Below are 144,179 nucleotides of genomic sequence, written 5' to 3' on the forward strand. Positions count from 1 at the left end.
ATCCAATACAAATTTACCTAGATGACGTTTTTGCAAGGCTTCTACTTTACAATTCCAAAACTGTAATGTTTTGGGTTGCTCTGTTCCGCAAGCAGTAAACAAAGCTTTGTAACAGCTTTTTTATTTTGGAAAAGATTAGATAATATTGTTATTATGACCTAAAAAAAAAGCTGTTGGTTCCAGTGAGGTCCCTATAACCTGCCACCACACTATAGATTCACTCCCTGTGCTGCAAGCACTGAGACCCCACCTGAAGATTGGCTAATATCCCCCCTTTGCAAGTTTCCATTGAGTTTCATGTAACAAAACTACATACAATTGATTTTGGGGCAAGCATTTTACTATAATTTAGAGTGTGATGCTACTTTACTTCAATATTTAATGTGCCCATATTGATTTCTTTCATGTACTTCAGTTGTTAGACAGTATAACTAGATACAACTGAGTGTGTACTAGGTACGAGGAGCAATGCAATGTCATATCACCCTGCCCTGAAGACCTTGATTGGCACCCTGATATAGACATGGCAGGCCACACCTTCACTCTAATAAAATAGCCTCGTTTATAACCTATGTTCATTTACCTTGTGTTTCCCTGTAAACCATGTATTTCAGTATTCTCTGCTACGACTGTAAACACAAAGCTATCAAGTAGCATGAAAAAGTAGATCACCATAACTAACATCCGTCTAATGTAAAAATGTAAAAGAAACATAACACGCCACACACATATGGATGGACACAGCCTCAATATACCCTATAAGTGTTATTCTCTGAAATATCCCAATTATAGAACATAAATACATACGCAATTATATTGGATAAGCAGATCTTAAGTTATAAGCAAAAACATACATTGTGTGAAATCTGTGCTCAAGTGTGACACTGTACATAAAGACTTCATTTTGAATCCTGGTCCAATACTGTGTAATTCATAAAACCTGTATCTCCCTGCTTCAAGATCTTCTAAATCTATACTGTATTAACCTTGACTTGCTTGCATTGTCAATACAATGCTGCTCCAGGTGTCTCAGGACATTTCCACACCCTGTTTGGACTAGACTAAAAAAAAAAAAAGAATAGTTGCAAAACTAGTCATGAAAAACTCACACTGCTGACGAGACCAAAATTGCTGAATCATCTTTCTATAATCAAAGGACCTATTTATAAATGTATAATCCAAGTCATTTACAGATTGCAGGCTGTATTCATCATATATATATATATATATATATATATATATATATATATATATATATATATATATATATATATATATAGATGTAGTTTCATAAGAATTATAGAGATGATCATGGGTTACATCCTGCTTTCTTCTGTGGAAAACAAAAATGTTCTACATAGCAGCTAGTTAACCCCAATACAAATAAATTACTTTGAATAAACAGCCTTTGTAGGTGAGCTCACATAGATCCCTGAGCACTGTGTGAGAGGAAACTGGTATTTCTTGTCCCCTGTTGAAGATTTCAGTGATTTGGGCCACTTTAGCACACCTGCCAGCATGCCTATGACAACACCTGCACATGTCTGTGGCCTTTATCTGTCATGACCGGCTTGACATCCTTTTTTTCTCCCGGGATGGATTTCTGCAAGCGTTGCCATTTTGGTATCACCCAGGAGACTATCTTGATAGACACATTGGTCAATACTGCTGCAGAGCGCAGGGACAAGCAGGCTGCATGGGCACCCACTACATCATGCCTTATGCCAAGTCACAGAGACCTTTATGCTTTCCCATGCTTGTTGCTGAGTAGTTGCACACAACTCTCATCTTGCTTATATAGGTCATGTGACCTCATAAATATACATTAAGGGCTTAATTTTTAAAACTTGACACCTGGGGTGTCATTTGCTATAGAATGGGGGGGGGGGGGGAGGGGTATTCATTGTCCCACTCAGATGATCTATATAACATTATGTCTTCCACTTTTTTATTCACAAATGAATAAAATATGTTTTCCTTTTCTAATCTATAACCTATCAAGTAGCATCATTCATACTATTTGGGACAGAGAGTGTTCAATGCTGACACAGCTTTATGTTCATATCTGTTTTTTTTTGTTTTTTTTTAATGCTGTCTCAATCCTAAAATTGTAGGTGATGCAAAACCTTTGGCCATCACTGTACATTGTGAATCTAAATCAGGCCAAATTGCATTTTTGTATGTGTCGCTTACAGGATTTCAGAGATTGAGGCTAGACACTTGACACTTGCTACACAAAAGGAAAGCAAAGGCAACAACGCAACCAGGAACTTCAACCCATTTAATGGATGATATTAACAATAATAATGTCACAATATTTGTAACAGAAAATCTTTCTCTTTGTTTAAATTATATTTTATTTAATGGAGATACAACATTGCTTTGTATTTATCCTTCAATAGGAGTTTCTTAAGAACATTAGCACTCATACAACATTATTAAGAACAAAACTGTATGCCACACTTAGAATCATAAGAACAATAAGTTACACCTGCCATGCTATCGTATGAAAATTTAAATTAAATAACATGTTCAGTCTTTCTGTAAAAGTACAATGGATTCATGTACCGGTATCAACAAATACAGTTTATCAGTTTAAGCAATTCAAAATACACAAAAATAACATTAAACTGAAAAAAAGTTAAAAGGTAGAGAAAATGCAATAAACAAAATATTTTACATCAAAAGCCATGCATTCCGTCACTTTTTTAACCAGTTGTCAAAATGCATTTGCTTTTTGAAACTTAACATGAAAAAATATAGATTTATGTGGCACTGCTAAAATACAAAGTAAAGGATTGTTAATAATACCGCTGTATAAACCAACTGTTTATCCAGATGAATAAATATTTATACATGATCGAATCACAAAAAAACCATTTCAACAGCAAGGAATAACACATTATTTTATTCTCCAATTCCACTGGTTCATTTAGTACTCCAGTGGCTGTACAGCACTGTCTCATTTTTTTAAATATTCTGACATCCACTTGTAGGTCCTGGAATTCTTACTGTATCAAATATACCCTGTGAAAAATGATTTTTCAAAAGCTATGAATGCAGATGTAAACGATTCAGTTCATGAACAGGTCAGGATAAACATGTTTGCTTTGAAACCTGGAGCAATAGTAGACCACGAGAAAGAGGATTGTTTGAATAGTTGCCACAGTACGCAACAGGAATGGTATTGAGGTAATGTGACACACCATATGTATTTACCATGGTACCACAGTTGGTTGGTAAAAACAAACTCAGCAAAGCTGTTAGATGGTTACACTTCTTGGTCAACATTGTTTTGTGAAACTAAAACAAACCAGTAATGTTTAGAGATGTGTGAAATGTACACAGTTAAATTGAAATTACAATAGGAACAAACATGATCAATTAAATGTCAATGGTACCTAATAAAATGGGATTTTTGACCTATTCCCTGTACATTTGCCTTTTGCTTTCTCTTACTTGTATCTATTTAAAAGGACATTTCTGTTTGGTTTTCCAATTGTCATTCTAATTTGATGTTGCCTTAATCGTTTGCTTCACAACGATGCCCCAGCTGGCTTTCTCTCTTAAAAAGTGTAAACTTTAGCACATCTACACAACTGAAGAGTTACTTTGCAACCGTTTATTTGTAAATTTTACCATTTTAATTTAAAAAAGCTAACAAGAGTTAAAATGAATACCTTTGTTCTTGTTTTCATGAATGACCGCACACACATTAAAGAGGAAAATGTTTACATTTCATATACTGGTACCGTTTTTTAGGCAGAAAGGTATATGAAAGATACAGCTGTAATGAGTTCAGAAAACAATGTGAACGATAAGTCTTTCAGTGATTAATTCTTATGCCTAATTAAACCCCCCTTTTCCATCAGTAGAACACATTTAATTGAACGTGTAACACTTCTCTATTTACTGTGCTTGATTTCTGCTTACCTACACCGACAACAAACTCAAACAAATTAAAAACAAACAGCAGTCAACAGTGGTTAGTGGTAGAATCATACAGCCATCTTCCCCCTCCTTTGGTTCTCTCAATAGATAGATAGACATTCTAGGTGGTTCAGGCGTCAGTCACAGCTACCTCTCTGTGTCTCTAATGCAGATGTGCTGAAAAGGGTGGTGTAAAGCAACTCTTTTGTCATTTTAAAAGAAACAGATTAAGCAATAAAACACAAAAGGGAGTTGCTTTGAGGTAATGCTCCAGGATGACTCTCTCATGAGGAACCCCCTCCCAGAGATCCTTATGATTAATAATTAAAACCATATCTTGGTAAAGTGGATAGATCTGTTTTTTTTTTCTTTGCTAATGTTTTGTATGTACTTGAAACTTAAATGTACTTAAAATGATGGTCCAGAGCCCCTGATCTTTCAGTGTATAACCGTACCCAATGTATGGGAATAACAAAATTGATGTGCCGAAGATGTCTGAAATATTTCATACGTGTGTTAAACATACAATTATAATTATAATTTCACACAGCAATAAAAAATAAGAAAATGCTACCTCTGTGGTATAAAGTGTTGTTGTAGACTTGAGAACAGGTGAGCAATCAGATCTGCTCCTAACTGGGACACTCCTGCTGAGTAACCAATTATTGACCTAAAGACTTAAGTGTGAACTCTAGCTATGCTATTATGCTCTCATTTTGTGAACCGATCATTTTATTGTGACCCTCAATGAGGGCCGTTCTGAACCCATGAGCTAGGAGTGTGCCAGGTTACTGCTAATTTCTAACCCTGGTTTGGTCATCACTTCATTCACGGAAGGCAACTAATATCATCTGAGGCCATTCAGTAAAGTAAAGCTGCATCCACACTGGACAGAGCGACGCGAGCGAACTCGCTGAATGTCAATCCACACCAGACGCGACTTGGAAACGATCCAAAAGACTTGAAATAAATACATGACCCCGCCCATGCATTCCCATTGGACATACTAGAGATGGGCTGCCCCATTACAAAACAGGTCTTGTTTGGTTACCACACTGTCATTTTTAAAAGCCAGCAAAAAAGTGCACATTTTTTATTTAAATGCTGGATATGTAGACTGCATGTATGGTCTGGTTTATTTGTGCTTATTAATAAACCTATTTTTATGCAACTTGCATAATCGGAAAGTCTTGTGGTGCTAAATACACCACCTGCAAGCCACCCAGGCACTGTCTTTCTTCTGGATGTCTTTGTAGTCGTTCAATTTGCAATCATATAATAATTGATACTGCTGCACCTCATAAATTAACTTTTCGTCGTCCAGGATTAACTTGTTTTGAGGCGTGTGTTTGACGTGTGTCAAGGGTGTTAACTTTGCTTCTGATTGGTCAGTTTCATTCCAGTCACATGACGAAAAATAAATAAATAGAAACAGGTTCTATTTTAGCAATGCAAAAATTTTCTCAAAGCGACGTCGCTCGCTGCTGGTGTGGATACTCCCATTTGACTGCAGTGACTTCTAAAGTATTCGCATCCAGTGTGGATACAGCTTAAAAGCAGTTTATGTTACTGTCTACCTTTAATTCTAGAGGGATTCTTACATTTGGGGACCGGGGATTGTAACTGCACAATGCCTTATTTTCTGTCAAGTCACATTTTCTACACGCCTTATTATATACAGTAGAATAGCATTTCTTATCGTTTAGATATTTATATGAACAAAGAAATCTGATTCCTCAAGTTGCTAAACAGGATTCTAGGATTAATGAGTTTGAAAATACTTGATCTCTTCAGAGACCGTATCGATGACAAACTGCTTGTAAACACCAGCGAGGCATCGTTTTATATACCACGGTGACTTTGGGCATGGTGCACTTTTGAAAGAATTCATAAGGAGCATGCTAAGGTCAGTTGAACGTTCTCAGTCTGTCACACAAGGCAAACAGGTTGTTCATTTTGAACAGCATGTACAGGGCATGTATAACACTCAATACCAGCTTGCAGGAGGCCAGGCGCACAGGTTACTATCTCACAGCCCAGTCGTGTGCCGCTTTCAACAGGTGGTGGCCAGGGATTGGTGTATAGGGGGTTGGAAGCAGCGCACATGCTCCACGGTTGAACTGTCCGTTTCCACTGCCTTCATGTACTTGTTTAAAATGGCAAAGATCTCGTTGTTTAAAATCTGGTACTTTCGGATCCTGTCAGCCATTTTCTTCAGGGGCTACATGATGAAAACAAATTAAAAAAACAGGAAGAAAATGCAGTTGAGAAGTAGTAGTAGTAGTAATAATAATAATAATAATAATAATAATAATAATAATAATAATAATAATAATAATAATTAATAATAATTTCAAAACTGGACTCGAAACAGCCATTTATAAATGTTGTTATAAGAACTAATATGAATGATTGATTTTTTTCTATACTTCAAGCAGCGTTCTTATCTCAATGGGTGATAACAGGCATTACAAGCAACAAGGATAAAAGAAGTACAATGACTTTTGGAAGCAACATTCCATTCTCTCTGACACATGAACCTGATTAGGTTAGGATCCTATCCGAGAGTCAGTTTCTCCACATACCACATTTTTGATTATCTCATCTTTCCCATCCTGCCTCTGGACTTTCAGGAGGTGGTAGCAGAAATCAAAGAGGTCAAAGCGACGCTGCTGTCCCAGCAAGACAATGATGGAACAGCCAGCCCAGTTCAACCCATCCCCAAAACACTGCCTGTGAGAAAACACACAATCACACAGCATCAGCACAGGCATGAGAGTGGAAGCAGTGCGATACAGAGTGATACCAGTGTAATACCAGTGTATCAGAACATGGTACAACCCTTAGCAGATCACAGCATTACCAGCAAGACGTATCTGCTAATTATAGAGGACTGTAGTGGATGTGCTTTCAGTATTTATTTTATTGTGATACCATTGGTAGGTCGAAATATGAAAATATGTTATACTACCCCGCCTAAACATTGACTTTTAAAGACTTAGTGAATGGAGTAAACACTGAGTACATGCACTGGTAAATGAGCAAGGTAAACTACTAATCCCCTTGTAGCAGTCTTTGTACAGACATTTGTGTTGCCACTTCAGTATAGGTAAATAAAAAGAGAAATGTCTAAACATTTAAATTAGGGGAATTTCACAAATTATTATTTTTTTTTCTCTTAAAGAAGAAATGTACAATTTAGGAATAAACAGGAGCACATGAGATAAATCCTTGAGTACATGAGTCATTTCTCCCACTCTGACTTTCTAAGTGTTTTTGGTAGTGTTGGATTTTTTTTTACCAGCAAAATAAACGTGAAGTCCAGCTGGCAAATGTTTTGGCTAATGCCTTCTGTGTTTAAATTGATAGGTTGCATTCATATCTGTTTTTGTGTTGATTGGACTTTGCAGTGTCAAAACATCCCAAACACTCACTATATAGAACTATAGAAACTACATTTAGTAGACAATTGTTTTAGGTCTTCACAGGTGTAATTGCTTTGCAAATGTCACGTTTTCACAATAGATGAACAGGTGGCACTTGACCCCCATTGTTCTGGGAACTTGTCCATACTTGAAGGGGAGGTCATATACAGTAGGTCAAAGCAGGAAAATGGAGGTAATACTAAATAAAGTTTAAAAAAGTCATTCCAGCTCAAGTGTACCAATGGGGTTTGTCTACTAGATTTAGTTTCTATAGTTTTAAATCACAATTAATGAGTGTTTGGGAGGCAAGGTGTGATATGACAAGTTCTACTTAGCAAACACTGTAAACAGACAGATACTGCATTATAACGAATAAAAATGAAGTGTAAACGAGTGTACATGAATGAATGATTTGAAATGCGGACAATACTCACTCAGCAGTAAACTCATTGGTCCCCACTGGGATGCAGTAGACAAACTGCATTGCGCTCCAGAGCCGATGGAACTCCAGACACTCATCCACGTGCATCACTCCGTTGGTGGGAGGAGGCCCTCTCCACACTGCATCCTGCAGGTAACTACGGATTCGGGTCAGGATCACCTCGAACATCGAGAGGCCGCAGCAGAGGCGCTCCTTGGTCAGCAGGTCCCCTTCCCTAGCAATGGCGATTTGCTAAAATAAACCAAAAATAAAACGCAGGGTTTGGACAAACTATTAGAAACACCTGCCGCAGCATAGCCAATGGGGTGTCGGGCCCCCTGCGACTGACCGGTGTTGCACTGAACGCTGAATCATTACAGTCATTATTGCAGAAATACATTTTTTGAAAAGCAATTTTCCCACCAATTGGCGCTAATGGAGTGAACAGGCAGTATCCCTCCCCCAGTCCATCACACTCCTAGAACATCATTTTGGGTATGACTGCTTCTGTGAATAAGCTATCTCGTTAATTGACTATTCAGGGACACCAGCAATATTCTGTAAGAAACTCAGCAGGGTCAGTTGAATAGCTTTTGAGTCACTGTACATAATGTACCAACTCTATACAGCTTGATCTGCCACAGTGTCATTTTTTAATCAGATCGTCACGAAACAGGCCACTGTAGGTTGTTTCTCCCTTTATATGGGAATTAAGCAGACAGTAAAATACACAAAGAAGCTGCATCATGTCTCATAATCAAGCAGGCCATAAATTATTATTATTATTATTATTATTTATTTCTTAGCAGACGCCCTTATCCAGGGCGACTTACAATTGTTACATGATTTCACATTGTACAGATATCACATTATTTATTTTTTTTACATACAATTACCCATTTATACAGTTGGGTTTTTACTGGAGCAATCTAGGTAAAGTACCTTGCTCAAGGGTACAACAGCAGTGTCCCCCACTGGGGATTGAACCCACAACCCTCCGGTCAAGAGTCCAGAGCCCTAACCACTACTCCACACTGCTGCCCATAAAGCAGTCGAAGCAAAGATTAATTTGGTTTGAAATGGGTTTTATAGTGAGTGCTAGACTAGTCTATACCCAAGACTGCATCACAACCTGGAAAATCAACGTACATCCTTTTTGCTACGTCCCAAACCTAGCCTTGTCCTGTAAGCCTAAATGTGTGTCTCTCTCAGATACACTCTAAGCCCTTTATCTGGTGACAGATTGTGGCAAAGAAGTGGTATTTTATTTGAAATTACAGGTTGTTAAAGTATTTAAAGCCAGGGTCGTCGTCTTCTTCTTCTTCTTCTTCTTCTTCTTCTTCTTCTTCTTCTTCTTCTTCTTCTTCTTCTTCTTCTAATAATAATAATAATAATAATAATAATAATAATAATAATAATAATGATAATAATCTTACATCATCCACCGTGTAAAAATACAATTTTGTATGTATTTTTGTACTGGATAATTGGATAAGCAGATCTCTACGTATATGTTAAACCATGACATACATACAGATGCACATACGCACACACGGGTGCCTCCACTATATCTCTTTAGCCTGGTATATATTATGCATCACCTGTGAGGGATAATAATGAATGGAGTAGATGGCTTGAAATATATCAAGCACAAGCCTGAAGAACTCATGCATCATCATGTGACACGGTGAAGGTGTGTAAAAGGGGTGAAGTGTGGTCTCTTGTCTTTGGCAAACAAACACTTTTTGCTTTTGTTTTTGTGCATTGTATTTTGCTTTGTGTTTTAATTTAGTCTCTCGTAGGAAAGCGAATCATTGTGAGTAAATCAAACGTCCACCGGACGAGTGAAAGAATACCTGGACTCTGTTGTTTTTCCCATCTCTCAGCATCTCCACCCCTGTACCGCTTACACATCATATAACTTATTATTATATAACTGACGACAGGCAGCCCATTGAATCAACAAACAGTGAAATACAAAACCTTTTCCCACTCTAGTGTTGACCAGGAACAGCTACAATATATAATTCTGAAACCTACATGATACCCTTGAACAATAGGAGTCTCTCAGGGCCATTATAAGCCATTAGCACCTTGTTGTCATATCATTATTCCCCTAGCAATAGAAGAGACAGTGATCTCTCATCATTTATAATATATACAACTTCAAATCTATGAATGATTATTATTCATATCCAGTACACCAAGGAAGGGTTTACTACCCCACCATTGATTTCAAATGAAAACTGGAGAAGATGTAATTGGACAAATGTAGTATTTATTAAATCCACTAGGGGTAGAATGATGCAGGGGGGCAAGAGATAGACACGTTTCTGCCAGATCTATTAAGGTTGCATCTGAGGTTTTAAAATTCTGATATAAGGACTGAAACACTATATGACAGTATACCTGGTTGCTCTTTAAGATTACTGGTTGCAGGTGAGGGGAGCCTCCTGTATTTTAGAATTGTAACATCATTGGAATTAAAGTGTTGCAGAACACCCTGCAGTGTTTACAAGACATGCATTAGTTTACCGTATCCCGTGTTGTAACACAGCAATATGTTTTTCAATAAAATCCCAATTTGTTTTCATATGTTATGGGCCATGAATTTGACTTTGAATTTCTGTCTTTATTATGAGCAGTAGCCTGCTATGCTCTTTCAGTGTTTATAGGATAAACACTGGTATAAGCTCTTTTGATTTGGAGGTGCTTTATCTGTGTTTACCAGTTTAAGCATAAAACAGAAACCCTAGTCACAAACCGGCTGGGGAATAAAACCATTTCTTAACTTAATGAAGAGGATTTGTCCGAGGCAGCTCCTAATGTATCCAGATCATGCTCTCTCCTGTGACAACACAGCAACTCTCATTGTATCACTGCAGTACATACAACACTGGATACAGCAAGTGCAATGCGTTTCTTGGAAACAAAACTGAGTGTGGGGTTAGCGTTTCTATATTTACTCATGGAGGAGTAGTCAGTATGATAAAGCCTCACTCCCTCACGGCTTAGCAGTTGCTGGGTTTGTAACTGGCAGAATAAACACGCTATTCCACATTCTCCAAACGTCCTGCGGGCATCAAGTCAAGTGAAACAGGAATGCTAGGGTATGATAAACAGGGCATCAAGTTTCAACAGAGGATGCCAAACAGAAACTTAATTCAACTGCACGTATAACACAATACCTCTGATATTACAGCTACAAAGGGGTGGGTTATGATGTAATGTATGAGTCACAGTTAGTAGGTAATGTGCAAAGGGCAGCAGTGTGGAGTAGTGATTAGGGCTCTGGACACTTGACCGGAGGGTCGTGGGTTCAATCCCAGGTGGGGACACTGCTGCTGTATCCTTGAGCAAGGTACTTTACCTAGATTGCTCCAGTAAAAACCCAACTGTATAAATGGCTAATTGTATGTAAAAATAATGTGTAAAAAATAATGTAAGTGTATGTAAAAACAATGTGATATATTGTAACAATTGTAAGTCGCCCTGGATAAGGGCGTCTGCTAAGAAATAAATAATAATAATAATAATAATAATAATAATGTATTGTGCAGTGCTCTGTATTCTACATGATTCAAATATGAAATCTGCTAAATAAATAGTTCCTTCTCATTAGCTGCAGAAACAACTCATAATGGACAAACTCAGGTGAGACTGTTTTCTCTTATTGTGATATGTAAGTGCATCCAGGTCAGTTCAATCCAGAGAAACTTGGATGGAAGCATCAGTAACAAGCTACTTCCGGGGCATTGATACGCACATTGTGTACTTGCATCTGTCACCCAGGTCAACCCTGCTTTATCAAAAGCAGTGTGAAATTGCGTTCCCGACCCGCATGACACCGGATCCTGACCCGAGCAAGTTCGGGCCCGGGTAGAGCATGCCAGTGTGAAAGAGGTTTTAGCAGGGATCTGATCTCTCTTGGTTGTTTCAATAATGCATCTAAATAGGAGGGTTTTGAAACTCATGACTGGGTGCAGGATAATGATCTAACCAACTTACTTTGTGAAAACAGGACTTGTAGGGATTAAATCAAGCTTTGCACATGTTGTGAACTGTAACAATAACAGGTAACTCTATATAAACTAAGGTTAATCCACCAAAATAGTGGCATGCCAAAGAAGCCATCACCAACAGCATCTGAAAGTGAGTTTATAATCACTACTGCCCCTACTGGCAACATTACTTTACTACAGGTACTGCAGACTCCTTACCTGAGGGGTCCCGAGCCTCTCAATCAGAGGAACCAGATGAAGCGGTGCATACTTGGCCTCTAGTCTTTTCATCCGGACTTCTAAACGCTCTCCCTCTGTTCAAAGAAAAGAATTAGGAGTATTCCCACACTCATTCCCCCCAGTCAAACAGTACAGTGTCAAGCTGTTCTCCTCAGTTATAGGGTAAGGTGTGCCTTTACAGTATTCTGCACACTCATGTATGTATAATTGAATCACTTCCTATGCTTGAGCACTAACCCATTTATATTAAAGTTATTTACACTCCTCCGGACAGCTGAATATCGAGTTTTGCACAACTGCATATTATTCAGCTCTTCATGGCCTATGGGGAAAATGTACTACCATAAAAGGGTTCATTTTTCATGTATGACAACCACAATCAAACTTGACCGAGAGAATCGCAGAATACAGTATCCAGAAACCAAAAATTCACATGAACACTACATTTGAGTCATATCAGGTCACAGGTCAAAGTGAAGAGTACTGTAGTTTCCATAACATTGAAAACAGAAAGTCTGCATGTCACAGTTATAGTTATTTAGATAGGAGCCTTACTTGCAGTTGACCAATCATTTTAGCTGAATATAAATTTCTATTAAAAACAGTTATTCTACTTTATAAAGCTTAGTCAATATTGAATGGCATGGTGGGGTTTATTAATAACCTCAATACCTGCATGTTGATCAATGCCTTTTAGTTATAAACGGTTAAAAAAATAAAGAGAGAAGTAAAACATGAAACACAATTAAATTTACCTTTTATGTAGACTCTGGGCAGGATGTTTTGAAATGGTGCTGCGTGAAGTAAATCACAAACTTCTTCCTGGGACTAGAAAAAGAAGACTGTATTTAAACTGCACCATCACTATTACTACTTAGTGTCTTAGTCAATGGGGTCTATCTCAATAATGGCAGATCAAATACCACCACCCTTCACCTCTATATTAAGCCAGCTAAGGTTTTCACAGGGGTGATTTTTTGATCCACTTAATAAAATCTACAATCAATATACAGTATATAATGAAATGAGGTTCACAGAAAATCGAGGTTGTAAATTTTAGTGTGGTTTATTAAAATGAGACCCCAATGACTTCCAAGAATTGCACGCCAAGAAAAAACACACATCTATTAAAAAAAAAAAAATGAAACAAACAAAAAAATAATCTTTTAGAGCATGTAGCTTAACAGTTTTTACTATTCTCTCTCACTGTCCTGGAAATAAACCTGAGGATGCTACTGATAACTATTGACCCAGTCTTATTCACCACTCACCAGCCTAGCTGAAAGAGTCTGCAACATCTAACAACGTAAAAAAAAGCCAGCTATACAGAAATATCAACACCCATACCCACTCAAGTAAAAGGGCAGTAAAACATGTTAAAATGTAATTCAAAGCTACTTCTTTAAAAACGCAAGCACCTTCAACACAATATAACCATGCACTACAGCCCAAACATCTGGAGACAGCAAAAATACCCCCTACATTCACCAGATATTAATTATTCCAAGTGGAGTTAGTCATAAATATTAAAAGGACACATTTTAAGATTGCATTTCTTAGTGGATATAGTAGCCCATAACAACACCTAATCCAATCAATTAGACTTTTTCAAATAGTTTACAATAATTTCCATTACATGTTCAAGTTAAATGGCTCAGCAATTTTGCCATGTTTGAATGTCTCCAACACACCAGCAAGCCCCATTGCTCTTTTAACATGTTGTAACACTGTTTACTTTGAGGAATATTTTAAGGATTGCTTTCTAAAGAGTCTTCGTAAACATTCTCTTGGGTCAGAAGATTCAAATGTCATTCAAGTGCTTTTTTTTCTTAAATTCCCCTTACTATTTTATGGCGTTTGCAATCATTCAGGCAGGTTCTGTGTTCGGTCGCTCCCTTATTGAGTTATTACAATAATTACAAATATTTTCTCTAAATCTGCCTCTACCTCGTTTAGAGCTTGCTTTGAGTTGAAAGGTTACATTGTCACATGACTTAAATGGGATGAGGAAAGCCGTTAGTCCCAGCATTTAGAATTCTCCAGGCAAGCTTATAACCAGGTAAAGGGAGATGTAGAGAAAACTGGTAAAAACTCAATATTCGAGCAACAGAACTCCAAACAACAACAATTATTGCAAACACTATGAAATAGTAAGAGAAATCCAAACAACTGCTCTCCGAAACACGATAATACACTTATAACTCCATTATTCGGAATGGGCCAACATTTCAAAATATGTAGGTATGAATGTTTATAAAATTGTATTCATTTCATGTAACCATTTTACTCAATAGTTGTTTTTTTTATGGATACAGAAACATGTAAACTGTTTGAATTTGTGTTCTGAAAGTTTGTGAGAACAGCTTGACTGATAAGAGTCAGAAACTGCCTGGCAAAACTCGGCACTAGGTGGCGCTGCAGTGCGTAAAGTCACCATCTATTGAGAGGCAAGGGAAGCAGATTTGAAACCTTTGTCTAATACAGGTATTACATTGGTTGTAATATTTCAATAATAAAAGAGAGTAATGAGTTCTCAGTCTACATGATTATCAGTGGAGTTATTTGTTAAACAAAATAAAACAAACCTAAACAAAGGAATAAACGATGTGGAGGAGGGTTTAAAATGTAAAATGAGAAACTTAATTCATCACAATCCTTTTTATCGATACAATTCTAATTGTCAATTTCCAAAGTGTTGTTTTAAAGAAAATAATGAGAAAAATAATTTTCTAATGGTTAAAGGGCTGCCTCGCCTCAGCTCGGGATGCATAACTCCAATCTCAGTCACCTATCACACGGTAGAGTCTTCATCAACTGGTACTATCGCTTGAATAAGCAACTGAGATGGGCAGGAGTCCCTCCCAGAACATTTCATTTTGTAACAGTTCCACTTCTTTTCATAGAATGGTACAAACTGCACACTGGAGAGCTTTGATAAAATGAGACAATTTAATTTATAGACGAGATGACCCAGAAATCTTCCTTTCAGGGTTGCATTGTTTTTTTTTATGTTTTTTTTTTTTTTTTTTTTTTTTTTTTTTAATGAGTGCTTATCTGCAGAATCTATTTTCACACTATCAAATACCAATTATAAATCATGCAATTAAAGCCTTATTAAAAGAACAATAGGTATTAATAATGTGTCATTTTTTAAGAACCTTTTGTACACAATAAACCACTGCAAGACAAAATAAAAGCAAAGAAGATACAGCCTGTAATACAAGAAATGTTTGCAGGGACAAAATATTCAGTTTTCAAAATCGGTTAAATTAATTTGTACAGCAAGGTGCTTTTGTTAATACCTTTTGTTAATACCTAATACTGAAGATGGATGCAGACAGACATTGTATGTCTTACATCAATCTACCAAGACTTATTCCTCTACACAAAGAACATGCAGTCAATTGTTATTCTATTTGGTAAAGTGGAAATGAATGTTATAGGTTCAAGGGCCTTAATCACAAAACTGCAAGGACTGATTTAAGGAAAGTATTTTTAAAGCACCTTTTGATCAATTCAATCAAGCTAGCAGTTCATAAAACCTTGTTCTGTTTTAGAGATATGCTATTAGGTTATTCTTAGGGCTCCTGTTTTTCATTTTATTTTTCGGTGTTTCTTTTTTTTGTTTGTTTTAGCTATTTTCATGTTTTATGTAAATCATTTTTTTTCCGGGGCTTTCGATTTTTATATACTGTATGAAATTAGTGTTTTCGGTTACTTTCCAAAATGCTTGAGTGTTTTTTTTTCTGTCAAAATGTGTATAGTAGTAACTTGACAGTACTTGCACACTTAAGTTGTACCTTCTTTCCTTTGCTGTCTTCCACAACAAAATCCTTATGGTAACGGGCACATTCTTCAGGGGTTTTTGTGTGTAGGCACTTTTTTTTTTTTACATTTCTGTTTTAAATCCTCCATATCTTAACTGTAATACAGCTTTAAATCCTGCAAACAAGCCGCAATTCCAAATTGTAATCTTGTTTTAAATCTCGCAAGCAGAGTCTCCAATAGCAATGTAGGAATGTGCTGTCACTCAGTAGCTGGGGTGGGTTTAAAGTATTCAGAACGAATCAATGATAGATACAAGTCAAGAAGGCGGGACAGTGCCCAGCTTCACTGGGAAATGTAGCAGTAGTAGTTGGTTTTTAATGGAAAAGGGGTGGTCAGCGTGCATTGATTAACCATTTCCACTGTTTTTCTGGTGGTTTCCAGTGTTTATTGACTATACACTGATTTTTTTTTTTTTGTATTGGGGGGGGGGAGGGGGGGAGGCTGTATCGTTTTTTATCGGTTAAGACCGAAAATCAGAAGCCCTAGTTATTCTCAATTTTAAAAGCCCAGTTTATTCTAAGAGTACATTAAACACTTCAAAAAAGTCCTTAACATTTTGTTAGTCTGGCCAAATGTTAGTAATACACAAATTCAGAAATGACTGATAAACAAATGTCTATCTATTAAAACAAAAACATGTAGTGCATGCAGTGCCCTCTAGACTCTAGAAATCAAGACATTTGAATTATTATCATGTAGTTTTTACAGTACCAATTTTAGGGCCAATGTTAATTTGAAGCCTTGAAAAACAGCTTTACAGCAAATTGACCTATGACCATTCTATAATTCAGCTTTATCAAGTATAAAGACTCTATATTTAGAATCGAATAATATTGCATATTAATCAAAGTAAACGGCCAAATTATTTCACAATGTAGTCTACTTGTAGTTAATCAGTAAATCAGTGTAAAAGGGGCTCCAAACAAAAACACTGTTTCCGTGACAACAGTACTGAAAAATAAATGAAAAAAAAGAAGCTACAAGTGCTTTTTGTTACCATGGAAATTAACTAATACCTTACCACCTTTGATGTTGCCAGCATGTAAAAAAAACAAAACAAAAGAGAAGGTTTAGTTGCAGGGAAAAAAAAAAAGTGAGAATTGTATACACCAGATCAGAATGATTAATTTTCTACTACCTGTATGGTAATCTAGGTTCAGCATATAGTACGCACTACAATAAATATCATTCCCACTGAACACTTCAGACATACCCGAGTGTACTTGCACATTTAATAACAGCAACTAAACAAGGCACTCAGACAAGAGGCTGTTTCCTGTATGCATTTGTTTTTCTCAATTTGTTTTGCTTTCCTGTATAAATACTTAACATTGTACATAACAAACAAGCACAAGATGAACTACTTTATCAATTACTTGGCAAAACAAAGTTTTTATTTCATGTTTTATGATTTTTTGCAATCAATGAGCTTTGACTAGGAGTTCAGGAGCGGCTGTTTGGTTCTTGTTGTCTGCCATGGACATATAGAATGTCTTTTCAGTTGGGGGGGCTGCCCTGCTAAGTGGCTGTCACCGCCCAGCTGAAAAACCTTGAGCCACCCGTTTTGCAGATGCTACTGTGCCTTTAACGATAAGGACTGAGTGCGCTGCTAGTGGACTAGATCACTTATGTGCACTGTGTGAAAAAAATATTAAAGGGTTAAAGGGGTGGGTTTTCTGTTTGAAGCACTTTGAGAGGCTGAGGGGGGGGGGGGGTGCAAATAAAAATAAACACCTCTATACTACAATGAACAGTATCAAAATGAAAAGGTAAACCCTGGCAGATCTGGAACCATGTAGTTTGCAATGCATGGAAATGGACATCTTTTCAACTGTGGAAGTATAGAAAGGTTTTTTCATAACAGAATTGGACAGCATTCCTAAAACTATAATGAGGGTTTCATAATACTACCTGCATAATATTTCAAATTATGACATAGCATTCATAACAAGTTCTGGGATTGAAAATTCAGCATCACGGGTGTGGCTGTGACTGATAGCCATAAAATGCTTTTATTGTACTTCTTGATTTATTAATTAATATATTTTTGGCAGGATTACAGTAACAAACATTATTACAGTGTATATTACAAAGTTATAAAGGGTTATGCAGCCAATTATACAGTGTTAATTGGCATTTATTAATATTCAACCCATAGTCTCAATATTCAACTTTTTATCCCTCATCTTAAACATATTAAATCCTTTTTACTTTCTGTTGTGCTCTCATTTTCAAATAAAATAACATTCAAATTAGGTTTTTGCATTTTCTAAACACCTGCTTACTTTTCACCAAAAATAGCACAAATTATTAACCTGAACAAGCTGGAACAGTATGCTATGCTATGGAAACTACAATGAGGAATCAGATTGCACAAGAAAGTAAAAGTAAGAACTAGAAAAACACACTTTGTATGAAATTAGTATTCATAAATCATATTTAAAATGGTCTCCAACAGTTTCCTGTTGGTGTTTAGTCTCACACTACATGTTTCAGAAAACAGGTCTTATTTGACTTCTGTAAAAGTAGCAGGAATAGTTACAGCAACTGTCCAAATACATGTAAAAATACTATTTTAATGATCTAAATACTGCTATTCTTCATAGTAATGAGTTATATTAATGCTTATTAGCTTGACCATATACAAAACACACGGAAATGGGGTTGATAAAAAAATAAAAATCAGATGCATACATTTTGGGTCCAATGTTGTTTAGATCATTGAAACAGACTCCACTGTTTCAATGATTAAACAATTATGTTTAATACACAAAGGAACCCTTTATTGTGCAATTACATGCTGCATCAGGCTTGTGTTAAACTCGGTATTCCCATCATGTTCATGAAACGGATGGAGGCAGTGTGCTCACCTGGTCTTGTAACCACTGTGTGTAAAAGGATTTTTGAGATTACTCAGTCAATCCCTTTATATTGTCTCACCAGCAGAAGTGTGTCACAACTTGGCACATCAAATACATTGACCATACATTCTTTGAATTTCCCTGGGGATTTTGGCTGCATACAAGCAGAGCAGTTCGACAGCACTGGCTGTTTTGAGTGTTTCGTAATTAATATTTCTGAGCACCACTGTACATAATAAATACATGTTCTTACCAAAGCTTGCTCGATGAGGAGACAGAACAGGATGGCATTCCCCACTTCTCGAAGACTTTGGAACACATCGGTTTTCAGCTCTGCGTACTCTATGATGTCTTTGAGTTGGTGATGGAAAAACTCCAGAATACCTAGAAGACACAGGAGTGGAGATGGAATTGACGAGAAGATCGTGCTTCCTTATGATGAGTGAAGTGCAGAAACGGAAAGTAACAGCCTGGGAAAAGGTTTCAAAATGAAACTGAGCACTGGCAAATGTGGGGAAAACACCTCGGGTACAGATGGAAGATAAACACGAAACCGTCTATCATAAAGGTGTTCCTATATTTTTGTTTGTTACCAGAATCCAAAAGATTCCACTTTTTCACTGATGTTTTTGTGTTGTGGTTACTTCTGTCCCACTAGAGGAAGTATTGAGAACTAAACTGTTTTTTCTTGTCACCTGAACCCGGTTCAAACCCAGGCTTCCGGAAGTGAAAGGTATGACAGACTTGTGTAACGTTCTGTCTACGCTGTATTGCCCTCAAGTATCTTTCAGTCCAACAGACCATATTTTTGTAATTTTTACAGTTTCTGAAAGCAATTAAACCATTTTATTAGTTTTAAACTAGGAAGAAACAACTTAGTCACAGCTAAGAGCAGGTGTTCTGAGCAACTCTTGCCTTGTCCCTTGTTGGGAGAAATGGTTTCTATAATAGTGACTCATTGAAGAAACCCACTGCTCTTAACAGACTGCTGCAGCTTCAGCACAGGCTCTTACTTTAATGAAACATCACATGCTCTTCCTCAGCAGGGTTATTCACATGGAGTCTGCCTCAGGAACATGTGCATTTCAAATGCTAAGGTGCTGAGTGAATACAGATATTGTTGGTTCATATTCTATTTAAAAAAAAAACAAAACTGAGTTGCTAATTGCTTTGATGAGGTCAAAACTGTGCTCACGTAATCCGTGTACCTACCTATACACTTTACTTCAAAGCGAATGTCTTTGGGGCGGTTTCATAATGATTAGCTTTGAAGATACTTGAAAAGCTGTTCCATTTCCCCACACTATTATAGCTGCAGTAACAATTTACAATACACTGCTTTCATTGTCAGAAATGTTTGTTTCGAATACAGTTTCATTTGTGGAATGATGAGTTCCCTGTCAAGCACAGATTGGGGGGCTCTAATACCAACATGGAAGAGAAAACTGAAATGTAATTTTGGATGTTAAAAAACACTCCAGTAAGACGGATTCATATATATATTTTTCAAACTGCACTATAAGCTGGTAACCAGGCAATATGATTTAAATCTAAACAGTGAATTAGGGCCATAGTGACCTCAGACACATTGCAATACATTTAAACCACTGTGGTATACAAGATTTGTATGCAATGGACTTCCCCAAATTGAAAGGCTATTATCTTAACGCTTAGATATTTTTCATATGAATTGGTTGGATGGAGAGGGTTTACCTGGAGATCCATATTCATGTCTTGGAAGGCGACAGATTTTGGGCATCACTTCTATCAGTGTTTTCACATACTGAAGGATTGTTCCCTGCAGCTGCAATATAACAGAAAACACAGGGTTACAATGGAAGCATTACAAGGAACACAGGTTACAATGGAAGCATTACAAGGAACACAGGTTACAATTGAAGCATTACAAAGAACACAGGTTACAATGGAAGCATTACAAAGAACACAGGTTACAATTGAAGCATTATAAGGAACACAGGTTACAATGGAAGCATTACAAGGAGCACAGGTTACAATGGAAGCATTACAAGGCGCAAAAAGAGAACAAAATTAGTTTCAGGAACGAACATAAATGGGCCTGTAACATAAACGTCTAACCATTATAATATGCAGTGTTATTAAGACTAGATAACAATACAGAACAGATTTTACACGGTTATGGTTGGAAAATCACGCCATATGAAGATTCAATATAGAAGAAGAAACTATTAAAGCTGCCATATGCAGTTCAGGATGTTAAACATGTGAAGATTTAATGACTATGATAATATGTTTGGTGGCTACCTCCAATGAATCTGAGAGTGCCTTCTGACACAGCAGAGGGCCTGAGAAATACACTCTGAACTTGATTAGAGGTTGCCACGAGCACTTATAAACATACAAAAAAAAGACTGTCACATTAAAGAGAGAGGGACCTCTTCTGAAGCAAAAGCAAAGACAATATTTCAGAGAATGAATCAGCTGTAACGGTACAAAACTAGCAAGGAACAGCGACAAGTCGAAGGAAGAAGCAGTTCAATTATTGTTAGTGGTGCCTTACTATTTTTTTTTTCGTTCATTTTTTAAAATGAAAATATGCCTTTTCACAGAATGTTTTGTCGCAGCTGAATATTTCAAACTAAATGTAAAGCAAAGTGGCGAGGCATTCCCTTTGTCAATGGTACCCCACTGGTAAAAATTCCAGCAACTTCTGGTGAGCTGGTGACCAGAGTGAGAATACATATTAACTAGCCACTCCCTGGGCCCCTGAATATATATACAATCACCAACAAGGGTTACAGCAAATAGAATAATTCAATTATGCAGACAACAAACAGTGTGGAACTTTATGTGAACAGATTTAAAAAAGGACCTATTTTCTTGGACCAGCTTAACCAGCACCAAGTCTTCTCCAGCAAACCACCAGCTCTGCCCAGCACACACCAGTGCTAGTCATTGCTGGAATTTCCCTCATGGCCTCCTACAGTAAAGTCATGCATTATTACCAGGCTCTTGACAATCTTCAGCAGCTCTTCCATCACCACCGCAATCCCCTGGTACCCCAAAAGACGGCAGATCGTCTTAAAGTGAGGAGGACCCACAAAGTTCCGATAGGAGCTGTAGATGTGGGAGTAAGCAATGTTCAGGGGCTGCAAACAACAAGAGAGACAAGATCATGTTATAACAAGCAGGTAATGCTCTAGAGATTTCACATGAGCCAATAGCAGGGTCTTCATGATGTTTGAGACGAGCATGGAGTGATATAAAAAAGCTTTCATTCTTCAGAGCCTTTATTTCAGTATTGTTTCATCCATCAGTTGTTTTACAATTATGCATGCCGTTATCATGCCTTAAGCAGATCTTTAAACATCAGCTTACAAATATATCAGTGTAACCATTTACCCATTCCCCTGCAACACTGTCCAGGTGGATTTAAGAATACTAAGAGCCCTTAACCTGGCTTAGAGCAAATGTGTTTCCAATAGGGAAGAGGCGTTACAGGGGACAGGTTAATGTTTTCACTCTGGTCTACCTGATGTACTTCGAACCTAGAACGGAGAACTTAGAACTATGATGGCTAAATCAAAAAATGATGCAGAGTGAATAATAAAAAAAAAATGTTAGTTGTTCTGTGTAGTCTTTCATCAGTCATCCTACGGTACACCCTTCCTTGGTTTATTTCTTCTGGTTCCAGGGTCTTTATGCCTCTGAATATTACTGTTTCAGTTTATTTGTATAGTTTCAGAAGCAAAAACAAAGATACAAAGCTACAAACAATAGCTACTGTTCCTGCTGCTGGTATTGTAGAACACTGCACACACTGCAACCTTGGCTATTTCGATTTTCTGTTTTGTTAAAAAGGTTCAAATCTTTCACAGACTGTACCCATTCCACAGACTACTATGGGAAACAAATCTAACAGAGCACAAATTATTCAAATGCTGTTCTTCATAAGATATTTTTGATCTGTTTTGAGCTACTTCAAGATGCCCTGATCCCTAGCAACGGCGTCACATCTGTTGCTATGGTAATGGTGTCGCACTTTTGCCTCAGTTTAAAAGCAGAAGAAGCCTTCACCTGGATTCAATCAGAGGTATTACCGGTACAAGGACATTTGTAAGAAAAACAAGTACATTATATTATATTTAAATTTGCAGAGGCTGCATTCACGATTCATTGAGGATCATTACAGGTAATATTCTGTAAATTTTTATTTTGAATATAAATCTATAAGAATAGCCATTCAAATGTGATGTATGTTATATTTATAATTTTGGAATTATATTCATGGAAAAATGTACAGTAGTGTGCAAATGTATTACAGCACACGACTTCTGTAGTGCTTCTGTAGTTGTCATATGAAATCAATCCACTGTATTTGAAAATCTTGGTAAATTGTCAAAATAGGCAATGATTAGTGATTGTGTAATTTAATTGATGATGTTATTGGGCCACACATGCAATTAATTTAAAATAGTAAGAGAAAATGAACACATAGCCACAAATGGTAAAATGCAGGAGACTTTTTGAAGTTGTTTAAGATGTATAATTAAAGCATAAAGTGGTCTAACACTTTCACAGAAGTGCCTATTGTTTCTACTGTATATCACTGCTAACTGAAAATTGAAATTCTCACACTAAGGTAGGTATATAAAGGATATAAATAATACATCTTGAGGTATTCTAATACATTTGCACACTGCTGTATACGTATAATTGTAATTATTATTTGTAAGAGTTTAAAAACTCTTTCGTAATTATAAAATTAAGTAACACTAAGTACCAATATTTGTAAATAAAACCCAGCAGAAATATGAAAGCCTCAAATAAAGCAAAAATGAAGCTGACAACCATATTTTGTAACATATAGTCGGTTCTAATAGTACTAATATTATCTTTAAAGCAGTTATCTATGTTTTATAAAAATAATCCATGTATTTCAAAACAACATGTATAAGCTATTATGTTGCCCTAAGAAATGTACCTGGATCAATTTGTACAGTGAGTTTGCAGTTTACAATGTTTTCTGTGTTTTTGTTTATTTACCATGCTTTACCTGTCTTCAGTCTTGTTAACTATGCTTCACCACACATTGCAATATTTTTAGAATGGGTCATTTTGGCAATTACATCTGACTATACTGTATTGCTGGTTGTGATAACAAATTGGCAAATTAATATCCACCAATTCTAGCCAATCAATATATTATCAATGAAGTTTAATAAAGATACTAAGGGAAGTGTGGATCTGTGTTGATTCAGAGAAAAAAAAAAAACCTATGAAACTAGATAAAAGCAGACTAACCCTATGATTACATTTCAAATACGGTGCCACTTTCCTTATAGTAGTTTTCAAAAAGAACCAAATAACAAAAACTGTGATAACGGAGTGCATCAAAATTTAAAGCTAACACTGCAAAAAAAAAAAAAAAAACTCAATTATCTTCATCACTATTGTTGTTTGTTTGGCTGTTTGGTACTTTTTAACAGGATAGTGTCACCATAATTACAATTTAATCCTTGGGTTACAGAAAGGTGGAGGTAGCAAATGAGACTCTGTGACCAGTTCAAGTCTATATTCAGTTCTCTCAGTCTGACAACAGGGCTGCTTAAGCAGGCATGAGGACTGACTCTGTGACATGGCTCAGCTCTGCAGCATTTCATTGTAAGCATGCGTCTTTAGGGCTGGTTTCAAATTGTGCCTGTGGTGTTTGCTATCATGAGCTTGCTTCATAATGTAACTGTTCGTATACTCACGTTCATAAATAAAAACACAGAATAGATGCATGCACCATAAAAATAGTAAATACATTGTTTTTAAATACATTCATATGACTTTTGATGCTACTTTTCTTTTCACTAGTGGTTAAATATCAGAATTATAAGGTACTGGGAACAGGTTTACAGTGCACACAGCCAGTAACATTTAAAAACAAAAACAGCAGAACTAAAAATATTTTTCTTTCGTTCTGGCAGCAGTGAAAATGACCATTGCTGTTCAAAATATCTCCTACACGACGGCTATCGCGACCTGGTTGTCCGCCGGTCCCTGCGTGGAAAATTCTCACAGCGTTTCGTACGCTTCCAACGGATACGTCCACTTTGCCAGTGTTTCCGGAAAAAGCGTCAGCCACAAGATAATGGTGCCAAGAAACACATCGTCCCTCTTTCTCTACCACCTGTTCCCCTCTACCAACTACAACTTATGTGTGACCTGTAAGGATGTCTCCTCCTCTAGTGACCCCTGCACCACCTTTCACACTCTGGGGAACAACCCCATCATCCTCCCCATTCCAGTTAGCGAACTGGTCTTCACCATCATGATTACCCTGCTTAACCTTGCCTTGATTTTCTTCTGGGCCCGCTGTCTCTACTCCTATTGTGTGAATCACTCAGCAAAGTTTACCAACCCAGACCTTCAGGGATCCCTGGATCAGCAAGCCTGCTACATAGGCCTTCTGAAGGAGAACCAGAATAATATCCCCATGCTAACAGCTTTGGCAGGCTCCGAACTGGCTTCTTCAGACTCTGATGAGTATAGTTCTCTATATTGATCAGAGAAAAATAGTGCAGGTGCAAATATCTGAATATTCGCTTTGCTTGAAATGTATTCGCTAAATGTTCTGTACTAAAGATAATGCGTAAGTGATGCCTGAAATAAATAACATACATTCTGCTGTTGAGAAAGGCGTTTCTCTCCTTTCTTTACTAGGTATATGGGGGGTTATTTTACTTGAATTAACTGCATATATGTTTTGTGTGAAATATAACAATAAAAATACTGCATATTATTTGTATTTATTGGAATTGAATACAATTGAAGTAAGTGTAAGTATATGCAATCGCAAGTTAGTGGGATGCAAATTAAATTTACATATGATGTTTTATGCATCAACGTATCAAACTTCTGTCCGAAAAGTATTTGTAGTTCCTAGCCCAAGCCTTTTAATTTTTACAGCATCCAAAACACAAAGTGGTAAATGTAACTAATGTGACTACAGACAAATGAAAATGTTTGCATTTTTGTATTTCTGTCATTTCATTCTGCTAATAAACTACTGATATCAATTATACAAAATCAGTTTATTCTTTTAAAACCATGTTACGTTTATGATTTAGGCAGCACAGAAACCAGGACCACAGTTGGAATTTAAGTGGAGACTGACTGGACAAGAGTTTCTTTTACACAGAAAGTGGCGTGGTGTTGTTGATGCTGAATCACTGGGATCCTTTCAGACCCTACATGACAGTTCTGAGATTAAAAAGATACAAGGAACTGGATGAGCACAAATGGGAGGAATAGACTCCTCTCGTTCTTATTGAAAAATATTTGACCATGCATACAGTATATACGGTAATAAGAGCTCTCTATTCTGACCACCACATTTGTTTTTTATTGTCTTCTAATTAAGGAACTGAAAAGGATGACAGAGATTGGTTTTAAGGTGGGCGGGCCTGCTGGTCATAATGAAAGGCAATTTGTATTGAAATATTAATTCGGGGTGTGCAAGAACCCATTACTCAAACTCGGAAACCAATACTCGTACTCAGATTTTACACAGGTGATGTCATTTGAAGTGGGAGGGGTTAAAACCGGAAGTGACGCTAAATGCAAAACGTGGTTTAATGTTTATTTAACAAGGATTTTGAGCGTTTATAAGTCCTAATGTGTCATTTAAGTTATTGTTGCGCAAGGTTTATTATTTTTTATTATCAAATTATATGGGATGTGTAGCAGGTCAACTACCCTGCACATGTGGAAATTAGTGTTGGTGTAATTTTATATGGGGAAATGGGTTTATTGTGTGTGAATTTTGGAGTTGATTTGTTTGATTAATTGATTGATTGTTTACAGATGGGCGCTCAATTAAGACTGTGCTGCCTGCTGGGTTTAGTTGAGAGGAGGGGCAGCGAGTGATTGGCTGTGCCGGCCCTCAAATCAGCAGATGGGTGGGTCTTGACAGTTGTGTCCGTCAATTTAAAAACATCCGGTGGAGATGGCTTGGGGCGACTGCAATGCCATGCCGCAGAGAGAAGCGCTGCACACACATGAGGAGAGTGCATACCCTGTCACAGGATGTCTGTAAGGGGGTGGTGATTAATGTATACAATTGAAGTGGAGACCAAATAGCCTAAGCCTGTTGACTCTGTATTGCCTTTTAAATTCTTTACTCCTTGTATGCTGTGTGAATGAAACGTGTTCTAACAGGATCCTCTCTCTTAACCAAAAGTAAAATACATGACAAAAGTGACATCGCTATGCAAAATTACTTGTGTACTGTAGTCTGAGGGAAAAAAAAGTCCATACTCATTACAAATCAATGAGAAAATGGCTACTGGGCAAGGTTATGCTCAACGAAAAATCTTCTGCCTCATTGCACTCACCTTAGACCCATACAGGTAGTATGGCTGCACATTGGCAGGTTTGTCTCGCTGTGGTTCTTGAGTGAAGGGGATTGCTGTTCGCACAAACCTGAACAAAAACACAAAAACACACTGGTGTCTATCTACATTCCATTTGCCAATTTAAAGGATTTTGTTTTTAAAAAAAGCTTTTAAAAAAATATAATTGTTCACATTTGTAAGTCAGCTAACCACAAATGTATTATTTATATACAGTATTATAATAATTAGTATTATTAATTACCTGTGCTTTAAACCACTCTCGTTTTTAACCAGAAACAATTGCTTCAATTTTAAGTGAAATCGCTCTGGTCATTTGCTTAGTATTTGTTTATCCGTGGCAAAATTTCAAGAATAAAGGTGCTAAACACACTTTATATTTGCAATAAATATCATAAACATATACATTTTTATAGAATAGGGCCAGTGTTCTAACATTGAGTAACTTTTTTGTATTTAATGCTACTGATCAAACATTTTTTTGGAATCTGCTGAGCATTCATTCAAATCCATTCAAATGATAGAATGGCTTACTAAACTGATGAGGAGCTTGAACTAAGAAAGTAATTCTCCAAATTCAGCTGTATAATTTAGGGTTAAAATGAACTAACAAACAAATATACGCCTGTTTTGAGTTCAAAGGCATAGGATCATTTTCAGACAGGAATAAAACCATTCTAATGCTATAAAGCAAGAAAGAAACTGCTCAGGACAGCTGCTCCTTCCTGCAACTAAGTGGTGTCTTACTAGTTATAGATGATAGTTTTGGTACTCTCTGAGAATGCTTATCAAATGAAAGTGTAAAGGGTAGGGGGCTCCCGAGTGGCGCATCCAGTAAAGGCGCTCCGCGCGGAGTGCAGGATGTGCCCTATAGCCTGGAGATCGCAGGTTCGAATCCAGGCTATGTCACAGCTGACCGTGACCGGGAGTTCCTAGGGGGCGGCGCACAATTGGCTGAGCGCTGCCCGGGTAGGGAGGGCTTAGGTCAGCAGGGGAATCCACGGCTCACCGCGCATCAGCGACCCCTGTGGCCGATAGGGCGCCTGTGGCTCTGCAGCGGAGCCGCCAGATCTGTGTTGTCCTCCGGCACTATAGGTCTGGTGGCATTGCTGTGGATCTGCAGTGCGAAAAATGACGGCTTGGCAGGAGCACGTTTCGGAGGACGCGTATTCCAGCCTCCGTTTCCCGAGTCGGCGGGGGGGTTGCGAGCGGTGAGCCGGGGATACAGATAATAATTGGGCATGCTAAATTGGGGTGAAAATCGGGGTAAAATAATTGGCGACGACTAAATTAAAAAAAAAAAAAAAAAAGTGTAAAGGGTGGTGCTGAATTTCAACAGGGTTTCCTGGGGAGTTCTAAAGAAGCGTTCACCTGTTGGTGGAGCCGTTGTAGCAGTAGTTGGGCAGGAAGTCGAAGTTCAGCTCCCAGAAGACATGGAGAGTGATGCGCCCGTAGGGAGCCGAGACATTGTGATTGGCCTCCCTGAACATGGCATCAAAGCTGTCCAGGGTCATGTGCTTCGAGAGAAGGCGGTGAGTCAGACGATTGATTTCCATCAGCCACTCCAGTTCCTGAGAGAGACACACGTCAAAAAACACACCCAGTGGGATCTATCCCTTTTCAAACATGTTTTAACTGGCTGAATTCAAGCATCCACACAGATTTTAGGAACAAAAGAAAAACCTTGCAAGCCTGTGTTGTTCCGCCATGTTGGCAGCCCCAATGCACCCCTTTAAAAGTTCACCACAGTAAATTTGCATGCCAATGTTTCAATTTCCCATGCTTTTCTTGTGGTTATACTTTGCATTTACCACAGTTTACCTTGGTTTGCCATGTTTTGAATATGCTTTACTGTACCTCTCTGGGCTTTACAATGCTTTCCCGATAGGAAACGTGTACAAGGGTTTGTTTCACCACTGGTAAGAATCTCTCTCCCACTCTCACGTTGTTGTGCTTACCACAATGGAAGTCAGGTCTTCACTCTCAAAGCGGCTGATGGCCTGGTCTAGAGACTTGTACACTGCAGCCGATATTCTTTGTGTAATTAATCTGTTCAGATCAATAGAGCGCCCCAGAAGCTGGAAACATGGGAAAAAAAAAAAAAAAAAAAAATCTCTTCATAAAACGATGTCTATTGCCCTTGAATAAGATAAGCGCAGTATTTATAGCACAAACCTGGCCTAGATTCTCAAAGCTCTTTTTTTCCAAACTGTCATTTGCACATTTTATTTCTGAAAGGAATAATGCACCCAATAAAGATACCAAGCCAGACAAAAAATGATTTGATTGGAGGCATTGTAAGTAGTTTTAAGTTGTTTATTTTTCATTTAAGACTTTAGAAGTAAAATAAATAATAATAATCTGTTGCTTAATGTTTATTTTTGTATAGAATTAATAAAACATACATTTATGTAACTAGAACATAATAACTAGATAATGTACAGACCTCACTTTGAGAGGTCTGATTTGGGGTTTGAAAATATTACTCATAATAAAATAATTACAGGACAGAATCAGGCAGGAAATATGTTGTAAGCTATTGTGACAGAGGAGAGGCCCTACACATGGGTGCATGGGTGTGAGTTTGGTGGCTGGCGGCCATCTTGGTGAAGGAGGTTGGAACCTAGATGGCCACCCTTGCACAGCCACATGGCAGAGCTTTAATTGTTTGACTGTTTGATTAATTGAGTGATTGAAGTTTGAATGGAAAAGTGTGGAATGTGGCCGAGTGGTGATGGATGATTGGTTGAATCAAATCAAGCCCCTGGCCACATGGTATACAAGGGAACAAAGGAGTGTTTGGAGAGGAGAGGAGAGGAGAGGAGAGGAGAGAGGGGAGGGGAGAGGAGGGGAGGGGAGGAGAGGAGAGGGAGCGAGAGGGAGAGGGAGAGGGAGAGGGAGAGGAAAGCAAAGCACTGTGATAGGCGTAGCTTGGGTGTGGTATTCAGTTTATTATGAAGAGTTTCTAGGGTTTTGTTCCTGTGTTTTGTGTGTTTTGTTATTGGTGTATAATTAAAGTGCGCCAAGGCGGTTCAGACTGGAGTTTCTGAGTCTGGGTGTGTTATTTCTGCCGCTGACCAGCCTTGACTGCCTGCCATAGGTATATTATTAAAACTAAGTGCTTTAATATATTTTGTAGAAAAACAAATTAGTGTGCTGTGAGTCAAGGCCAAATACATTTATAGAAGCCTAACAGACTAAATAATGTATTCCTGCAATCAGTGCCGTTGTAGGCTTTTACTCCTAATGTACCACTTTAAAAATGTAAAAAAAGAAATATACAAAACATAGCCTGTGTCTGGGTCAGTCACTCCAGTACTGTGTCACATCAAGGAACACTTTAAACAGCCTTGTATTCTGTTTTCAAAAAGACAGTACCTGTACATGTCTCTGTTTTAGTAGCGTCTCGTATCGGTTGGATGGTGGATAGGGAATGATCACGCCGTAGTTCTTGCATTCAGCTCTGAATCGTTTATCAAGAAGAACACTGTAAAACAAGAAAGCCTGTGTTCGTGGCTGTACGCACAACTGGAACTCCAACATATTCTTACAAATAACCTTCCACCACAACAATAAAACATTCAAGGCTAAAAGTCTAAATGTACATTAATTTATTTTAGCCAGACTTCTCAAGGCTTTTATTGTAAACAGCAATTTTAAAACTAGTAACAAACAACTCAAGAATACCCTGTGTAGTCTGTGTGATCCACTGGTTAAAGAAAAGGTCTTGTAGCCAGGAGATCTCCGGTTCAAATCCCGGCTCACTCACTGACTCGCTGTGTGACCTTGAGCAAATCGCTTAACCTCCTTGTGCTCCGTCTTTCAGGTGGCACGTTGTTGTAAGTGACTCTGCAGCTGATGCATAGTTCACACACCCTAGTCTCTGTAAGCTGCCTTGGATAAAGGCGTCTGCTAAAAAAACTAATAATAATAATAATAATAATAATAATAATAATAATAATAATAATAATAATACCCAAGTTACTTGTTACTAGATTTGCAAGTTGTAAAATGAACTGCACTTTGGGGTAAGCATTGCTGAGTGTAGAAAATGATCCCAGGCAGTTTTTAAAAAAGCTTTGCAGTCACACGCAGGGATGTATTCAGAAACTATCATGGTTTTCATTTTGCAATAGTGTGGCGGAGTGTCCCGCCCCTATTTATTATTATTTGTATTTTTGTTTGCGGCGCGGGTAAAAGCGCTGCGTCTTTTATTATTATTTAAAAACCCCGTGAGGATGCATGGCTGATCAGCTACTGATTACTTAAATAGCTGACAGTCATGCATCCTTACCAAACGCGTGCAGACTCTGGCCGGGGGATAATAAGATAATTACCAACTAGTTAAATCCCTCGGCCAGAGTATATAAACCTGCAGCTCTCTGCACTTGATGTTGGGGTGTTGGAGTAGAGAGTACGGGGAGCGGAGAGAAGGAATAATATTTAAAAAACAATTGCTAATACGTGCTGGATAATCCAGCACGGCACTTACTTGTTTGTTTATTTATTCGTTTGGCCCTCGTGCCCTTTTGTTTGTATTTTGTTTAAATATTTAGTTTGTTTGTTATTAAATACGCTGAGTGCTTTTGCACTCAGTTTCACCCGCCCATCCACTGTTTGGAGTCAGTTACTTCCTGGTCCGTGACGTCATCCACCACACCACTGCGAGCCAGACTGTCACATATGGTGTCCTGCGTGGGACAAAACAAACGCCTCCAATAGCCGGACCAGGAAAGAAAAGCTCGTTTTTTTGTTCGTTTTTTTTCAAAGTGTTTTTGTGTGTTTTTGGGAAAAAAAAAAAAAAAAAAAAATATGGGAAGAAGCGGACGGAGGAAGCAGCAGCTACAGCAGCATGGGGCCGGTCGCAGGTCCCACTGTAGCTCAACCATGCTGGACGTCTGCCCCACCTGCTTGAAAGGTGAGGAGTGGTGCTTCGCTGTTGGGGAGGTGGGTCACATAGCACCCGACCAACCCCCTCCATGGCAGGAGAAAGAGGAGCCAGAGCGTCCAGTGAGGGAGGACCTGCATCCTCCAAAGAGGACGAATGCACTCTCCTCTGAGGGAGTCTGGGACTGGCTGGTGGAGCCGGGGAGGGATTATGAGGAAGCCCTCCCTGCAGTGATCAACCTCCTGTGGGCAAGAGATGGGGAGCGCTGGGAGGCCTGGGAACAGCAACACCACCCAGCTTCCCTCCCAGACATCGCAGCCATGGTGTTCAACTACCTGGCTGCGGATATGGGAGAGACCCTGCTGCTGCCATCTCCAGCACAAAAGGGAGAGGAGCCATCGCTACCGTCTCCACCAGCAGAGGGAGAGGAGCCATCGCTGCCGTCTCCAGCGCCAGAGGGAGAGGAGCCATCGCGGCCGTCTCCAGCGCCAGAGGGAGAGGAGCCATCGCTGCCGTCTCCAGCGCCAGAGGGAGAGGAGCCATCGCTGCCGTCTCCAGCGCCAGAGGGAGAGGAGCCATCGCTGCCGTCTCCAGCGTCAGAGGGAGAGGAGCCATCGCTGCCGTCTCCAGCGCCAGAGGGAGAGGAGCCATCGCTGCCGTCTCCAGCGCCAGAGGGAGAGGAGCCATCGCTGCCGTCTCCAGCGCCAGAGGGAGAGGAGCCATCGCTGCCGTCTCCAGCGCCAGAGGGAGAGGAGCCATCGCTGCCGTCTCCAGCGCCAGAGGGAGAGGAGCCATCGCTGCCGTCTCCAGCGCCAGAGGGAGAGGAGCCATCGCTGCCGTCTCCAGCATCAGAGGGAGAGGAGCCATCGCTACCGTCTCCAGCATCAGAGGGAGAGGAGCCATCGCTACCGTCTCCAGCATCAGAGGGAGAGGAGCCATCGCTGCCATCTCCAGCATCAGAGGGAGAGGAGCCATCGCTACCGTCTCCAGCATCAGAGGGAGAGGAGCCATCGCTACCGTCTCCACCAGCAGAGGGAGAATGCCTGCTGGTTTCGCCTCCACAGCCTGGGGAGGAGCCCGAACGTCCTACGCCCGAGTGGGAGGAGCCCGAACGTCCTACGCCCGAGTGGGAGGAGCCCGAACGTCCTACGCCCGAGTGGGAGGAGCCCGAACGTCCTACGCCCGAGTGGGAGGAGCCCGAACGTCCTACGCCCAAGAGGGGGGAGTCGGTGCGTCCACAGCCCAAGAGGGAGGAGTCGGTGCGTCCACAGCCCAAGAGGGAGGAGTCGGTGTGTCCACAGCCCAAAGAGGGGGGAGTCGGTGCGTCCATAGCCCAAGAGGTGGAAGTCTGCGCTTCCACAGCCTTGGGACCCAAGCTGCAGTCCCAAGAGCCAGAAGGGGAGGAGTTACAGGCTCAACCCCCTGAATTTTTCTGGGGGGGAGAAGGGCAGGATGCTGGTGTTCCCCAGCAGCCTCTATTTATGCTGCTGAAGGGAGCACGGCACACACCAGCCCAGCCGCCACAGCAGAGGGAGCCAGCACCGCCACAGCCTCCCTCTGAGTGGCCAGCATCCGCCCCATCGCCTCTGCCTCCACCACCACCAGGAGCAGAGCAGCAGGAGCTGCCTCTGTCTCCACCACCACCAGGAGCAGAGCAGCAGGAGCTGCTTCTGTCTCCACCATCACCAGGAGCAGAGCAGCAAGAGCTGCCTCTGCCTCCGCCACCTCCACCAGCAGAGGGTGAATGCCTGCTGGTTCCACATCCACCGTCGTGGGAGGACTGCTTGCCCCTCCCACCTCCACCAGCAGAGGGTGAATGCCTGCTGGTTCCGCCTCCACCGTCGTGGGAGGACTGCTTGCCCCTCCCACCTCCACCAGCAGAGGGTGAATGCCTGCTGGTTCTGCCTCAACCGTCGTGGGAGGACTGCTTGCCCCTCCCACCTCCACCAGCAGAGGGTGAATACCTGCTGGTTCCGCCTCAGCCGCCGTGGGAGGACTGCTTGCCACTCCCAGCTCCACCAGCAGAGGGTAAATACCTGCTGGTTCCGTCTCAGCCGCTGTGGGAGGACTGCTTTCCCCTCCCACCATCGCCATTGCCTGGGGATGGCTGTTCTGCATCGCCTGGGGCTGCCTTTTGTTCTCCACAGGACACAGGGTACGAGGGAGAAGTGGAGCTCCCGCTGCCGCCTCCATGGCCAGGGGCTCCCCTCCCGAGTTCGCCTCCCGAGGGTCCGCTGCGGCTGTCGTCGCCTTCCGAGGGTCCGCTGCGGCTGCCGTCGCCTTCCGAGGGTCCGCTGCGGCTGCCGTCGCCTTCCGAGGGTCCGCTGCTGCTGCCGTCGCCTTCCGGGGGTCCGCTGCTGCTGCCGTCGCCTTCCGAGGGTCCGCTGCTGCTGCCGTCGCCTTCCGAGGGTCCGCTGCTGCTGCCGTCGCCTTCCGAGGGTCCGCTGCTGCTGCCGTCGCCTGGGGTCGCCAGGGATCCTGCTTCGCCTGGGGTCGTCAAGGGTCCGGCTTTGCCTGGGGTCGCCAGGGATCCTGCTTCGCCTGGGGTCGTCGAGGGTCCGGCTTCACCTGGGGTCGCCAGGGATCCTGCTTCGCCTGGGGTCGCTACACGATGGCCGGAGCTCCATGAAAGGGAGCTGCCAGAAATGAAGAAAGGGGGGGAGGTCAGGAGACCAGCTCCCCCAGCCGCACTTTCGCGGCTGGAGATCATGTGGTCGGAGCCCCACGGAGGGGAACTGCCGGCCATGAAGAAGGGGGAGAGGTCAGGAGACCAGCTCCCCCAGCCGCACTTTCGCGGCAGGATAGAGTGTGGCGGGAGCCCCGGAAGAGGGAGCTGCCGGCCACGAAGAATGGGGGGGTGCCAGAGATTCCACCATGGCCACCCCCCCCAGAAGTAACTTGCTTCCCCCTCTTCCGGGACTTTAAGACTGAGGGGGGAGGTGGCCGTTGGGGCCATGTGTGCTGCGCACAAGGGGGGGCATGTGTGGCGGAGTGTCCCGCCCCTATTTATTATTATTTGTATTTTTGTTTGCGGCGCGGGTAAAAGCGCTGCGTCTTTTATTATTATTTAAAAACCCCGTGAGGATGCATGGCTGATCAGCTACTGATTACTTAAATAGCTGACAGTCATGCATCCTTACCAAACGCGTGCAGACTCTGGCCGGGGGATAATAAGATAATTACCAACTAGTTAAATCCCTCGGCCAGAGTATATAAACCTGCAGCTCTCTGCACTTGATGTTGGGGTGTTGGAGTAGAGAGTACGGGGAGCGGAGAGAAGGAATAATATTTAAAAAACAATTGCTAATACGTGCTGGATAATCCAGCACGGCACTTACTTGTTTGTTTATTTATTCGTTTGGCCCTCGTGCCCTTTTGTTTGTATTTTGTTTAAATATTTAGTTTGTTTGTTATTAAATACGCTGAGTGCTTTTGCACTCAGTTTCACCCGCCCATCCACTGTTTGGAGTCAGTTACTTCCTGGTCCGTGACGTCATCCACCACACCACTGCGAGCCAGACTGTCACAAATAGCTATACAACTTGAGAGCCTCAAGAAATCATGTTCCCTTTACAGTGACCTCTATGTGTAAAGGAATGATATAACCAGTGTATTTAGAGGCTCATTTACAATCCCCATTCAACATCATAGCAAAAGTGTTTCTCTGTGTCCTACAAAGAGAAACCAATAACCCACAACCAAGGCATGTGATCTACTGCATGGTGCATTACACACACAAGTCTAATACAATCCCAGTCCATCACCCTGAAGAAACCCAAGCAGACAGCGTTCAACCGACCACAGCATTACAAGCAATGGCAACACAATGGATTGGGAATAAATAGCAGATTATTCTTCACACATTAGCACACTGGAGCTGACGACACTGCTGAGGTGGAATTCCCTAGGAAGTGAAGCAGTAACAGACATCGGAAAGTTAGTTCACAATAGGTAAGGTTTATGAAATCATTTTGTAAACTACAACCACTGAGATTAAATCACATGTATTCATCTTTCAATTACAATAATAATACACGCCTGTGTTTCACAATGCAATATATAATGTAAGGAAGTTGTGCATTCTGTTCATACACAATGAATCGCTATACCTCTACTCACTGTGCCTCTGTGCAACCATTGTAGCTGTCCTTAGCAGCTCATTGCTTTGCCATTGTATTGCCGCTGCTTTTGTTTGGTTAGGGTTATATTGTTAGTTATGGGTGTGTTCATAAAGAGGTCACTTACTCCAGTTATCACTGCCCAGGTACTTCAGCTCTGAACTGTGAATATAGATACAGCTCATTGTAATGTACCGATTGAGACTTTGGTAAGTTTGCTCTGTGGCAGAGATTCAAAACCTGTGATTCCGTGACAAACTAGAATTAAACTAACCATTTCCACAACCACTGCATTTTCTACCTCTGCTCTCTGACTTCTAATGCTGTATTAATCTCTACATTAGGAACCAATTCTCATGCTAGAATGAATCACAGAGATTAAATGTAGCCACAAGTTGCAATTTTTTAAGCTTGTTGCCATTTTAACAATGTCTTTTTTTAGGAGCAGAGCAGTCTTATTGTTGAGTAAATGGTATGCATGATCTGTTACGGAACACCTGCATCTGTCCTGTTTACCTCGGAGTTCCAGGCAGTATTATCACAAGATGCGTCCGAAAATAAATTGGTCACAATAACAAAGTGCCTACATGCTTTACAAAAGCAGTCGGGTCCCCGTTGTTGAAAAGCAGCACAGAATGAGATGTCATCCTTCATTTGTATATTTTCATTATATTCACAATGTAATAAATATTCAGGTATTGCAGTTTCTTAATGATTGTATGACCTGTTGAGTCTGCTAATAAACATAGAAAATCAAGCATACTGCCAGCATACAGCAGTCCACATTATCAGGCCATAGTCACTCATGCTGCTTACTTAAAACAAACTTACAGTTCATGACAGCCTTTTTTCTACTGTTTTTGTGTGGATCCAAGCAAAGCTTAATCCAAGGGAATGTTTATAAAACCTTCCAAAAAAGTTATTAAAGAAACATTTCTTAAAAGTATTTTGTAAAGAGAAAAAGAGCAAGTCTGAAATCAGATTCGAATCGGAAATCAGTCCCCCATGCTGTTAACCTTAGTGATAAAAAATATTGCAGCTGGGTCCATTTTATTCAAAAGAAGCTCTGGAAGTCTTTCATATACCTCATTGAAAAATTGTGTTTTTGTAGCAGGACTTACTCTGCTAGACAGGAATCATGTAACACTGTAAAAATCCCCAAAATAACTTGAAGCGTGTCTTTGTTAGGACAACTTCATTTCCCTGTGGGTTTTAATATCTTCCTGAACCTTACTGATCTTCTCTTGCTTAAAGATTAAAACAGGGTACCATCCAACTGGAACAGATAGCCAAGTGATGTTAAAAATGAAAGGGGCCTTAATGATTTTAAAAACCAACTAAAATCTCTGCTGCAGAAACCTTGTACAATGTACAGTATATATAAGATCTCCACTGATGATAAATTCAATGAATTGAGTGTACTGTGTGTGGTTTGTAACCTGTCTGTGGTTTCCCCTCCACAATAGCTTCATAAAAGAGAAGTTAGATCTCTACACGCCTATCCTGGGTAATAAGCTTAACCCTTTAAGGACTGTGACCATGTAAACACGATCATACTGAAGTGCCTTTCTGGGCCCGTGATTGGGTAAGCACTTCAGAAAGAAAAACATCATGGAGGGGTATTTTGAAGCTGGTACCTTCAGGTCAGTAGTGATCTAAAAGTCAGTATTGCTTAACAGCAGATATGAAAATGTTACCACAGCAGTAACATTCAACAAAAGTCTCATATTATTGTAGCTGCCATTTCATAGGGTACCCAAACAAGACAAAAGCATACTGTACCTGCCAGCCATGGCCTTATAGTAAGCAAATATTTGATCTGCCAACTTGTAAACAAACTGGTCAAAACACAGATTCACCTGAAAAATGAGAAATTGAAATGAGGCCATGAGTAGCAAAGAAAAGGTTTGACAGCATTCTCTAAAACACTTCTATTTCTTAGGACAAAACATTAAAAATGGTGATATAAATACATGTGCACATCTGATAACGGTTATGTTTAACCAACACATAGCATCACTAAAATGACTGCAGTACACATTTTCAAAGGCTACATAGTGGTGTTGAATGTAAATGAACTTGGGGTTATACAGTGAAAATATTTCATACACAAAACATGTCATTACTTACCTCGGCTTCAATTTCGTCATAGAGAAACTGCTTTTTAAATTTTGTCAAAGCGTAGTATCCACTGTCATTGTAAAGATCCAAGGGATACAGAACATACCTAAAAATGGACAGAGAAAACAGACATTTAAAATGGTATATGTATTGGGGGTATGGGGCATTAGACAATGCAATAATAATAAAAACAAAGATGATTAGTTTGGCATTTATAAGAGACGCCACTTTAAAATCTGTGTAACTTCATCTTGCCCAGGAAAGCCCATGCATTAATTAATTAACAGCTTTTTTTAACAGTGTGTCAAGCTGTGACATAATATGGCATTCACAGTGGGGTCATGCTTTCACAGTAAGCTATTACATTAATTAAAAATGTTGGCATTTGCTTATAACCTAAAACAACATGAATGCCAATATCGTTGCAGAAATCATGTGTGCATTGCCTGAAGTTTTATTGTATAGGACAATCCTGCACATAAAGCAACAGCACACCATACCATAGCTAGCTAAAGGTACAAAGCATTTAACTTCCACAGTACTACTGTACATGGGGACGAACATTATTAACATGGCAACCTGTCTTGTTGTTTTCATTCTTCTTCTGCTTTGTTGTCAAAGAAAAAGCATTATTCAGCTCTCAATATCTGTTATTTGCCAAGCAAACGGATCACATCACTATTACAAACATCACTGGAACCCTGTTTCAGGGGTTCTAACCTGAAACCACATAGTGTGGCGAGCTGATTCAATAGGACAGGAAACCAACATCAGAAATCAGTGCTGTGATATTTGATTGAGTGCTCTGCATTAGTTGTGAATGACTTACTCCATCATGGAAGGCTCTTTGGTCTCAAGAATGTGGTCTGTCAGAATCCAAGGCATGGACATCTCGATTGGGAACTGGATTCTACGCCCCATCGTCAGCTCCAGGAAGAACTCTCGGAACCAGAGCTGGGAGAGGTCACAGCACTGCTGCAGGGCTTCTGCACACACAGAGGGGATCCCCAGTCACATACACATGTATTGCATCACAGAGGGGATCCCCAGTCACATACACATGAATTGCATCACAGAGGGGATCCCCAGTCACATATACATGCATTGCATTGTGGGCTTAACAACAACGGCTCTATTTCATATATTAAACCATGTGTTATTTGTCTAATTAAACTGTAATAAAATAAGTATTTGAGTAGTATTGTAACTTTCCATGTGTATATTTCCACATTTTACATTCATTTTCTTACAAATTATAAAGTACAGTCAGTTGAGCACAATGAATCAGTATGCTATAAAAGATTTGCTTTTTGAAAAGAGGGTTTGCCTAACATGGTAAATAGTCAGTGGATGGGCGTTTTCAGTGTTTTTGAGGCGACTCATCCCTTACCACAATAACTTTTAAAGATGACAAGAAGAGAAAGACCTACATTCCAGTATCGCTATAAGCTGGCCTGACTGCAGTTCCTCATGATGGGATCACTTACCGCTGAAATTGAGCAGATGGGTGAAGAAAAAGGAGTGTTTGTGGAACTCTTCAATAGCCTGGACTATGGGCCCATCCAGGCTGCTTCTCAGGGTCTTCTTGGAGCCACTCTTATCCGCAATGAGAGACTCCAGCATGGTCCTCACCATGTACAGCTGGAAGGAATCAGAGAGCTTGTAATCGGTAACGCAGCTCAGCCCCTCAGGCACCACTTAAAGGACATTTTTTAATCCATTTTAGCTCACAAACATTGGTTACAAGGGACTGTTTTAAGGTGTTTTTTAAAGCCCATTTTAATTATTCGAATTATGTTTGGGTTTTTTTGTTTGTACGATTTAATCTAAGAGAATGCATACACACTCTACAAAAATCAGTCCTTAAAAGCACTCCTTAAAACAGTCTTTAGAGGTTTCGTTTGAATCAGGCCTGATCTGGCTTTTTCTGTTGAAGATCTTCAGATAGGCAGCTATTGAATTAGCGTTGGGAGGTTATGATGAGGTTGTATAATGCACTGGTGAGACTGTACTTTGAATACTGTGTCCAATTCCGGTGGAAAGAAGAGCAACTAGACAATCCCACAACTTAAAGCACTTTCTCATGTCCTTATTAAAAGTTACTGCTGCTTTCTGGTACCAAATAACATCCAGTGGTGTAGTTTAGTTTCCTCCAATGATTTAGATGCTGCAGACCATGTGACATGCCGCACAGGAAGTGATTAGATACCAGGAAGGAACAGTTCGATTTTTTAGCATTCCACTTAAAAAAAAATAAAACAACAGATCCAGTTGTTTGTACATATAAAAGTCTATAAAGCAATGCTCTGCAATTATTTGCACTAGAAATATGGTAACTGGTCCCCATTTTCTTACGTTGAAGATAATTTGCTTGCACTTAAATTTGAGATACAATTGTTGCTCAGAATATATGACTGGCCATTGAAGATGGTCAACACAAGGTAGGAAGTAAAATTGACATCCCTGTAAAGAATATAAATCACAGGTGCCCACAAATGCAAAATATGTCATTGCACTACATGCAAAAATCCATCTTAACAAAATTGTCTGCAGCCTTGGAGCCTGGTGATACCTCTTGTCACAAGCAAGGTTGGGTCAGGTATTGTGACTGGTAGAATATGTTATGAGGAATGTCTCCAGTACTGGTCACAGGATGGACCTACCGTCCATGTCAAACCTACCTGTGTGCTTGAAGGCCCAACAGCACGCCGGGGAACTTTAATGTCAAAGCCTCCTTTGGGGTCCTTCTCTCCTCTCAAACAGGGGTCATTGGGGGGCTCCCGGGCACCCTCCCAGTCACAGATTGTCTTTCGAATTGCCTGAAGAACACTGCAACAAAACAACAAGATAAGTTACTAACATATGCATTCCAAATGACACATTACTGGTGAAAAAGTAGGTCCTAAGAGGTACATTGACAACCAGCCTAGCCTCCCTTCTTTTTTTTTTACATATTCCTCTCATAAGTCACTTTCTGTGTTTGCATGTTGTGCAAAAATATGCATAAACATGGAGACAATATGTGAACCACTTGTCAGTATATTTAATCAGATTAAAAATATATAAGCTGTCATGACTAAGGGTAACTTTGCAGTTTTTATTTTCTTTACAGCCCTGTGTAAATCTGTAAAAATCTGTTTGACTAGAACGCCAGCAGAATCTCATAGCAGTGGTACAAACTAAAATATAGGTTTCAATAACTTAAGTGTCACAAACATGGAAAACACTTTGAAGAGCAACATAGTACGGGTATGAAATATCAGAGTTATCTTAACTAACTTTGTATATCATTTTCTGTTTCAGGCATCCTGCTGACTTTTGAAAGAAGTTTAAAGCACCCGGTGGCCTCAACAGAGCTCTCAGAATCATGTCCAAACCGGACATACATCAGGTACAACAGAATGGAAACATTGACCTGTAACCCTGTAGCACCCTCAAATGGAAGAAATACTACATGTACCTTATGAGGACGTTTTTCTTTTTTCTCACAGCCTGTCTCAGGGGCTCCCTCAGGGCCATCTGTGCGAAGTCCTGCAGCGCAGAGTAGATGGTGTTCCGAATGGCCTGGTTGAAAACACTCTCCATCCTCCCCATCAGGACCTGGAGCCCTTTTATCATGGCAATCACCTGGACACGACACACACAGGAAAGGGGGTTTTACGCTTGCTTTTTTAACTGTATTTTTGTTCAGAGATACTTATTTGTAACTTTTGACTAACGTTCAAATAATCTTTTGAATAGACCCCAATTGGTTTGACTTCTCAAGGACTGTCCAGGCGATACACTTTCCTTACCTCCACAAGAGCAAACTTCTCCTCGCTGGTGTAGTTGTACCGGGTGGCTCTCTCATACTCCTCTGCTGTGCCTGGGCAGTCTTTGTTACAGAATTTATCAGTGGGGTGCACCAATTTCCACGAGTACTGAAAGACAAAGAGGGGTGAGAAACTGCATGAGTACCATGGAGGTGCTGCAGTCTGACGTGAGAATTATTGCTGTTGACTGGTTCAACACTAATCTGCATTGGCATTACAAACGCATACATCTGATAGGCATGTGTACCATGTAACTACAAATGAATGAAAATAAATGATGTTAAGAAAGGATCGGTGAAAGATATACATGATGCTTTGCTACCGTTTGCCACATCAATGTATATATTCTAACTAACAGTTTCTGGTGTTATATATAAAAAAGGATACCTGTACAGTATATATTATTTTCTACAACATTTGAGTGTTAATACATTATGTAACTGTGGTTCAAACAGGTTTGAGAGATGAGATATCGTTAACGCATAGTTACAGGAAATGTTCTGCTGTCGGCATTGTTTATCTTTTTTATTTTTGGGATTACTTTATTGGAATTCAATATCATTATTTCCTCACATTACCGTAATGGCGCAAGATCAAATAACTGCAACATTTCAAAGTGAATTCCCCAAGCAACAGTAAAAAGATCTGACAGCTCCAGCACCCAGCACCAGTCTTTTCTAACACTCATTTTTCACACAGACAATACATTTCAACCTGGGCAGCCTGTGTGAAATTACTTCTGGTGTCTCAGACTTAAGTGTATGGATTTACACCTCATCCACTTCCCAGATTAAAAACAACAACAACCAACGAACATAGAAAATAAGCTATTTCCTGGTGCTCAACACGCACTCTCCCACCCCAGTGGTGGCTGCACTTCAGGGCTGCTCAGAATCCTCCCCCCTCCATGGCAGATGAAAGGCACTTTACAAATCTAAAAGCACAGTCATGTTCCAGGCCCTGCTACTTACCCACCTCCATGACATGGGTACTCCATTTGGAAAGCAGCTGGAGCCCCCTAAGGGCCAGGTCAAAGAGTTCTCTGTATTCTTCATCCGATTTCTGACTGTCCAGTCCTGATCCAGTCACAACCTGCAGACATACACATGCACATTATTCACACAAGGTCCCATATCAAACCTGTTTATTGCAGGGTGCTAGAAATTATACAAAATGTAATGCCTTATCCACATTACCTAAATAATGCACAATCCACACTTGTTGAAAGCATGTGGTTGCCATTAACTTTATTCATGTTTTCAAAACCTGAAGAACACACATTATTTATGCAGTGTGAATAGGGTCCAATAAGAAATGTATGTGGACACCTTGTATTAATCTCATAGCTGTTTTGCACCAGATTAAACCTGATTTTTTGAATAAGCAGCAGCTCCACTGTTGTATTTTTCATCGTTTTGTCAACGCTGATGTCAGCAAACAGAACTTGACACGTTACACCTCAGTGGCCAGTACTGTAGGATTGTATAGAAATAAGGTACCTCCAAGTACTGCAATGGAAACATCTACAGTCTAACTTGAATGCACTCCAAAAGTTCCACAATCACTTCATATATTGATTTGTCTGGCTTCTGTCACCAGGATCAATTTTTATTTTTTGCACAACTCTGCCGTCACGATGTAATTATCAATCTGTAGTCTGATGCAGAACAAAATCAATAGCGTGAAAAACAATCTTAACACAGCACATGTGCTGCAGCGTGTTATTTATGTAACCAATCTTGAGGACAGGTGAAAATTATGAACTAAGAAAACAATTGGAACATCAGGTTTCTAATAAACTTGAATTCTTGATGTGCAATAGTAGATGGGCTGGACAATAATTGCATTTTCAATTAGAGATTATCATCTAAAAATTATCACAATAAATCACGATTAAAAAAAAAAAAAACATCTTTATTATAGTACGAGAGAAATTAGCTCTCTCTCTCTCTCTCTCTCTCTCTCTCTCTCTCTCTCTCTCTCTCTCTCTCTCTCTCTCTCTCTCTCTCTCTCTCTCTCTCTCTCTCTCTCTCTCTCTCTCTCCTCTCTCTCTCTCTCTCTCTCTCTCTCTCTCTCTCTCTCTCTCTCTCTCTCTCTCCTCTCTCTCTCTCTCTCTCTCTCTCTGCACTTCACTTCACTTGTTGGCTTCTCTCCCACCATAGTCTGAAGTATTTTCCCTATGCCCGGTTTAATTATTCAGCACTAAACTCAACTGGTCTGCTTGATTGGTGTTATTTTTCAAGCAGGTATTTCCAATGACGTTCACTTCAATGCATTTTAACCGAGCACTCACCTCGCTGTTGCTGTAGCGGGCCAGTTCTGAGATGAAGCGGATGTGATCGTCCCGAATCTGGACCATCTGCTCACAGAGGTTGTACTGAGGGCTGACGCTGCTCTGTGTGCAGGTCCACCTGGAGTGGAAAAGAAGCACTTCAGTCACTGGAGCACAACCAGCTCAAGCTAAGAGCTCCAGTACTAAACTTGTGTCGTCCAATCCCCTTGATCAAAGCTTCTTTGCTCAGAACATAGAGCAACACAAAACATACAGCAACATTATGAAAATGTTCCCACTATTTTACCAATGTCCCAAGCTACTGTAGTTAGATTTGTTCCAGCATTCCCCTCCTATATGTGTGGAATACAGAACCATTGTCATTGTAGTGTCACTGGCCTTTGAGTTATATACGAACATAAGAACATTTACAAACAAGTTCCTAATAGCTGATTGATGCCATATTATGTCCAGCATGGCTAAGTCACCCATTCCATACCCTCACCACTCTCTGTGTGAAGAACAGTCTCCTTTCCTCGTTCTTCAGTCTATCGCCACTTAATTTCCAAATGTGTCCTCTTGTCCTGGTTTCTGTACTGCATTTAAGGTAATGGTCCGGGCTGACTGTCAACTCCTTTTAAGTTTTTAAAGACTCCAATCATGCCCCCCCTAATTCTTTTTTGTTCTGAGTTAAATATATTCAGTTATCTCACCCTATATTCATAGCTAATTTCTTGAAGCGCTGGAATTAGTCACGTTTAATACAAACTATGGGAAAATATAAATAATTTAAGACTAGGGGAAATATGAAACAGGTGTAATTGCAGAAGGTGTGATTATAGAATCATTGCTGACCTTACTAATTACTCTGTAATATCATTACAGTGCAGTAGAACATGGTGCCCATTGTATTTAGTGCCACTCTGGACCATTGTAAAACAGGCACTCACTTGGATTTGTTCTCCTCATAGTGAGCGCTGGTCTCAATGTATCTGGCAAGCTCGATCTGCATGTCACCAAACAGAGGGACCACCTGTAACTGCTGTAAAACAACCCAGCAACAACAAGTATGTCAATAGCATCCCCTAACACACATTTCTATTCAAATCACAGTTTCATGAACTTGGCTGTTTTTCTAAAAAAATATTTTAAGGTAAAATTGACCGACTTGCAGTCCATCTGATTTTTAACAGGGTTCAGGACTTTATACTGAATTTCAGGTGAATACCAACGTACACCAACGTTATGACTGTTTTCAGTGGTGTAGGACTGTCTGCTTCAAATCATTTACTGATCCAAGAATTTCATTTTCGAAGGTGACGATTGCAGAACACAGAAGTACAGAATTTTGGAAACTGCACTTGAATTTACATCCTGTCATTGCTCATTACTGCCTGCACATTACACATGGGAGACCACAATCCAATTCTACACAGCAATAGCAGGCAATAATTCTTCTTTCTGGTTAAAATGGGAAAGTGATACAAAGCACTAGCTCTTTGGCAGGACTTTTTAGAACTGATAATTGGCTGCAAGCTGCTGAGCAGGCAAAATAGCAATCCTGCTGCCTTTTTCACACGTTATGAATGAAAAAGCCATGGGCTCCAACATTAACTTATGTCACATATTTAGCAATGTGACCAGAATTGTCCTGAAGGATGCCTTGGACCCCAAAGTACACTATATCCAGCTTTGCGTGACAGGGAAATAATAACGGTAATTTTAAATAAATATAGTAACAAGCAAAGTTATTTAAAAGTGTTCCAGCAAAGGCTTTACAATCCATTTTACTTCCACTTATTATTAACAAAAGCAGCACTAACACTGCCCCCCCTTTTCTATAGTTAGTTCTTTGCTTGTCTTCTACAGTAACGCCTGCTTCAACTCGGGGAACAGGACCCTGTTCAGATTTGTTTTTTGTTCACAATCTGCACCTTATAAAAATGTCTAGTCTTCAATTATCATAGAATTAGGATACTGAAGTTTAACATGCCATCGGCTAGGGGTAGCACTGACTAGTCTATTATAACTGCAAACCACATATCACTTAGCTTTCATTTTGTTTACACCAGGCTAAAGGTAATTGCAAATTTGACAGCCCTGTATTCATTGTGTTTCATGATTGCATCACACTAGTAAGAACTTTTAATGTTTAATGCAAAAGCGGTTAACACAGTTTTTTTGTGTGTTTAAAGTTTATACTAGTAGCAAACTAGCCATGTTGGTATTTAATTGTATTCAGCTGTTTGAATTAAAACAGGAAGTAATTGGGAAGCATGTGGTTTCAGGTGGATGGAAGTGCAGGTGCAATCTGTTAACTTAAATTACATTTTAGAACAATGACAAACCGCTTTTAAAAATATCCATGCAGTTTCACAAAATGGTGCACAAACAGCAAAGTGTTAGAAAACAGTATGTTCACAATCTCAGCTCCAGACACTCATCATGCATTTCTTTTTCCAGAGTCTACTGCACAATGCAGGTGCTACTGCTTCTGGGAATTAAATCAAGTCATGTTCTGTAAGTCTGTTCCCATCCAATGCAGCACAGGATGTAACGGGGAGCAGCAGTTCAGTTTTATTCTGTCGCTTATTATCACAAACATCATTTCATAATGTTATCAAACACTTCACAATGCCTACCAAACCAAAAACGTACCTTGAAAAACTTGTCAATTTTACCAAGATTGATCCTCTTTTTGGCATCCAGTTTGTAAATATTGCTCACGTTGCCATCCATCAGGTATAGTCCAAACCCCATGACCTAAATCAAACAACCACGTTACACTGCAGTTCCTTTCATCATCAACAGAATTGCACTAGACAATGCAGTCAGGGGATAGAAGACAAGGTGCTTACATACATACTGTACATAACTGAAAGAGACATGTTATAACACACATCTTTTCATTTTAAAATATGCATATATACACTACCTGTATATACCTTATCTGAAAGTAAAATCACATACAACTGTACATTATTCCTAGCAGTATTGCCTATTAAATGAATTTCAGTAAATGTGTCTGACACAATGAAAAAGGGGAATTTAATTTTTATAAATAAAAGCCTCAGTTCACTACTTCCTATAAATGACTGAAATAGAACACAAAGACAGAGCTATTAATTCGGTTTAAGCTATGTATCAGTTAAAGATTGAAATAATTAGGACTTCTGCACTGAATAAACCATGTGAAATAACCATCTCATTACAATATATATATTACAAAAGGTCCTGTGTTTGTTATCGTTTTCCCCCGTTCTTAGAGTCTTACTTTCAGAAGCATGTGTTTCTCGCTGGGCGTCAGGTACATCTTGTTTTCATAGTAATCCACACAGATATTCACAATGTCAGCTAGCAGCTCTTCATAGCCTGGGATCACCTCAAGCTGCTGGTGAAGACACTGTGAAAGACCAAGAATAGTGTGAACCTACTGTCAACGACGGTGAAACCAGGCACACCGGCCACAGCATGGCTATTTATACAACACAAAGCAAAAGCTAATGTCTGGCTACTTCTCATAAGATCCAATATGAAACATTAAACATGTACTACCATCTACAGTAGCCATGGAGGTTCACACACAAGATGTACAGCAAAGATATTGTTTACCTGTTTATAATACTTGCAGTCACTCTGAATGCTTCTTATTGCAATCACTCACATACTTTTCTTTCAGGAGCTGCCCTTCTGTTCTAGTTGCCTGTCATATACACATATTAGATAGGCTAGATCAGACAGTCCTGTTTTATCAGTATGTGCCAGCACCTGTGCATAGCAGTGTGAACTTGATCCCAAGTGGCAGATCCTAGATTTTTTTCATAATTACTTGAACAATGGACCGGCTCTATCAGGGTAGTTGATAAGGTGGGTTACCTGTGTTATTCTGTTATGGTTAGCCAGAAACATGGAGAGATTTTGAGATTCCTGAATGGACTGGGGGTCAGCCATCTTTCTTAAAAACTGGGCCGCTCTGCAAATGGCAACATTAAAAAAAAAAGATGTTTTTAAAAGCGATCAGTCAAGTATTTGTAACACGTACACTAAACTAAACATTCATATGTTGTGTCATTTGCCTAAACAGTGCTTCCTAATACTGAGTAGATAAATACAGTAAACAGCTCAATGAATGACTTCAGCTTAAATGTTTGGTGAAATGTTTAGCAGTAGTAAACTAAACAGAAGCGTTTACACATTTAAACTTGGCACCACCAAGAGTTCTAAAATTACAAACATTTTGCAGTTTGTGTCAAAGATCTCATGGATAATGTCAAACCACTTGAGAATCACAACGCTTTCTAATGATAACAAATAAGCAATCAACAGTTCTATTTTTAATAGATTTAAGCCACTGTAGGGCTAAGATTCTGGTCAGGCTACATTACAACATGGTGAAGATTGTCCTTCCATACATCTCAATGGGCCCTATTGACAAAGCATGACCTAACTGTATTTAATTTATTTAAAATGTTTAAATAACCCATGAGTTAAAGCTTTGTGACTTGACCCTTCTTTTCCTAAACATTTCCAGGATTTGACAGGTGGACTGCTGTCTCCATATAACCCCAGATTCTGATTCCCTCAATGATTTGTTTCATCACAATTCAGTGCTTCTCTAGATACAGTATTTGTAATATGCAGTGTGACATACAGCCCAGGGGGGGATACTAAGGTAGATAACTACAATGAGTAATCATTGTCACTGTCTGACATCTGAGAATCACATCTAAACCAGACGCCTGTTTAAATGACTAAATACATTAGCTGTGTATAAACTATGTAAACTACTGCTACAGTAAGTCTGTCACTGCGAGTACAACAGCAACCATTCCCACCTCTTATAAGCAGAGTGGTCGTTCTTCACGCTGCACTTCATGTTTTTCAGTTCATCGAGCACTGCAAACATGTTAATGAACTTCCCCAGGGTCAGGAGGTAGGCCTCGGACACAAAATCCTTCCTCCTCTCGGCATGGCACAAACGCTTCACCTCGTTGCAGAACCGCTCAATGGCTTTGCGCTGTAAAAGAAACCCCAAAAGTAATAGTACTGGCTTTGAAGAAATCTAGCATTTCTGACAAAGGATGTCATACAATCTCATTGATTAAAACAGTATGCTGAAAAACATTGAGAATAAAAGTCCTGTAAAGTGCATTATGTCATGAAGACTATAAACTTAACACAGTGCTGGATAGCAATTTGAGCAATCAGACCCCTGCTAAATCTATTCTGATTGCACTCATCACAGCAGGAATTTCACACCTGAGTCTGCAGATGTACTATTAGGAGTTGTTCATGCAGCTAAAGGGAATTATTTAACAGGTTTGTGACTGTGCAAACTCCTGCCTCCTGACCAAGTAATAATATTGTATAATAGTGTAGCATTGAAATATTTGCAAACAATACCATAAAGAAATTCACCTTTACCATAATGTGTGTCTTTCGTATCAGAAAATGTGATGTGATGACAATACATATAGTAGGTAACAGTGACTGGAATTAGTTTGTAAGCGCTATGTCTATTAAAAGGTTTGGGGCTACACACTACTGCAGTATTGGAGCAGTTGGGTGAAAAGGTATTACCTGGAAGTACATGAACTTCATCAGTTTATTAACCTCCGGTTCCAGCACTTCCACTGTCTTCTCATATATCTCCACACGGTTGGGCTGTTCGTTGCACTTCACCTGGTGAATCAGTAACACAGCACGCAGGTGTCAGATCGGTCTGGACACTGATTTGAAGTGGAAAGACTACAGTATAAAAATGGTTCACCTGATGCTTCGCTACGCAGAGAGCTGGTAAAGTCATTTTTTTATTCTTCTGATGGTAATATTTCTAAGCCTGATTTTAATTTTAACTGGACTTCCCTGTTTAGAAGCACCATACCACCAGTTCAAGTAATAAAAAAACAAATACCCCAAAATCGTCATGGATTCGTGCCACAATGTTTAGTAGTCATAAACTACTGAACCGCATACCTGTTTATATAAGGTATTTTCTTTTGCTGTAAGATAAAGCCCTTCTGTGTATAATGAGATAGTTGAGAATAAATGAGGCTGCCTGAGGTAAACAAATAAATTATACATCAATATGGATTAAGAAAGATTAAAACAGCTGTTCGTAACACCTGTAAAGATTTTTCAGGCTTCACTATATGAGCAAGATGGCATTTCTATGAGTTACACAGTGCTACCCGTTATAATGTGGTTGTCGGGGGTTCATAATTAGGAGACCACATTATTTGTGTTTTGCCTTATTACGAATATTGGCATTTTTGTTCCAGAAATGATTTACAATGCCCACAAGCCAAATTAATATTGTGGCATACGGTGGAAAATGAAGGAAGGAGACACACACAATTTGCAGGTAATTGAATCCATGGTTTATTGGGACGATTGTTCCCTATAACTGCCCTGCATTATAGTGTTACTGACCTAGGACATGTGAATAAACACAGCAGACAGCCACGGTAAGTAGTGTGTTTTATTGTAACACTTTCAGGTCCATCATCATCCAGTAACGGACCTGGAGACTGCTATTGGACGGATGCAGTTCCATTGTTCTGAGGTGTCTAATGTGTAATACCCACTGCCTGAAAGACATGTTCAGTGTTACCTGAGGAATGGCCCTTGAACAGCTTCTCCACGTGTACAACATGACGGCGTACTCATGGCCCTCCTCCAGCATCTCATTCTGTCAATCAAACACAGTTAGACATGACCCTCCTCCAGCATCTCATTCTGTCAATCAAACAAAGTTAGATGTGACCCTCCTCCAGCATCTCATTCTGTCAAACCCAGTTAGACATGACCCTCCTCCAGCACCTCATTCTGTCAATCAAACACAGTTAGACATGAGGCCTTTCTACATACAAAATTCACAGTCTCTTACTGTTGGTTTAGATTTCTGTCTATGCTGTTTAACCTCTCTTGGCTAATTGTTTCTTAGGTTTACACAAAGAGCAACACAAAACTTTTCACTCAGTCAAACAAACAACACACTGTTTTGAGTGTTTCATTGAGCTTTCAAGGTATCTTTGTAACAGTTCAACCACATTCAGCTGGTAAAGCATTTGGATGTTTTGACAAAACACAACAATTTAGAGAGTAAGAAGCTTCAAATGTATTTTCCCTTTACTGTTTTACACGATTTACCTGGCTTTGAACTTGTCTGGAAAATGTTAGTGCCAGGAGTGAATTAACTTGCACATGTGACTTTTCAACAATGTGTATATAAGCATAGCAAGTGAGGGGGTGAAAGGTCACATTTCAACGTCTCCAGACAAGCTCAAGGTAAGTACAAAGCCAGGTAAAGGCAGAGGAAAAATATAAGAATAAAGTCTACAGGCACTCCAAACGATAGCAAACATCATAAATTAGTAAGGAACAATTAAACAACAATTAAAATGACTCTTTAGTCTTTCAGGTAATAAGATTTCAATTTGAAATCTGAGCTGTCTAGCAGGATTTGATCTGAGACAACAGCTACAGTATGAATGATTTAAAATGTCTTCCCCTCACAATGCTGTGCTTGTCTGGGCCCTGTGAGGCTGTGCAGCGTGCACTGCTTGTTCCTTTGATGCGTTGTTTACAAGTCAGTTACTCACCATGCTGGAGTGAACAGTGGCCTGCTCAATGTATCTGGCAATCCCTGTAACAAATGCATTTCTGTCTTCAAAGTTGGTATCGAAGTTAGCCTTGAAAGAAATATGATATAACATGAACACCAGAAATATGACATAACATGAGCACCAGAAATATGACATAACGACAACCCAACGTTAACTCAGGTAAATCCAAGATTAGTGTTAATAAGGCTCTGTGAAACCATCTTATATTGACTGGCAGGACAGTTCACAGCCCAGCAATGAGGTTAAAGCTGAAGTCCAATTTTTACTTCAGATATTATAGGAAACTGTGGGCAAAAACTAATATCTTTTTAACATGTGATAAGGTAACAAACAGTATCCCTAAACCATTAAAGGAGGGCGAACCCAGGCTTTAAAATCCATTTTAAGTAGCTGCATTGTCAACAGTCCGCCTATTTCTTGTGTTCGGTACTTTGCTTGCTTCTAATGCTGTATTATATTATATATATATATATATATATATATATATATATATATATATATATATATATATATATCAAGCACAATGTTTATCTAATCACTTCCTGTGCCAGAGGGGTGAAACTGGAGTGAAACTCACCTACAGCACAGGAAGTGGTTTAGTAACAAGCAGCAGCAGCAACTTTCACATCAATAGAGCTGTCTCAGAAATATCTGCATGTCCCAAATTAAAGTGTAAAACACAAGCAAAGAATCAAACCATCTTTAGCAGAATACAGGGTGGCCAACGCATTACTACTGCTCATAATGTTAAGAACATTTATTTTTAAAGAGTAAGTAGCTTCAAAAACTTTTTTCGTTACTGTTCCCTTACCCTTTTATGATATTTGCAATCACTTTAAATCATATTGTGTTGATTTATTTTTTGATAATGTGTTAAGCTGCTTTATCTAGCGGATCTGGATCTGCTCAACAGGTCCAGTTGCCTGCCATAGACACATGTAGGCTAGCTCAGCCAAAGTGTCTATATTAGAGAGCACCCTCTGCACAGCACTGTATTGCCAGATAAACTCAAGGAAACTTGTTTTCAATGCAGCAGATCAGTAAATGGCACAGGATCCTAATTCTATAAACCATACTAGCTGATCTTGTGCAGCATATATCAATGATAACAAGAACTAAAGAGCGGCTCCCAAGGTGAAGGCATCTTAACACACACATACAAAATAATAATTGATTAGTTGCAGTTAGAACAATTATTACAAGCATCATACAAAAGCAATGGGACAGATGAGAAGGCTTGCCATTGGTTCTTAAGTGGTTACATTATGTAAAAATAGTTTAACAATCATCTGCATCTGTAGTTTCATCCCTACAGACAAATGATCTCTACTGACCACTCAAATACCATGTAAATAGAGTTTCTGCAAACAGCTTCTGTATGACGGGTCAAGGTTACACTTACGCCTGTGTGTGAAGTCATTTTGTCATTTCTTGGCAGGTTTGTTGGCAAAAGCCTTCTTGCTGCAATAAACATAGGAAATGTGACCTAATCTCGTCAACCTTCCTGTTGCGTTGTCTCATAACCGTCCTTAAAACGGATATAATTGCTCTCAATGTGTTACAAGTCTGGATGGGGAAGGATGAGTGTGGAAAAGGGTCACGGCAGGCTTGGCATTTCCCCAGAAACGTTTTAATCGTGTGATGTTCATGTACAGCTTCTTGTAAAGTTATTTATTTCATATCCAGTGCCTATTCCATATAGGATACTGTTGTACACATCTTAAGCAAATTAATATTGTAGTCTTATTTTAAACTCTACTGCAGTACTATGTTCTGAGTTATCTGAGTGGTTAACGCTATATTTTTAAACATACTGCCGATTCTTGTGGAATTTTTAATCACACACCATGGGTCATAAATCAACTGGACAATAAATCTCTCAACATTAACTCTGGAGTGTTGGCCCGGAGTAAAACAAAAGTCTTCTAAGGATTGCAGTGTATCCAGACCACACTACAGTGCTGGTTTTCTGTTCCCACAATACACCACTCATTTCAATCAGAGCACCAGCATTAAGAACATGAACTGGATAAAATCTTTGGCCTGACGAAAGTTCCTGAGTAAAAAACTTTCTGTTGAAAAAATAAATGGCTGTGTTATGGACCCTGCAGTTTAAATGTGTCTAACACCCCCACACCCGCCTCCCCAACATCTGTCATACTTCTTTCCTTTAGGATCTATGTCTAAAGTCTGGATCAGTCCTGTAAAGCAAAGCTGTACCCATACAGATATATTCACTCAATCGTAGGTAAAAACAACCTTCTGAATTTGAGATTTCACAAACGTTTGTGTTAACAATATAAGTTCCATAAGCTGAGAAAGACAAGCTGGCAGACAAGGTAGCAGCTCTCCAATCAAAACGCAGGAATAAATAGTTGATTAAACATTTATCAAAAAGAATGTGTGCTGCTAGGGTATTTCCATCAATTATTAAAAGCTGTTACAAATGGAGACGGCTTGTTATGCTCTTTTTGTAATACAAGGCTGCAAAGGCATTTGAAATGGTAAGCCATTGGGCTGACATGCGAACAGGCAGCTACAGCAGCAGTTGAGTCTACTTGTTAAATTGATGGTTCAAAATGTAAAACTACAATTTCCCCTTGCATTTGCATAACTGAGAAGTAACACGGTAGGTTTGCACTACTGGGACCACAAAAAAAAAATAAAAAGCTTTTGTAGAGATATTTATAAATACACCCCCTTAGTTTTAGATTGCAGTCTAACTTGTCCAGAAGACATGGCTGCAGAGTTTTTAATATATATACAGTACAATTAACCCAGGCAAAATCGCAACAAAAGGGGCTTTATCATCAATCTCGACAGTAGGAATTAATTTACATTTTACAGAAATGCAATTAAATGATTGAGATTTGTACAGAAATACATCAGATTGTACTCAAAGAAATATCAAATTTAATGAGTAGGAAACTTTGGAAGACCCAGCCACTGTTCATTAGCATACACTTAGTCCTACGACTAACCATGTCGTGTTACAACTGAATAGTGACCACTGTTTTTAATACACAGTAGAAACTCAAAGCATTAAAGGTCACAACATACGGGAAATTCACAGCTCAAGACAAACCATGGCAATGCAAGCTTGTAAAAGCTCATATCTTTAATAGTGTGTGGTCAGTGTTTTTGGGGGACTCTTTGCAGTAACAATCTTCCATTGTGCTTCTTGTTTTGTTCCTCCACCATTATGAAGTACACTAATCTTCAAATCAATCCAACAAGCCATTCACAATTCACAAGCCAAACAAAATAACATAGAGTTTTATAATTCCATGATACATGCATTACTGTCAAAATCATCACTGTCTTGCCATACATGCCACTGTAAAAACCAGCCAAGCTAAAGCAGCTGAACATATGAACTTGTAAAGCAGGGAGAAATCAGCTGACCTGGTACATGATGGATGAGGGAGGGGGCTCGATACATGGCTGCTGGTCTGGAAGAGGCAGCTCCTCCAACAGGTCCACGTTCGACAGGGCATCTTCCAGGGTCACGTGGGTCGTCATGGTGACAGCTTAGCAACATAGGACTCTTAATCTAGGAAAGAAAACACAAGGAGTTAGGCCCTAAAGAATCCCTTTTTCTGATTACCATGGTAAAGATAACCATGCTGTAGTACCGCAGAATGACGGTATTCCGAGGAAGCTAGTAACAAGACATAGCCCTGAGCAGAGCAATCCCTGTCGCTATAGCTCCCTGCAGAGCAATGCATTGGTGAAAAAGCAAAATGCTAAACAAGAGAATGAACACCAACATGCCTTTTCTCTCATTTAGCTGTACTCTGTACACAAGGTCAGATTATAAACCTGCTGTGTTTGTTTTCCTGAGGTGGAGGACAACACATATTGTGTTACAATAAGGTAATACTGACTTTTACAATAATTAGTACCTGGAAAAATATCAAGGTGGGAAAGGAGGTATAACTGCAGTGTACAAGAATGAAAAAAATGTAAAGTTACTTTTCTTTTTACTCAGCTGAAGAAGGGCTTTTTTTTCCGAAACGCCCTGAAACAAATTATTTTTTAATCATTTAAACCTTTGGTGCGCATGCAAAAAAAATGTTTAATTTATATATTAATTAATCATAATTATGCATGCATTAATGAAACTGTACAGTTTTAAATGAGAAATTAAAATTAATTCTAAACCGCATACTATTTTACAAAACCTTCAACAGAAAATGTCCTGTTTTATTAGGCTCTTGTATCAACTTGCACATTTTAGTGCTTGGTAAATCACAAAGTGAAAATCAGTATAAAATATAACAAATATTTATGTAAAATATAAAGATTACTACAATTATGACATCAATTTACATTATCTAATGGTTGAAACGGTAAACAACTGTTTACACGAAAGGTTTAAACATTAAAGAAATGTAAACATAGATTCATAGCCTTAAATGAACAGACGTAAAGCAAACTAAAGAGACAGTAAAGTGTTCAACAGCACTGTACCTTTTTTTTTGTTGTTAAACAGCATAACATTTTGTGCCATGTGGATGCAGGCAGCTGCTCTGAACAGTGCCTGGTTTGAATTGCAGCAGGGCTCCTATTTCACCTCATTGCTGTTGTGTACACAGCCTTCCACAGACAGTCCCCACAATCCCTTTAGTCAGTATCGCATGAATAAAGGGCAAACTCTTCTACTGTGTAAACAGGGCTCTGCACAAATTGCCAACTTCCTTGAACCTTGTCCTATTTTCTTAACTACATTGCTGACATTTGTAACTAAATTAATAAAGTGCTAAATCTGCTCAGCAATGGGTTAAGAGTTTTTCGCTGTGGTTGCCTGGTAATTTATTTAATGAAATGTTTTTTTTTTTTTTTTCTGTTATGCACTTCCATTCACAGTATACGTATCATGGTGCAGCAGTCAAAACTGATCCCTTCCTTTTATTTCCAACCTTTAACATGAAAACCAAATTAAAGCAATGGCACTTTCTGACTGCTGCATCCTGACACATGCTGATAATCTCTTATGTACTGCAGACAGTGAAATTGATTGCCTTATTGATCAGGCACTAATTAGATTTGAATTCAAGTTTAAAAATATACTTTTGCATGGAAGAAGCACGATTTGACTTTATGTTCAGGCAAAATTTTATTCAGATAATCATTCCTAATTATTTTAACTGAAATGCATCTTTTGCTCAATCATTTCAAGCGACAGTTTGGCTGCTAACCACTCAAATGTGAAACTGCTCATGAGACTGCAGTAGTTGTTTGGTCGAACAACCAGCTGTATGGCTAAATACATCATCTATTTAAGACATAATACTATACAATATTGGACAGCTTAGAAACACCAGCCACACTTCAATAGCATATAGGGACAACGTGGGCAGCCAGAGACTTTTATTCAAACTGTCATTATGGGTGAATGGAGTGGGTTCCCAATAAATGTTGTTGCTGGTTCACTGGTTGTCTGGCTGTTGTTCTGGGATTAGCCTTTCTGAACCTCACTAGGACACATAGCTATATAACTTGTATTATGTTCTTATGTTATGTGTTGGCTATTTGACCTTTCTTCACTGATTACCACCATATCTCCCTGCAGGGAAGTTGGGGTGCAAGCCTACAGTGAAGAATGCCATCGCTTTTGAGATGATGAGGAAGCACATGAGAACCGAGCACACAGCCAGCCCTCTTTCTGAGTCTATTAGATCTTCTGTCTTGGGACTAAAACTGACATGTCAGAGTTAATTTCCAGAATAAATTAAATCAGTCAAGTGACGGACACCCATTCACACAAAAGTGGGGGCTACTGTATATCTCACACATGTTTGTCCGACATCTAAAAGTACAGATTTTTTTGAAATTCAACAAGTTCTCCTACAGTAAGCATTATCTTCTTTTAAGTTCAAATATACACACTGACTTACTAAAAAATATATATATATATATTTAATTATAAATCATGAGCCCACTCTCAGGCAATCAACTAGTCAGATTTCAGAACATCTTATTTTGCCATAAGCGTCCCCTTGTGCACGTGTGTACGGTACACTGCCCACTAAAGACACGGATAACGTCATGCATTCTGTTATTTTCTAACCTCCCTTTTTAGCAGTAGGGTGGGTTTAGAGGTCATGCACACTGCAAGACGGAAATCTAAAATTATTTCACATTTCTCATTAACTCTACATAGTCATACAAAACAAAACCCCAACTCTTACCCTTAAGTTTTGCATACTATAGCGGGGCAAGTCTTCCTGTTAACAGTAACAAACCACACCTAGACAATTTCTGCAATAGTGACGTGCTGTTTCAAAAAAGTTTTAGTTTTTCATTTTTCATTAAAAGGGCTGAAAACATCATATACCAGTCTAGGGCTGTCTAACAGATGGCTCGTGAGCTGTATATCTTCTCACTGAGCCACATAATACTCCTTTGATTTATGAAGTATCCTATTCAAGGCTCTTAATGGGTTTGAGAATACTAAAACTAACATGTTTATTCTGTTTCATAATAACACAATTTACTGTGCACACAATCTGGTTAAACCTTATTACTCTTTTTTATGTCTTTGGTATTTTGTCCGGTTAGTTTTATATGTATATTTATTTTTGTGAATGTAGTCCCCTCTGGTCTACAGCCAAGCACAGTGCAGCCAGGTGCCTTGAGAATTTCCCCTCAGGGTTCTACAAACTGTAAATAAATTGTGTGGTGGTTTAGCAATGTGAACTAATGTTGCGAGCTCCAAATTAATTTTACTTGTGGCCTTGACTTCCAAACTGGTCCCCTTCTCACATTTAACAATACAACACATCTGTGTCAACAGCCTCTGCAAACCTGCAGGAGTGCTCAGCACCATGGATACCTCCAGGAATCGTGAAAGCTGTCAGGAGTTTCAGCCCTATTCTGTATCTGCAAACCTGCAGGAGTGCTCAGCACCATGGATACCTCCAGGAATCGTGGAAGCTGTCAGGAGTTTGTACGGTTCTGTATCTGCAAACCTGCAGGAGTGCTCAGCACCATGGATACCTCCAGGAATCATGGAAGCTGTCAGGAGTTTCAGTCCTGTTCTTCACTCTTTAACTACTCTGTGTATCTGTAGCTGACCCTACCGAAACACACTAATACCCAATTCCACCTGCACCACAAAACCAGTCTGGAAAGCTCATCTCGTTCCAATATCAAACTGGGGCTGTCTCCAGTTTCATCTGCAGTCTACAATCCAATATGCAAACGGACATTCAAAGATCACCTGTTACATTCAGCTGTTGCACATTTTTGTAACATTGCTATTTACAAATAATTCACCAAGCTTCAATATAGTCCCTGGTAGCTTTCATTTTCTGCCTACATATTTTTTTGTGTGCAATCGGAAATTAAAAACACAATTAGATAACTTCCACAATCGAGAGATATTGAGTTCTGCCAACCCACAATCACAACTAAAGCTAAATGAGTCTCAGTTGAAATGTAATGGTCCAGTCTAATTTCCAATCAAGATAGTTCCAGTGGTAGAACGCGGTATAGGACAGCTAACAATTTATTTTCCCAATATCATGCATTGAGTTACCATTTGTATTAACCCATTAAGTACCTAATTAATTTTTCTTTGAGAAAATCAGAACACAAGCTGTATGTAATTTGATGCATTCTAAATCCATTTCTTCGCAGAAAAAAATGGAAATCCTTCGTTTTGGGTACAAACTACTGCATCTTATTTTGAGGAGTTAAGTTAGATGTGCCCATAATCAGACCAGTGACATTAAATGCCGGCTTTGAAGCTCAACACAGATAACATGGAGATTTATCATCACTGTGGGTAGGAAAACACCAAGAAATGTATAAGTTTTAGGCTTCAGATTCTTATTTTATATTGTGGATTTATAAAAGCATCTGAAGGGCTGTATTTGCAGAATGTTTGTGTAACTGTCCTTTCTTGTTTAAACTGAAATTCAGTGAAAAAGTAAGCTTTATTAAGTGTTTTCATTTTACCTTTGTATTTACAATTACGGTGAAATGCATTAAGAAACTATAAATGCTGAAATTAAAGCCCCTTTGACACTGTCATGCTCTACCCGGGTCATAACCTACCCGGGTCAGGACCCAGTGTCATGTGGGACAGGTACGTGATTTCACACTGCTTTTGATAAAACAGGGTTGACCTGGGTGACAGACGCAAGTAAACAATGTGCGTATCAATGCCCCGGAAGCAGCTTGTTACTGATGCTTCCATCCAAGCTTCTCTGGATTGAACCGTCGGCCCAAATTTTGATTAGAGCAAATGTTTCTTCATCCCTGCTGCAATCTGGCTCATGGTGTGTCTCAGGCAACACAAATATGGCTAAACAGAATAAACAGAAATGTTCCTTGCGGAAGTGAAACCTTCACGCAGGCGTGGCTGTTTGTTATTTTGTTGGCCTTCATGCATTTTGTCTCGCTCAACCCGGGTCAAAGCGTGTCGACCCACATCCTGAGGTGGGTTGCTGGGACCCGGGTTAACCCGGGTACGACCCAGGTACATGGTTTTACACTACGTGGGATTGTGACTCGGGTAGCCAGAACCCAGGTCCAGACCAGTAGAAGTGCCAATGTGAAATGGGCTTAAGAAAGATTGTGTAAATCAATGCAAGATCCTCATAACAGGTCATTTTCAGAAACTAAAAATGTTTTTTAGCAGTTAAATTTTAACAACCTTAGATTAAAGTTCCTGCTTATAAAATTATATGCATTGTTTTTGTGTATTTCATAAAAACATATTTTTACATTTTACACCCAAATAAAAAAAAATGATAATGTAAAACTTCTAATATGCTTTCACTTACCAAGGTGATATTAGGTGGGGTGGAAATCAATGCTAATAAATGTCAGTGATATTACACAGAGTGTAAGCAAAGTGATATTATCAGGAGCTTGTTCCCATTGACTTCCATTATCAGGAGCTTGTTCCCATTGACTCCCATTATCAGGAGCTCATCCACATTGACTCCCATTATCAGGAGCTCATCCACATTGACTCCCATTATAGTCTGGCATTTCAAAGTGGTCATCATAAACGGAGGGTGACTATTTTTCTTAAACATTTAACCATGGTCAAAGACATGCATGTCAAATAGAGGCCAGTTGTAGTGTAGCGAGTCTTTACAAGTTTGCTGACTAGTTAACATGTTGAAAATCCAGCCCTAGTAAACCTTTCAAGCAGTCATTTGACTATGTGGCCTCCTGCCTTACCAGAAAGTAAAGACCAGAACATTGTTTTTTTTCTATTTTAAATGAAAGCTCATACGCTATTTCAGGTTTGTCTTCCTTCCTCAACACTTCAAAGTTTGAACTTCCTTTTTGAAAAAGTATCTTTCGCCATCCCCATTTAAAAGTCTGATAGGAACTTAAGCAGAGCAAAATCTTCACTGATAAGGTAGGTAGCAGATCAGCACAACAGGAAACAGAACTGTGCTTCTGACACAGCGGGGTGTTTCCTCACACGTTAACGTGCACTGAGATACAGACCATGTAGCAACAGTATGTCTTATCCTGTCTAAGCATTCTTTAAGGGCGTGTTTGACTAGGAGAGCACTGTTGTAGGGTATCAGCCTGCAGAAGGTACAGTACCAAGCTCCTAAACAATCCATATCATTACCAAAGCGTGTAGCATCCAGTTAATCTCTTTAAGGCAAAGTGCTATTTTTATACCATTCAAAAAATGCACATATTCTCAACTTCATTCTCCATTTTCGCTTGTGTTTAAATACAACCTAAAAAAATTGGTATTATTATTTGCATGGTATTCAGGTCAGGATGGCGCTATGTAAAAATAACATTTAAAGATGCTTATATAGAAATGATAAAAGCTTGATTTTACCATTTCTATATAACACATTTTATCCTGGTACGGGTTTGGACTTGAGTGAACAGTCAGGGGCAGTCAGCATGCACTTGTAACACTGTAATACGTCTGCAAGATATTTAAATTGTTCCCCAATGATGACTAACTCGATTTCCTTTGGGGAAGTTAGGGGTGAAAACCTGAAGCAAAAACTGAATGGCCCACAGAGTCAAAATTCTTTAGATTGTTCCTAGTGAAACATAACTAATTTGTTGTTGTAATACAGCAGCACCTGGCAATACACCATTCATTATCCGGCCTAGGGTATATCAGATTAGCTGACTTGCCCTGTATGCCAGAAACTGACTCAAAACAGATAATACACATCAGACATAGCAATCATATAGATAATATTCAGTTACAGACGTGCTCAAATTTGTTGGTACCCCTCCACAAAAAACGAAGAATGCACAATTTTCTCTGAAATAACTTGAAACTGACAAAAGTAATTGGCATCCACCATTGTTTATTCCATATTTAATAGAAATCAGACTTTGCTTTTGATTTTTTATTCAACATAATATTGTAAATAAGAAAACTTTCTGACACTGGGCAGTACGTTTCGCTCCAGAATGCCTTGATAGTCTTGAGATTTCATTGTGCCCTGCACAGATTCAAGGCACCCTGTGCCAGGCGCAGCAAAGCAGCCCCAAAACATAACCGAGCCTCCTCCATGTTTCACTGTAGGTATGGTGTTCTTTTCTTTGAAAGCTTCATTTTTTCGTCTGTGAACAAAGAGCTGATGTGACTTGCCAAAAAGCTCCAGTTTTGACTCATCTGTCCAAAGGACATTCTCCCAGAAGGATTGTGGCTTGTCAATATGCATTTTAGCAGTGCAGTCCTCCTGGGTCTTCTTCCATGGAGCCCACTTTCGCTCAAAAAGCGACGGATGGTGTGATCAGAAACTGACGTACCTTCACCTTGGAGTTCAGCTTGTATCTCTTTGGCAGTTATCCTTGGTTCTTTTTCTACCATTCGCACTATCTTTCTGTTCACTCTGGGGTCGATTTTCCTCTTGCGGCCGCACCCAGGGAGGTTGGCTACAGTTCCATGGACCTTAAACTTCTTAATAATATTTGCAACTGTTGTCACAGGAACATCAAGCTGCTTGGAGATGGTCTTGTAGCCTTTACCTTTACCATGCTTGTCTATTATTTTCTTTCTGATCTCCTCAGACAACTCTCTCCTTTGCTTTCTCTGGTCCATGTTCAGTGTGGTGCACACAATGATACCAAACAGCACAGTGACTACTTTTCTCCATTTAAATATGCTGAATGACTGATTACAAGATTGGAGACATGTGTGATACTAATTAAAGAAACTAATTAGTTTGAAATATCACTATAATCCAATTATTTATTACCTTTTCTAAGGGGTACCAACAAATGTGTCCAGGCCATTTTAGAATATCTTTGTAGAATAAGCAATAATTCATCTCTTTTCACAGCTTCTTTGCTTTATTCTATGACATACCAAAGGCATGCAAGTATACATGATAAAATAGCTTTTAATTTCATCACTTTTCAGGAGGAATGAAGCATTATTTCAATGAGCTGAAAGGGTACCAACAAATTTGAGCACGTCTGTATGTGAAGGACAGCCCATTCATATAAAAGTGTTTTCTAAACATTGCAGGTATTTCCCGTTTATTATACTGAAATAATGGTCAGTTTGCATTAAAATTATTTTAAATCATCACGATAATGAGCATATATTTACAACTTGTGCCTGACTGCAAGCTAGGGAGTTTAAGACGATAAAAACGACTATGCCTAAAACACAAAAAGACAAGAATAGGTATCATATCAAATGTCGGGTTTCTGGTTTATGTTCGTTTTAAGAGATGTTCACAATTATTTTACCGACATGCCGATCTCAGTATTCTAGCAGCTATTTGAAACCGTTATACTGTCTGTAATATATTTAACTCTTCTAGATACAGAAAACGTATGTTTGTAAAAATCCACATCACCAAACATGGTTTGTTTTTGCTCTCAATGAAGTCAAGAGGCTCGCCGGATCAGTGGTGTTTATTACCAGGCCTATTGCAGGTTGCTGTAGAGATGCTTTCTCTGCAGAGACGCAAATACCATTTCCAGATTTGGGCTGGAGAATTTAAAGGGACATAACGGTACGAAACGAACCTTACAATTACAATTTGCCTTTCTTTTGTACAAAGCATTTTGGGGGACCGTGGAAAGTTAAATAAATACACTATGTGTACAGCATTAGCATTCAAAACATGTTTGATTTAAATAACGTATGTGTTAGAAAAAAGGGGGGGGGGGTACTGTTTGGCTTAAGATCTTCATGAAAACACTGCTCATCAGCTTGCTCGACGAATTCAGTGTGTTAAAATAAATATTTAACACATTCAATAAAACAGATAAACCCTGAGATGTAAAAGCAGCAAGAATTACCCCACCCAGTCAGTTAAAAAAAAAAAAAAACAAAAAAAAAAAAACGGATGCTACTGTAGCAACCAGAATTCTCGTTCAAATTATGGATCTGTTAATTTCATAAATGTTTATTTTTTATCTTTTATAATAAACCAATTGCAGATTTTTATCTTTATTTTTTACAAGATAATTAAAACGGGTATTCCCACATTTGTGCTATAATGTTAAATAATATGAACACCGGTATATATAGCATCATGCACATGCAATAATTCTATTGGTATAGCGCTGCCCCGGCAGCGGCATCAGCAGCAGCACAGTTTTGTGTACATCTTCCCCGATCATATAAAAAAAATGATGATTAAATCTGCTTACCTGCTTTTTGCATGCCCGATATGGAAGCTGGTGAAATGCAGTGTCTTCCTTATGTTCCCTGGTTAGTATTTTAAATTAGGCTTGTTCAAGTGATGCTCTAGTCTAGCAACAATGCCTGTTGTACACTAATCCCTGTAACACAAAGAGCAGAAAATGGCTGCAAGTGCATTTCCTTAAAGTTACAGTGCACTGCTCCGCGGTGCTGCTCGAATGCGAGGCAGATGCACAGACTTCATTCACTACATGCACGTGTGAACGCGTGGTTTGTTTGCATCAAAATATGTCGTTTTTACAACCCCGTCAATTTGCTAAACCTCCTAAAGTATATACACATTTTACATAGCGATTACCACATGGCCTAGATATTGTAATACTACTATATAAAATATTGCATGGTCACTCATAGACACATTTATAACAATGTATCCTACTGATTTTAAAATGTACTGTAAAAATGTCATTTCCCACCCCCATACATTTTATGTTGTTCACTGCAACCCACTGGGAACAATATATCTGCGCTAAGTCGGTATTCCAAATACTTATTAATTGTAACGGGCATGGGTCTCTCTGTAACGAAATACTGCACTCGGTTACATGCGCTTCATTACAGAAACACAGCGATAACTATTCTAATAGACATATATTTCTAGATGGGCGTGGTGATAACTGGCAGATATTAACATTGTTATATTTTAAAACGTTTGGTATATGTAAAAATAAATGCCGATTTTAAAACTGTTACTATATATTATTTTGAAATATGGAAATTATTGTAACACGCAGAAACATATAACATAATTAATATGCAGACACGTTTAATTGTAGCATACAGTAGACCAGGCTACAGTCATTTATCACTTACAACAGGTGATGTGAGGACAAACCAGGGCCAGGCTGTCACAGTTTGCTCGGTATACCCCGTTCGCAACGACAACATCAAATTAGTTTAATCTTTTCTTTTCCTTTTAAACATGGCCTTTTGATTGTGCAAAAAAGCCATAACATGCCATCCTATTACCTGTATATGACAAATATCTTTTGGTTTCATATCCTCCAAGATGTTTCCTGTAAAAAGTTATAATGAACACAGAGCAGGTGGAACAATGATATGCCTTTATTTGTGAGCTACAGCAGAGCTTCATGGAGTAGGTGACATCAAGATTTATATTGGCCTTACTTGGGCTGAAAAAAGACCAGAATAACTATCTGATAACATCTGATGAAAACATTTTGTGGAAGAAAGGCTTTCTAGCTGCAGTTGTGATTTTTAATTACATTTCATGTGTTAAAACTGTAATATATAAACTAAAGTTTGAAATAATGTGCATGTTTCTTTGAAACTATCATAATGACAATGGGCAACAATAGCATCATGACATTTTAATATAGAAAATACGATATACAGCAGTACTGCACTACAAAATACTGCACTACACACTTTCAAACAGATAGTCCTTACATACAAGCAAATATGAAAACATGGTTAATATTTTGTTTTACAGTTATGAAATTAGAGAATTTAACATACAAGCACTTTCATTGCTGGTAACATACGGGCCCAGAACAGGGGAGTGGTTGGATCCACAGCAGTCTCTGGGGAGTGCATTGCACACGGGTGAATGAATCAATTTTCATACTGGCTTCAGTAAGTAACTTAATGCAAGCTTACTTATTTATTTTAAACAGTCCTCTTACCTTTTTATGATGTTTTTTCAATCATTTTGATTGGTTATTACAATTACTCAAATAGCGTTTTTTCTGATTATTCTTTATATATTTTTTATTTTTTTGGCCAAGGCTGTGTTGAGGTGCTTTCACCCAAATTCAAGGGCTGCTCTTCAGTTCTTGCTGTCTGCCATAGATATTTGTAATGTAGGCTGGATCAGCCAAAGTATTTTACAGAAGAAAGAGACAGCGCCATCTAGTTTGCCACTTTGGATCACTTCTGCACTAGATGGCGCTTACTAATATAAAAGACACTTTGGCTGATCTGACCTGCATCTATGGCAGGGAACTGAAGAGCACTCATTATTACTGGGCAGCAAATCTTTCAGTTCTTCACTTGTTAATTCAGGTCATGTTACACAATATGCTTCAGCAAACATGCCAACTCACTGCTCAATACAACAAGGGGCAAAACTGAACCCTTGTGTTACTAAACCACCACTGTTCTGGGCCCATCACATATAAAAATATTAACATTTTTAGAATAAGACTTCATAGAGATCAGTGTCACCAAACCAATCTCTCTTGTTAAATGTAAGCCAAGGCATTGCATGCATAACCTATACTTGGTATTCAGAAAGCAATAGCGTGCCAGTAAATGCATAGGACTGCACAATCTTTTAAACAACATCCTTGATTGATTCAAGTTAATTTGTCAAACAAAATGCATATGTTGCATAAATACCATATTATAAACTTTAATAATATAACAAAAAGATAATATATTGTATTGTATATACACATATAATATATAAATAACAGGTTATCTACAAAACAAGGCAAGACCTTAACCACAGAAGTATATTTTAGGGTCTGACATTGTACATAACATGCCGTACTTCCTTTTCTAGGCAGTGTACTAGTATTGCATATCAGTTATAGAACTGAAACTATTGCCAGACAGAAACTTGCAATATTAATATGCCCCAAGTTAGAAGTCAAGATTTCAACAGTTTATACATTAAGTGTTCAAAATGAAGTATTAAAATAAATGACATTTGCCTAACTAATTTCTAAATTCAAGGCGTTTTTACAAGCTTGTATGCAAATTATGAACCCTTCAAACTTGTTTAACTTGTTTCATAGTAAGAAATGAATGCAAGCAATGACTTGCATCTCTTCACTGTTTCCTTTTTAAGTTTAAAAGAGAGATGCAGGCTGATGCAGAAAGAATGTGCTTGGATTACTTTATCTAAATTAAGATATAGTATCTCATCAGGGTCTGTGCCGATGAAGCTCCAAACCTGACAATACACCCTTGCCTTGCTTTTTTTCACTCTTGGATTTTCATTACAACAGAACAAAGGAATTCTTTTGCTGTTATACTAGTCTTGTTATGATAAAGCTCATCGCTTTTTAATTACAAAGATACACTGCAAACAACTTAATTATGTATTAGAGCCACTGCTGAAAGCCCCAGTTCCTTGTTCTCTTTTGGATCATGCATAACGTTGCAGTCATTTTGCAGTGGGCATGACATGTTTTGCATGTTTTTTTTGCATGAAAGAATTCTGCGTCACAAATAAATCAGTTGCCTAAAGCACCACCCAGCAGCTCCACAAATTAAAAAATCCACGCCTACCTCTAGGATGGCACATACCCCCTGCAGTGAGCATGGATATGAAACGGGGGCAGAGCCCGGGGTGCAATTACTGAGCTTTACAGAACGAAGTGGGCCTGCCTGACAGATTGAACTGCCTGCAGCTTTGAGAGCTTAGGCAGGGGTGTATTGAGCAACATGAATAATGTAAAATGAAATCAAGGACACAGACATGCTGTTAGAATATTGGCATTATATTGCATCAACAGTGACTTTTTTTTTTTGCATTTTTGCTTTCATAATGTAATCTTTTGACAGACTGTCATTTATTATTAATTTTAGAATTAAGTTACAGTTAGTGAGAGTTGATTAATGTTTTTTATATATATATAATTATTATTATTATTATTATTATTAATGCGATGTGTATAAAAAGAACAAAGTTAGTGAATTTCAATTTGGTGAACTGTTTGTTATCTTTCTGTCCGTGTCTCTAATGATCTACCAGGGAGTAGTCAGGTATGAAAAAAGTTCAGAAATATATTATTAGATCTGCATCAGAAATCTTCAGAATTCATGTTTTAAACCTACAAATTTAGAATGTCCAAGTATATTCCCTTAATGTAGCTAGCCCCACAAAAGCTTAGGAGAATTGAAGGTCGGTGGGTGTTTTCCAATCCCACCAGCCAATGAATTGTCTCTTTACAGGAGCTCCACAGAGGATGTCAGTGAGCTACCAGCCCCTGAATGACAAAGGCCAGCCCTGCAGGCGTCTGTTTTGAGCTCACCAGTAGGGGCCGCTGTAGCTCAGTGAGGTGAAATAGTCTCTGCTGATTTTGCCTCCCTAACCTGCGGATACCCAGAGTCAATGCAACGCTGTCTGTGGAATCCCCAGCAAACTTTGCACTTGATTATTTTTTTCTTTTGCACCTGTTTAGAAATAAATGCAGAGAGAGTTGATAATTGAGCAAAACGGGAGACTTTCAATCAGGACACAGGGATTGTGTCAACGATGCCTCGCTGCTTCGGACGCCTACTGTAGAAAGGACTTTCACTTTTTCAAAGCTCAGCCAGTTCTGCCAGCTCATGGAAGAGAAGTGTAAAGGACGGTCTATCTTCTGGTCTCTGGAGAAGAAACAGAAAAATCGCTTAAATTAGACTTTGCATCAATAAAGTCTAATTTCTCTGTCTCTCCATTTAAAAGGATATTTTCTAAACATGACAGTGCTTAGAAAAATAAACTTTTAACCCTGTCAACATTTTTTAATCAAAACGGGCTTTAAAAATCAGTCCTCAACAAAACACACCTTAAGGTTTTGTGTGGCCCTGTAAACTGTACCCATGCTAGTTCTAATTAATTAAAATTGTCTATGAAGGCCAAACTATCATTATCAACTATCATAGGAGGCTGTGTGGTCCAGTGGTTAAAGAAAAGGGCTTGTAACCAGGAGGTCCCTGGTTCAAATCCCACCTCAGCCACTGACTCATTGTGTGACCCTGAGCAAGTCACTTAACCTCCTTGTGCTCCGTCTTTCGGGTGAGATGTAGTTGTAAGTGACACTGCCGCTGATGCATAGTTCACACACCCTAGTCTCTGTAAGTCACCTTGGATAAAGGCGTCTGCTAAATAAACAAATAATAATAATTAAGAAATAGAGAACAAAAGGAAACAAAATGGCTATATAGTGAGAAGTGTTGAATTTAAATCAAGGGAAGTAATGTTAAAACTTTACAATGCATTAGTAAGACCTCATCTAGAATACTATGTTCAGTTCTGGTCACCACGCTACAAAAAGGATATTGCTACTCTAGAAAGAGTGCAAGAAAGAGTGACCAGAATTATTCCGGGTTTAAAAGGCATGACATATGCAGGCAGGCTAAAAGAATTTAATCTATTCAGTCTTGAAAAAAGAAGACTACATGGCGATCTGATTCAAGCATTAAAAATTCTAAAATGTATTGACAATGTCGACCCAAGGGGCTTTTTTGACCTGAAAAAAGAAACAAGGACCAGGGGTCACAAATGGAGATTAGATAAAGGGGCATTCAGAACAGAAAATAGGAGGCACTTTTTTACAACGAGAATTGTGGGAGTCTGGAACCAACTCTCCAGTAATGTTGTTGAAGCTGACACCCTGGGATCCTTCAAGAAGCTGCTTGATGAGGTTCTGGGATCAATAAGCTACTAACAACCAAACAAGCAAGATGGGCTGAATGGCCTCCTTTCGTTTGTAAACTTTCTTATGTTCTTTTTATGTTCTTATTTTACTTTCATAAGAAAATGTGCAAATTGCATTTTGCTGTAAAGACCTTTGCAAACCTGGCACCAACTGTCAAAAAGACTTCAACCCAAATGTTTGTCAGAGTTGTACTACTGTCCTTTCATATCCTACCATTGAGTGCTTTATACTTCTGGATGAATGACTGTATACATTTGGTCAAACCTGCCTGACTTTTATTGGTTGCATTTAGCAATATTTTAATAGTAAATTAAAAGCCACACATTTGGTGTTAACATATACAGGACTGGCATAAAGTTGCTTGGCTCAGGGTTGGGTGGGTCATGTGGGTAGTCTAGACCCAATAAGAAACTATCATCTATGGTTGCTAAGGAATTACTTTAAAAAAAAAAAAAAAACATGTCTACTGGTGCTATGAGGTACAAAATGTGCACCACTGTATTAAGTTCAGCTCTGTGAGGTTAAAAGTCCTTAATTTACCATGTACATTAATATGGGATTCAACAGCACCCCCTAGTGAAATTAGATTTTATTGCATCAATATGTTCCCAATGGCTTTTTTTTTTTTGCCAGTACCAAATTTCAGCGCTGTGCTTCGGTTATATAAGCCACAGAACGTGTGGCTATACCCAGAGCCACTATGGCAGTCCTGTATATACAGGATTTGAAATCCAAGTTTGTCCCGCTTTCGCGTTTCTTTAGCACTGACCTCTTTCCAGCTCCACTCCATCAGCTGGTAAATTAAATTGGATGCCAGTTTGGGTTTCAGCAGCCTGAGCCCTGATGAGAGGGCCTCCACCACTTCTCCATTCGTTTGGTTCTCATAAGGCATTTTACCCTCATTGTACACTTCCCACATGAGAACACCTGCAAAAAATGCAATGTCACTCTCAACTTTCACTAGAAATTTCCATAGAAATCCATCAACACCCTTCCACCAAGACCCTAGGATTCGTCGGGTGCCTGGCTAGCAAGAGAAGTAAACAATACAGCTGCAACTCTGCAATGAAGACATCTATTCATCCAGACAGAAGGCATAACATGATTTTCCCAAACAGCTCTTTACAAATGGCTCAATCTTACCCTGGCGGCTGTAAAACATAACCTGACCCACAAGTGAAGGTGAGCAGTAAGCTAGGGGAGGGTCAAACTACATATCTGAAAATGGCTGAAAAACTGGACCAAGAAAAATATTCCACAGTAAAGCAAGAGAGATGGTTTAATAATGTGATGCTATACTTCACCCCTACTGCTTTCCCCACTGTCTAGTATTATTATTTATTCCAGTTGCATGTGCTTTATTTTTTTACATGGCATTTCTTTTTTAGTAGTCCTGTTTACTGACGAGACTCTCAGGGTCTCGTGGTCCATCAAGGTACTCGAACACGACAGAAAACACCCTCCAGCTGGTTCGGAATGCTGAATAGAAGGTACTTTCCAATCCACAGGATGTTATTAGAATAGTAAGCAACATGATGGTGCACCCCACATAGAAGTATGATACCCGCTTGCTTCATTATTTTAAATGCACTAGAAACCATTCCGTACCAAAGGACCAGACGTCAGACTTGCTGCTGAATTTGGAGTAATGGATGACCTCAGGCGCAGACCACTTCACTGGGAACTTCGACCCAAGGGAGCTGGTGTATTGATCGTCCAGGACGAACCTTACAGAGGCAGAATGCATGCATTTGTTTTTGTATATTTACCAGTTTCATGTTAATGAGTTTGTGTAATAAGCAAGACTTCAAGACTTTCTTTTCTGTAGATGGTTTAGTTTTTTCAGACTTTGAATTGGGCGACGCCCATTTATCCTGCCATATCACTGCAGATTCACTCCCAGTGCAACAGCTATTAGGTTCCCTCCTGACACCACATAAAGCCCTGTCAGGGGTGAACCACTTCAGCACCCCCCATAAAGGGAAGCTTATTTAAATAATGCATGGAAGCAACGTTTGTTTTAAACAACAAGTGGGCATATCAGGTCAGAACAACTGTTAATTACAGTATTGAGGTGAGTAAACATATTTGGCCACTGAAATTGGTTATTACAAAAGCAAATATACTGTAACTCCAAGAATTAAACTTTATAACCAAGCTGTATGGTGCATGCAACCCTCAAGGGTGTTTGAGGGGTGCACATGTGGCCCCGAAGTTAGCTCGGTCCTATGTGCATGAAAAAGAGGTTTCAAGCTTTAGGTGGGGTCCAAATAGCCGATGCACAGGGAGTGAATCTGCAGTGTGGTGGCAGGTTGCATGGACTTCAGAGTCCAAGAGAAAATAAAGTCTGTGTGACTTGCAAGAAAGTCATTATGCTCATGAAGTAAGAATTTGTTTACTCCTTTAAGAAAACATAACAAATACAATGTTACCCTTTTTGAAAAAAAAATAATAATATTGGCAGTTTTTTGCAGCATGCAACACAATAATAACAGAAACAATGAATACACGGTCAAGATATTTACAATCATTTTTTTAATAAAAGGTAATGTTTAAAATCACTTACCTAGTCATCCCAAAGTCTGACACCTTCACTGTTTGATTCTCTCCTACCAAACAATTTCTTGCAGCCTGCAAGTCAGTCAATACATATTGATTAACTAACCAGTGAATAAACTTTACCAGGTGACATTCAATGGCAATGCAGGCATACAGAAGCACAGACAAACTTGGTAACCCTTATGTTCCTCTGACAAGAGTTTAAAGTGGTGCAGAGTGATATGTGCCCATTCTTTCAGACTGTTAGATTTGCCGTCTGTTGGGAACTGGTATACATTCCATTATAAATCACATATGAGAAGTCATCAACATTAAGCATTTGTCAAAATTCCATTACATCTTATCCTGTGTACACCTTTCTACTGTTAAAAAAACAGCTCTTTAGGTACAATCTAGTGTTTGTGATTTATAATAAGCCTTGTCATACGAGACGTCATTCCAGAAACTGCATAATACAATAAGAGACACCCTACACAAGACATATTAAGTGTACAAAGTCATAGGCATCTCGAATCACCAGATCTCTGTGAATGAAGTTGGCACTCTCCAGGTAGACCATCCCCTCGCACACATCCAAGCACATTCCCAGCAGAGTCTCCCTGGAGAAGCTGCCTCGCTGGCTGCGCAGGAAGTCAGACAGGCAGCCGGACTCCATGTACTCAAACACCAGGCACATGGGGGCTTGCTGGGTGCACACTCCATACAGCTGGACCAGCTTGGGGTGAGACAGCTTACTGTTCAGAGAAAGAGAGTTAAACAAAGTCTTTACCACGATATTCAAAAATCAACTGATTCTAGACCCAGTTTGTTCACATCGGTAGCCTATTTTGAGAAATGCACAAAAAAGCAGTATAAATATAGTAAGGAATAGTTTACCTAAAGGAAGAAGCAGATAAGCTATTGCTCAGAGTAGTTTCTTACTAGTTTTATATTGTATATATTGTTTTATATGCATTTGGACTCGCTTCAAACGAAAGCCTCTACTCTAATTCATATGACAATCTCATAGTGCTGCATTCAGCAACCACTTTCCTAACTGAATATTAGACAGGTAATAATCTACAATTATGAAAGAATTAAGAACACTACTGTTCAAAAGCAAGAAGTGAAAAAAAAAACAAAGCAAAGACTGCAGAAAAGCCTTCACATATAACTCAAAACATGAGTGTGGATATTACCAGTACATTGCAATATAATTATTGACAAACATTATTAAAAATCAAGAAATCAGCTTTCCAAGCTTCATCTTCATCAAGTTTTATTATCTCTTCTAATTATGGTGTCAATTATAATTGAGCTTATTTCAGGACCAAGCATTCCTGTTACCTGAGGTACGTCATTTGATGTCCACTTGGCAAACTAGGGTGTTCATTCGAAAATAACATTCTTCTATCAAAACATACTGCTCTTTTCTGTATTGCCACCCGTTTCACAGTAGCTTTTACTGGTTCCTTGTTATTTACCTGCATCCGTGATCTCATTTCTAGACTTAGTTTTTTGTTGAGACCACTTTGCTGCTGCAGTCCACCTTCTGGCCCTGGCCCAGAGTTTGGGACTGTTTTAGAATTCATTAGAGATAAAAACTGCACGATGATAAGCAGGGAACATGGTACTGAATCCAATAAAAATGTATTTCATAACCTCAGAGACAACAGCTATAGTGAAATCGGATAGCAATACTGCCCTCTAATGAACATACCTAGTATCACAGCTGGATAATAAAAGCCTTTAGAAAAGCACTCACGTCATAACTTGGGCTTCCTCTTTAAAATCCTCTTCTGACATGGCTCCTTCCCGTATCATCTTGATGGCCACTTTGTGATTGACATTGCGCCAGTAGCCTAAGTGAACCAATCCAAACTGACCGCTTCCCACCTCCTGTATGAAACTCAATTCAGAGGGCTCGATCTCCCACACGCCTGGCAATAAACACACAAAAGCGCTAAAATAACTCTCATAATAAAACATATTCCTACTTTCTTAGAAATACAAATTGTACAGCTTATGAGTATTATTAATAAGCTATAACTAAGGCTTTTTAATTCTATCTATCTATCTATCTCTATCTATCTATCTATCTATCTATATAAATAAATAAATAAATTATATATATATATATATATATATATATATATATATATATATATATATATATATATATATAATTCAAAAGCCTTAGTTATAGCTTATTAATAATAATTATAAGCCTTACAATTTGTGTGTAGATCAAAACCAGCAGATGCAATTAGCTATTTAAAAATATATTATTTGCTAAATAATATTTACTATTTTATATTTAAAATGCATTACTTGCCATCTATTTTGTATTTTAACTTAATACGATTTATATGTAAATAATTTCCTTGACTATTTTGCCCAGTCCTGAAAAACATATTTGGTTTATGAAGTATTTCAAAATAGATTTGCCATAAAGCATCCGACACAAGTTGAAGCTGTGTGACTACGACCCATGAACAGGTACAAAAAAAAAAAGTTGTGAATTTCCCTTTTGAGTAAAACATTTTTAAAGTCACCTAATACATGCTATGAAACCACAGGCTGACTTTATGGTGTTTAATTCCCACCCTGCAGAAACCACTGTGCTTGCACAACTATGCAGAGCCCTCTGCTTGCAGCTCAGCTATGTCACACAGCTCACAAAGACCCATCTAGAGACAGCTGTACAACTTCAGTCAGATCAAACAGCTTAATACTTCTTGGAAGAACTTCAATAAATAAAGAGATTTCTAAAGAAAGATCACAAAGCTTTACAGCAGCCTAGCCAACATGATTCACTGAGCTCCACAATTCGGCTCTTTGGATTTTAAGCTATTAGGCTTTGAAAAGACAGCAAAGACAAATTGTTAGATTTATACAAGTCAATTATAGTTAAAATACATAAACACTGTCTTTAAATATGCAATATGTGTAATGAATAAACTACTGAAGCTGTGTCACAGTGCATTTCGATTTCTTAGCTATAGTAAGGTAACCTTGTTTAGGTTAGTAGTGTTTATTTATTTATTTATATTCAGTATGGCTTTTAGCCAAACAGGTTGGGAACCTGATTGACAGGGTTGGGTTATTTTGTAGACTTTGCAACACTGCTTCACTGACATGGGTTCTAGGGATAACTCTGCTATATACAAGCCTGGCCAAAAATGTGCAAGGTGTTTAAATTGTTCTGGCAGTTTACGTGACCATGTTAGTCCATCAAATTATCCACAGAAAGATCGTTACCATCAAAACAGATGCTTTCATATTAGTTCCTAAAGGGCAACATTTATGGCATAATACAACATGTTATTTATTCATATTGTTGATTGCATGATTTAGAGAGCAGTGTCACTCTGAACTTCAGCACTTGCAATATTAATCATTGGACCCCTTTTCTTTTGCCAAAGATGTTTCGGTTCTTTGCCTGTATTTTATACTTCGATTTGGAATATGTAAATATTTTGGTTCTAGTATTTCAAAGACAACACTAAAGATGAAAATTGTTGCTGCATTCTGGTGCTTAATTCTAAAGTGATATTTTAGGAGTATGATGTGAACATAACTTTTTATTATTATTATATTGTTATAGTTATCATGGTACCTGTGTTTAAAAATCGACATGTTCTTAAAGCCTGCTTTCCAAACAAACTAATTATCGCTATGTTTATCACCCTTTATTAAATACAGTTCGAATAAAGCTCATCTCATTATTCAGAGCAGGTGCTTAAATACATTACCATACAAATCACATATTCATTCTGATTACCATAGTGTGGCACAATAAAATCAGCGTGCGACATAATATGCCCACTGTTTTGTGCCATAATAGAAAAAATTGCAATAGTAAATACGGAAATCATGAACGTGCACACTAATTGCAATTATGGTACACCATGTTTAGTGCCCTTTTGTAAATGAGGCCCCTTGAATAAGCAGCCACTGGTTCATTTAGGTCTCAGTAGCACTAAGCACTAAGCATTGAAGCACTAAGCAATGAAAGATGACAAGCATAGCAACGTGAAAGCTTTGAGGATTCTTGTCACGCTTTTATGTCTAATTTAATTACTGCTGTGTAACTGCGTGTTTTAAGTTAATTCAGGTTTCACTATATCATTAAAAGGAATGCGGTGTGTTGCAGCTTTATCGTTACAATCCGGTTTACCAGCTGAACTTAAGAGAAGACATGCTTGAAAAGCCCATTTGAGGCCACAGGCGTGTTTTAAACTGCTTTACTAGGTTACCAAGATGTGATGATTGAAATAGAAAATTATATAGAAAGCACATCTTAAGAAGAATACAATAGTTAAGAGTGATGTCATACCGATACCAAGTAACTCTTTAAAGCCTCAATATTTCACACCCCTGCTCAATTTTATACTAAAATAGATAACAGGGATGGAAATAAGACTCCCACTGCATAGCAGTTTGATACATTCCTGGTTTTACTATGAGTTTAATAAGAATCACCTGAACTTGTTACCTATACATTGGGGGCTAATCGATCATATTAAAACCTGGAATGGGTCAAACTGCTATACGATAGGAATCTTGTTTCCATCCCTGGATAATAAAGAAAAACAACATATATATATATATATATATATATATATATTTTTTTTTAAATGATATTGACGTGTGAGGCTTTTGGATTTTTTATGAAACAAATATGCTTACCATAACTAAAGCCAGCTGTCATTGGGGCCTTCTCCCTCCCCGACGACACCACATGCCTTAGCCTTGTTATGAGTCCTGTACAAATAAACAGTGTTTGAATCATGATGTACATGTGTGTTCATTATTTATTATCCTATTTAAAACAAAGGCATTCACCTTCAAAAGTAAAACATTAACTTTCAGATTTATTCGACTTGGTCCAGATCAGTTATTTGAATAAACTTGCCACTTTTGAAAATGAGGGCTGCAAAATCTCTCTCTTTACTGAAACGGGTTGAGTTAGTGGCTACCTCGCTCGAACGCTGTACATCACTTTCACCTGATACAAGCCAAACTATCTCATACAAAGACAATTCAGATGGCTGTATCACATTGAAGGAAGGGTCTGCTATATATTATAAGTTAATGCATCCTGTATCTCTGTGGCAGTCTTGTTTCGGTTTAAGAGATGCCGTCTTGTGCAAAACAAAAAACAAACAAATGTTGTTGTAACTTTACAATTCTGTCATATGTTCTATACACGGCATAACATACACAAGAAGGATGGTATTTTGACAAATCGTAAATGGTGCTTGAATCCTCATACGTGTTTTAAAATGAAGTTGAGAAACACCTCCATTTCCTCTCTAGAAATGCACTTTCAGTAAGCCAGGTCATTGATGCTCACCTGCTGCATTGTGCTGGTGGTAATGTATCAGTTCTGGGATGGAGTTGAAGGTATATTTTTCTGCCAAGTAAAACTTTGTTTCCCCACACGTGGTCACTCTGATCTGGTAATGCTTCACTCTGGGGTTGTTTTCACCATTAGAACTAAAACACAGAAATGGAAATGAGAAAACGTAGACAGGAGGCACCACAACTAGTATGACAAAGGAAGACAGCCCTTGATGATTGAAAAAAGAATCCATATTGTTACATAATGTGTACATGAGATGCTCTTGCTGTTTCTTTAAAAACCTACCCGTGTGCTTTAGTGAACACAGACACTGTGTACAGTCCAGCGTGCCGGGAATCCCTCACCATGAAAGCACCTTCTTTGTCCTACAGAATAATAGAGCACATTTATATATATTAGAGAGAGAGATAAATCAGGGTCAATTGCTGTTTCTTCAAAGAATGTACTGTAAATAATTACCACCGAACATCTGCTTTAATATAATGAAAACTGCACAAAGGACAAGAAAAGAATGCACTAAACAGATACCAAGGATGTCTATGAAATTAACGAGCAGGGCACTGCAGATTTAGGATACATCTAAGGAATAAGTAGCTTCAAAATACATCTTTTTTATTTTCCCTTTAATTGTTTTATGTTTGTCATCATTCTGAGTGGTGTTAGAGATGTGTTCAAATATTTTGACAATGAGCTCAGGAGCTGCTCTTCAGTTCTCGTTACCATAGACACATTGACCATAGAGCAGCCAAAGAGTCTTTATATTAATAGCAAGCTCCAGCGCCATCTAGTGCTTAGTTATGTTATTGCCAGCAACAACAACAACAAAAACAACTAGATTCAAAATAGCTGGTCACTTCTTGTTGAGCACGGGGTCTTCTATACACTTTGGCAGATCTTTCATATTGCTATGGCAAGCAACCAAAACTAAAGAACAGTTACTGAACTCAGACTTCTGGAAAAAAAATAGTTACTGCTGTATCAAGCATCATTCAAATATAGAAAATGTAATTAAAATGTACTCTATACTTTATTCATGTGTATCTTCAACACCTATTGTGCTGTGTGGTCCAGTGGTTAAAGAAAAGGGCTTGTAATCAGAAGGTCCCCGGTTCAAATCCCATCTCAGCCACTGACTCATTGTGTGACCCTGAGCAAGTCACTTAACCTCCTTGTGCTCCGTCTTTCGGGTGAGATGTAGTTGTAAGTGACTCTGCAGCTGATGCATAGTTCACCCACCCTAGTCTCTGTAAGTCGCCTTGGATAAAGGCATCTGCTAAATAAACAAATAATAATAATAATAATACTTGCAAAGCTTACCATAGGACCTGGATATCTTACTATTGATAAACTCACATACATTACATTTTAAAACAGGCAACATACCCAAGACAGGAAATCCTCAACCATAGCTGTGGCTTTCGTGCTTGAAATCTAGAAGCTTAGCATCTTGCAGCCTCACATTTTGCAAGTGTGGTTTCACGTCTGCAGCATGCTGCCTGTCCTGGTTTTGTTTGCGTGTGTGTGTGTGTGTGTGTGTGTGTGTGTGTGTGTGCGCGTCTACCTGTTGGGAGTCTTTTTTATTATCTTTCAAAAACATGTCATAATAACATCTACACAATTGAGGAACGGGAGTGGCAGAAAGTTACTTTACGTTTAAAAACAAACAAAACAAATTTAAAATGTATTAACTCAGTCTCAATACCTCATTAAATAACAGTTGTTCAGCTTTTGCTCTGGTAATGTTTTTGTTGTACCACCTGAATGAGAAAATAATAATAAAATAAAAAAAACATTTATTAGTTTCTGACAGCATACACTATATCCGTAACTTCTAAGACTAACAGTTGGTTTCACACACCCCAATTAGTATTCATCTCAGACTACGTTACCTAAAATAACATTGAATAGTCCAAGATTAGTGCTAATCAGGGTCTGTGAAACCAGGCTTCACTGTAAATTGCGCAGTTAAGAAACTCAGTGAGGTGAAAGTGGAACAGTGAAACTTCATCAGTTTACATGTTTATCAGATTAACTTTTACTATATGCGTGTTTACTGTAAGTCTCCATTTCTGCTTAGATCATTATTTAGCTAACATACTAGTTAGTTTTTCTTCTATAAAAACTCCTAAGAGCTACATTTCTAAATTAAGGTAGTTCTACAAATGAGCACTTGGGGTTTTCAACTTTAATTTCTGCCCCCTTTACTTCCATGACAGATACACTGGCAAACATTCTTTTCACAATTATAAAAATGTCTTTCAAGACTGTTTTTCCTATAATAAGGAATAATAATGTTCTTAAATAATATTGAATCAAGGACTATTTTCTTACCTTGCTCCAAAACTCAGAACATTATTTTTTGGCACTAGGTAAGATCTCTTGTTTTAATATTTTAGATTTTCTTTTTTCTTTTCATAGGAACAGCCTCAAAAGAAACATTTTCTTAATAGGAAAAGCCTTTTGTCAGTATGTTAGTTAGTAAATCTCTGAACAAAAATCACTGCTTTGTCAGGTGTCACAGGTTCCTGGATCCTCGTTTGGGAACAAGCATTGCTCGATACAATCAGGTTAGAAATCAAGATAGTTACATGGTACGCAATACAGCATACAGCCAAAACATTAAAAGATAAGGAAAGGAAATGGTCAGAGCATTTGGTTTGAAAACGTATATAATTCTCATCAAGATAAAATTGCTTGTTCTGTTTTCTTTTTTAAGAATTTTACATTACTCAGTACCAGTACAAGGCCAATATTATCCTTAATCTTTTAGGTTTTCTTAATCTTGCAGTTGATTTTTCTTCCCTGAGCCAGACATACTGTATTTACACGGTGTATCACATTATACTGTAATGGCGATTAACACAGCCTTTGAGTGGTATATATCAGACTGCATTGAGTGGTATATATCAGACTGCATTGAGTGGTATATATCAGACTGCACTGAGTGGTATATATCAGACTGCATTGAGTGGTATATATCAGACTGCATTGAGTGGTATATATCAGACTGCATTGAGTGGTATATCATGATGGAGTGTTGGTGCACAACCAACTTGGTCTCAATCTTTTTCTCGCAATCCCTAGTACCTGCATATTATATGTTTGTGTCATGTTGGCTTAGATCAAGCCTGGAATAAGTCTAGGTGCTCCATAGGTATAGTGATGCTATGACCATTTTGAATGAGCAGTTTCACAGAAGAAGGTCTGTTTCTCTTTTCTGAACCGCCATTTGGAACTATGGTATATCATTGGAAACCACATCTTGACAGGGTCATGGTGGAGCCGCATATGGAAAATATGACACAAGTCCTACTGAAACCAAACATGTGTTTTACCTTGCTCACAACTATTGCACTGCAGAAACAAGTGATATCACTGAAGAGACAACAGTCCCCTTTTCAAATGTGTGCAAAGGATTTTAATTAACCAGAGGTCTCATAGAAGCAGTGTTACCCCAATCTGTTTACTACCACAGTATGATTTGGTTGGTCATTTTAACCCCAATAAATTGGTTTCTGAAATGGTGCCAAGCTATTTAGTGTAATCAAAAACAAAAGCCCCACCCAGTTGTGGTAGTATGTAAACAGTTTGGGGCACCATTACAGTAGATGTCTTGCTTATTAAATGTATTTTTCATACTACAAAAAGACAATTATTTCCTTTGGGTTGGAACGTTTGGGGGTATGCAGTGTTTTCTTGGAAGGTGGCAGGTTTCATGGCTACAAACAGCCGTCTAACAATCAAATGACATTGAACTTACTCGTGTGCCTCTAAATTGTCAGGTGACTTCTCAATAACGTAGTTGCTTGGGATATACCCTGTGTCTCTGTTGAAAAAATAAGTTGTTCAGTTAGTTCAAAATTAACTGCTGTAAAAAAAATATCTTATTTAAACAAATCATGATCTGCTGAAATTTCTGAAAGTTTAGAAAGCTTCAGAACAGAAAAACCAGATATACTATTAATGGTAAGATCATTTCTTTCTCCAACACAATTGGGGATTTTTTTTTTGTTTCCAGTTGAAGGAATGCCTAAACGTAAGGCACAAATTTCCCCACATCCCCCACTATCAATTCAAACACCAGACTCTCTCCCACCAGATAAAAACAGCAATTCTCCACCTACACTTTCACTACCACCATACCACGCAGTTCAAACTTTGACTATCACTTTGACAAAAAACACTTAATCAAAACACTACCATAATGTCTGGAAAGCAAACCTGTGTAAATCTGGCAAAAAGAAAAAAAAAACTAAACAGAAACTATCTAATTTCAATATACTCGTATCTGCCAATTGATTAAATCCACAAATCAAAAGAAACTGTGGATTAGTCTAACAAACTGGCACCAAGACAACTTTTCAGATATTTTGAATGAGTTTTAGCTACATTCGTAGTTTTAAGACAACTCAAAATATGGCAAAATACACTGGATGTTTCAGTTGTCATTCAACCTTTTTTATCCTCTTAATAAAAGGATCTCCCTCCATTTGCAACACACACAGTGAATATATCTTTTCATTAAGTGCAAGGAAGCACTTTATATAATTCTGGAGGTGCTAATCCGATAAGCCACATCCTCCACACCAGAAATAAACAGGTTTTAAAGCTGCAGTGTCCCACAGGCTTCCTCCCGTACAGCTCATTCTGCAATCTGAATAATCACAGCATTTACAGCATGGTGCCCTGGAAAATCTGGATTACCCACAATTTCAGACTCACCTCACTTTGCTTAATATTACATGAAAACGTGCACAATCACAATACAGTATTTGGAGAACCGCTTATTCAGTTGTCATGAACCTTGGTAACATTATTTAGAATAAGTTATTGAGGATATCAGATATAGGGGGTGTCTATACAACAGCTCTAGAGAATTGATAGGGAATTAAAAAAATGACATTAAGGAGACCGTTATTATTTTACCTAAATCTGGTAAATTTGTATAGGTTTAAAACAGGATTATTCTCTATACAGTTAAAATTACCCGTTTTTATCTTGAGCAGTCCACCAGTTTGGATCGGACTGGTCTGTAATAATGTACTCCTCCTGTTTGTACAACATCAGGTCCTGGGCACTCTGGGGGATGAAATCATGAAGAGCAACTACCACCAGCTCTCCCGGATCAGAAAACAGCCTCTGCAAAACAGAAAACTCAATGTCAGTCAAGTCTAGTGCTGCCAATCAAGCACCTCAAGCAAGGTGACATTTCATCAGAAAAGAGGTGTAAAATCTTTCAAAATCAAGAAAGAAATGGCAAGTGATTTAAGATGCAACTTAAACCAAAAAGTGACATTTCAAAGTTATTTTATTTTTCTAACTTAATGTATTCTTGTTTAGATTCACTTTCTATATCATTTTCGTTGCATTAATCGCAAACTCAGTGTAACTATCAACTTCTCACCCTGCAACACCCTGACCCCATTGGATTTAACCTAATTTGTTCTTTGTGGTATCATTTACAACCACTAGGGGAAGAGTGTTGCATGGGGGAGGGTTTAATGGTTCCACTCTGGTGTACCACATTCACTAGGAGGGTACACATTCTGAGAACCAGCACACAGGTGCTTTAAACTTCAGAGTTTTAAAAGGAAACCAGGATGTAATGGCTGCAGCAGAAAATGCTATACATAATGACAGTAAACAAGCAGAAAACATGTATTTCAGACATGTATTTTATTACAGTGTACATGTTTACTCCAGGATAGATTCCTGAGTTGTAAAAACAGAATAATCATCATTACACACATTGTATATGCTGTACACACACACACAGACACACACAAACTGATTGCAGGCAAGAAGCCGGTTTCTTCATTTTAAATTCATTTTAAAATATTCCGGAACAGTCACAAAAACACCTTTTTAAAAACAAAGAAATAAAAGACTGCAACTTAAGCAACCAGACCCTCATTCAACAGGTTCCTCTTTATATAAACAACCTGGTTAACCTTCCCCAATTGATCAATTAAGATACACATTAAAACACCTTGACGTGGTAGACTACATCAAGTAATACCGTTTAAACTGTTAAAGTCGAGTTAATGTGCGAAAGCAACTGTTACCAAAATACATGAAGAAAAACAGTCTACATCTTAAGTCACACATCATTATAATACAAATTGGGATATTTAAAAGAATGAACAGGTCAATTACTTTAAAAGTACACTGTAAGAGTTGGTTGCCATGGGTATTCAGGTTGTTATTACAATTGCAGGTTTTATTATTAATCACATAAGAAATCAATTAAATGATACATAGGGATTTGTCAAACATCCCAGTATAAATTATCCTGTGTGCAGATGTCATCCCAGGCATGGAATACACTTTGCTTAACAGTAATACCTGAGTCCCTGAAACTACAAACTGCAGTACCACTGAGTCACTCAATGACTACCAGGTAGTGTAATGTTAGAACAAAATACACCCTACCACATATCACAGATCATGTGAGTTAAAAGCGGTACTCACCCTGGTGTCTTTTGGAGTGGGAGGGAGTGGCTTTTTGGAGGCTGTTGGACAACAAAAATAGTTTATAATGACGTAAAATGGTGGCATTTAAATATCTGTGCCTTTCCAGTTGTACTGTGGACTTCACTGTAATTCTGTTATAGGTGGTTATGTTAATAAGGGGGTAAACAAAACACCCATATAAATGAAAGCTATAAAGCTAGAAACATTGCAATGATAAAGATCCTAAACAGCATTGTACTTTACTAAAAACTGGAAATGGCCCATTTTAAATATAACCCTAAATAAAATCTACTTTTACATTGAAAATGTGTATGTTTAAATGGTAAACCCCTTACACCAAAAGGTTTTAGGCTTTAATCTGGTAAACATAGATTTTTTAAATGTAATATAATCTCTTTAGAGTTTAAATCATTTAAACCTGACAGAAGTTATCAGGTCTCATTTCATCACACTTGTCTACAGCGTGGTGCACAAAATGGGCTACTGTTTATGGGCCCAATTCACAAGTAAGAGTTATATGGATATAGTGCAGGCAGTTGTGCTTTCGTCATTTAGAGTCTGTGGGTATATGTCCGTGTGAACGTACATTTGTCTACCTGTAAATGTCACAATTTCATTTTTGAAGAAGTTATTGTAAATCACTCATTTTAATACACATGTATGACTAACACCCCATTTGCCTACCTAATGACTCCCAGGTCTTAAATACCACTTCCAATTTTCATTAAACTATTGCCATTTCTGGATTATTCTGTACATACTGTTGATATGTCATGGTTGTCAAATTTATCATACTGACAGCTCAGTATGGTGGGTGATGTATTGACATATTTAAATAATGCTTTATTTCAAAGTCAGATTTCTTATTCAGGCAGGACGCTTGTTCTTTTAACAGCGAAGAACAGTGTCAAGAATAGCAGCCAGTACTTTATTCATAAAAGCAGAGTTGGTATAGAAGGAACAGTCATGTTGAATTGTATAAGTTATGGTAATTATATCTGGTAACACACCGTTCTGATTGGGGTCGTATTCAAGGCATCCTGCAGCCAGTTTATCTGTTTGAAAGCAGCACATCCACCTGCCGTCCACCCAGAAATTTGGATGGTACTTCGGAACTAAAGTGTTGTTGTTCTTCGTTTCTTTAAAAGACATTCCAAATGACATGATGAGAACACAGGAACAACATTGCCACATATTACTGTGGAAAGAGACCTGAAAATGTTGAATTCAAATCTACATCTGAAAATTGCTTGGATATCCACATGGGAAATCACCTTAATTTGTCACCCTTTTTTAATGATCAATATATACTGTAACTGTAGTTGAACTGATACAGACAAGAATACAGAAAGGTTGGGTGAGAAATATGTCAAATCCTAAAAGAGAGCAATACATCAATGGCTGGAAAATATAAGGTGATTTATTGTCAATAACCAGGGCTTGAATTTTTCAGGTTTCATTTTTTGAGGGGTGTTTTTTCGGTTTTTATTATTATTTGGCAAAATCGGTTATTTTCAGTTATTGAACATAAACACTCAAACACATCAGTATTCTGTTTCTATAATAAATTGTATGTAGGTTTCACTAATACATATATAGAAATGTTAACTTACTGTGTTGAAGTGAGCATGTTCACATTAGGACAGGCAATTTAGAACTCAGCATGCATTTTGAATCAGAGAATTGTGAGATGTATTTCATTTTACGCCCCATACTGCCTGCGGATCTATCACACTGTAATGCTGGGGTTCAGATGTGGTGAAGAAATAACTCTTATATCAGTAATTCAGCTGAATGCAGAGCAGACATATTACAATCTTACAGTTTTATTACTGCAACTCACACGTTACACATTGCTTCCAACTTCTCAACTCACTGCCTGATTTATCTATAAAGCTTATTGAATACAAGACCTTTAAATAACATAAATTATATACACAATTAGAAGGCAAATACTAATACACTACTGCAAAGCAAGCTTAAAGTTAACAGGAGAGTTTAACTGATTGACTTATTAGCCTTTTAATAGTGACGGTAAGTTTGTTTTATTTATTATAATTATTATTTTACTAATCGTAGGTCCTAATACTGATGTTGTTTAATCATTTTATTTTACACAGATTATTATTATTGTTTTTAATATCAATGTTAACCTAACTTAAAAATAATTACTGATCCTGAATTTATTGGTACTAAACAATAACAAAAATAATCGTACAACACTACAGAGTTTGTTTCAGCTACGAGTTTTTTTTTTTTTCAGCCTACCTGTCACAAGTCAGTCGAACGTAGTTCAACAAGAATTGCCTATTGGTCAGTAGCAATATCTTTGCACACTGCCCGCCTTCTGAAAGACGTATTCTTTATGTAGAACAGGTAGTGAATGATTGACATTATTACATATATACTGTTGACTCCAGGTTTATGATGACCCACATAGGTAACATTGTCCTGTTACAATCGGTTAAAACCGAAAACTTCCAGCCCTACCAATAACTAACACCACCTAAACTGACTCAAAACCTTTTAAATGGCACAATGTCAAGTAGACACACATTTTGTCAGTGCACCAGCCAAACAATCTTCTTCACTTATATTTCTTAACAGGGATGTTAGATTCCGTTTAAACTTCAACAGATTGGCATTTTTGTAACCAATGAAAAAAAGCCATCAGACGAACACGTTCATTAGAGTGCTGTTCCTTTTTCATGACGCACTGCAATATTAATAGGAAATGGGGACTACATGCGCGCAGCATTTACATGTTCATAGAAAACAGCAATGTGAATAAATATTAGATCAATAACATTACACTGGACACATCCTGCTATATAAAGCTGACCTCTATATTTCACATGAATTACTTTGATAATGGTTAAACATTTAAGAACAAAAAATACACACATGCTTTCCAAACTAGGTCATGTGGGATTACAGTGTTGACAGTGCATTCTGATACAGATTCAATTTTATCATGGCAAATGAGATCTTAAGAGGACTTGGCAGCCACTTGCAGAAATGTGATAACAAATACCCCCATGATTATCATAGTTAGAAATGACTGATTGATATATTAAAAAGTAGAGATCTGAGCCACTGCTGTGCTAATCATTCTCACCCACACATTGGCACTGTCAACATCAACGTCAAAAACTTTTTTCTAACAGCATTCTTGTAAATGATAAGCTTAACAAGTTACTGTAAAATATAGGCCGAGGTGTACTGTGGGCTCAAAGAGATATTGATTATTTTTCCCCACATGTGGAGTTCTCATTTTTACTATCTTGGTTTAAAAATTAGGTTAGAAATTGGATTGTGGATTATTTTAACCTGGTTTTATTTTATCTTCCTCAAACAACAACACCAAAAGCTTCACATGATTATAAATGTAACAATATAAATCTAAATTTGATTTTTACCTTCCTTCAGTGCGCACACCCATTTCTGTCGGATATCTTTATCTGGAGCAAACACGTACAAGCAATAATTGTCATGGACAACCTGGAAACAAACATGACTGTATTAAATGAGGAGTTCAAATGACTTTTAACCAAACTGCACATTATAAATATCTATCTATCTATCTATCTATCTATCTATCTATCTATCTATCTATCTATCTATATATATATATATATATATATATATATATATATATATATATATATATTCTATAACAGTGTGAATGCCGGCACTACAAAAATGTTCGAAAAAACTTTTCCAGCACGGGGTGCTTCTTCTTGGGACAACTGCATTCAAAAATTTCCTCCAGTGGAAAACCACAGCATAGAGGAACAAAGACAGCAACTCCCGTTAAAAATCAAGTCCATATCCACATAGAGTTCTCAATAAAAGCAATAGTCTTTATTTCATATTTTTGGGTCTTATGGGTTGAAACGTGTTAGCTATGTTTGCTGTGAAGTTTTTAAAAATATGAAATAAAGACTACTGCTTTTATTGAGAACTCTATGTGGATATGGACTTGAATTTTAGCGGGAGTTGCTGTCTTTGTTCTCCTTCGCTGTGGTTTTCCACTGGAGGATATATATATATATATATATATATATATATATATATATATATATATATATATATATATATATATATATGCTTGAAAACTCACCTGGAAGGGGTATTTGAAGTTGCATGGAATCAAGATGTCACTTCTTACAATTTCCACACATTTGATTCTTGATAGATCAATGGCGCCTTTCAAATTTGGCTTTTTCTGAAAGAAACAAGAATGATCTCTTACAGCAATGCATAGTCAGGTCCAAATCCTCATAGCCCAGGTAGAGATAGAATATGGATGGTGAATCTGGCCTTCAGCTCCAGGGTGATTTCTTTAACAAACCCCCCTGAGACTATGGTCTAAGCAGGGAGGTGAGCACTATAACCAGCACTATCACCAAGTCCAATCAAGTAGCCTGGAAAGCTGCTCAGGGATCCCGAGTGGGAATATAAAATAACACCTCAACTACTACCAGTCAATGCATGTAGTCAATATTTCTTACATTGTTATTACCTCTTTTTTTTAATACTGACTTCATTTTTATTTTGATGAATATATGCAGTATACATCCCTTTCTGTTTAATCTTCACGCTCAACTCTGGCCATAACATCAGATTACAATAAAGCCTCCCCATTTTGGCTCATACAGTGACAGCGCAGCTGATGGCCGGGACAGCAAACAGGAGTCACAAAAAAGGAAAAATGCATTAAAGTGCACTTTTATATGAAATATTATATTAGCAAAATAGAAAACAAAAGTTCCGACAGACTATCGCAATGTGTCTCAAGGGCCCTACAAAGGCATCTGATTCAAGGTAACTAAAGCTTATATACAGTAATAAATATATATATATATATATATATATATATATATATATATATATATATATATATATATATATATATATTACTATACAGTACAGATCTGTACAGTACACAAATTATTAAGCCTCATATATACCATTTTTTATATTAACTGTATATGATAAACAGCGAAATCAATCAAGTACGCCAATAAACAGAGCAAGTAGATTTTAGTATCTGTATGTTAAGATATTAAAATTTAACCAAATGCCTATACTGCACCAAAAGTATAAAACATACATATTGCGTTGTAGGAGTTGAAATATATATGAAGTATTTTAACACAACAGGACTGCATACACTATTGCACAAACATGTAGATGCTAAAAAGACATTAGCCTTTAAATAATCAAGTCTCACAGATTTAGGTCTTTACCAGTATCAGAAATGTATCAAACAAAAGAGCCATTTTAAACATATTACATCTACATTGCCACAGTTGTACAGTTTAACAGCTACACTGCATGGTAACTTTCCTTACAGTTGTTTTACACATGTAATTGTAGTATGTACATTTAATACATTTCAATGGAGTAGTCTACACTGTCTGCGGCAACACAGGAGTACCAGCTGTACTTACCCCAGGACGATGCTCAAAGTACGCCAATTCAGCCTTACTTAAAACGAAATATCTTTCTTTATAATTGCAGGGAGAGGTTCTTCGCTTTTGCTGAGACTTTTTGAAAAAGAACTCTTCCAAAATGATACTATTCATCCTAAATAAAAAGTATCCGTCATGAAGAAATCTATAATTGAAGTCAGAAACAAAAAGGTAAACTCTCGTATTATGAGAGTATATAGAATAGCAATTACACAATGTAGGTGCCGTGTGTTATCTTACAAACAATCAGAAGGTCTGAGGCGCTCTAGGCTTTCCGGCACAGCTAAACCACTTCCTTATGAAAACATCGTTTTTTACATTAAAAAGACACCTTTCCAGAAATAAACTGAAATGTCATTTGAAAGCAAATTCCTCAGATTGTGCATTTAAATATGTTAAAAGGTTATTCAAAGAAGCACTAAGATGGAGTATACAGTACAGTGTTCAGTCTACATAATCTACATTGTAGGTTCATACCTGTCGCTATATTTGGGTCTTTTACAAAACCAATATTAGGGAACATCCACCCACAAGTCAATTTGCCAGCCTCACTCAAATCATATTAACCTTGTGGTTATATCTTCATCCACGCCTGTCTTGATACAGCTACAAATTCTTAAGAAAGTTTCCCTTAAATAATATGTATTGTTTTATACAGTACAGGCTGGGTTGTCAGATGAATAATGTGCATTTTCTACACAGCTCATCAACACCACACTGACATGCTCCAGAGACAATATAATGGTTGTCCTGGCAATATGGCTTCGGTTATTGTCACACTCTGGTTAATATCAATCACATTTATTCAACGGAATAAAAATATACAATTAGAGATGATATACATAGAGAGAGATATACCAAGAAAGACAGATGTTGCTGAAAACAGTAAGTGATGGACAGAGAGACAAGATATTAAGTCTGAAATCCTAGTGACTGAATGGATTAGCATCTCTGGAGACACCTTCTAGCACCTCGTGGAGTCTACCCTATGCCACTTCATGTGAAGGCTGTGATCAGGGCAAATGAGGGCCCAGCCTGATATTAGGTAGCCTACTTTTTATGATGCTTGCAATTATCTTGAGGTCTGTTTACTTCTATGTGACACCAGAGTTGAAATTCACAATATCACATGATTTCTGAAGAGACAAAATGCAAGAAAACATGATTTAAAAAATATATTTTAGCATTTGAGCAACGGGACATCATAAAAATACAAGGTGAAGGGGTACAAATAAAACTATTGAACTGCCATTGTAGCTACCATACATCTTTCCTGTTAGAGGTGGCATGCAAATAGCATAAATAAAATAAAACGCAGTTTGTAGTAATAAGAGAAAATGAAAAAAATGTATATTTAGATATTAATGCTGTTTGATATACTAAGAAGCAACATCAACAGGGCTGTCCATTCCACATTAACAGACTTGACCTGTAATGCATGTTAAGTGTTTGGTGGCTACCTCTTATCAGTTTGAAAACGCATTTCTCACACACTCTGTGCAGTGTTAGGCCTGTAAGCAAAGCTGATATACTGTAACACATTTAATCTGTTTATACATGACCTATTGTGGTTCTGAATGCAAGATCTACACTCTCATTAAAATCATAAGAGTAGCTGCTGCTAATAGATTCCACTAGGGACTTATAATGGGATTCAACCAGTAAACCTGTGTCTGGGAGCTCAAGGTGAAATAATCAAATCATGACATGCCAAAAAATAAAAGGGCAGTCCTCCCTTTGAAGATAACATCTGTAGCAGCAGTTTTCAAAGTAACATTGGTGAATGTGGAAGAGTAAGGGTGAGAAAGTGAAGGATGTGAGGTTGAGGGGGTGGAGGGAGAAGTAGGGAAGAGGGGGAGGAAAGAAGGATGCAGAGGGAAGGAGTGGAGAAGGAGGTGACAGGGGGCAGAGGAGGTCAGAAGGTGGTAAGATGATTTTTTCTACAGATTGAATGTTTGAGTTTCAAAAGTTGCTATTTATTTTAAATAATATTAGCATTATTTGTATTATCATAGCCTTCAAATCAGCATTTCGAGAGCAACTCGTGGTTTACTGTCTCAATCCCTCATTCAAAATTCTGAAATACTGAATGTAGACATACATATTATTATATGTCTGCCTCCAGGATGGCACGGGAAGAGATCTAACTTGAAAACTCTACTGAACAAAGAAAGTTGGGGGGACTTTTATACATGCGGACCAAAATGGATAAGTGCACAGACAAATCCACATTAAAATCAGTAGAAAATGTATTGGCAGCAGGGTTTTGGGGGTTCTTTATATACCACCACAAAACTCCCAGTAAGAACCCCCAAAAAAGACATCAGGGCTGAAGAGAGAGAAACGTATTTATTATTGGCTTTTAGAGTTCAGTGAAATGGGTTCTGTTAAAATGCTTTGTGCAGCAACTGTGGGCAGTGAAATCAGCTAGCTAAATCATGAATATATATAATTGACACGTTGTTGTACCACAGTGGTTTTAGAACTACATTTTTCAACAAAGCTGCTCTTTTTTTAAGCAACATTATTTTTATTTTTGCAACCTCTATGCTTGCACTCATTTAAAAAGCAGACTATGTGCAGCATGTGGAATTTTAAAACAGTACACAGGAAATATTACTGCAACTTAGTGATGTGCAGTTCGTGAAGGATATCAAACAAACTACATGACATGAGTCGAGTTACCAGCCCAACAACAATATGTTAAAGTCACATACATTTGCTGAATTAGGAAAAGCTGATATTAAAAATAACTTGGCATAGGTGGAGATTAAGGGGCCAAGAAAATGGTAAAGGGGGGCATTCATAACAGAGAATTGTGATGGAATCAATTTAAATCAGGTCAAAATTCGCTGTTCTGATCGCTCCACCCCTTCTCCTTGAACTCATTACAGTGTTTCACTATCAGATTCTGAAAATAAGTAGTTTTAATATTATATATATATATATATATATATATATATATATATATATATATATATAGTGAGAGAGCTTGCCACTCTCTCAGGTTCGTTGCCCCTTTAAGAACTGCGACCCAGCACACAGAAATGGATTTTCAAAGCGCGGTTGCGCTATTTTTAATACACAAATCAAAACACACAAAACCAAATAAACACCTAGCTCTTATCGAGCACTAACTACACCGCAGGAACCTAACGAACACAGGACGGCTAAGCCGTTTACCTGCCCCAAAACTTAATTAAACCACACAGGTTTGCACTATACCTTTTCACCTGACTGCTCAGAAGCAGCACACCAATCATGCTTCCTTCTACTCAGCAGCCATGAGCACACTGGCTTCACTCCTTAAATACCCTGCACCTGGTCCTAATTTAATAACAACCACCAGGTGCAGGGGATAATTAAACAATATATATATATATATATATATATATATATATATATATATATATATATATATATATATATAAAATTAAATAAAACATTTAACTCTTTTAGAAAATATTTGGGTGGCTCTTAAAAGAGCCTTTGGTGGGTTTGCTGCTGCTTCACCCTCATGATGCTGTCTATGGCAGCACTCCTCCTAGGGTTCATCTGTATTTAAATGCATCTCTATGTTTTTGAAGCAATAACCAACACAGGCTGAACTTCCCATTACCAACCGACACAGACAGAACATTGCTGGCCACCTATTCTCCACCAGCTAAGTTGCTTGGCCCCCTATTCTCCACCAGCTAAGTTGCTTGGCCCCTTATTCTCCACCTATGCCAATAACTTTAAGGGCCAAACTCAGTACATAGTACCCCTTTCAGATTGTCGTTGCTTCTGAGCTAAAATCATTTGCGCATGCCCGGGCAAGCGCAGTACACGGTGTACCACGTTTTTAACACGTATCACAAAATAACACCACACCTGTACCCTACTGTACGCATTCTGAAATTTCTAACAAATATGCACAAAGCCCACATAAATAAATAAACAAACAAAAGCTAAATAAATAAATAACACTTTCGTTATAATTATTATACACATGAGTACAAATAAACTTGCCTCTTATCACCAGGCAAATGCTTTGGTTTTTCCAGAAAAGTTGTATTTATTTAAATGTACATGTCTGCTATTTGTTTAAGGTTTCTTACTAATTCGTCGTAACCAGGCAACCGGATGGGTTGAGATTTTTGTAAAATCTCAGGTTAACAATAAATAGGTTGCAGTTGAAGCTGAATTACACAAAATAAAATAAATAGTTAATACTCTCTTTAAGATTTTTGCGAAAATGTAAGATTTAAAAAAAAACAAAAAAACGATAACACTATTCCATCTGTAAGCACAACTACCCATATAATCAATTATTATTTATTTATTTATTTATTTATTTATTTATTAGCAGACGCCCTTATCCAGGGCGTCTTACAATTGTTACAAGATAGCACATTATTTTTACATACAATTACATAATTTTTTTTTTACAAATTTTTTTTTACATATAAATTACCTATTTATCAGTTGGGTTTTTACTGGAGGAATCTAGGTAAAGTACCTTGCTCAAGGGTACATCATTTCTAGACATTTTCAGTTTAAATACATTTTCATAACCAAGTAATTCAACCAAGACGTGTTTGTTTCGCGTCAGTGAATCAGTGAATCAAACGAACGAAACTTTTGAACCGATTCACTAAACTGAACTGAATCAAACGAATCGAATCAGTGAAAAGAATAGAACTGCACATCACTACCAGGGTTGCCAGATTTCTGACAGAACAATGGCGACCTCGTTCTTCAAAAACAAGACCAAACAAGACCAAAACAGGGCAACCCACGTATTATAAACAAACTTGACAACTCTGATCACTCCTGTCTGGAGTTCAATCCCAGAAAGTAGAACACATACACATTTCTGCCATCAGCGAATAGAACCAATCAGATTTCTCCTTTCAGTACATCACCGTAATGAACACGTACGGTAGCCAATAAGCATTTGCAAAATGAAGTCCGCCTTCCAACAAAAACCAATAAGATTAAAAATTGAGAGAAAGCATCCAATTAAAATGTATTTCCGTTTAAAGTGCATGGATCAGTTGGTCAGCCAAATGTGCTGGGCTGGTACCCCGAAAGGAAAAGTAGGGTTGTGTTTTGTTGCGATATATGTGACTTTAAGTTAAATTATATTTGGAAGGAACCTGAAGAAAAGTTATAAAATAAGGAACAAAAAGGTATGAGCTTTATTTTGATGATAATATTTAGAGCACTTCGGTGTGCTGGCGGTGTGTGTGTTGTCTCGCCGGAGACTGCGAGAGAGAGGTGATTGATGACGAAATGCGTCAACCAGCCTGCGTACCGATAGGTTTAATTTATGGTTTGATTTAGTGTAGATTTTTAAAAAGTAAAATTCATTTTGAAATGGTTTCACAAACCCCGCTTAGCACTAATATTGGACTATCCCATGTTACTGTAAGGCAGTCCAAGGTTAGTGCTACTGTGATATGTGTGAAACCAACTTGTTTTTGTTTTTTTTAGTTTGTTTTGTTCTCCACATAAGGCTATACAAATGGTACTGATGAGAAAACGGCTTTTTATTTGAATTGTATAAGTTACGTAAATTGTGGCCTGAAGCATTTTATTATTTGGTGAAATTGTTACATGATTATGTAAAATACGTTTTGCCTTCCTTGTCTGGCCCACACGGGTTTAAAAAATATTTTCCACAGAAGTCCACTCACTAAATATATTGTACTACGTAAACATGATGCATTTTTTTATCGGCGCTGACAAGCTGTGTTTAGCGAGCGTGTAATGTTATCAAAGATTTGCTGGAGCATTTAGTTCAAGAAGAGAGGAAGTAAGATTGGCTAAAAGCACAAGGCGATGTAAACAAACTGGAAAGCCAGCAGAGTCCTTCTGTACTACTGACAAGCCTAAAACCAGAAATAGAAACGGGGTGTATTGCATGGCTATTTTAGAGAGTCAAGGTTTTATTGTCGCTTTCATTTAGGCCCTCATGAACTTTTACTCTGTAGGTTTGTCTGCTAAACTCAAGACTGAAGCTCAAACTGCTATAAAAGAGTCTTACTTTAACCCCAGCTCACTGTGATGTTATAGCATGTACACCTACAGAGATTATTCTCTCTCTCTCTCTCTCTCTCTCTCTCTCTCTCTCTCTCTCTCTCTCTCTCTCTCTCTCTCTCTCTCTCTCTCTCTCTCTCTCTCTCTCTCTCTCTCTCTCTCTCTCTCTCTCTCTCTCTCTCATTCATATATATATATATATATATATATATATATATATATATATATATATATATAATGTGTGTGATAAAGTTGTCTTTTCTTTCCCTCTGCAGTTGCAAGTATGGGTGAGCCACAGCAGGTCAGTGCCCTTCCCCTGCCGCCGATGCAGTACATCAAGGAATATACAGAGGAGAATATTCGCAAGTGCCTTGCGCCTCCGCCCCCTCCTCCCGTCAAGGACAGTTACATGATGTTTGGCAACCAGTTTCAGTGTGACGAACTTATTATCCGCCCCTTAGAGAGCCAAGGCATTGAGCGTCTTTACCCTATGCAGTTTGATCACAAGAAAGAACTGAAGAAACTGAACATGTCCATCCTGGTCAACTTTCTGGACCTCTTAGACATCCTTATTAAAAGCCCAGGAAGCATCAAAAGAGAAGAGAAGCTGGAAGACCTGAAGCTGCTCTTTGTCCACATGCATCATCTCATAAACGAGTACCGGCCTCACCAAGCCAGAGAGACGTTGCGGGTCATGATGGAGGTACAGAAACGGCAGCGGCGGGAGACGGCCGAACGCTTCCAGAAGCATTTAGAAAGGGTGCTGGAAATGATCCAGGGCTGTCTAGCGTCTCTTCCGGATGACTTGCCCCAGTCGGAGGGTGCAGCCGGGGGAGCAGTGAAACTGAAAAGTGAACCCATGGATGTGGATGAGGTGATTGGACAGATGGACAAAGAGAAGGAAACGGTCTCTGCAAAAAAGGATCAACTTTGTGACAAGGATGCAGCCATGTGTAGCATCATTGATGAGATGACATAACTGTGCGGGAACAGTTTTGTGCTCTTAAGCTAGTCTGTAAAAACAATCTCTTCCCATGCAATTCGAAAGGGAAATACTTCACGTTCCCACCAAAGGATTTCTTTCAAATAAAAACAACTTTACTGCCAGTTAAAGGTCATTTAAATCTGACGTTATGTGAGAAGAAAGGGAGAGGAAAGCTAGTGTTGTGCAGATAAACAAGATACAGTTTTACTTTGGAGCATAGAACATTCAGTCAAAATGCTGTTCAAGAAACATTCCCGTATGTATTTATTTGAAGTTCAGTAGAAACTCGTAGAACTGTTTTTACAGGCTCCGATTAGCACAAATCTGTAACTACCTTACTTTTAACATTAGGCAGTCCAGTGTGTGTGTAGTGCCGCCAGTGACTGGGAGAGGTGATCGATGACAAATGCATCAACAATTCTGCTTATAAATCATGGTTTGATTTAGTCTAGATTTTCTTTAGTAAAATTAATTCTAAGTTTCCACATAATGCGTTGGCACCCTAAAAATCAAAAAATCTAGCACAGAACCTTATAAACCAAAATGCTTCTTTCTATTTTTCAAGCAGTCGGCAGGATGACACGTAATGGTAGGATATGGCAGAGAATGTGTTCAGTCGACTATGCTATGGCTGTTTTTTCTGACCTTAAACTTTATTTCAGAACCACAAATGTATTTACTTTTCAGTATTGTTTTTGTAAAGGAAAAATTTTCTACGACCAAGAATCACTATGTAAAAAAAAATCAAATGTATTTTCTTCCAGAAAAGCTTTTATGAAGAATCATTTGTTAAAGACATTTCATAAGTCTTTTTTTTGTGTATATAAACTCTATTCTATGTTTGTGTTTATTTTCCTGTTATGAAATTTGTTTAATAAAATGTGTGAAATTCAATGTACATAAAAATTATGTTGAACCTTCTATAGTGTGAGTACAGTGTTATTATGAGTACTGTTTGCCTTGAGGAATAGTTGCATCTCAAACATAACATTAAAAAAATACAGGAACACACAATGCTTTTTCTACCAAAGTGGGATACTGATTCAGTACTTTAGACAACCACCTGCTGTTATTTCTGCTGTCTAAGGTTGTAGTTCCTTTTCATTTTAACCAGGAATTTGTATGTAAAATCTGCATTTCTTTTCATTTCCCTTGAGACTATATTTTCTGTGGTGTCAATTTTGGTCAAATTAAGTTAAAATACAAACAACATGCTTTAAGATCAAGGTTTAAAACAAACAACCCCAAATGATCTGTTTGTAGTTTCTGGCAATGGTTATTAAAAATGAACCTCTCAATTGTTACAGTTCTGTATTTATACAGCATGTGTGTTGTGCTTAATCCACAATCATAGTTCAAGCTGATACTAAAATAGGATTTCTGGGTATCATTCTGTCATAGTTTTACTTCAGTGCATTTTACTTCATCCAAAACTATACCTTGTTGACTGTCCCATTTGTTTGCATCCCCTGGTTTCCGCTACAGGCATCTGTCATCTCACCAAGCTCTAATACAGATTGTCAAAATAAACAATCTTAAAAAGAAAGGGGGGGGGGGGGGGGGGAGGTGGTTTATCACACTTCCAGTTGGTTCACTTCTGCTGTACCTTTAAATACTACTGATAAACAAGGGCTGTATATAGTCTGAAAAGTACCCTTCATTTTATACCACATGCCATTTACAGAAATGGATATGATGGTTTAGAAACGCTTGAGGAGTTTGACTCATTAAATGGGTGGATGATATCATCACAGGAGTGCTTTCTGGTAGAGGGAGAGGCGGAAGGGTGTTAACCACATTGCATGAACACTAATACCTGTGCAACACTGCATAGTCAGTATAAGGGTTTGCTGTTACTATCGTTTTAAATCACGCAAGACAGACTACAATTCTGAATTGATTATTTTACTTCAAAGGTAACGTGAAAAGCAAATAAATACATATTCTAATCTTATTTATAATTTATCACAAAAATGATACCCAGTAGATATAGTAATTTGTGAAAGAAAAGTGTGACCTCTGTTGGATTATATTAAAATTGAAAGCTTGACACCATTTTACTATTCTGCGTTTTAGGTTTGTAACCTTTTATTGACACTTTTCTAACGTGCGATGAACGAATTTAGTGTTCCCACAAAAAAAAAAAAAAAATTACAAATGAATACTACATTTCAATGTGTGAAAATCTCGCAAAAAATATCGCTGCGAGCAGGGTTCGAACCTGCGCGGGGAGACCCCATTGGATTTCAAGTCCAACGCCTTAACCACTCGGCCATCACAGCACATCACTGCGTGTTAATATATTTATTACACAACCATACGTATTTTAACCAATATTTACATTTTAGTACTATATTACTCTCGCAGGTAATAATATTGTACTTCATGTCTCAGTTTCCTTCACTCATCAAAAGCATTTATTGATAGCGGATATGTGTTTTTGCATCTGTAAAGGTATTAAATTAAATTAAATTAAATTAAATTAACAGTCAGTTTCAAATTTTATCTTATCCTTATAAATACAAATATGAATGTTTAAAGGCTATAAATTAAGCTACAGTTTTGTTATGATACGGTAACGCATTAAATTGTTTTCGTTTCTCTACCACTGACACATTACTGTATTAAACAAAACGTATGAGCAAGTTTATTTTTTAGGACTACAATTTAGTGTTTAAAAGACAGACATTGTAGCCAACACGTTACTTCTTTATCGTGCACATTTCTAACACATCTCATTATTGCCCTCTACTGCCTATGACATGAATAACACAAAAGCTCTTTTAGCACTTGCAGCTCGTAAAGACACGTTACGTACAAGAGCTGGACAAACAAATTGAAAACACTGTAGCACACATTTATTATTTGTAAATGGTCTGCCCTTATTTTATTAATTTGTAATTCAAATGGCAAGCCCTCACTCGTTTTCTGTGATATATAGAAGCTGCATCTCCCTGTTTAAAGTCTGTTTCCATCACCATGGTCAAGACAGCAGTGTTGACCAGACCGGCAGGTGCTTCCTTCCCTATGCAAGCCTGTACCACTTCTTACGTTAGTCTGTTTTTTTTTTTAAATAATGAATTGTAAGTCATAGACCTTTGCGAAGAGACTGAAAGAGAAATGGAAGTTTGTAGGTTATCTTATGCAACCTGGCTTTCTGGGTGATTGTTACATATATATTCTGTTATAACTGAACTTATGTAATGTGGCAAAAAAAAAAAAAAAAAAAAAATTAACCCTTTAAATGCTTTTCAGCTGAGGCGAGGACAAACCCAAAATGAATGGAAACCTAACCAAATTGGATAAACTAAAATCAAAATAGACTAATTTAGCAGTTTTCCCATGCTTCACCCATTGCTATACTATGCATTTACTATAGTTTACCATCATTTGCCATGTTTTTGTCATATGTACCTCGGTGGGCTTTACAATACTTACCTCTGCTTTATCATAGTTACTATGATGAACTTTTATAAGTGTGTAAGTATTATATTCAATTACATTACAAAAAAAGAATGGTTTAAATATTGAAACAATACAGTTAACAGATAATAAGCGTACAATACATTTAATTTAGTGCTTAACAGTTTTAATTGCATAAAACACTCACACACGTCCTACACCCAGGCCTGGGTTTAAACTCTTGTTTAGCATATTATTGAAATGACCAGGTGCACTTATCACAGCATGAATGAATCGCACCAAGTCTGTATGGTTTATTAATAGGAGACATTCATGTAGCTAACACGACAAGATTTAATAATAGAAACAAATCCACTATTGAAAATAACGAAATGGATGAAACATTGAAGTGATATTTACAAAGAGGATACTGGATGTTCACAGAGCACTGTAGTTATTCCTGAAAGGAATTTGGCGAATAACTTTCCAAAAGGGTTGAGTGCGTATTTTGCAGCCATCCTCATGAGTGAAATAACTACAGCACTCCATAAACGTACATAAAGTATTCTGTTTATATAACAGTACGTTACACGCTAGTACGCAGCGCTTGAGGACAGACAGAAGGGCCTCTGTTTACATTATACCTGGCACTCTATCCTACATTCACTAAAAGCCTCTGTTCGGTGTCATGGCAACACTGTGTACGTAGGATTCCAGAATGGTTGTCGCAAGTCAGAATGGTGATATCCTTAAACAACATGCGTTACGTAAAAAGGCTTTTACATACAGTAGAACTGTGTGAGCAAGGGAGGGTTTTTATTGAGATTTCTAAAGCACCAGCAAAACTGTACTTATGTAAAGCCAAAAATGACCTGGATGATACTTACATTGAAAAATACAGCACACTAAAAGGATATCATTTATTCTTTTTACCTAGGTTTTTCTGATTTAGGATTTAATGAAAAAAAAACACACAGATAGAACATCTGATAAACAAAAAAAAAAATGAAAGCTATACTATAAATAAGAAAACAACACCAGAGACATTCTCTGTTTACAGTACTCCCCTTCTTTCACAGTGCAGTTAACTTTTTGTTTTTAGGTTATTTGATTTGCACATTTCTCAAAATGCCACAACTCCAGAAGGGCACTTTTGAAAAATACCAGAAGGAACCATTCAATTAACTTTCTGTATAGTTTTAACAAATGAAAGCATTTTGGCCTTACACAAAAAGCCTTGTACAGCTGCCCATTCAAAAGAAGAGCTAAATAATTGATGACCATCACTTATATCAACAGAATGTATAGAATAACAATGAGTTTCATGAACATGAAAATGTAAGGCCTAGATATCATTAGGTAAGGAAAGAGGTGTTAGTATCCTGGTAAAGTATATTAAAATGACTGATTTACAGCATGTGGAACAACTTGTGGTTCTCAAGAGGAATGAAAATATGTAAGTGTGACATGCAGATGGATGGATGTACAGACAGACATTGTGACACAGATAACACTGTAACGTGTGACACTATATCCTCATTGCTGGGGATTTAATTATTTGTTTATTTAGCAGACGCCTTTATCCAAGGCGACTTACAGAGACTAGGGTGTGTGAACTATGCATCAGCTGCAGAGTCACTTACAACTACGTCTCACCCGAAAGACGGAGCACAAGGAGGTTAAGTGACTTGCTCAGGGTCACACAATGAGTCAGTGGTTGAGGTGGGATTTGAACTGGGGACCTCCTAATTACAAGCCTGTTTCTTTAACCACTGGACCACACAGCCTCCTAAATAAATAAACACTGACCTACTTCTTGCATCTAATTAAAATATTGCTTGCTTAGGTATGTAATTCAATATAGGCCAATGTAATAGTCATGTAATTTATATAATATATAGGCCTGGACAATATATTACAGAGGATTATTCTCACTCTGTGTGCTTAACCTATTTGTATATGTCACTTGCAGTGACAGAATCAGGTTACACAAACCCTTGCTTAAAACACATGAGAGACCCACATAATTTGATTACGTTTATGTTATAGCAGTCAAACTGCAGTGGCACTAACTGTACCACAGGGTACATTTGCAGGAATGAACTTGTCTATTTGTAGAAATGAACTTGTTTACTGTTAAACAACTTCCACAGTAAATATTACATTTTTGGTCGTTACTTTGTAGGCACATTTCCCATCTTACAGATCCTTGTCTTTTTGAAACCTTTGAAATGTGTGTTATAGTGAGCATGGCCTGTGGTTTTCTTTATGATTTAACAATGTAGCGTTTCAGAAGATAAATCCAGAACTGAATTTAAGGTCTGGTTTGTTGTATATCAGTGCCAGTGCAGTTAGACTGCTATAACATAAACATATTAAGAATAATCCTCTGTATTTTGTAATATATTGTCTATAAGCCCGCCACTGCTAACAAATAACTATGTTTCCTTATTTCTTATTAGCACTAGCAATATTATCACTGCCTCCCCTTTTCATCTGTTAAACAGCTCTTTGCTTGTATTTTCTATTTCAATTTGGAAAACGTAGACTATTCAAAGACAAGGCTATCAAAGTAAAAGTTCTACAATTTGCAATTCATGTCCAAATAATGCTATACACATAATAAATGCATGTGAGCCATCTATGCACTGCTGAGTTTCAGAGAGGCAGTGGTAATACTGCAGGTATCTATTTAGTATCTACTATCTATTGTAATAGGATATGAACCATCAAATCAGGTTTAAAAAAATAACCCATACAGTTATTGTGATCCAGACGTCTTGCTAATAATCTCACAGTTTTAACTTCCAAATAGGCGATTAACACTTAGCATCTCTACAATGCATTTCATGAAATGCTCCTTAGAAACACATGCCCAGGGAACAATGCCTGAGAGGATTCCTGGAAAGCAGTTATTATTTCCTTGGCATAAAGCATACCCCTGGAAACACATAGTAGAAGCCATTTCATCAGCCTTCAGAACCTAGCAGTGTGGAGTAGTGGTTAGTAGTGATCGGAGGGTCATGGGTTCAATCCCAGGTGGGGGACATTGCTGCTGTACCCTTGAGCAAGGTACTTTACCTAGATTGCTCCAGTAAAAAAACAACTGAATAAATGGGTAATTGTATGTAAAAATAATGTGACATCTTGTAACAATTGTAAGTCACCCTGGATAAGGGCGTCTGCTAAGAAATAAATAATAATAACCTACAGTATGGCTCAATTATAAAGGTGAGCTGTAACACATATACAATTCTGCAGAGTTGGTGTTGAATGCTGGTTTTAAAGGTGATCAAAAGCTTCAAAGCCATTTTCTGTCCTGTCTGCAAGCACTGTTGTTGGTTATATTGCTCCAGTATTAATTAATCAACATATTTCTCTAGAGCTTGTTTTCAGTTTGTCTAGAGAATACCAAGTGCCAGGACTGATTAGACACAACTAAGTCTAAATACATGTACAGCAGGTGGGGCTTACAAAGCTGTAACAAATACAACACCAACATAACTAAACACTGAGTAGCAGTGTGCTATTTACTGAACGTTGCTATGCAATTATATTCACAATAATCAAATGCATAAGCAACCTGTTAGGTCGTCACAGTGAAATCTAACTCACTAAGGCCTTTCTTTTGAAACGCCGTTCTTGTGGCAGTGGAGGAGAGCGGTATTGTTGCTATAGTACCGGAGGCAGTCGTCTCAGCACCCTGCAGCAATTCCTTATTGCCAGAGTTACTGACATTCTGACAACGTCGCAAATATAAACACTCGTTCTACATTAAGACAGAGGCATGCACGTAATTGAATTAGTATGACTTAGCATGAACTTTCTAAACTGTAAAAACAAAACACGCGATACACTGTTCTGTGAGTAAGCCCTCTCACTTACAGGAGGAACTTACAGAACATTAGATCCATTTCCAGCAGTCTGCAGTCTTAAGTGGCAGTCTTTAAGCTTTTGGCAGCCAGCACCGTGTCCACGGGTTTACTTACCTGGGAACTGTAATTTATAGAACACTGAATGATGAAAACGGTCCGCATGGTTTTGGTTAACGTAAATGAAAAATGTATTAGATACATTTTTTATTCCCTCTCCAAACGTGCACTTTCTCACGCTAGTGTAGTTACAACAAAAGAGCGTTGCACTCCTGCAGCATAAGTATAAGTTATGTCGTCAACAAATTGATGTGCATCCTTAATTAAAACATTTACATTCCTCATTCAGGTTTATTTATTTTAATTTACTTTATTATTTTTTTAAACATAATGCATTATCTATCTATCTATAATATATATATCTATCTATCTATCTTTATTTGAATATATCTGGAAATGATTTAGAGATATCTTCAAATGTTTAGAGATATCTATAAATGAATTTGAGATATCTATAAACGATAATTTGGCTTTCCATATCCTCAATGCCTTCTCAGTCGTGAGTCGTTGCATGTTTGTATAACTGCAAATACTTTTTAGCCAGATATGTTACTAATTAATCACGTAACAAGATACTGAGTTTTCCAATGCAAATTATGTGTTATGAAACGATCGAGGAACACGTTTCACAACAGGGTGGACCTCGGAATTTTAACCAATAGAAATCGGTCCGTAAAGATCACATGGTTCGTTCATTTATATAATGTCATGGGGTCAGACATAGGAGTCTTGCTTTACTGTATGTTTTAGATGCATGGTCTGATGACGTCCTGCAAGAATGTAGTGGTCTCAAAAAGTAGATAACATGGTGAAGGGATTTATTTGCACCGGGATGCAAGTTAAAAAGAGCTAGCTGAAAACGAACTGTTTCCATGCTTTGCAATGCAATGGACTACTAAAAAAAACTGAAACAAAGTTAAAATAGTGGACACCAACAAATACTTTGTTGTCACGAATGGAGGCTTCGTTTTTGTGAGAGGACAGACGCACCACGACTGGTTTTCACACAGTGTGGGTAGATAGCTGGAGAAACCGCGCAAGCTTCTTTGTTTTCTTACATAGACCGTTTATTCGCATACTCCTGTCTGCAAATGACATAAAGGTACCGACTCTATGGAAGCTTTCTCATCATTCGCTATACAGCTTAGACTTTAACAGTCATTTTTAAATGAAACCAAATGCACAATTGTTGTAACCTGTCGTGTCCAGTGATGAAAATGGAACTCCTCCTTTGTCCGAGTTGTCAGTGTCTTTTAAGCGAGTCCGTGACAGTTTCCTGTGGACATTCTTTCTGTAAAAGGTGCTTAGGAAAGACTTTACCTCCACAATGCCCAGTATGCAAAGAAATGTTAAAACTGTGGGATGTGAAAAGCGTAAGAAACAATGTTGTGCTTTTTGCTATCATGGAGAAATGCTTCCCTGAAGAGATAAAACTACAAAAAATCAAGTGTAATTTACGAGAGCGCCTTCAAAACCGTGAATATAACCAAGCGCTTCAAATTGCCAACGAAGGGATGCAGCTTGGTAAGAACTGAATCATGCATATATATTATATATAATGGTGACAGATTATGTAACGCGAAGGTGTACGATGCCAAAAACAGACATTGTATAACACAAGGAAGTGTACACTGCGCACCCGGTTGTGTAATTTGCTGTGCTGTACAGTGCAGTGCAATGCATGGGAAGGCTCTTCGTTTGCCAAAGCACATAAGCCGTTTGTTATTTATCTGCCACTCGTGCAGTATTATAAGGTTAACCTATTTGTCGTTAGATAACATAATTGTTTCGGTAGTTTTGCATTTGCATATACTATCAAAACTGTTATAATCAAGACATACAAAATGAAACTACAACTGAATAGAAATAAATCTAAATAAATCAAGCAAATCGGGGGAAGTCAAAAACGCATGCACCTTGAAGATCCATTACGTTAGCTTAAATTCGCATCGTCATCACTTCTGCGTGTGACAATCTTTCTTGAGCGTTTGCACGCTTAAAAAAAAAAAATAGAAATGTGATACCATGTTGCTGAGCGCTTATTATAGGACCAGAGGCATACCTTTCAATTCAACCGTCCATGTAATGGTGGCTAATATGTTGCCAATACTTAATGTTCCCTAGATTGTAGAACACGTTGCAAAAGTTAGGTTATACAAAGTGGTGTCTTTATTATGAAATCACGTAACTGTTTATGATTAAAACATGCATGTTTATTACACATACACCGTTTGTATTGTATGTAGGCTTATCACACCACTGTTAAATACATTTAACCCAAAAGGCTTTCATTAGTCATCACACACATAGTTTCTATCTCTTCAACACACAACATTACAGCAGCGTTTACATAAGACTTCTCAATTATTTATTTTACTTATAGTGAATGTTGCGGTAAAGCGATCAGAAACCACCAAAAAGTTGTGGCAGACCATTTGGCTAATTGCACTGATCAAGGTATCTCAACAAACCTTCATGTCTGATCAATGAAAGTGTTTTAGATGTGCTCTATACATGCAAAGAGAAAAGTTTCTTTCAGCTGGGAGGGTTTAGTGTACCAATATGAACTCTGAGATACTGCCAGTGCGACATGAGGAGTACATCTCAAATCATGCTTCACTAACTGATACCTGGTGCAAGGAAACAAGACAATGACAACCTTGAGGCCAAAATTCAATAAACCTTTATCCTGGGGAAAAACAAACATTTTTCTTAAGATAATTTCATGTAAATCAACCAGAAAATGGAGAGCAATATGTATTATAAAACCAAAACCAAAATATGTTCTTCTGTTACAGGGGTAGCAAGTCACGGTTATTAACAAGTAGCTATTTTCATGAAACCTACTTGTTAAATTTTAATTTAACATTGATGACATGATAAAGATGCAGAGCCTCTTTTTATAGTTATATAGATATTTAAAATGGTAAGAGTAAATATAAAAATGTAAAATATCTGTTCTTTGCATTTGGGGGGAAAATTGAACAGCAGCTTCAATAAAAACAGAATAATTGTCACTGTTCATTGTCGAAACTTCTACGGAGCCTAGTGTGAAAATATCTCAATTTCAATATGAGATGGACAGGGGTGCTGGTCATTTCTTGTATAACTTATTCTCGTATTACATGTTATGCAAACAAATTTTTCTGGAAGAGCCAGCGAAGCGAGTAATGCATATGTATCTAGTGTTTTTCTTCAAGCATCCTGTCAACACCTCATTCTTTGCAGATCCAGTTGCGTAAGTAACCAGCTGATGTTAAGGACTAATTGGATGCAGCCTGTTACTTCCAGGAATGGCTCTAATGAAAGTGCCTTTGGAATCGTTACCAACAGCAGACTTGGAGAACTGCAGTTTTATTAATAGACTGTTACATCACGTTATGTTAAATAGATTTAGTTTGTCAAGCTTCCCTTTCAGTCAGTTGTTTGTTTTAAAGAAATGCAGCCATGACCAGAGTGTTATGTGCACAGGGTTTTGACATCAATGGCGTGCAGTCCCCAGATGGGACCCAGTGTACCAGGCTGGCTGGTAAATGATTATGGGAGGGACATGAACCAGTGCCTCACTGGCTGACATGTTGTCAGTCAACCAGGTAATCCAGAAGGATTTAAACCGTATACAGAACCTGGGTAAAAAGTGGCACATTTTAATGTTAACAAATGTAAAGTGTAACTCAGTGGTCACAAAACTGTAGTATACCAAATCACTTGTATACAGAACTGGACCCAAAAGAAAGACCTTGGTGTCATCATGGTCTCATTGCTGTGAGCAACCAGACAGTGTGGGAGAGTCATGATTGCGGTGTCTGCTTTCTGAGTGCTTTTCCAAACCTATGTTTTGCATTACTACAGCACCTCATGATTTCAGACTACGAAGCTCAAGAGCTGAGGCCTACTTGGGACTACAGCAGTTTAATGAAGCTCTGGAGGATTTTGAAGCTATGTGCCAAACAAGACCTTTGTGGACCGAGGTAAGGAAACCTACGATGCAATACAATGTAATGTATTTTAAGGCAGCAAAGAGAGAAAGTAAGCTTACAGTCTTCTGAATTGTGTAGCTGGACTTTCTTTTCTTCAGTTCTGTCTTCGGCCACTCTGATGGAGATGTATTGCCAAGTGTCTCTAATTGAAATTGTCCGCTATGATTCGAGCTGATTAGTACATCATAATTGGCCTGTTTTGTAGAATTACTTGAAAATCTAATTAAGTAAAAAAAAAAAAAAAAAAAGCATTTTTATCAACATCGGGGAAGAGCCGTTAGTTGTTCATGGTTTTGATTGAAGTTAAAAGCAAGCAAGTGAGTGGTTAATCCAGCTGTTTGCAGTGTATCCCCTTAGCTGTGACACCTGTGCATCTGCAAGCTCACAACTGTTTGAAAATATGAACTGCATGACCGTTTAATAAACTCAGAACAAACTTTCCTCCTGAAACCGTTTAATCTAAATCTTGCTGAATTACTTGGAAACCACATTTATCCCACAGTCTTGTATAAATATGTTGCCCCTCACATGATTGATGAATGTGTTAAGCAAATAAGTAAGGTATTTTTTAATATACAAAAGATGCATTGTTGCAAGCCAGTTTCAGCCACAATGGGAAAGATCTATACAGAGCAGATGACAGGCACAGGAATAGCCATGTATTCCTACTGAAAAAGAGAAACATCTTGCAGACTTGGCACAGAATAGGTGCCAGTGTGCCATCCTAGCTCTCCATGATGACCCTACCGAACTTTATAACTTTACATTTCTGCGCCAAATTTGCAATCAATGACTTATTTTTACCTTGAGATTTTAAAGATGCAATGCCCTTTCAGGTGTTGCCTTACCTTTTTATGATGCGTGCAATCAGTCATTCCAAGCTATTCCATTGAAATAACTTCAAATATGGTAGTTTTGTCTTTGTGTGTAAGTTGATGTGACTATGATCTGCTCTTCAGTTATGTTTTCCTATCATAGACATGCAAAGTAAAATGCAAAAAAGATAGGATAATAATAATAATAATAATAATAATAATAATAATAATAATAATAATAATAATAATAATAATAATAATAATAGCAATTGAGCTACTTGCTTTTTAAGGGTTTCTATATCATAATCTCACATTTGTGAGATCTGTACGCAAATTGAGTTGAGCTCTTGGTAGCATGTGACCACCTGTCATTTTGAATTGTGAATCTACAAATTCTCTGTAAGCACAACTGTATCGTACTGGTTGGTTCCAGGGATTCTTTAGAAAAGGAAAAATATTCATGGAGATGGGCAGAAACACAGATGCCTTGCTCCAGTATCACCGTTGTCTCACACTTGACCCAGAGTTTACAGCTGCCAGGGAAGAGATACAGAAGGTAAGACTGCTTCCATGCTGTAAGCTGTACTGTAGCAGCACTTTTATCTACACAGGCCCTTTATTTTAGTCCACAGACTTCAGCTCTGAAAACGGTGCTTAACATTTTGTGATAAAAGCCCAAAGTTGTTTATAGTGGTTAGTGCTGTGCTATGTGATAATGTACATGACCTGTCAGTTTATAGTACTACCTGTTAGAAGTGAACAGCATGTTTATTTTCAGATTTTACAAGGACATGCTCTGCCCCTCCCTGACACTGTGGAAGGCTTGCTCAGCGCTGTGTCTGTATACACTACACCAATGAAAAGAGACAACATACTGGTAAGGACAAGTTACAGCTCTTAGTGGTGCATTACATCACTAATGCACTTTAGGGTATAACCCATTTAATGACATTATTCTGTTGAGCTTCCAGACACAGGACAACATACATTCAACACGCTAGGCTTTCCCAACTAGAGGACCGCGGTCCAGATCCAGACCCTGAAGCAATTTGTTCTGGACCCCACGTGTATCTGCCATTTGTCTGGCCTTTTAGTTATTAGTCTGAAGTTTACCCACAACACACAGATAAAGCCGATAGTTTAAGACGGGGCACTTTCTAAGCACTGACAACGTTTGTTTTGCTTTTTACTGGTGCAGCTAAAGATTAGTTGTTGGTGTGGCTAAAGATTAGAGTTGTCGTGTGCACGTCGCAAACAATGTCCAGACACAATGGATGCCAAAGACATAAACACTGCAGCCAGATGGCAGTGTGGTTAGCTGTGTGTTGATGTATGTTCATGGACCTCGGAGGGAGGAGCATATGAGGTAAGTGGACCTTCATTGAATAATGTTGGGAACCCCTGCGCTACAGCATTCATAACGGTAACAAGCATGTGAAATGTTCAATGCCTGATTGAATGTTGCTATAGGCAGGGACATATTGCTGTGCTATATTTAGTTATTGAATGAAGTTGATAATTATGAGAAATTACAGAATCCAGCAAATAAGTAATAATAAAAATTAAAACACCTGATACTGGGGAGTGATGAGACACCTTTAGTGGGGCATCGTGATACGGGAATCTGCTAGCGGCAGTGCAAGCCAGATGTTAAATATACCTCCTTACCTGGATACAAAGACACACAAGGGTGGGGAATTAAACATCTGGAACAAAATGTCCTGTATGTTTGAATCTCCAGATATAAACAATATATACAATGAATGCAGTGCTTGCCGTCCGACAATGTCCCTATATTCATTCAGAATGCACAGTCATTTTCTTCTAGCACCAGTGACCAATAGCTTTGTGTCTCTTTGAGGGCGAGCTCAGTGCATGCCATTGCTCAGCCTTGCTGCGCAGAGCACAGTGGCAATGGATCCTTAGTGTGTCACTCAGAGACTTTTTAATAGTGGTGTGAAGAGAAGTTGGCAAGGTGTAACTCCTGTTTTTAAATGGGCAGTTCAGAATTATGGACAGCCAGACCACATATGAAAAGACCATTGTGCTATTAAACTAGACACTGGTTTAGCAGAGTTGTTAAAGTAAAGTAACTTGTTTTAACTTTATCCAAATAGCATTCCAGTGCTAATAAAGAGGATTGCCAGCCTGTGTCTTCATGGCCAGTGAGTGAGGAGACACAGGGTCAGCAGATGCAAGAGGAAATGGAGCAGGAAGCTGCCGGTATGTACAGCTTTTTCATTATGTCCACAATGTGCCTCGACATTGACTTGACAATGATTTGATATAATGATAATCACACCCGTAAAGGCTTTTTATGAGTCACAATTTTCCCTTCTATAATGCAGCTAGCCAATCACACTGGTTATTCAAACCCCTCAGTTGCATAATCAAATGTATATATTCCTTGTTTCTCATTTGCTATAGCAACAAAAGGTAAATGCTATAATGAAAATTTTCAGTCAGCGAAGCGATTAAACATTTGTATTGTAGAATAAAAACAGTTGCTTGTATAACAACATTTTGCTTGCTTTTTGGCACTTGAAGCTGCCTTGAAACTGATTGACAGCTATCCGACAGCATAGAGCAGTGCTGCCCAAACACGGCCCTGGAGAGCCCCTATCCAGTAAGTTTTGTAGGTCACCGTAAATCGCTAATTTCTAAAGACTGGGAACACATGGAAGTTATTGATCAATTAAGCAAATAACTTGTTCAATTAAGGGAACTCTGGTCATTGGGCCAGTTTACATGTTGGGGAAAAATGTCATGACTTGTTTACTGTCATGACTTATTTAAGGTGGTACGGTCTGGATTACAATTTTACTTAGTTTTGGTTTATGTTTAGTTTATGTTTGAATACAAATGTAATATATTATACAAAAATCAAATACAACATGAAGTTTCAAAGCAGGCATTTTTAAATTAAAGAAACCAAAATGAGCTAAAATTATAATTCAGCCGTACCACCTTAAATAAGTCATGACAGTAGACAGATAAGTCATGACATTGTCCCAGTATGTAATCTAGGCCATTGAGGGCTGAAAAGGGTAGTTCATTTTTTATACCAAATGATCTCTAAATGACTTCATTTAATAAATCGCCTGCTTAATTGATCACAATGAAATTGTTCCAGGTGTTAAGAAATTGATGATTTAAAGGTTACCTATAAAACCTGCTGGATAGCGGCTCTTCAGGACTGAGTTTGGGCAGCACTGGCATAGAGAAATGAGTAGGCTGCAGTTTGCCAGGCCCCTGTTTGAGGCCAAAAATGAGTTGGAGGAAGTAAACTCAAAGCATAGCACTGACTGTAGGTTAAAATATACCTGGCATGATTGCTGTTGGTAGCTGCCACTGATTGAAGGCGGGTGTTGCCTCCTTATCCAGTGTCTGCTTGACCTTTGGTGCTGGTTACACAGATTTCCCTGTCAATCAAATGATCATATTAGAAGGTGTATTTAGTTTCCTGTCTGAAACCTTGCATAGCTTCACAATCAATGGCAACGAAGCACTACATTAAGATAATGAAACATGTATGTAGGTGTAACCCAGGTTTCATAAGCTGGTAATTGACTTTAATAGTGTTCTGTACCAAAAGGGTTTGTACTCATTGAAGGTTGGGCAGAATGCAGCAATTCAGATTTTAGTTTTGCAAAATAAACATAAAGGTTTAGGTAAGTTTGGCAACTTATTGTGAATTGACTTTGCGTTGTTAAGTCATTGTTTTATGTTCTTCTCTTTGCGTCGCCTTTGCAATGTAAACAAAAAATAAGCCCTTATCTCCCGACAAGGGTGTCAATCCAACTTCCTGTGCTTGCTATGAGCAAGTTAAGCACAGCTCCTCTTAAAGGTTAAGATTTATCACATTATCACATGTTAATCCAACCGCCTGTCGCGCGTTGCAGCTTTATTATACACTTCCTTGGTATAGCAAACAACTAGTGCCTGGTCACAGGCATTCAGTATCACATTATAGAATATTTAAAGCACTTTGAATATTCAGTCATCAACTCAGAGATGCAAGTACAGAGCAAACATATCTATAGTTAGGATTACTAAATACTACTGAAAATACTATAGCAACAAAGATTTGCTAAACATCTAAATGGTTATGAATTAAGAATTGCCAGTACCAGTGTCTGTGTTTAGAAGTTGAAAAATGCAGCTATTTGGTACCAGTTACATGGCAAGGAAGAGGTATGTCATCATATTCTTATCATAATGTTTGATTGTTTGTTTTATTTTTTGATTTAGATACAAAGGACAAAGCAGGAGGCAGTTCCCAACAGCAAGACTCCCCTCTCAATGTTCTGAGCATGTCTGACTTTGAATGCCCGCTTTGCATTAGGTAAGGACTCCTTGCTCGCGATGAAATATGTCTCCATCAAACCTGTCGGCTTGCATGTGCTGTGCCTTTAATTCCAAAGTGTTCACTCTGCGCAGGGAAATTATTTTACTTGCAAATTTGTGACTCGTGTAGTGTATTTAAAAATGTGACTTCTAGTCTGTTAAGATGATATCGTGGGTGGGTAGTCGCTCTGAATATTTAAGTATCTTTCCTTCACTGGTTTTGTTCACTCATTCCTTCTTTTCAAATTTGACTTCCACAAACTACAAATGCCTGAGGTCATCTAGTGGCCCAATGTTGTATTTGCATGGTTTTATATGTTTGAGTTAAGTAGCATTAATTTTTTTTCTGTTTTTATTTTAAATATATATTTTTTATGTAGTAATTTGTTACAGAACATAAAGCAGGTTATTAAAAACAAAAATAAATATTCAAAGTTGAGTTGTTCAGTTCAATACAAGACATCTTTACTTAAATGATTTTGTAAAAACAAAGTCTCAAAGATTCTCTGGTATGTCTAATAATTACCACAAAGGCATGGTCATCCAAGCTAAAATAGGTCTTTGATGCCTTGTGGTCTTAACTGGTATGTTTTTCTGACTCCTTTTCAGGTTTTGTAGGTTGCAGAAAGCCTGTATAGCTCCCTGTTATCAACAGGCTGCAGGCTAAATCTGTAACTGTAGACGTTAGTTTAGCACAACAGAACACAAGGAACGGGTTTAACAGGTCCTTTTTGAAAGCGCTTTAGAAGTAGTCTTAAGTTGTTTTTTGTTTTAGAATTGTATTAGAGTTTTTCCTACCTGAAAATAAACTTTGAGAATCCTGCCTAAGGTGCTGAGCCCCACACAAGCCCCAGTTCTGGTATTTGCAGATCAAACATGAGGTTGTTTTATGAGAAACTTTTTGGCGTGGGGGCATGCCATATAAAACATATTACTTTTTTAGGTTGTTTTTTCAACCAGTCACGACCCCCTGCGGACACACTTTCTGCAAGAACTGTCTGGAACGAAGCCTGGACCACAACCTGCGCTGCCCGCTCTGCAAACAGAATCTCCACCAGGTAGGACTGCCTACATAGCACGGAATCTACACAAACGTTTCACAGGGAAGTGCTCCAGTTATACTATCCCTGCTGGGGATTACTGTCTACAAAGCTGCAAATACATGTGCCCTGTGAGCCAAACCCACCTTCTGCTGGTGGTGCTCCTTGTAAGGGCAGGGTTCCCGGAGCTGGTGTGCACACTCTGGCTCGCGTTTATGTGCCAAAACTGGAATACCTTGCTGAAAACAACACCGCACCAAACAATTAAGGGTTATTTTGAGACTGAATAGTGTTATAAATCCCCAAATCATCAGTTTAATAATGCCCACCACCCACGAGAGTCATTTATGTAAAGTGTGTACCAGGTGATGGTGTTCTCTATGCAGAGAAAATGGGTCCCAACTAGGGGTGGGACGGTAAAGCGGTTTGACGGTATATCATGGTTTAAGATTATGAAACTATCAGAAAAAGTAGTGTGGAGTAGTGGTTAGGGCTCTGGACTCTTGACCGGAGGGTTGTGGGTTCAATCCCAGCTGGGGGACACTGCTGCTCTACCCTTGAGTAAGGTACTTTACCTAGATTGCTGCAGTAAAAACCCAACTGTATAAATGGGTAATTGTATGTAAACATAATGTGATATCTTGTAACAATTGTAAGTCACCCTGGATAAGGGCGTCTGCTAAGAAATAAATAATAATAAAAATACTAACACACGCATTCAGGTAAAAGGAAACAATGCATACATTTAAATTGAAATGTTAATGAAGACAGGATTTTGTCATGCAAGACTGTCCTCATTAAAAAATATATTGCAACATGTTGCTTTCAAATCGACAAAGCTGATAACCACATATACATTTATAAAAGAATACTCTTTTTGTTTGTTTATATTATTGACTTCCATGAACCCATAGCCCTAACTAAGTAAAAAAGAGGTTTCAGTTTTATGAAAGTACTCTTGCACAAGAACAAATCTTGAGTGTGTTGCTAATTTGGAATTCTGTTTTGGATATTAATAGGTCAGAATTGCTGAGAGAAACTGTCATGGTGTACAATAAAGTACAGATTATTAACCACAGATTTGTGTTTATTTGCACTTTTGTTTGTTTTAAACTTTTCTTTAAAAAAAAAAAAGAAAAGTTAATACTGTGATATTATGATAACCGTAAGGTCATACCGCCCCACCCCTATCCCAGCAACCCCCATATAGCAACATGGTGTGTGGTCACCACAGACACTATCAACACAGGCATGGTGTAGATTCTAATATTTTGGTACTCTGTAACAAGTGAAAAAGCAAAAAAAAAATCTTTTGAAATATTCTTTTCACAGTTCTTAAAAAACAGAAAATACAATCGCACGTTCCTGCTGGAGGAGATCATGTTCAAACTATTTCCCAGTCAGCTTGAAGAGAGAAAACAAGTACATGATTCGGAAATGGCAGAACTCTCAAAGTAAGTACCCCTCTCCTCTCACTCCTCTCTCCACTGAGGAGCAATGGCATCACTTTCTAACAGGCACAGTAAAGGAGGGGGGGGAGGGGGGTAACAATGATACAATTTCTGATTGCCATTTAATAATAAATACAAAGCAAATATATTTATCATTGTAATGCTATTAAAACTACATGCTATTAATCTTAATTGTATTAACTATGACATTAAAATGGACATCTAATTTCCTTTTTTTTTTAAAATGACTTTGCAGCAAGCATTCAATTAGGTAATGTTAGGTAATGCAAGGCAGTGTTAGACTTTCCCTGATGAGGGGGCTTTGGGGGGGGGGGGGGCAGAACACAAAATTGTGGGGGCAACACCCCATTTTGTGTGGCACGCATAACATACATTCGAATCATTATCGGGAGTGGACCAGGGTGAACAGCTAACATTTAAACGCGTTCTGTATGTATTTTACCCTCAAAGGTTAACAAGAAAGTTCAATTGTAATCGATTTTCTTAAAACCAGCATACACAGGAACATCTTGTATGTAAACAGGGACTGGGATTGTTCAACACAGGCAAGCCGTCGCTGTGACGGTTTTCCCCGGTCCGCGCTGTGGTGGGACGGGGGGTGTGAACTAAAAAGAAAATTCATAATACGTGTCCTTTCTGTGTCTCTTGTTTTCTGTTGATGCTGTCGACGGGAAAATATCAACATTTCATGATCACCATATTGGTTTAAAAGCAGATATAACTTCGATGACAAAATACTTTGAAAATGTCACCAATAACAAAATTTAAGCTAGTTGTAGGTACAAGTGAAAACTATAACCTGATCCTTTCTCCATGTAACCTGAGACTTAAATAATTATATTAAACTGTAAAAAAAAAAAAGAAAATCACTGTTGGGTTCTGGAGTGTACTGATGCGAATGGGAATGAATGTGCATACCGAGTGTGTTACCAAACTAAAGTTTATGGCGACTTGCCAATAAATATCACTTGTAAGGGGACACAGATTCCCTGTAGATAGCGGCGACCTTTCAACCCTGCGTATCTGCAACTAGCATTTGTATTGAACGACAAATGACATTGTTTTATATATAAAATCAGACACTTTTGCATAAGAATGAATGACAGATTTTCCTAAAAGTTTGACTGTTTATGATTTTATATATAAAACAATGAAAAAAGTTGAATAACAGTTAAGCATTTTCTTTGTAATGGTTTAATTTACATCCATAATGGTAGACAACATTATAAAAGACAAAACACATGTATCACTTCTGCTCGTTTAACTTCAATATAGAAATGGGTTTTGATGGATTTCTCTTGCAGTTTAATGAAAGATATCCCCATCTTTGTGTGCACCATGGCCTACCCTGGCGTGCCATGCCCGCTCCACGTATTTGAACCGCGGTACCGCCTGATGATGCGCAGGTGTATGGAGACGGGCACGAAGAAGTTTGGAATGTGCACCTATGAGCACGGAAAAGGGTGAGTCAGATACATCAAGACTAAAGAGAGGTTGAGGGACATTACTGTCAGGAGTCTTGGGGAAATGTCATGTTAGGATCCCTAGTTTTGTGGGTTTCTGTTGCAAACGTAATGTTATTTAACATAGTTTTGTAACGGATCACTGTCTAACAGATCATTGGTCTAGGATCAGTTTGCTCTTTGTCATGTTGGCTAATCCCAACAGATGCATTGACCTTTCATCCCTTCCTAGTGTTCACATACACAAGTAATTAAATGTCCATTCAAAATGTAAGGGGAAAACTAACAACAAAAATAGTGTTTGTTCAATGACTAACTTCCAGATAAAGTTCCCTTATGTGTATTTTTAAATTCCTCACACTCTTTTTCTCAATTATCACAAACAAAACTAACCATATTTTGACTCAAAATAGTCATTGCAAAACCAGCTGGGAAGACACAAAACATGCCAAAAAAACCATTTGACTTCAAAAGGCTTCAAATTTCAGTGAACATCTTTGGGTGGACAAGTCTCCTCTTGTGGTTTGATCCATGTCCCGGAAATCTATGTTCCTGGTATTTTAGATCCCATACATTTTCCCAGTAAGACCCTTCTGACTGAGGTCTCAGTCTTAACCTCTTAGTTTTCCAGAAAGCTTGCATTATTTTAATTTTACAGTGATTTACTTTGAGCCACAAGCACTCTCCCCAAACACAAACTTCAACCCCTTTATCCCAGCAGCTCACCTTAATCGATTCACCTGGACAACCTGTTGGGATTCTCTTAAAGGAACAGACCCCTTTATTAAAACAGGGATGTTGCAATTTTTGGCAATGAATAGCATTATACTTTCTGCAGAGACCTTTGTTCTGTGTTTCTCGCAGGTTTGCAGATTACGGCTGCATGTTGGAGATTCTGGGTCTTGACGTGCTTCCGGACGGCAGGTCCTATGTTGATTGCATTGGAAGGAGCCGTTTCCGGGTGTTGAAACGCAGCCATAGAGACGGCTACCACACAGCGGATATAGAATACCTGGAGGATCAAAAAGTAAGAGGACCACATGTATTGGGAAAAGTGCATTGCAGAGCAGTTTAACAAGATCACTAAACTGCCAGGTTCATCAAGACAGTAACCACTCATTAGCTAATGTGAAATGGCTTAAATATGGAGGTGGGTCATTCTGTGTGTTTTCTAACTGCCTCCTGTCTTGGGTTAGAGCAGATACCCAGTAACCCGTACCGTTTATATGCTGCCAATCATTCTGTCTCGTTTCATTGCTGGCATGCCTAGTATTATCAACCCTGTAACCCGAGGATAAACGTGAATGTTATCGTTCTGCACAGTCCGAGAAAGAAAGAAACTCTGTGCCTTTTAGGTTCATGGGTGTATAGCAGTCCCTAAATAGGCTAGTTGAAGCTGAATCTGAATTCTTTAAAATGGTAGCACCATGTTTTTAAAACATGGTTTTATTAGACAATAAAATAAATTAAAGTATGGTAATGTACAGTAGTTTTCATTTCAAAACCTTGTTTAAGTCTTGCCCTTTTAAATACACTTCAATAGAAATGGCTTTTTTACTGGTACGTGGCTCGCATCCTGTATGTTCTTCAGGGTCCTATGGTGTTGTATTTTAGCATTACACAATGCGTGGTGGTCAAATTTTGGCTCATGGTGTAAATGTGCATATATTTAGTTACTGTATATACTTAGAACTGATAATTCCGTTTTATAAAAATGGGTATGGAAATTTCTTAGCAAATGACTGCACAACTTAAAGTAATATCTTAAGTACCACGTACAGGCGTTTGTTATTCTGCAGCTCACACATCAATAGAGTAATCTTCAATACTCACATTGCATTTGACCTTTCTCGTAATTATGCTTATGCATAATAATAATACAAGTAATAATTTCATAAGCAAGGCATTGCTCAGGGAAACTTCCAACAAGCTTGCGTGTTATATTTCAATCCCAGTTTCGAGTTCTTATATTTGAGCCCCCAATTCCACATTTGAATTCCAAACTGAGGGGCTGACCTTTTTGTGAAAGGATTAAATTGTGAATAATGAAGAACTGTGGGCTAGGAATGCCCAGTAAAGAAATGGTGAAACCAAGGTTTACTAATGTCCTGTTGTGTTAAATAACCAGTGGCCATGTCTGCCAGGCCCGTTCCTCAGTGATCCAGAGGACCAGCAAGCACCGCTGCTTCGGGATCCACCTTCCTCTCTCTTGTTTCCTCTGGTGTAGGTGGAAGGAGCAGATTTGGAGGTTCTGAAGTGTTTACATGACAGCGTGTTCCAGCAGGCTCATGACTGGTTCCACAGACTGACAGGCAGGATCCAGGGACAGATCAGTATGCAGCATGGCCTGATGCCTGACAAAGAGGAGGACATACAGGTGACACAGTCGTTAATAAAGTCCTCGTCAACTAGCTTTTCAGTGATAACCAAGGTTACAGCTTAGCAACAGCATAGCAGTAGTATAGCTGGTCCCCTCGGCTCAGCTTTTTTTAGTTTGGTAATATGCAGGTTTCTTAATTACCTTTAGAAAGTTTGAACCAAGGCTTGTTTGTACCCCCATCACTTCCTGTGCTCCATTCCCCATCACTTCCACTCTGCCTGTTAGTCTGACACATTGACAAGCAAAAAATGGACCTTAAAAAAAATAAAAAAATAAGAGTTTGTATACTGTTGAAATTGTTCTAGACTGTTAAAGAGGCTGACATCAGTCCAGGTCAGTGGTGGTCAATACGTGGATCGCAAAAGATTTTTGGTGGATCTCGGGACAAATTAGAAAAGGTATTAACATATAAGCATACAACTGTTTTTGTTACGGCTGATGGGGGAGAGCCGTCTGTCGTCCAGTAGCATAGATAGAAATATCCCAAGTTTCTGCATGTGAGACTAAAGAAATGCTTGTGCGAACGTACATTTTAATTTAGGCGCACATCTGTGACTAGAAAATCCTAAAGGTTGACTATAAAAAAATAAATGTTATAATTTAAAAAAAAAAAAATTAGGTGGATCTAGACTCTTGTCGCTCAATTGTAATGTACTATGGGAATGTAGTTTTGGTGTCCACTGCCCACTGTTCTCACACATTAAAAACTACAAATCTCATACCCTGCCAATTTCACTGCTTTATCAGTGCAATGGCTACTCGTTTCCAGACAGTTTGAAAACTTGTCAAACCAAGATGAGGAAATAACAAATTATGTTCATGTGATTGGAGAGGTTTCAAACAAAAGAAAACCTCCATGAACAAAATTCAGATATGATGGCATCTTTACAGAAAATGAGCAATGAAGGTATGTCAGAAGATGAAAGCGAACTGGGAACTTCGAGAAGGGCTATGTTAGTTACAGCATGTTCGCAGTTGTAAGTAGAAAAAGAACATACATCTTCAGTGGCTAAAAGATTTTCCCTGGCTTAAGTTTGACAATGTTAAAAAAATACATGTTTTGCTCATTTTGTCAGGATGTCAGGAACTCATGGCAGGCAAGACTGCCTTTTTAACAGGGAGCCAGAAGTACAAATGTGAATATATGAACACAGTGCTTCAAAACAGCACGCAATGTGCAGAGAGGCATACATCCAGAAACGTCAGCCAGGCAATCCCACTACCATAAACAGGCAAGTAGCACATTCTGAGGAAGATGCTACCAGGCAGTTAAAAATCATTTAAGTTGGGTGAAAAAAGTTGTCCATTTATAATTTTATTCATGCAAAAGTATTAAACTGCACAAGTGTTATGTAAGAAAGGAAGGAAAAAAAGATTTGTAGATATTCAACAATAAATTTGAGCAGAATTGTGTGTTTTTTTTGTGCACTCCTAAATTTAATTTAGGCACACGTGACTAAAAAAAAAAGTTAGCATAGAGCTCTGCCTACACCACATTCTCAAGACTCTGGTAAGTTTTCTGTTTTATAACTACCTATGCGTAATATAAAAAATGCTTTGATTGCATGTTATTTATGTTTTGTTGTTCTGTTTTATTGTTGCTATCTTACGTATTGGACACTATTATATTAAATCCCGCTAATAATTGTTGGTCATTGCTAACTGGATCGCAGAGCCTGTTGAGATCCACCAAAATGTTTTGGTGTATTGGCCACCACTGGTCTAGATCATCTTCTTGAAAAGCATTCCTTAAATAACGTGTGCTGTGTTAATGGGGTTAAGAAGAGGTCAGGAAAGAAAATAAATGCTTTCTAAATATGTTTAATGTATTAGATCTAAGCCTTTAGATCTCTTGAGTAGGGTCTTCTTGTTCTCCTGCAGGCTTCCCCAGATGGTCCAGCCTGGTGTTGGTGGCTACTGTCGGTCCTGCAGTTAGACCCTGCCTACCAGACCACAGTCCTGTCCCTGACACTGCTCCTAGACAGACTGGGCCATCTCCGCAACGTCCTAGAATTCTTCTCACAGAACTAAGTCTTCATTTAAAATGGAGGATACAGTTGAGCCACTTTACACATTAATTACTTGCTTCAAGAATACTTGCTTTAATTTTTTCTAGAAGCCTTTGTTTTGGTATTATTATTATTATTATTATTATTATTATTATTATTATACTAGTCTAACACAACAGTGACCTTATCCACACCTACATCACCACCCTCGTCACAGCTGGCGCTGGGGGATTGTTAGTTAGTTCCCCATTTATTATCCTTAATGAAATATAACGCTTCTGTGCACAGAAGGGTTTAAAAGGGTTTCAGCACCTCTCCCAGGTTTCAGGGCTACCCACAGTGTATCACTGAAATGCTCAGAAGCCAGGACTCTGAGCAATCAGGTCCCTGTTAAATAGATTCTTCTATCCTCTGGCTGTATGAACAACTTTTAATTGTAAACCTAAAAACTCAAGTGAGATGTATGCATGCAGAGACAAGTGTGACCAGTTCAGAGCAGAGAAACCAGGTTGTTCAAATTCATGACACCAGGTCATTTTATTAGTATACCTAAATAAGGGGAGTTCTGAAATCCTAAAAAAAATATGACTTTAGTAGTGCTAACCAACTACATGGCTGTAGTTGTTTAGCACTACAGCCATGTAGTTGGTTAGCTTCACATCCAATAATAATCAAAGTTTCACTGGTGAAATATATTTAAACACTGGGGTGTAATGTTTTCTTTTCAGGGGGTGGTTTCTAATTTAAAGATATTTGTGCTAGTTTGCAGATCAGTAGTAAGTATGCTTTGTAACAGGATAAATGAGTTCACCAGGCTGACAAACCACAATCACATATGAAACACACCAGCATGTTGTAGAAATGGATAATGTTACTGGGCAATCTGAATTGTGTATTCATATATTTCTATGTCGACAACTTACATTGAAGCATTCTTAAAAAAAAAAAAAAAAAAAAAGAAAAAAAGTCAATTTCTTAAAGAAACTTCAGTTCTCATCAGTCTTTTTATTTGTGTTATTTAAGATTATCTGGTGTATGGCTGGACTGTTTATTTTTACTTTGTTTGCTTAAGAGATTATATATATATATATATATATATATATATATATATATATATATATATATATATATATATATATAAATAAATAAATTCCGTATTGTACCTGTAAATAATCACTTATTATAGCTAATAAAGTTATTTCAAATACAGTTCCGTCTGTTTGGTGATTTTTAAGCTTGTAAGGACAGGCTGGGCACGAACAAGCGACCTCGCAATTCCATAAATCTTGTGCAGTTCCATTTGTTTATATATATATATATATATATATATATATATATATATATATATATATATATATATATATATATATATATATATATAGCGCATTAAACTTGGTTAAAGAAATCTGTTTGCAGGTCATGCTTTCAGTTCGTGTTGTAACAGATATCCCGAGAGCAAGGCAAAGAAACTGAGAAGTACCCTTAGTACCAGACATGTTTGAAAATGAAAATACATGTTTGCTATACCATGTTTATTTCAAAACTTGAGCCCTACCTGTAGCTAATAGAAAGGTACGATTTACAAAATTTTTTTAGCTACAATTACATTAAGGAGCGCTTGTCCTTAAGAAACTTAAATCATAAGCGACAGTATATAGCAGAAACAAATAAAAATGCTTCCTGCGCAGACTACTGCTTTTTTAACCAGAGACAAAATATACAAAGACCCGATTCATTTAGATACTGCTTTTCCATAGATCTAGTCTGTACAAATATGTTTAAAAAAATGCATTAAAAAGAGAACTGGAGTGAGGTTCTTTTGGAACATCATCAGAAACACACAGGTCTATTCAACTGATCCAAACAATGGCGAGTCTTAATACCCCCTACCAGCTGAAGCTGTGGTTGTTGTGACAGAAAGAAATCCACTGAAGAAGCATGTGTGCACTGTTAAGAGTAGTTGTCATGAAGTAGTTCTGTTTTCATGATTTCAGAGATGGTGGTATTAAGATCTGTCACCTGAATTGATGACAAAACAGTGTCTGCAAGTGTACTTTTCTATCTACATGGAACCATTGGCATTCTTGGGTGAGATAAAACCATTTCTTACATCTTGCCTTCATTAGAAAGCCAGTATCTGAGGCCACTAGCTACAGGATGAACCTGAATAATAAAACATGACAAAAGAATAGATGAAAAGTTTTTCATGTTGCAGTTTCCAAGCATTACTGTGTGTTGAATCAAACTGTTTGCATGACACTCCATAATGAGACCTACAGCAGAAATGACAGAAATGACACTATTGAGTGTTTAAAAGTTAAGGATACAACTGCATAAAGTTTGTTTTATATATAAAATAGCGGTGAACAGTTAAACAATGAGGATCTACCGCTATACTTTTCACTTATTTCACATTTGAACAAAATCTTTGGAACCTATCAGACATTTCAGCATTAATATTAAACCTTCATTAATGACAACTAACTAATTAGAAATTACCTTTAGCTTTATATGAAGCAACCTTTTGAATTCAAGCCATTATTGGCCCAAATAACAAGAAAATAAAGACATTTATATAATCTGACCTTAAAACACAATTGTATCCATTAATAATATTAACCTTGAAGTCACAGTCAGATTTAATTGCTCTTCAGTCCCCAAGCAGGACTAATGAAATATTAATCTCTATATAACAAAATCTATTTAATTCTGGATGCTCTCAGAGCATTCAGCACCTGATGAACTGATATCCTGCAAATCAATCAACTGAAGTCTGACCCACTGACCTCTTAGTCCAATCTCATGAGTACAAATCATTTAGTTAATTAGTCCAGATTTAAAATTACACTCTAAAACACTTGTGTGTTGAAGTATGGAATACTCCACTAGAGGGCAGTGTTGTACTGAAGTTTAGAATTCCTGGGGGAACGATCTTTTGAAGTTGCTAGTTAGATTTTTTTTTTATTTATTTATTTATTTTACAAAGACCATCATATAATTATACTACTGCACTTTCTAAGGGTCATTTTTTGGTGTACAGAGATGTCATGGTCAGATCACCCACGTACCTGTATATACTCCTTTAAAATGCATTACTATTTCTTTTTGAAGCGAGACTGCTAAAACTGAGGCCTAAAAATCAGCCAAATGACTGAGACTTGAGGCATGTCTCATTGGAGGGGATTTGTAGTTTGATTATTGTGACGCCAGCCATTTAAACAGTTTTCTCACACCAGAACATGCTTTCAAGTAAAACCTTTCTTTGAACAAGGCACAAGGACGTCAGAGAATACATTTAAACGTAGAGGAGACGCAGGCTCGTGGTATGTGCACACTGCAGATCGGAGCATCCCAACTTCAATGAGAGGCAGAGGGAGGGAGACGGGTACACAACCTGCAGATTGAAACTGGCAGACACAAATCAAACTGGAAACCCAGAGAGGCAGACTGTGGAGCTAGATTGACAGCGGAAAGATTGAATTCTCCATTGTAGAGAAAAACTGCCTTGAGCTGGCAGAAAGAGAAGGAGGGTTCACGAGGAATGAGCGAGAAACTTTTTGGGGAAAAGAAAGAGGTCGCAGAATTGGACAATATAAATCATTCAAAGCGCAGGGCAGTGTTATGTTTAATACGGTATATACTGATGTTAAAAATGTCTGTACATTAGCTACATTCACTTTTACAATGCATGTATCCTATTGTAAGTGACTGCAGCAGCAGTTTTTGATGCATAGTTCACCCCCTAGTCTCTGTAAGTCTGCTAAATGACTAAATGATAAAAATAATAATGTATGACGTGTCATGCCAATAAAGATCATTTTAATTTGAGGTAGAGAGAGAGAGTGAGTGAGAAGGGGGTGTATGGGAGAGATGAGTATTAAATGTATCATTATAAAATGGTTACTTCCTTTGAATTAAATATGAATGAGTTTATAGAAGATAATCAGGTGTTAGTTTATTTATAACTACTTTGCTATTAATATGCATAGGGAAATATGAAAAATTCTCCGGGAATCAAGCACGGACTGCATGAAGGTCACTAAGCACTCAGGTAATTAGCAGGCCTAACCTTGCATATCTTTTGAGATGAAAGAAAATGCAAGCTAGTTCTGTTACAAAGTCAAGAAGATTAGATTTTGCATTCCCAGTTTGTCCACTACCTATGAGGAAAAATACTCCCACCACCAAAAGTAATCACTTACAACAGAACTAACACATTGACAATTCAGTGAAGAGTATGACAAAGCTATTGCGAAAAAAAAGGACATTTGCAAGTGAGGGCACTGAAATCATTACAGCACAGTTTTTAAAATATTCTTTGTTTGATTGTGCTTGGCAGCTTCAGGGATAATCTAACATTTCTGTAAATGGATAAAACGTGGAGGGGTGTGGCAGGGTTTTCACTGTTTGTGCTTTTCACAAAATGTAAAAATGTTGACAGTAGAATAATCCTGTATTACTATAAAAGGGGAGGGTAAAAAAAAAAAAGTATGGTTTGTACATTCTTGAAAATGTTAAAAATGTTGAACCACCCTTAGTACATGTGGCTAATTGCATTTTACTGCATTTACTTCAGCTCATGGACTTCTTAAAACATTCAGTTCTGTCTTGTACAATTCCTTAAACTCTGTATTATATATGCACCGTTACAGCTGCTCTATCACCATTATCCTCAGCAGTAAAATCATTCACTGTGACATCGTCCTTTTCCATGTTCCTCCTGATCCAACTGAAAATAACTTGAGTGCCCTTAAAAAGCTTTATAAAATTAGTCAGTAATTATACACTGGTCTGAATCCACAGGAGTAAAGGTAGGACACAGCATAATGACTGTATTGTACATAATGCAGCCTCCTCAAGACACTACCCATGATATCAGCTAACATCAGTAATGGCGACACAATGGATTCTGGACTGTGGACCAAAGTGGTTTTGAGACAGTAGCACACTGGTTCTGCAGTAGATTGCCAGTGTGTATTAGTTCATACCATTAGTAATGTCAAAATATAAACATGTCACCACAATGGTACAATGCGACCGATATCTCTTGTTAGTACCTTAGGGCAGTTAGAAAGTGATTTCTAGAATTTCTAAAAGATATGAATTAAAGTAGAGATTCAGCTTTATAATAAAACAACACATTATTATATAACATGCATAAAATGCCAAATAACATGTAAAAACTAATTTTTGCATCCTGGCTATGCAAAGTCACCAATCTTTGCTGGGATTCCAAAGGGAGTGAGGTATTGGCACTTCCAGGGGTGGTTAGGGAGACCAAACTGGCGAGACTTTCTCCTCATCACGATACAGCAAAACCTACTGGCCAGGTGATCTCAAGCAGACACCTGCAGGACTGGCCTTTGTCTTCCAGAGGCCGATAACTCACCAGCATCAGCTCTTGAGTTCCTGAGTGTAAAGAGGCAATTGGCTTGGTCGTGGGATCAGAGGACGCCCACTGAACTTTAGTTCTTCTGAGCTGTGGGTAATTGCAGTGGTGAGGGACATTATACATTGGGGAGAAAATTGGGGGTAAAATAATTGCAATCCTCCTCCTCTCCACCATATCTGCAAAAAAAAATCTATAGCTCCTCCCACGGCAGATGGGTTTCCTTGTTCTTTGAAGACAAAACCAAAAATGTAATAATAATTCCAATGTAATACAGAAGGATAAATAATTAAACCAGACTGGAGTTTTATTTCCTGGAGTATAACAGTGGCAACTCTGAGTGGTGTAACCTTTCCAAGACCTTTATACTGGCCTGCATTGTTGGAAAAGCTAATGGGTTTAACAATGTTGTCATCCTGGAGTTTATCGCCCAGTGACGAGGTTATAACCAAACTTTTTTTTTTTTTTTTGGACTTTGATTAAGTAGCATTTGCTATTCATGAAACTGTTGTTTGTTTCTTCAACAGCCAAGAAAAGTTATGTAAAGAGCTGGTTGACTGCTGTCTGACCTGTATAGACCCATCGCCCTCCCCTGTCAACAACTATGTAAGCACCACATATATTCCTGCAACCTTTTCAAATAACGCATGACAGGTACTGTATTGGTACCATGAAAAATTTAGACCATCCAGATCTAGAATACAATCTCAGAACAGAGGCTCCTCCTTCATCCCAGGACAACCTACATCCATAGCATGTAAAACATCTTAAAAGGGTCCCAGAGTGGCTTGGTGTGCAGGGCGGGTCATACAGTCAGGGGAGCATGGGTTTGCATCCTGGCTGCGCCAAGTTGCCTTTCTTTATCAGGGATTCTTCACTGAGTTTCTCATTGGCTGTGGCGCTCTTGTGGGTTATGTTTGCCAAATCACTGTGCTACATCTTCCCCTTGTGGCAAAGTGCCCAGTGAGCTCAAGCGGACACTTGTAAGGCTGTCTTCCTTCTCCAGGCACCAGTAGCTTGCATACGTCCCGACAGAGGCTGTCAGTGTAATGAAGTGATTGTCTTGATCGGGGAATCACAGAATGCCCACGGATCTCCAGTTCTCCTGAGATGTTGTGGGGCGTTGTTGCAATGAGTGAACTTAATTGGGGAGAAAAACTGAGGTAAAATAAACTGAGCATCTTGTAACCCCAAAAAAAGTGGTTCCCAAGATATCAATATCAAGATATATATATCACTGAGACATCATTGCTTGCCATGACTGTATCCATAAAGTAGGCATGGCGTGACTTCATCATAATATGCTTGTGCTTAACAAAACCCATGCAAAGTTTCTCCTGAATACAGTTCATAAATCATTCCATCTTCCTACACTAGATCCCTGTGGTCTGGGATAATTATCAACAAATGTTTTTGTTTTATTAGTTATAGCTTATTCATTCTATTTATTGGTTTTTCAATTACAAAAACGACACCACAACAGATGCAATGCTCATTTACAAAAGACAGTAGATTACCTCCTGCCGGCATCCATACCATCTCTCACCCCAACACCTCCCCAGCCCTCCTTAAGAGGCATTTTTTGTAGTTTGTTTTTTTCCGTCAATACACAGAGGAACCCCTTGCAATCATAATTTAAAACTCTAGTCGTCAAAAATGTGCTGAGTAAAACTGCCAATTTAATGGGTTTCATTTAAACTAAATTAAATTCTGCATACCACTATCCTTTAATATAAAGCAGCATTTAAGTGCTTTTCAAGTAAATTACCTGTCAGTTCTCTGGTATGAACAGCTTGTGAGTTTTAAATAGAGGATTCAACATGTATAAGGTTTAAATGTAACCTGTGGACATGCTGAAAAACTGGCTTTGTTATTCTAGTGAAATCTTCCTAGGAGCTAAAAACAGCAATTTGCTAAACATGGATACAATGTCTAATGATAGCTGTCTCCAATGTGACAGATACATGTATTTGACTTGATTTGCAGGAGATTTTGATCTAATTTCAATTCCATGTGCTGTCAGGTCTACAGGGAGTTTTTCATTTTTTATACATTTGTAAAGTTGACATTTTTTGGAGTTTTTGTTCGGCTAAAATGCTGTGTTTATGCACATTACTATTTTTACTTGTATGTGTTTTTTAAAATGCTACTGTTTTTTTTTAAATGCTACTAGGATTAGTTGAATCAGAGTCTTCCTAATCAGGAGTTGTCAGTACATCCCTAACCACGGCTGTAAACACAAAATCACTGCAATCAGTAACGTAAAAGATCACCATAATCCAGAAGAGATCCATGATAACGTGCAGAAATGAAAGTCTATCTCAGCCAATAAGGTCCTGAGTAGATTGGCCATTATACTACAATAGATGCCCTCTAAAAGTTAACAGGACTTGCTTTAAACGATGAGTTTCAAGTATCCTAAACGATACAGTCCAAAATATAACCAAAAAAAACACATTTGTTTGGTTTATAGTAGCATTAATATCCTCCGCAGTGGTCATTATCTTTCGACTGTGGACACCAAACAGACACAACAGTCAATTATACAACAGATCATGACCACTGCTTTGGATATTAATGCATGAGTAGGTCACTATTTCTTGAAGGTGTTATATAAACAGCCACTATCCTAGAAGAATCCAAAGGATTTTAGAAGAGGTTGTAATACCGTATTACTTGGAATTAACACCACTGCGTTTATTTTAAAATTGTTTATTCAAGGGCGGTGGTAATTAGAAGTACTATGGTTTTCAAAAAGCACCATTTTTTATTACGGTATTTGAGGGATGTTTCTTTCTCTTCAACCAGCAAGACAACTAAACACTCCCGGTCTCCTGATCCAGGCAGGGCTTCAGTGTGGAAGATGAGTTGATCCCGTGGCTATCCCCTAAATAGCAACGCTACAGCAAGGGCTACATTAGCTTCTGCATGACACTCCAAAATACCACACGCACCACTCTCTGAACTTCCTGTGTGGATCAGGATTCTGCAGTGTCTCTTATTAGCCAAAATACAGTGCATAAATACAAAACAGAATTACATTACAACTCAAATGTATTACTTTTCTTGCTAATCTCTCTCTCTCTCTCGCTCTCTCTATCTCTCTCTTGCTCTCTCTCTCACTCTCTCTCACTCTCTCACTCTCACTCTCACTCTCACTCTCTCTCACTCTCTCTCTCTCTCTCTCTCTCTCTCTCTCTCTCTCTCTCTCTATATATATATTATAGTGCAGCTGTATCAGTACATAGTGCTGTGTACCTACAGTATTCATTTTGTTTGGGTTGCATAAACTTTACAGTAAAATACTGGTATGCTCCAGTGTGTAATTGTGTTCTTTTAAATACATTTTATTCAAGTTTATTCAATTAATTTTGTTTCTATTTGTAATGTTTTGCCATACTGTGTTTTGTATACATTTCTTTATTAAGTGCTGAGTTTATTTGAGTTGGGGTAGGGAAAAAAAATGTGCAAGTTTCATTATTGAGAGCGGCGTTTATTACAAATCTGATATCTGAATGCGGCGCTTATTCAAGGGTGGCGGTAATTCAAAGTAAATACGGTACCTGCTGCACAGGAAGCAAATGTATTGTGTGACGGCAAAAGAAATGCATTTCACCAGCATCAAAGCGAAAATAAAACACTATGATCTACAGACAAGAGCAGCAGTGTGGAGTAGTGGTTAGGGCTCTGGATGCTTGACCAGAGGGTCGTGGGTTCAATCCCCGGTGGGGACACTGCTGCTGTACCCTTGAGAAAGGTACTTTACCTAGATTGCTCCAGTAAAAAAAAAACAACTGTATAAATGGGTAATTGTATGTAAAATAATGTGATATCTGGATAAGGGCGTCAGCTAAGAAATAAATAATAATAATAATAAAGTAAAGCATGTGGAAGACATTATGTTAAAGACGCTAAAAGAAAGTTAAGAATTGTTTTTAAAAGACACGCACTGTTAGGGAACATAGACTGTAGTACATATAAATAGTTTGACATTTAGAGCAGCACAATGTGAAACGTAAAACTTTCCCTATAATTAAAAAAACCCTAAAGCTCAAAGTGGCCTTTCTGCACCTAGAAACAAGTTTTCCCTTGATGGAAATCCATATCTACACTTCTTAAAATATATAATTTCCCTTAAAACTGTATGTTCACCTTATTACATAAACTATTCACTGAAGTTCTGACCCAAATTCACAGCTGCAGTTTTGATTTGTCAAATTCTTAGCCATTATCAAAAGCATTAAAAATGAATTATGGTATTCAGTTATTAAAACATGCCAATAGCAAGTATTGTTAAGCGTCTTTTGTTTCATATTAGCAACTGCATACCCATTGTGTGGTGTGGTCCCCTGTAGATTGTTTTCATGTTAAACATCTTTTTATGTGATACAGTCCCGGACTGATGTTGTCTGGGGGGGATTGTCTTCCTGTAATGAAATTCACTGTTATCCTGTTGAGACTGCAAAAGATTTTCTTCAATGAATTTAATAGCTAAACTGGAGCCCTTATACTTCATTTTCAGTCCAACTGGGGACTAAGCAGACATTTTTAGAACAGATACAAATGCATTCTAATTTGTCTCAAGTGAGAATGTAACCAGTGAAGGTGTAAATGCTGCAGCTGGTAAGACTTTGCAATGAATCATGCAGGGCTTGCTTTTAAAGAGGAAGTCGTTTCAAATGTCTTCATTCTGAGCGATTCTGGGTTTGGTTGCTCCCATATCGAGCTTCATTTCTCTAGTAGTCTGCCTTTGCCTGGGAGCTTGTCTGGAGAGTGCAAGGCGCTGAATGGTTATTCCATTCAAATCATGTGAGTGTGTATACTTTTACTGGTTTATTTCAATTTGAATCTGTTAATTTTTCATTTAGTTCAATAGATCAGAATAGATGTGTTGTCTTTATCTCCTTTACAGTAACTGAGAACAACCTTACAATATATGGATGTAAACTGTAAATAAAGTACAGAGGTTTTTTTTTTTCTTTCCTGTACACCTTTAGACACATTTACTGTCCGAGTACTTGAAGTTAAAAGTGTACACAGTAGCATGGCACAGTATATTGCATTTCCAACTGAACCACTCCATGAAAACTAAATAAATAATAAAAACGCTTTCAAATGAATGCAATGATACCATGATAGATGAAATGTGGAAGTCTTCCTGAAGCCAGGCTGTGTGACTGGTAACCTAGCGGCCAGCTCATTCAAAGCTCCTCGGCTCATCAGATCGGCTGTATTTCATGTAAGCGGGCATTCACTGCTGCTACATGCTGCACAGCCCTGCATTGCCATATCATTTTCTACCCGCTTTGCTGCTGCCCCTGAAGGACAAGCCCAAAGTGGCCCAGGAGAGTCAATCGCTTTTTCCTTTCTATTAACGTGGCCAAACCGAGGTAATCTCCTCTTGCAGGCGCTCTGTGAGTCTCTCGGCTGAGCCTTTGGGCTGCCTTCTTTGTTTTGATTGGTGTGCCATTTCCATCTCCTATGCAACATGCAGTAACAGTACAGTCAGGATCTTTTAACCTGCCAGTCTCCTGCACCCTATAGCAGCACTGGTAGGGGGTTGCTGTGAACACTGTTACATATTGCATGTATTTTTTTAACTTTAAATATTCTTTGCTGCTGATGAATTATATTTAAGATTTCTGATTTTAGCTTAACTGATAAACACAATATGTTGGATGCACAATAAAAGACCATGCTACTTATGCTAAATATTTTATGTTAACTTCCTCCAGTTCATGGTGCAGTTCACTGTCATCTATTACCATAGTGGTACAGTGTGCACTATAATTCCAATCTCAGATATTATAAAAAATACACACTGAAGGAGGGAATAAATAAAACAAAAGCCCTGAAATATAATGTCAATATTTTAATAGCATATCCTCCTTACTTTACTTTTACACTATTCATTTAGCTCAGTTTACCTCTTTCTTGGCTAAGCTGTCTGGGCTGCAAGCGGGTTAATCCACTTTGCACCGCAATCAAACCTCCATATAATATCCGGATATCAGGAGGCTCCAAGGGGCACATCTAATACTTAAGGCAGACATGGATATTCATATCATTGTGGCAGCCGAGGAGTTCTTTCGGCAACTGATGACAATTATTTTCTGCACTTGCAAAACAAATATGCCCACTGTTAAAGAATTGACATAACTAGGGATATCCAGAAGTTTGAATACTTTTATAACTCCCTTTGCTCATTTAAATCAAGCACTGGATTAGTATTAGTCCCTGCATGACTTGATCATCCAAGACTTGTTATGTACTGCCAAAATTCATCACTCCACATTGGGTAGAAAAGCTGCAGCATTAATGGATTAGCCCAAGCCAAGCGAGTTTACAGTCTGCCAGCCCTGTACTGTAGTCTCAGTGTGTCACCTCAGAGACTCACAAACAAAAATACTCACATATCAACAAAGTGTCTTGAAGACATCTTTACCATGTTGCTACTATGTAGTCCAGTGGCAAACAAACTGGTTAGCTTAAATAAAATATTAAGCTAAGTTCTCTTTTGCTTTTTATAGGCTATTTCACTTTGTTCCAAGCTTCGGTTATCCCTTCAATTTATATTAAAAAGCTCTGTCTTTAAAACCAATTGAAGAACTGATGAAACACATTACATAGTTGTTCTTTCAAACTGAATACATCCAGTATATACCCCAAGGTACAATGAACATGACTTTCCACCTTCTGGTTTGCAATAATAGAGTACAGTAATGAAATTAAATACAGGTTTTGTGTGACTTGAACTGTTGGTCTGTTCCTGTATGAAGTATCTGTGATGAAGACAGAGCATCATTGCGTCGTGAATCACTGAGGAAACAGAATGCTATCTGCTCTCTTTTCCAGGAGCGTCAATGGGAGGAGGGAGTGAGAAACCATGTCAAAAAGACAAAAGCTCTGCCTAATGCATTCTAACAGTTTTTATGGATGAGTGATTGAAGTAATGGATGGCAATGAGATTATGCAGCCAAGGACGATTGCTCCCTATTGAATTTGATTTTGAACAGCAACCCTCGCATTCTTTTCTCAAAAACTTTTATTAACACAAAATCAGTAGCTGCAAGGGGGTCTTGTTACTCACCTATTGAAGGCAGTGTGAGTCATGCAATCAGGAGCTTGCTGGTGTAAATCCTAGTTCAGTAGTTTGGCGACATCTGCTGATAAGTTTACTGGGAGAAAAGAGCCAATTGGGTAGACAGTAGAGCTGATCTTTATTCCTCGTGAGCTGTGGGCTGTAGCAGTACAAATAGGGCTTTTCAAATTGAAGAAAACAGGGATGAAATAGTCTAAAGGAAAAGGTTCTATAAGATGGCCTACAGGTGACGGCCAAAAATGTAATATTTACTATGGAAGTTGTTTCACTTTCATTGGAACTTCAAAATGCTGCAATATGATATTTCAGCAGAAATGTGCTTTTCTATTGTCTTATGCCTTGCATCAAATCCTATGTAGGGCCAAATTTTAATGTGAGCACCATCTTTAAACAATATGATTGTTGAATATTTATTACATCTCATAATGCTAAACAACTTACTGAATTGTTTTAAGATGCCATTCACTTTAAAATATTTAAAATACATTTAAAATAAAACATATTTAAAATACATTTAAAATACATTTAAATAAGCACAAATGTACACAGTGGACCTACATACTGTAGGATTCAACACACATGTGATAAGATAAGTTATATCCTGCAGTAGTTCCATTAAAGGTGAAACAACTCTAGTAAATATTTCAGTTTGGCGGTCACAAGACCCTTGTTCATAAATAAATAAAGTTAAATAATGTATATAAAGTTATTCTTGCTATACAATAACAATATTCTATAGGGTCATTCCACCTTAAGTGGTACCAGTGGTACTCTTCAAATATGCTTTAAAATGATCAGTGTTTTGTCAAGGTCATCCCCCACATGGAAAATGTGATTGTTACCACTTTTACACTCTTCTCCTGTCAATAACATTTATTTTAATCATGTCTGCAGCCTCATATCTGAAAGATGTTTTTTTTCACAAAAACAATTCATTATGTTCTAGTAATTTCTTTTTAAATAAAACTTGGGTTTGAAATGAAAACCTTGAATAGAAGTATATGTTTGTTTATAAAATGACACCCTTTGGATTGGATATTATTGATCTGTGGATGATGGCTGCTTTCTGAGGAAGCAAACTGTTATTACAGATGACATTCTTTCTTGTTAAGTGTTTGAGGTTTTGATAAATTGTCTGTTGTAATTGTTTATTTTGTTTGTAGCTTATTGGCTTTTGGGTGAGTAATTCTAAAATGTGTTTCTAAATGAAAAGAAAAAATAATGAAATCACATTACATTAGGATTAAATGTTATTTTTTTTTATTCCTATATAAATTATTCCTATATAATAAAATTGCTGTTTTTTTAATTCTACATGAAATGAAAAATAATGAAATCACATTATCAAAAGGCAAGGCACCTGCGATGTTGACACACCAACTTTCTTTGCAACAGCAGCATGAGAAACCCCAGGAGACTCCAGCTTCTTCAAGAGTTCAACATGGTTTATGCACGTCACAGTGTAATCATGTACTCACTGCACTGTGCTACGCGACATGTCTTGCTCTGAAAAGTGATCTCCATTCATCATCCCAATTAACCGAAGTGACGTCCCAATTAAACAACATAAATAGCATTAGGAAGAGCCGTCTCCCAGAGTTGTATCCCATTTAAGCAATGCTTATCCAATTGTACTCTTTGAGTATATTTTTAAAATATTGTTTTGTTGAATTACATATAGTTTTGTATTCATGAAACCTTTCTCATCCAAGTCAAAGGAGTTTATTCCCATGTTTGAAATCTCTCTATAACCTCTACAAATCAAGAGGTACTATTGTATGTGGTTCACTATTGACCTTAAACTGAAAACATTAAAAACAACAAGATCAAGAATCCTAACACTGCAACTCATGCTAAACCAGGCCTGCCAAGACAGGGCTCAACAAGCTCCATGATATGGGTCTTTTGATTTAGAGGCGAAGGCTGGACATCTGTAGTTTTTTGGTAGAAGCAAGTCAGAAAGCAAAAAACATACTGTGGTGTGTTTAAACCTGCAACATGTTTAATGAGTGGTGTGGCTTGAAACAGTCGTTTCTTGTTTGTTATTTTGTGTTTTTTTTTTCCCTGTGGCTCTTTAAATCCCTGGTCATTGCTATGGCTTTTTCACCCCAAAAGGTTGTACCACTGTATATTAAATCATTCAGACCTCAAATATTGTAGCAGCTATTTAAATCAGAATAATGTATACAGGTAAGAAGATAAATAACAGGTCTCACTCACATAAATCTAGCAGTAACGCTCCTCCGTAGTCTCTCCATTTCACAGCAAATCTTCTTTACTGGATATTTAAACAGCATTCCTGCTCAGTTTGATGGTCATTTCCTTCTAATTCCTGTATGGCTCTTTCAAGTAATTCATTGGCCTACTGCTTGGGCCACCCTCTGTTACTGTACATTGTCATACATGTTTAAATCATATTGTCATGCTTCTTTGAGGCCATTTGCTCTGTCACAACTGGTCAGAATCAGATTACTTGTTAAAACCCTTATTTGATGAATTGACAATCACACTGAGACTGTCAGTAAGAAAACCTGACTATTATATATTGTAGTTTATTCAATCATTTATTTATTACTGTATTATTTTACATCAAAGAATGCCCCATCCCTGCTGTAAAAAATAAGTTAATAAATAAACAACTAAATAATTAAATAATTAAAGCAATGCATCCACATTGCAGTTTTTAAATGTTCAAAACCATGGCATGCGACTCAGCAGTTTAAAAGCTTTCCTGTAACTGAATCTCTCTGTGCTGAACTGCAATATTATCTTTGTTTGAGAGTCTTGACAAAACACTCTTCTTTAATATTTAAGCCCCACATGCTGTGTTATATTTTCTCCCTGCGTTGGCACAAAACAAAACATTGTTGTTGATCTTCAAACTGAAAGCGGTATTAAAAACTCAAATATTATTATTATTATTATTTATTTCTTAGCAGACGCCCTTATCCAGGGTGACTTACAAGTGTTACATGATATCACATTATTTTTTACATACAATTACCCATTTATACAGTTGGGTTTTTACTGGAACAATCTTGGTAAAGTACCTTGCTCAAGGGTACAGCAGCAGTGTTCCCCACTAGGGATTGAACCCACAACCCACAACCCTCTACCCTCTGGTCACGAGTGCAGAGCCCTAACCACTACTCCACACTGCTGCCCATTCAATAAGCACTGACTATATCCGTTGCACATTGCCCATTGGTGTTGGTGTTGGGATCTTGTTTCGATATATAGAGACCATTAAGCTAGATGTTCACCAGGACAATTTGAGACAGTTTGATTGTTTTTTTTAATTAACCTTACATCCCAATGCATTCAAAGATGGATAGTTGCAGGACTACTAGAATGTACTAATCAGTGTGGTACCATGCACAAGAACATTGCTAGTTTTGTTAGATAATTCTGATTTCAATGTTCTCATTTACTTTTCCCTTGAGCTCACGCACACCCACTCATTGCTTACTAGGAAGCATTGTTGGTGTCCTTGGTTTAGCCTTTCTTCCCTTGCTCTTGGAAGTCTCATGAGACATTTCCATCTGCACCATGAAACCGGTCAATTCACTCTCATCTTGTTCCAATGTCAAGCTGGGTCCATCTGCAGTCTACAATCCCAATCAAACTGGGTCTGCCTCCAATTCCACCTGCAGTCTACAATCCCAATCAAACTGGGTCTGCCTCCGATTCCATCTGCAGTCTACAATCCCAATCAAACTGGGCCTGCCTCCAATCTGCATCAGATGTGCCATTTGTATCCGTACAATACATTCACCGCACTCATGTTCAGCCTGCATATGTTTTTCCAGCAGTCAGATTTAAAACCCTTGCTTCCTTTGCATTGGATGCTCATTAGTTAACTTCCACAGTCAGTGTGGGTTGGAGAGACAGATTTCCAACTGAAATTGATTTAATCTTGATATGCTGCTAATATAAATGAATGAGTCTGATTTCAAAATGCTTTCAGGTCAGTCCCAGTGGCAGATGGAAATGTGACATTAGTCTTGCATTTCCTGCAATTACACTCAGTCAGCCGAATGGAACAACACTCTGTATGTCAACTTTATAGATTTCAAAAAGGCTTTCGACAGCCTTCACTGAGAATCTCTGTGGAAAATACTGAGATCATACGGAATTCCCCAAAAGATGGTGAATGTCATAAAACGGCTATACAGAGACTTTGAGTGTAAGGCTATATGCAATAATCACCTCACAGACTGCTTCAAGGTTACCAGTTTCAAATCAAGAGCTCCACTAAGAAACAAATACAAGGCCTCTAGCCTTAACTGCTACGAGTCAAAGATGGAGGTGGCTCGGGCATGTGTGTCGATTGACACCAGAAGCACTACCCAGAACTGGCTTACGGTGGGCACCAGATGGAAGGTGGAAAAGGGGTTGTCCAAGGAAACATGGAGGAGAACAGTGGAGAAAGAGATGAGGGCATGCAGACTGATATGGGAGACCACTACCAGACAGACGGCAGACCGACACTGGTGGTGCTCTCTCATTGAAGCCTCATGTGCCACCTGAGGAACAAAGAGGATTATATATATATATATATTGTAAGAAAGAAGTAACGTCGCCTTTAAGGAATGGCGGCGTTACTACAAAAAATGAAGCAAACAGCACCCAGGAACCGGAGCACTAATTGGTAGGGCGGGGTTCCTGGGGTATATAAGGAAGTAGGGTAGGACAGGACGGGGGTGATCGTGGGGAGCACCGCCGGATTGTCCTGCAGGAAATACCCAGAGAGAGAGAGTGTTGTTAAAACTTCGCAAGGTAAAGCGAACGAGTTTTGTTTTGTGAACAAGAGTTTTTGTTTTTGTGTAAATTGTGAGCGGTTTCCCTCTTGGTGAGGTAGCCTTTTGGTTTTGCTAGTATAATTTGTTTTATTTAAACGTTTGTGTGGACGCCGCTCGTCAGTATTAAGTAAAACAGTTCCGCAGCTTCCGTGTCGGTTGAGGACCGTCACGGCGGCCGACTGTGTATTTGTGTGAGGTATCCGGGACTGGAAAAGAGACTGTATGAGTACGCGCTGCAGGAGCAGCGGGTAGAAATAAAAAGGAAAAGGAAGCAGACGAAAACAACAGTTTGGTTTGCAGGACACGTTTTATTGTAACAGGAAAATAAGCACGTTGTACACAGGGGTGCTCTGGAACCACCCAGGACACTGGCTGCCGGGGTTCGTCCCCACAGTCTGGATACAGTCATCAACGCCGTTGGGCACGTCTTGTTTAGGAGGCGGGCACAGGAGTGTTCATCCAGGAGCTCTTATTCAGGGCCCCATTACATACTCCAACCAAGAGTCTTCCCGGTACCTGTTACCTGTGTTACAGCGAGATTCCAGCAGAAGGAGTCGGCGCTGTACTTGCCTGTTACCTGTGTTACAGTGAGATTCCAGCAGAAGGAGTCGGCGCTATACTTACCTGTTACCTGTGTTACAGCGAGATTCCAGCAGAGGGAGTTGGCGCTGTCCTTACCTGTTCCTGTGTTACAGCGAGGCTCCAGCAGAGGGAGTCGGCGCTGTCCTTGCCTGTGCTGCAGCGAGACTCCAGCAGAGGGAGTCGGTGCGGTTTTTACCTCTGGGCCAGAGACCCTGCAGCGAGCGAGGAGTCCGTGGATACTTACCCGTGTTGCAGGATTACCCCAGCAGAGGCAGCGGACTTCTACAGGCTCCGACCTGTAGGGACTTGGTATTCTATAATAGATAGAGAGGGGCGAAGAAGTGAGACAGTTAGTGTCCCGTACAGGGCATTCAGTGATTTAAAGAGTCTCTTGTGTTTGAATATTGTAAATAAAAGTTACTTGCCTGCAATCTCTACGTGTCTGTGCTCGTCGGTGGAAGCCGGTGAGAGGAGTATCCCGCAGGGTACCCCTCCAGTTTGTTACATATGGTGGCAGCAGTGGGATTCTAACGACTGGAAACACACTTCAGTCGGACCCACAAGAACGTAACGATGGAGAACACCGACGCACTAATTCGTGCGCTGTTGCATGCAACAGCCATCCAACAAGACAGTATTCAAGTACAGCAGGAAACCAACCGGCTGCACGCCCAACAGTTGGAGGTAACCCGGCAAGAGGTAGCCGTGTTAAAAGGGCGTATGGAGCAGACGGCAACACTACCACCGGTGTCTTCAATCCGACCCTCCCACGTCCTGCAGAAGATGACGCGGGAGGATGATGTGGAGGCATTTTTACTGGCGTTTGAACGCACCGCCACCCGGGAGGGGTGGCCATCAGAAAAATGGGCGGGAATATTGGCCCCATTTTTAGTTGGAGAGGCCCAAAAGGCCTACCATGATCTGGCCCCGCAGGAAGCTGAGAGTTACCCACATCTGAAAGCGGAGATCCTTGCTCGGGAAGGGGTGACCTCAGCTGTGCGGGCCCAGAAATATCACGCCTGGGGCTATGTGTCGGGAATTCCACCCAGGTCACAGATGTATGACCTGATTCACTTAGCCACTAGGTGGCTCAAGCCGGAGATCAATAGTGCGGAAAAGGTCATTGAGATCCTCGTTATGGACCGGTATCTACGGTCATTACCGGCCCCATTAAGGAAGTGGGTCGGCCAAGGAGACCCTCGGTCCATTAATGAGTTTGTGGACCTCGTGGAGCGGCAGTTAGCCGCAGAAGAACTCTCTCGTCAGCCCCAGAACCCGGCGGTGAGGACCTCGAGACCACCCACGTGGAAGACTCGATCGGACTTGGGTTCGGGTAAGCGACCGGCGATGCCGGAGAGGGGTGAAGAGCGGTCAGAGGCCGTGAAGGGACTGGGGACAGACAAGGGGGTAAGGGCTGAGGCCCCGGGTTATGGAAACTATAGGTGTTTTAAATGCAATCAGTTGGGCCATATTGCCAAATACTGCAGGAATGAGGAAAGGATGGAATGTAATGTGATTAAACCCAGTATTGCAGAGAGCTCATTCTGTGGAAACATTATTGTTCCACGTCACCCTGTCGGGGCATACCCTTATTTGGTTTTGGTGTCGGTCAATGGGAAAAGGGCGGAGGCTCTCGCTGATTCGGGAAGTGCAATTACGTTAATTACGCCCGATTTATTATTAGATCGCGCATTGGATCAGGGATTCAAAACAGGGATTACTTGTATTCATGGGGATGTTAAGCACTATCCAACAGCCGTAGTTACTATTGAAGTGGGGTCTCAGATCGTAGACTTACGGGTTGGAGTAGTCCCCCATCTTCCCCACCAAGTAATTCTTGGTAGAAATATTCCGGGGTTTGACACCTTGGTGAAATTTAATAGGCAATTGGCCAAGCCTAGAATAACTATGGAGGAGGAAAGTAAGCCTTCAGAGAGCCCCCAGGCGATTTTCCCATTTACAGACCCGGACCTATTTATTGAAAGTCATTGTGTAAAAGAAAGGAAGTCCCGCCGACAGCGGAGACAGGAACGTGACACTAAGGTACAGAGTTTAGTTGGGGTCTTGACAAAACGCAACAGCAAGGGGGTATCTACTCAGTGCACTGAGGCAGAAATACTTGCAGAGTCGGAGGAAGTGGTTATAGACAACCCAAGGGAAGGTTCTTGGGAGGAGTGTCTTCAACTTCCCAGTGAGAGTTTTGCGAGGGAACAGGAACAAGACCCCACGCTAGTAAATGTCAGGGAAAAGGTGGTGTCGATAAATGGCAGCAGGGTTGAAAATACTGTGGTTAACCCGCTTGAGCATTTTATAATAAAAAACGATCTACTGTATCGCTGTACTCAGCTCAATCAAGAACCAGTAGAACAGTTGTTGGTTCCGCAGGCTTTCCAATCTCAGGTGTTATATTTGGCCCATTCACATCTGTTTGGGGGACATTTAGGATCTGAAAAAACCCTGCAACGAATATTGAGAAGGTTCTATTGGTTAGGCATTAGAAAGGCAGTGGATCGATACTGTAGATCATGCCCAGAATGTCAGTTAGCGAGTCCAAATCCGGGTTTCCGAGCACCGTTACAACCCCTCCCGATTATTGAAGTCCCGTTTGAAAGAATAGCGATGGATTTGGTGGGGCCCTTGAATAAGTCGGCTAGGGGTCATGAATATATCCTAGTCATATTAGACTATGCTACCAGATATCCAGAAGCCATCCCTTTACGAAACACGGCATCTAAAACGATTTCTAAGGAATTAATACACTTGTTCTCTCGAGTAGGTATCCCGAAGGAGGTGTTGACGGACCAGGGTACTCCTTTTATGAGCCAGTTGATGAGAGATTTCTGTACTACCCTTAAGGTTAACCCTATTAGAACGTCAGTGTACCATCCTCAAACGGATGGACTTGTGGAGAGGTTTAATAAGACCCTGAAGTCGATGCTAAGGAAAGTGGCCTCCAAAGACGGGAGGGACTGGGACCTCCTATTGCCCTATTTGATGTTTGCTGTTCGGGAGGTACCACAGTCCTCAACCGGGTTCTCTCCGTTTGAATTATTATATGGGAGACAGCCCAGGGGCATTCTGGATATAGCTAAGGAAACGTGGGAAGCTCAAACTTCGTCAGGACGTAATGTGGTAGATTATATCCTACAGGTTCGAGATCGAATTGCAAAAATAACACCCATAGTAAAGGCCCATATGGAGGAAGCACAGGCCCGACAAGCAGGTCAGTATAACAGGTCGGCAGTACGCCGGAAATTTTCACCCGGAGACCGGGTTATGGTATTAGTACCAACCCCAGAGAGTAAACTGTTCACTAAGTGGCAAGGCCCGTATGAAATAATAGCTCCAGTGGGAGAAGTTAATTATAAAGTAAGGCAGACGGATAAACGAAAGAAAGAACAAGTGTACCACATTAACCTTCTTAAACCGTGGGTAGACCGGGAGGAATTGGTCGCATTGGTAGCCTTGGGAAAAGACGGGAAGGGACTAGAAGGGAGATCGGTTAATATAGGTCCCTCCCTTACGCCCCAACAAGTCCAGGAGGTACAGCGATGTGTGAAAGCTAACCACGATGTGTTTTCTTCCATGCCAGGAAGAACAACGGTTATCCAACATGAGGTCCACACACCCCCGGGGGTGTGTGTCCGGGTTAGGTCCTATAGGATCCCGGAGGCCCAACGGAATGAAGTCGTTCGCGAGGTCGAAGCGATGAAAAGACTGGACGTCATCGAGGAGTCCTCGAGTCCGTGGAACAGTCCAATTGTGATGGTGGCCAAACCCAACGGAACTTGGCGGTTTTGTAATGACTTTCGGCAGCTCAACCAGGTATCGAAATTTGATTCATATCCTATGCCTAGAGTCGATGAGTTGATTGAAAGATTAGGTTCGGCGAAGTACTTAACTACTTTAGACCTCACAAAGGGGTATTGGCAAATTCCCCTCAGCCCTAAGTCTAGGGAAAAAACTGCATTTGCCACACCCCTAGGACTGTTCCAATATAAGGTAATGCCATTTGGATTGCATGGCGCACCCGCCACCTTCCAACGGCTTATGGACATCATATTAAGACCTCATGCACAGTATGCTTCGGCTTACATCGATGACATTGTGATATTTACCGATTCGTGGGAGACGCATCTTGAAAAAGTGAACGCCGTATTACAGTCTTTACGGGAAGCAGCATTAACTGCAAACCCGGAGAAATGTTTTGTGGGCTTACAGGAAGCGCAATACTTGGGGTTTGTTGTAGGGGGCGGTAAAGTCAAACCACAAACGAGCAAGGTAGAGGCAATTACAAATTGGCCGATACCAAGAGATAAGAAACAAGTACGAGCCTTCTTAGGGTTAGCAGGATATTATAGACGGTTTGTGCCGGAGTTTTCCTCCATTGCCGCACCCCTTACAGATTTAATAAAAAAATCGGCCCCGGTCCGTGTTAAGTGGAGCCCCGAGGCTGATAAAGCATTTAAAGCTATTAAACAGATACTGTGTGACAGCCCGGTGTTGAAGGTACCCGATTTTTCCCAGCCTTTCATATTACAGACAGATGCATCGGAAGTAGGTTTAGGGGCAGTCTTGTCGCAGATAGTTGAGGGGG

The 144,179-nt window shown here is 38.6% G+C and overlaps 5 protein-coding genes and 1 non-coding gene across 6 annotated transcripts; 3 read left to right on the plus strand and 3 right to left on the minus strand.

Annotated features, from left to right (window-relative positions):
- Nucleotides 1-2,264: 2,264 nt before the first annotated feature.
- Nucleotides 2,265-64,771, minus strand: LOC117431578 (cytoplasmic FMR1-interacting protein 2). The gene is made up of 31 exons (XM_058996110.1): nt 64,554-64,771; nt 55,332-55,479; nt 51,903-51,992; nt 50,912-50,989; nt 49,879-49,980; nt 49,134-49,315; nt 48,175-48,271; nt 47,573-47,701; nt 46,957-47,061; nt 45,249-45,340; nt 44,320-44,437; nt 43,002-43,118; nt 42,009-42,134; nt 41,675-41,841; nt 40,896-41,043; nt 39,702-39,855; nt 39,044-39,200; nt 38,224-38,320; nt 37,876-37,952; nt 30,466-30,574; nt 29,046-29,165; nt 28,459-28,658; nt 27,070-27,157; nt 21,691-21,834; nt 20,420-20,510; nt 18,960-19,090; nt 12,773-12,845; nt 11,997-12,091; nt 7,790-8,028; nt 6,516-6,663; nt 2,265-6,151 (listed from the first exon to the last, which is right to left on the minus strand). Exons 2-31 carry the CDS (start codon nt 55,446-55,448, stop codon nt 5,984-5,986), a joined length of 3,759 nt encoding a protein of 1,252 aa, XP_058852093.1. The 5' UTR covers nt 55,449-55,479; nt 64,554-64,771; the 3' UTR covers nt 2,265-5,983.
- LOC131699445 (fibronectin type III domain-containing protein 9-like) lies at nt 22,783-25,727 on the plus strand. Its single transcript, XM_058996108.1, has 2 exons — nt 22,783-22,877; nt 24,661-25,727. The coding sequence occupies exon 2, from the start codon at nt 24,669-24,671 to the stop codon at nt 25,236-25,238; it is 570 nt and encodes a 189-aa protein (XP_058852091.1). The 5' UTR covers nt 22,783-22,877; nt 24,661-24,668; the 3' UTR covers nt 25,239-25,727.
- Nucleotides 64,772-65,654: 883 nt separating the features above from the next.
- Nucleotides 65,655-90,085, minus strand: LOC117431104 (tyrosine-protein kinase ITK/TSK-like). The gene is made up of 17 exons (XM_034926602.2): nt 89,838-90,085; nt 88,505-88,609; nt 87,801-87,882; nt 85,392-85,520; nt 84,379-84,419; nt 82,895-83,046; nt 81,668-81,733; nt 79,610-79,664; nt 78,193-78,272; nt 77,899-78,041; nt 77,232-77,306; nt 74,305-74,479; nt 73,078-73,294; nt 72,568-72,632; nt 71,610-71,728; nt 70,771-70,928; nt 65,655-68,946 (listed from the first exon to the last, which is right to left on the minus strand). The coding sequence occupies exons 1-17, from the start codon at nt 89,970-89,972 to the stop codon at nt 68,881-68,883; spliced, it is 1,863 nt and encodes a 620-aa protein (XP_034782493.1). The 5' UTR covers nt 89,973-90,085; the 3' UTR covers nt 65,655-68,880.
- Nucleotides 90,086-94,872: 4,787 nt separating this feature from the next.
- On the plus strand, nt 94,873-97,788 carry LOC117431715 (mediator of RNA polymerase II transcription subunit 7-like). Its single transcript, XM_034052993.3, has 2 exons — nt 94,873-95,032; nt 96,158-97,788. Exon 2 carries the CDS (start codon nt 96,166-96,168, stop codon nt 96,859-96,861), a length of 696 nt encoding a protein of 231 aa, XP_033908884.3. The 5' UTR covers nt 94,873-95,032; nt 96,158-96,165; the 3' UTR covers nt 96,862-97,788.
- A 1,279-nt stretch (nt 97,789-99,067) lies between these two features.
- trnas-uga (transfer RNA serine (anticodon UGA)) lies at nt 99,068-99,149 on the minus strand. The gene has a single exon. It is a non-coding gene; the product is annotated as a tRNA-Ser (tRNA).
- Nucleotides 99,150-104,907: 5,758 nt separating this feature from the next.
- Nucleotides 104,908-122,788, plus strand: LOC117431632 (LON peptidase N-terminal domain and RING finger protein 1-like). The gene is made up of 12 exons (XM_034052799.3): nt 104,908-105,725; nt 108,054-108,172; nt 109,430-109,552; nt 109,775-109,873; nt 111,114-111,219; nt 113,248-113,341; nt 114,287-114,401; nt 115,716-115,837; nt 117,160-117,318; nt 118,183-118,345; nt 119,546-119,695; nt 121,580-122,788. The coding sequence occupies exons 1-12, from the start codon at nt 105,380-105,382 to the stop codon at nt 121,727-121,729; spliced, it is 1,746 nt and encodes a 581-aa protein (XP_033908690.3). The 5' UTR covers nt 104,908-105,379; the 3' UTR covers nt 121,730-122,788.
- The last annotated feature ends 21,391 nt before the right edge of the window (nt 122,789-144,179 follow it).

The sequence above is a fragment of the Acipenser ruthenus genome, chromosome 22 (assembly GCF_902713425.1).
Source record: "Acipenser ruthenus chromosome 22, fAciRut3.2 maternal haplotype, whole genome shotgun sequence".
NCBI lineage: Eukaryota > Metazoa > Chordata > Actinopteri > Acipenseriformes > Acipenseridae > Acipenser > Acipenser ruthenus.

Excerpts from the sequence above, each read along its gene's own strand:
- LOC131699445 (XM_058996108.1), top strand. The coding sequence starts at position 24,669 with ATGACCATTGCTGTTCAAAATATCTCCTACACGACGGCTATCGCGACC.
- LOC117431578 (XM_058996110.1), bottom strand. The coding sequence starts at position 55,448 with ATGACGACCCACGTGACCCTGGAAGATGCCCTGTCGAACGTGGACCTG. Across the intron at positions 28,659-29,045 it reads AAGACCTGACTTCCATTGTG|GAACTGGAGTGGCTGATGGA; the intron begins GTAAGCACAACA and ends TGTCTCTCTCAG. Across the intron at positions 6,152-6,515 it reads ATGAGATAATCAAAAATGTG|CCCCTGAAGAAAATGGCTGA; the intron begins GTATGTGGAGAA and ends TTCATCATGTAG.
- LOC117431104 (XM_034926602.2), bottom strand. The coding sequence starts at position 89,972 with ATGAATAGTATCATTTTGGAAGAGTTCTTTTTCAAAAAGTCTCAGCAA. Across the intron at positions 87,883-88,504 it reads ACTTCAAATACCCCTTCCAG|GTTGTCCATGACAATTATTG; the intron begins GTGAGTTTTCAA and ends GTTTGTTTCCAG. Across the intron at positions 78,042-78,192 it reads GTGTTCACTAAAGCACACGG|TTCTAATGGTGAAAACAACC; the intron begins GTAGGTTTTTAA and ends TCTGTGTTTTAG.
- LOC117431715 (XM_034052993.3), top strand. The coding sequence starts at position 96,166 with ATGGGTGAGCCACAGCAGGTCAGTGCCCTTCCCCTGCCGCCGATGCAG.
- LOC117431632 (XM_034052799.3), top strand. The coding sequence starts at position 105,380 with ATGCACAATTGTTGTAACCTGTCGTGTCCAGTGATGAAAATGGAACTC. Across the intron at positions 108,173-109,429 it reads CAAGACCTTTGTGGACCGAG|GGATTCTTTAGAAAAGGAAA; the intron begins GTAAGGAAACCT and ends GGTTGGTTCCAG. Across the intron at positions 111,220-113,247 it reads AATGGAGCAGGAAGCTGCCG|ATACAAAGGACAAAGCAGGA; the intron begins GTATGTACAGCT and ends TTTTTGATTTAG.